Source organism: Cololabis saira, chromosome 1 (assembly GCF_033807715.1).
Source record: "Cololabis saira isolate AMF1-May2022 chromosome 1, fColSai1.1, whole genome shotgun sequence".
Classification (NCBI taxonomy): Eukaryota; Metazoa; Chordata; class Actinopteri; order Beloniformes; family Belonidae; genus Cololabis; species Cololabis saira.
In genome coordinates, this window is record NC_084587.1 from 19,108,736 (window position 1) to 19,214,929 (window position 106,194).

Genomic DNA, 106,194 nt, shown 5'->3' on the forward strand with positions numbered 1-106,194 from the left:
GAAGCAAATGGTCTATATATTTCAAAAAGAAGAAACAATAAGAGTCGAGGCGAGACGAGCAGGACTGAGTAGGTAATAGTGGAAAAGTGCAATTAGAGATAGCAAAAATAATTTAATATACAGTGTCACTGAAGTGTAAAGACTCTTACGAAAGTTCAAATGTGATTGTGACAACAGGACTCAAGAGACCAATGTTTCTGCAGCTTCTTGACACAAGTGACATCCTGGAGACGTCACGATACTAAAGAGGACAATGCTCTGATACACCGCTAGAGGGAGATCTTCGCAAACAAATAAATATTCCCAGTGCGGTTTTCCCTTCACCGGTATATTATACATATGTCAGACGTGTGTTTTTAACCAATAGTGTGCGAATTTTTCTATATTAAATGTTGATTTTATTATGTAAATCCCCTTGCGTTACTATCGTATGAAAAGTGCTGTATAAATAAAGTTTGATTTGATATACATATACACACACACACACACACACACACATATATATATATATATATATATATATATATATATATATATATATATATATATATATATATATATATATATATATATACATATATATATATATATATATATATATATATATATATATATATATATATATATATATATATATTCAAACACAGGGCATCATGAGGACAGTCTCCACAACAGCTACTATTAAAGTCGCACTAGTACTCTGTAGACCCCCCGAAAAAACAAAACAAAACAAAAAACCTTGCAAGATTGAAAGGAGAAAACGGACATCTTGAATGCAAAGCTGAGCCTGGATCTAAGGAGACAAGAAGCTGAATAGTCAGCATGTGAAGTGAAAATGTGAAAATGACATAAAACACAATGATTTATTCTGATGATACATTGATTGAGGCACATTTGTAGCTTCATCCATAATAAAGTTTAATGTTTGTTAGTTTTTAAAGGTGTTCATAACATCAGAAACACTATAGTTTATGAATGAAAGAATAAATACAAAGTAAAATAAAAAAGAACAATAAATATGTATGAATCTAAGACTATAAAATACAGTATAACTAAAAAAAGCACTATAAAATAGTTTTCTTTTCATAAAATAGTTGAGCAGCGAGTCTCAGGGTGCAATAAATACATATGATCAGAGTGCATTTTAGGGCATCTTATAAATAGCTCAGTGATGAATATATAATAATACAGCTTTGCTAATTAATTATTATAGTTAACTTTTTCATTAACTTTACTTACTTAACTTTAACTGCAAATTGTTTAACCGAGCTGGTGTCCACAGTGGTTTAAGTATATTTAATATAAATACAGTTTCTGCAATTTCTAATTCCTTGTTATAGTTTTGATACCAATACAATTAAGTGTAAAAACTTGAATAAAGAAAAAAAGTTGAATAAAGTCCAACAAAGAGCCAGAAAAACCTCCTATTGAGTCATGATACTTTTTTACGTAAGTTATGATTCTGACTTCAATGGGTTTTGTCATTATGATTCTTAAAGGTGAATATAATAATTAATACTGTGTTTAAAAAAAGTATTTTATTATCAAAACTACATTAGCTTCTTTTAGCCATTTTTAAATTATCTATACTTCTGATTGTGTCAGACAACATAAACACACCACAAAAAATGTTTTACTTATCAAAAGCTTTAGTGTTATAGTCTCACGTAGTTGTCGTTTATGTTTCACTGGTTTGTCAAAATGTTTTAAACTTACATCTACAATTCATAAAATACTGCACAATCATTGGATAAGCCCAAAAATGAAGGGAAATCAGTACAGGATCAAGTACGCATTGAAACAGTTGTTTTTGTTACTGCATTAAAATATCAGCAACTTTAGATCCATAATCACTTTATAATTCATCTCTATTTCATTATCTCTTTAAAATGTCACAAGAATGTAACAAACAGAAGTTTTTTTAACGAGCAGATACTCGAGAGTGCTCCAGTGTTGAGTAGTTAAGCTTTGACGGCGCTGGTGTCTGTGTTGCTCTTCCGAGAGAGAAACCACACCTTCATGGGCTCCTTCTTTCCTTTCATGGTGACGGGGCCGCGGTACTCCAAATGAAACTGAGGGTCAGCATTCTCGGCAGACTGCAAACACCTGGAATACCATGACAACAGCATCACAATTTATGCATTCCCTTCAGCTCGGGAAGAGTTCTGACCTCACTGGGACATAAAACAAGCGCAGCCCTCCTCGGATAGCTCAGTAATTCATGTTTAATGTAGACTTCAGTCTGCACCTGGTCTTAACTTGTCAAATCTCACTTAACCTCCTAAGACCCGGTGCATTTTCTTTGCCTCTCATTGTTTCCCCATTAAGAAATGAAATATTATGAAAACATGTGATGTCCAAATATGTGTGTCAGGTCTTGGGAAGTTAAGACTTTTTTAAATTCAAACAAAACACACACAAAAACTATAAATGCTGGTAAATAAAGAGGTATTACTTATCCTGACCATCTGTACAGAGTCACTTCATGAATTTCTCTCCACCAATAAGGTACATACTGAACCAATCGGAAATGGTGGGCGGGCTTTATATGACAACTCATACCAGAGTGACCAAGAGTCAGAACAAGCAGGATGGCGGCAGAACTGCTAATTTAACCAGCATCCTTACCTGATTTGAGGACATTTTGAGTCTTTTGTTGATACTAATCTAAGTGCATTTGTCACGTGTTTTGTTTCTGACTGCTTGTATGCCTAAGTGGCGTTTCTTTTGCCTCCACTGGTGCTGATCCTTGGAAATAAAAACCGAATCCAAAGGAACCAAGCTAAATTTTAACAAAAAAAACTCGGATGGCCGGCCAGGTTAACTACTACTAGTACTCACCTGTAAGTGTATTCTGAGACGTTAATTTTCCCTTTTTCACCAGTCGTTTCAGTGCGACTTGTGAGATTGACGGTATTTCCGAAAAGGCAATATCTGGGCATCCTCTGGCCAATCACCCCAGTCACAACTTCTCCTGTGTGGATCCCGATAGTGATCTGGAGAGAAAAAAGGTTGGGATACTCATGAGGTTTGGATAACTATTGCTGCTATTCCAGAAATTCTGCAGCTCTGATCATCAGTTGTTAAAATGCTGTTGTTTGCAGCATGCACCGATAAATGCACCTGATTTATTCACTTCATGACCGCAAAGACAAAAATATAAAGACTGTAATCTGAAAAATTATGTCATCGTGCACGACAGTAAGAGAAATGCAAAAAAAGAGTTCAAGGACTCACTCTTAAATGCTTTCTTATACGTTTAGACAGTGCTTAAAGAAGCTAATCAACAACATTCAGCAGTAAGACTGGCCATAAACATTTAATAAAGTGGTCAAAGGCAATGCACAGGCTCATATTTACACTAGAACTCGCAGGCACGTTATTTCTTGTTGTCTTCAGAGCACGAACGTGGCCTGAGTGCCCGAGACAAATGAGAATCTATTTTTATCCACAGGATCGTGAGATGATTCGAGCCTGTTTCTGCTACTAAACTGAGCTTCTCTGTTACCAGTGCCATGGGCCAAAATAAACAATTAACAAATCTTTTGGTAACCAGACATGATTTTCCAGAGTTAAGTATCAACAGTCATTGATATAATAACAATCTCCAACAGTCAGTTAAACAAAACTTTGATGATTTTTTTTTGTTCTGCCTGTGACTTCATTGTGGAAATATGTCCAGATGCACAGATATAATTATTCTAAAGTCAATTAGGGGAAAAAAAAAAAAAAAGAAAGTTAACAGAGCTTCAGAGAGCTTTGATTACTGTGCCAAATTAACAGATGCATTGCTAAAAACATTGGAAAAAAAATAAATTAAAAATGAAGAGATGTCTGAAAATAGTAAACTGATCAACCAAAAAAAGATAAACTGCATCACAGAAACAGAAAAGCATTTCAGCAACAAAAAGAAAAGAGAACTGCGTACAGCATACACGGGATTACATATTATATTTAAACATATGATTATAAAAACGTATAGTTTTTTTGTCACCATTTATGTATTTAAACTAGTAAGTGTACTGTATAAGGCTGAGGCTTACATTTTCTGGATATTTTGCACCACAGACTGAAAAGAAACCAACAGAAAACACACCTGCACTGGTTCATCATCCACTTTGACTTGTCCAGCGATCTCCATCATGTCGAGAGCAAGATGGCAGATTGATTTGGCGTGGTGCGTGCACGGCTCCGGCAGACCGCTCACCGTCATATACTTATCACCCACTGTCTCCACCTGCAAAAGGAAAACATTTTATCACTCTTCATGGAAGTGGAACTATGTTGCTTTGATTCATTTCGTTCAATAAAGCATTCCCACCTTTTTACAAAAGAATTGATTTGAAGGAACTCAGTGACGCAGGAGTAAACTGAAACACCCTGTGATAAACACCTTCACATTCATGGGCTTTCAGACACTCAGGGCCTCTTTGAGTTCTGCTAAAACCCGTGGACCACCTACCCATTCCCCGTGTTGAGTAAATATTACTTCTTTTGTTGACCCGGTGCCTGAAGCTGATCCCCTGGAAATGCTGAGGTCTGTTTGACTTCTCAAAGTGCATTCTTGTCTGAAAGCCTGGAGTGTAAATCTGCTGCGCAAGGCCTATAAAATGCTGCAGTCCCTCCGTAAAACTACACTGTGTTTGGAAGTTTGTGCTCTGGTAAGGAACTCAAGTCAAGTGATATAAATATTCTTTTACGCAGATGTTTGTGCATAATTTCATAGGATTATTCGGCAGACTGGTGCCCTTAAGATAAGAGAACTGGCAGACAATTTGACCTTTATGAATTGGCTGCAGAAATCCCTCCTTTCCCTCCCTTTACCGGGAGGAGATGACACAAATGCATGAAAAACTGTCGTAGTAGTTTTTGCTTACAACCTTGTATACATAAGGGTTCTTCCGTGAGTCTGTCAAGATGTCAAAACGTGTATAAACATCATTGAGCAGGTTGACTATCTTGATGGCGCCCTCGGCTGAAGCGTGCTTGCTGCAGAAAGCATTGAATCCCACGATGCCGCTGAACAGGATGGTCACGTTGTCGTAGCGCTTCGCTGGGACTGGGCGTTTGTGTCGCAGCTCATTTGCAACAGATGGTGGCAAGACAGAATACAGCAATCTAAGGAGAAGAAGACAAAAAGGCATTTAAAGGAGGGGTTGTTATGGTGCAAGTGTGCGGAGGAGAAACAGACTGGGGGCTGCCAGACTCAAGTCCATCCTTTGAATCAGCTTTTTATTTGCTCTACCAGCCCCTTTTTGGTCACTTCACCATGCAAGCTGCTCTCCGACGGGAGGGTGGAGTTTCTATGGTAACTGTTAGAGGATTGCCTTGTTAAAAGCAAAATATCTTCCTTGATGCATCATAATGTCAGGACCCATGATACATACAGATGATCAACACCGACTGGCGATCTGTGCGTGTGAAAATATCATGATTACCCAACAACACCAAAAAATTATACCTAAATATCAAATTTAAAATGTAAAACTAGCCAATTCCAGTGTTTTACTCCAAGACTAAAGAGTCCAAACGTCTTTCCTTCTTAATCATCAGCATGAGCAAGGACTTGTACAGGTAACAATCAACTTATATGAGAAAGTCTGACATCAGCGGTTCCAGCTGGTGTGTAACATTAATATAACATAAACGGGGCCGAGACCGGTATCTGGCTCTGTCGTCAGTGTTTCTGATGTGGAGTTAAACCTTAAAAGGGAATCCTTCATGAGTTCTCTCTTTTATCTCCTACAAGACGGACTAATGAACAATCAGGTTTTAACAGAAGTGTTAAAGCATAATGACTGAAGTAGACTAGGTGATAGAGATAATAATAAAGGTGTCAAACGTAAAAAAAAAACATGTAAAAAACGTAAAAAAAAACACAAGGTAGAGCATTTGTTTCATTCAAAAGGTGTGGCCCTTTGATGGTCTCGGGCCTGTCAGCTCAAACCCCCCGTCACCCTGAGCAGGATGAAGTTTGCATAGAAACTGATTCAGTGGGTAGATTAACTTTCAAGTGTTTGCATCTTCGCTTTCAAAGTCGTCGTGAAGCCCAGCGCCTACTCTCTCTGTGCCATCACAGTCTTTGTGGGGAGAAGTTTCTTACAGTAAAAATAATTAAAGATATATATAACGTTTTGTGTTACAGTATATATTTATCATATCATATCAGACAGACAGACAGACAGACAGACAGACAGACAGACAGACAGACAGACAGACAGACAGACAGACAGACGTATAAACCTATAAGGTAGAGATGTAAAAGGTATATTTCAGAACTAAAAGGTCTATTATTAGATTGGAACAAGTGTTAATTTATGTTTATGTTATGCTATTACAAGTCCGAATACAAGGTTTACTTGATCATCTTTCTTAAAACTTGCAAAACAGTCTAGATGCTAGACAAAAAATAAGACCTTTTTTTTTTTTCAAACAAGGCTTTTTTTAAAAACTCTTTAAAAACAAATCATTGTTTGTCAGAGGCTTAAAGAGCTATTTATTTTAACATAGGTCTATCGCCCCCAGGGCTAAAGTTAATTGTCATTTTGCTACAAACACATATTCCATTTTAACTCAAAACTGCTTCATCTCACATTGTTTTGTCCCTAATGAAACACCTGACCATCTAAGAATAGACCTGGCTTTGGTTTAATTCCGGAAATGTTTCTTTAAGGGCTGATAGTGACTGTCAAAGGGAAAATGCAACTACAAGTATTATATACAGTAATACTATAATAATAATTTTTATAACACTAAAAATTCATATAGTAAACTTTCATAGAAGTTCAGTTTCATTTAGATCCTATCAAGGGACGGTGCATGTAATATAACAGTTTGACTGTAGTTCCATAAAAAACTGAACAGCAGGTGGTTTAGGCTGAATTAACAACTTATTTAAAAAAAATTGTGAAACCTGTCAGTTTTCTTTTTTTCATCTTCCAGGGCCCGGAGTGTGTGCTGGAGACGATCCGTCAGGATTTCCAGCTCTTGGGTCAGCTTGTACTCCTCACGAAACTGCTCCCCAAGCAGTACCAGGTCACGCGTGGCGTCATGCAGCGGGATGTCACTTAGGTATAGGCCCCTCCGTGTGAGATCATCCAGATTCATAACACTTACCGGAGACACAAAGAGCAACTTAGGAAAGAAAAATAGAAAGACAGAGAAAAACTTCTAGATTTATTTTCTGTATTTGTACCTAAATTGCCAAATCTGCATACCTGTTCTTGTTCTTGCGCTTATGTAAGTTGGATATTGAGTAAACGCAACCCCATTGATGAATCACTAGCAATGAGATCACCATCTTGACTTTGGCTACCGTTTGTAGATAAATGATCTGCTTCTCGAGTGAGGTCAGACCCTGCAGTGCACTGCCCTTCTCTGCTCAGGTGAATGAACATGTTTCTCTGTGATATCAGCAGTCAATTAATTTTGTCGGGCAGGACCCTTCTGCAAAAGCACTTCACAGTGTGTAAAATTTGAATCCTGCTCTCCCGCATCTAATATTTCTTGGCAAATGTCAGATGAGTTGCACAAGGGCTGCAGAAGCTAATGGAGGTCACAGCTAAAGATCACTCCTCAATTTATCAGCTCCTCAGTTTCCTTGTGTTGGTTTCCTCTCATGCCATGTAGCTACGTATGTTTTTGTTCATTTTTAACGGACTAAGAGGAAATATGAAATACTTTCAATCATTGCTTAACTGTAACTGCAGTGTTTAATATGCAAATCTCAACCTTTCAGGTCAAATGCCATAGAGGACAAATATCTAAAAAAGTTGAATAGTCAGGTTAAACCCAGCAGAAGACATTATCTAGTGTCATCATGGGTAATTGATGGCTAATAATCCTTTTCTCAGCTCTACTCAGAAAGTCCACAAGTTTCCTTAAATTGCAGAACAAGAGCAATGACCTCCAACAAAGATACATTAAAACAAAAGAAAAAAGGCCGGCATCCAAGTTATTCAGATCTAACTCAGGCTATACTTCATATATGGTAAAATTCAAACAAATATAAAAAACAGAAAAACTAAAAAAACGCTTCAAATCTCTGGCAGAAGTTAATCTTGGGTGCTAGTTTTTATTTTGGAACCTGATATTGGTTTTAATGACATATTTGTTAAAAAATGCATCCTTGTTTTAGTCATTTATTGTTATTACTTTGCCTAATTGCCTCTTGTAAGCCTTATTGCGACATAATTTTGAATCACTTTAGTGCAAATCTAATTTGTAAGCCGTATATGCATGCATTTTATATACATTTCTAATTTGGACAATGCTGAGGGTTAATAAAAAACATTTAGGATTCACATCCCTCTGCTCTTACGTGTATGAAATAAATCTCAAACACTTAAATTGTCAGTGTTTGACATTTCCCCCAGTTTGTGTTTCTGTTCTGCCCCGCCTGTTTTCCATCTGCCCTGATTGTTCACACCTGTGTCTCGTTACCCCCTGTGTATATCTGGTCTCGTCTTCCCCTGCTCCCTGTCAGTCTGTACTGTTTGCTCCCTCCATGTTTCCACGCCTAGTTTTTTGGATCCCTGTTTTGTTCTCTTTTTTGATCCTGCCCAGCAGCGCTTTGGTTTTGTTTTTGTGGAATAAACTCAGTTTTTGTGAACTCCTGCCTCCCGCTCTCCTGCGTCTGGGTCCTCATACAACCACCCGTGACATAAATGTTGAAATCTCAATCACATGATCATTTTCAAACCACTGGACCCAAACAGTCACTATGCTTATTCTCACCAAACATTTGCATTTGCAAATACCAAGTTTTTGACAACTCCATCATAAGACTGCGTGATTCACTCACTTGTTAACTAAAGTCCTGCTGCATGTCAGGTTCAGATGAGGTCTATGAGGTCACACGAGTCTCAGCAAACAGAATAGTGGATTTACCGTACAGTCCGGGTCTGTTCTGATCCTGACCTGTATTTTCTTATGCACTATTGACTGCATGTTAGGGATGGGCGGTATGGACTAAAAAATGTATCACGATAATTTCTGGCATTTATCCAGATAACGATAAAAATGACGATTAAAAAAAAACAAACAATTCAACTCCACCATTTCAACTATAAATCTATCTCGCTCTCAGATCCACGTCATCAACGGGAATTTATCCTTCTTTCTTTCTTTCTTTCTGGCTCATTTCTTTCTTTCTTTCTTTCTTTCTTTCTTTCTTTCTTTCTTTCTTTCTTTCTTTCTTTCTTTCTTTCTTTCTTTCTTTCTTTCTTTCTTTCTTTCAGGCTCATTTCCTTCCTTCCTTCCTTTTTCCCTTCCTTCCTTCTTTCCTCCTGCTCTCTTCTTCCTTCTTCCCTTCCTCTTTTCTCCCTTCCTTCCTCCTTTCCTTGCTTTCTCCTTTCCTTCCTTCCTTCCTTCCTTCCTTCCTTCCTTCCTTCCTTCCTTCCTTCCTTCCTTCCTTCCTTCCTTCCTTCCTTATTTTTTCCCTTCCTTCCTCCTGCTCTCTTCTTCCTTCTTCCCTTCCTCTTTCCTTCCTTCCTTCCTTTTTCCCTTCCTTCCTTCTTTCCTCCTGCTCTCTCCTTCCTTCTTCCCTTCCTCTTTTCTTCCTTCCTTCCTTCCTTCCTTCCTTCCTTCCTTCCTTCCTTCCTTCCTTCCTTCCTTCCTTCCTTCCTTCCTTCCTTCCTTCCTTCCTTCCTTCACGTACATTGTGTTTGTGGATTTAACGCAGAATCATAAATCAGCTTTACACAAAAACGTCATCAACGGGAATTTATCGTTTTTACCGCGAGATGATAAATTCTTATCGTGAGGAATTTTTTTGACGGTTTATCGTGAACGGTAAAATATCGCCCATTCCTACTGCATGTATTTAGAAATACTGCCACTGAAAATTAAGTTTATTTCTCAGCTGATGCACACTGACTGTTTTTCCCACAGAGCAGCAACATGCTTTCATAACATAACCTCGTTCCTAAGATAACTGAACCTCTTGAACTTGTGAGGATGGAAAAAGTGCACAAACTGGCTCCCACTACAAAGTGTGACAGCTTGAAAAAATTGAACGGAGGCCTATCTTCTTTGCATTCAAGGCTTAAAAGATTCTAAGAGTTTGAAAATGAGTTTTGTATCAGGTACGAGCAACCTCAAATTCCATCAGTTCCTTCATTTCTCATGGGACCGACGCTCATGGGTCACTCTTTTTCTATCATAATATATTATATTTGTATATCGACTCACTGGCCACTTTAATAGGTACACCTGTCCAACTGCCCGTTAACGCAAATTTCTAATCAGCCAATCACATGGCAGCAACTCAATGCATGTACAGTAGGCACATAGACTTGGTCAAGACGATCTGCTTCAGTTCAAACCGAGCATCACAATGCGGAAGAAAGGTGATTTAAGTGACTTTGAACGTGGCATGGTTGTTGGTGCCATACGGGCTGGTCTGAGTATTTCAGAAACTGCTGATCTACTGGGATTTTCACACACAACCATCTCTAGGGTTTACAGAGAAAAAGAGAAAATATGCATTGCCCGGCAGTTCTGTGGGCGCAAATGCCTTGTTGATGCCAGAGGTCTTGAATCATCGGATCTGAACCTGACTTTGAATGTGTTCAAACCTTGCATTGACATCGGCCGCGCGTGATCAGATTTCCTGATGGAAGCTATAGGTTATTCTAGCTAAAATACCACAGTAAGACAGTACAAACAGCATCTAGCACCCACAACAAAAGCATCTTTTTTTTTAATTGTGCCCTTTTAATTTGTTTAAAGCACCAGTTTGAAGGTGTAGAATTACCACTTTTACTCTGTTGATACATGTTTGCGTTACCCACATTCCAGTCACAGAAAATGCATCATGGATTGAAATTGGATGCAGATAAAGGTGGAAAACTTGGATAATTGTACAGCGTCTGTAATGGCTCAGATGCACTTAAAATCCTTACATTTTCTCAAAAATCGGCAGGGGAACCTTATGTATACATTTTGTTGAGCTTCATCATCAACATCATAATCCAATTATAATCAAATGTTGGAATACAACGTTGTTCCAACCTCAAACTAACTTCAGGTGTCTGCTATCGCTGGCAACTATGAACCAATCAGAGAACAGGACGTAGTACGATGCTTCTCTCCTCCACTATTTATTTGTGGATTTGTGGAAGACGAATTATTTAAAATGTGAATGTATTTTTCTGTATTAGTTACAACTGAACGATATTCTGGGTTATTGTGAAAAAGTTGAATAAAGTTCAATTTACCAGACTGTTTTGTTTTGTTTTATATAAGTTTTATCATGCCTTATAACCCGGTGCACCTAATGGTCCAAAGAATACGGTACACTTTTTAGTCTTTAAGAACCAGAGCTAGCAGATAACATTACTTTATCACTGACAGACATAATGCAACTAAATGTAAAGTGCAACACAGCAGGTCAGGTGCTTCTGAAAAGATATTTTGATCCTTGAAAAAAAATTGTGCTACAAAAGAGTTTGAAAAAGTGTGATTTTACTGCAGGTCAATGAATGAGTCCTTTCTTTCAAGATCAATCAATATAATTGTCAATGTCTGTTTTATGAATTAGCGTTACATTATTTTCTATATTGACTAACTGAATGATAAAAATTGGAACTGGATTATCCCCAGTTGTATTACAATAAAGTGAAATTTCACATTTAATCAATCAAATTGAAAGTGTCAAGCAGTAATTACTTTATTGGCCAATTTGTCCATTCTGGACGCTAAGATATAAGTTTTCATTTGTAAGGTCTTAGCTTTGAGTTTTAACTTTGTTTCATTGTGAGAATATTTTTCATTTTAATTTTATGATGAAATTGACATACTGTATCTGTTTAAACTGTATTATAGTTTATAAAGTAAAGTTCCTGGTAGTTCCTATTAGTCGGTGAAAGAGAACCATTGATTGGGTGTGTAAACTGGCACGTTGGGCTTACCTGGGTGAGCAAAGAAAAAGAATATTCTCTGCCTCTGGCAAATAAATCATCTGCCCTTTCAATCTCAGACAGCTGATCTCCACCCCCGTGAGCTCGTCCTCATTCTCTACGGTTTCCACATTAAGCAGGCCCTCCTGTCAGGATTACATCACACTTATGAATATTTTAGAACGCTGCACAAGTATGCCAATTCAGCTCACTCTGTATTCTTAAATGTGCCCTTTTATTCAATTCAAATGTTAAATACAGCACCTCTTCATAGGAGAAATACAATTCATTTTTTGTTATTATTATTCAAGCAAAAACATGATCAACCCTATTTACTGAGTCACAGCAAACACAGAGGTACACAGTGAAAACGATATACTTTAGTCTGACTGCAAGGCTGTGCAGATACTGTAACTAAAGGTACATTTTTATTTATTATTCAATGAGAATCATAAGTAAACAAATGTTCATTTTGAAAAAAATTGCTAAAACCTCTGTGGTCTGTCTTTCCAGGTTTCTTAAGTGGAACTGGTCCTTTTTGCGTGTGTGTGTGTTGTTTTTTTTAAGCTTTTACACAAATACGCTCCTTTCTCAGTGTATAGCTTAAAAATTCAGTTTAAATGCTCATTGCACTCAACATGTCAGCACTTTCATCTCCATTAACTGTCAGTGAAACCCACTGTGAAATTTCATGCAGCTTCTAAAAATATCTGAGATCATCAATATTTAAGGGGACCTATTATGCTCTGGCAGCATCTATATTTTTAACTGTACTTCAACTGTATTGGTTTTGAACAATTTATAGTTCATAAAATCCTTATCTGTCTTATACTTTTATAAGCCCTTTCAGGGACCCTTTAAAGGGACAGAAGGTAATTCTGTCCCTTTAAAGATTGCCTTTCATGTTGAAACATCAGTTTCAATTTCATTTGTTGGAACATTTGTTCACTTTTACGGTGCTTTCTAGTTCTTGCCATCTCCGCACGCCCACTATCGGCAATAAAAACAGTGAAAGCAATTTTTGGACTGTCGTGCTGGTTTCCCTTGCGACAACTGTGTGCCACTTTGCAGCACTATGGTACGGCGATGAAATTAACTCACAGAGCTACAGTGAACAGTGGCAGAGCCAAGAAAGAGACTCGGGACAGAAATAATGGAAGAGAAAATGAGAGTGCAAGAGACTGAACACGTGTAAATGTTGGACGGCGTTGTAAAAGCGTCCCAACTTCCACAATTTTAGGAGGACCAAATTAGCTAAACAGCTCCAACGTGCTGCTTTATGGACCCTTTACTCATTAAAGAAAAAAAAACTTCAGATGAGCAGGTTTAGCAGCAGCTTCTTTCATGTTTTATTGTTTCTGTGGAAGTTCAAAAAGCAATCTGCAAACCCACTCAGTAACCGAATCGTTCATATTCAAGCCTGAATCACGTCCAATGTGCCCTCTTCCTTTAGGAAATTCCAAAAGTACAGCAACATGTTAAATGTTTAAAATGGCAGCACCAGAATATTTCCCTGCACCATCAATCACGTGTATGCTGGAATTCATTAAATGCCAATAAAAGCTCTGTGACTCATATCTGTGTCTTTGAAGTCAAGCTTATCAGCTCTGATTGCAAAAAATGATGGAAACCCAGAGTTAGAAGTAGACAGAGGTTTGAGCTTTTGGCTCATTAATTTTACAAGAAGTCGATAAGCTTTAGCCACATTTTATACCGACATCTGACCTTGAAATCAAGAGGTTGAAAAAAAAAAACAGCCAATTTTGATGTTTAACATCTTCCAAGAGTTCTTCTCAAATCAATCACCTTGTGATGAAACTCTATGCAGCCTGAAACCGTAAAAGTACATAAATGACAGGAAATGGGAAAAAATAAATACAATAGGTCCCTTTTATTATTTAAGACTGTAAACAGAAATCAACTTTTGATCATTTAGACACAAACTATGCTTACATAAGAACATTTTTCACCAATAACAATAGGACAAAAGTTATAGATTTTATTTACCTTGCTCCGAAGGACAAAGACGGTGTTGATGTGAGAAAGGATGCCATGAAAGCTGAAGTCAATGTGAGGACGGACCAATGAGAAGACTGAAGGGAGGATACAGGCACCAGGCTGGAGCTGCAGTACAAAACAAGATTATGCAACTTTCATTCATGTGGAAACTGTTACTTAGCTTATTCAAGCAGTACTCATATTTACAAAAGCAGAAGTCTGAAGCATCATCAAATGCTGACTGTAAACTTTGGATTCCCTGTTGAAAAACACAACTTTAGCACACCTGAGGTAAGACTCGACATATGGCATTCCCACACTGTGTGAGCATCAGGTCCTTGTCAAACATGAGGTGAAATGGGAAGGCTTTGCAGAACGTGTAGGGACTGATACGAGTCTCCTGAGTGCCGTTCTCCTCAAAGCCGTCCAGATCTTCATAGAACGCCTCCTCCTCAGAGTCCTTCTCCTCGATCAGAAACTTGATGTGGTCGCACTCCTCACTTTTTGGTTGGATCACCTGCATGAGATTAAGGTAAATAATCAAAAGAACATAACCACTCTGAAAGTATCAACTTGCATCACATGACAACCTAAACTAAATAGCTTAACCTTCTAGCACTCCTGTTGTGAATATGTTAATGAAAATATAATTAAACTCAAGTCCTAAATATTGAATTAAGAGGGTATTAAGTGACATTCTGTGGGTTTATGGGCATGAGGCATGCTGACGTCAGGCTGCTGTCTCTGCAGCCTGTTGCCACAGCAACAGTAGTTAATATTTCCAGAAAATCGGGGTGTCATAAGTGGAGCATCTGCCATTTTCTGTTCTTTCATTACACACGCAACTGTTGAAAATATTATCCTGTCTGTGCAAGATAATTAGGTTTGGGAGAAAATGCCAAAAATGAAATGAAGAGACGCATCCACCAAAATATTATAGATGTCTTAGGAGAATAACGGGCTTCAGTTATTGGTGTGGATTAAAGGCTGTGACTTGTTGGCAGAACAGCATCAACTGTGAATAAGACTTACTCTGGTTTAGTCGAAATGCGATTGGCCTGGTTGGGTTAATTATATTGTTGAAAAAAATTTAAAAAAATAAAGAGGCAGTTTGTAGCTATATATTCAGCTACGGTTAGACAATGTTAAACCAAAACTAAGGAGCAAGAATAAAACCCTGTGAAAGACTATCAGCCTCTAGCTAAAGACGCTATAACTTCTAAAAATATCCTCTGACTAAGAGACATAAGCCAAAAACTGAGCTGCAGTCATAACAGTGTTTCCGTTTGGGTATTTGGGAACTTTCTGTTGTTTAATTTTCACATCAAAACCTCTTCAATCATACTCTGGGACATGAATCATGACATTCTGATGCGAAGCATCACTGATAGTTCACAGCTTCTTTTGAATGCTGTATCACATGGAAGAGCTGGAAAAACCTTAAGTCGTTATCATTTATCATCAGCAGAGTGAACCATTAGCACTGTGGATTTCAGTGTGCACACAAAGTTAACAAAGACAACAAGGCTGACCTTCATCTCTATCTCCGTTCCGTGGATTTGTTGAGCGACAGTTTTAATGATCCCAATCACAATATCTTGCAAGCCTTCTCTCTCCGAGTAGTAATGAAGAATCAGGTTATTTCCCTTTTCTGCATCGGTGCAGCGAAACGAGGGGGCTCTCATCCCGGGATAAATGGTACCCAGATGATCATGCAGTGCATCCAGATTCTGAAAATGTACATTAAACACAATAAAGGAACAACCAATCCCAAAACATGTCTGTAAAATAAGTCTGAGGCGTCACCATTAATGTGATACAACTGGACTTCTGTGAGATACAAGTAGTAAAAGAGTGTGATTAAAAAAGTGCACAGCAAAGATAATGTACAGATCTTTCAGTTTGAAGAGGGAATGTGCACATTTCCCTCACACTGGAGCTTGCATGGAAGTTTAATTACATAATGTTTAATGTGTATAATGAGAAATAACTGCATTAAATTATCTCATGCAGTTGACACAAAGTCACTAGAGAAGTATTAAACCTGTTTGCCTGTACAAAGATCTTATACTCCCCACAACACAAATTGTTCTTGCAAAATATTAATTTGTAAAAAATACTGACTTTTAAAAACTCTTGTGTATTATTTTAACATAAGTCTGATTATCCACTATAAATGTACACTATAAGTATATATATTTTTTTTTTAAAAGCTAAAAACTAAATAAATAAATGAGTTGGTTCAAAATAATTGATGGATCTCATTTGGAACTTAGACACCTACAACCAATGATGCAAAATAGCTTAAATACAAGGTTATACTAACACCCCCAAGGGACTACAAAATATAAAATCAGCTACACAAAAGAACCTTATGTTTTGATTTATGTAACACTTATAAAGTAAATACTATTTAAGGTTTTCTTATTAAGGTTATTTAGATCCTTCTCCTTACCTTAACCTTATCTTAAACCTTTTTAAACTCTTCCACAGAAGACCCTAGCAAACAATAAAAGAAACCCCCTTAAGGTAAATCCAACTATTTTAACTTCAGCCTGATAGAAAATATGGCAATAAATAAAGGAAATGAATGCATCAAGATAAAAGTGCTCTCTAGAGCATCAACGGGAGATATCAATAAGTGATTGATTTTGTATCACAGATGTGGCTGGCACACAATTTGTCCAGGCATTTACAATTAGATCACTTTATTTTCCACTGTTATTTACCAGCCACTTTGCAGTGAATTATCATTTTATGTTGAATGATATTTTTATTTAGTCATGGTGAGTGATTTTATGCACACAAGTCAATAATGTGTTAAGTCTATCCAACAGGCGGAGGGAAGGGTAGCAGTTGACTTGCTTTCTCCAACAGCAAAACGTTAATCAAATATTGATTAAAAACCAGAGATTAAACGTTTAATCAATCTTCACTTTGCTAGTCAGCATGAAACTAAAATGAACAATTTGTCTTTCTTATTTTAATTTATTCTGACATTTCTTGAAAAAAGTCATATAATAGTTAATGCAACGACAGTTATGCCAAGCGTGAGGTAGTAAACAGTCTCCATGGAAACTAACTTAGGGTGCTTTCAGACCTGTGGCCCGTTTGTTTTGTTCCGATTCAGGGGCTAAATCGATACCAGAGACGTTCAATAAACGAGACAGCCCACTACGGTTCGGTTTCCTGTATCTGTGTCACGTGACTGCCCCGCCCCTTTAGGAGACCGGAAGTAGGTCCTGAGTCTATTGAGTCCTATGGGAAAAGTGAACGTGAGCACAGATTATTACCAATTCCTTCGCCCCATAGTGACCTAAGTAAATATGTGACCCATTTTTCAAAAGCCACAAACCTTTTGAACATTCTGACACCAAAATGGCAATTTTCAGACCGACAGATTAGGAGAAAATAGACTTTGTTTGAGACCTGTCTCTGTCTGAGCAACACACTCTCGCGAGATTTGGCTCTCATCGTTTTCCCATCGGATAAAATGAAGTTTAAAACTAAAATAAAACTTGCTTCTTTGCTTAATAATACTGTTATTTTTATTATTTAAGTCTTTTTGGAAGAAAGTTGTACTGTATCTAGTGTTGTATGTTCCAAAACGATGTGGGGAGAGGGGTGGCCACGCCCACTTAGGAGACCGGAAGTGTATACCATTTCATACCATTGGCAGTAACGGTAATGCGCTGTCTTCTGTATAGAGGGTCTTTGTCGATACAGTACGTACGTTTTTCGTTTGTAGCGTTTGTGTTCACAAGGCAACCGTCTGTAGCGGTTCAAAGCTGTTAACAAATGCCATTCGCGAACCAACTGTTCTCTCATTGGTCAGAAATGAACGCGGAAGGAGTTTCCTCTTCAGTAACCCGGGAAAAACAACAGCTATGGAGCATCGTAAGCACAGTTATGAGTGAGTTGTGTCGGTTGCTGTGTCGATTATGTTCTCACTGCAAACGAACCACTCCAGGTCTCGAATGGAAGTGAGCCGAGACCACCTCTCCTAGGCGATCTCGGCTCGCTTGTTTTGTCCCGCATCCGAGCGCGATTGCTGTGTTCACATATACCAAACGAACCGATCTTTAGGGGCAAACGCTCTCTGTTTCAGAACAACTGCTCCAAACGGGACAGGTGGGAAAGCACCCTTAATATTTTCCTCAACCTTCGAACAGGCTTGAGAAATTTAGATTCGGGTTTTGGATTTTTTTCCTCTAATTTTGCACCCTTCAGTAACTCCTTCAGCTACAGTAAGGCAAGATGAAGTCGTAGAGTGTTGCAGTTAAGGAGAAAGGTTAAGATGCTGGGTAAAAACTTTAAATTTAGAGCTTGTAGCCTTTCATATGTGGTATTTACAAGATCATAATCCTTGTGGATGTACTTGGTATTTTAATCACATATTCCTTTATCATTTCCAATAGATACCATGAAAAAAAGTATGATGGACAGAATCTGTTCTCACTATTTTGGTACCGTACTACACTGGGCTGCATTGAAAGATTCACTTTAAATCCTTTTCTTATAGCCTCTCAGATGACTATCAGTACTGCATTTTAAATCTTAACATTCTCCTTTTTGGTATCTGTCGTTTTTTTCATTTTTTTTTTTCATTTTGTTTTCTGATATTTTTCTTTTTTTAAATGTGTAAGTACCGGTATATAGCATCTTCTCTTCCACACCTGACATCACTATTACTGAAGTAAATGTCCAACTTCTGTTTAACTAAATTAGCGACTTTATTGTATCATTTAAAGATTTTTACATTCTGCTCTTTTTTTAAGGTCATTTGGCTGCTTTTTTGGACAAACAAATGAGTGATTTTGTTATGAAAGTAGAGGATTCCTGTCCAACAATAGTGCACGTGTGCAGTGTTATCTTTGTGATTACACAGACAAACAGCATTTATGTGAGAGAAATACGTAAGAAGACATTTTAACTGTTTTGCATGTGATGACAACCAAAATTGCTCCATGTACCGATATAACTCTGTAAAAAAAAGCTGGTAAATACAACAGAACATATGGAGACAGAAAAAGTGGGAATGATGATTCCTGATGCATAGTTTTCTTTGCAGATCTACCAGTGAGTTACCTTCAGACAGCGTAAGAATCTATATCTCTAGTATGACATTTTCGGTGAAAATGGTGGTTGGTGAAGTAGCTTTCCAGTCAAAAGTTCCAGAATTAATTTCCCAGCTAAGAGAGGCTGTGCTCGCAGAGTTGCATCAGAAAGGACATCCAGCGTAAAACGTACATATGCCAAATCTATATTTATACATAGCGGGGCTATGGAGGTCTGCTGTGGCGACTCCTCCATCAATGGAGGGACATAACCAATAGAGCAGCATCAGATTTGTTAGCATTGATAGCATCAGCAACGAGCCAACTTATTTGTAACCAGCATACTGTTTTCTTCTGATAGTCCAAAGGATGTACGTTTAGTGATGATTCAAAATTGGCCACCGGTATATTAGGCTCATTGATCATACTTAAAGTCGACCAATCTATCTCTAATATTCCAATGCTGGAGCATGTTGTCTTTATAAATACTTTTCCTGCCCAATAAATTCCATTGCTTTTAAAACTTTAAAACCACACTGTGTAAACCAGGATTATGAGCTGTCGCTGTGAAGAACAATAACCATAACCATAACAGTTACTATAACCATAACAATATGTGCATCAACATAACTGAGCAATAAAGTTCTGTAAATAATGACGTCAACTGTGCACCATGTGCTTCAGCTATATCCACACCCCATAAGGGAAAACAAGGTAGGAGAACTGATTGTTTGTTATTTCACGTCATATTTAATTTCATGGTTTTATAGGTGTGAACATGGATTAGATGATGCTTAACATCATGTGAAATGAATCAATTAACAGAAATATATATATATATATATATATATATATATATATATATATATATATATATATATAAAGAGCTTTCTGCACACACAAATACAATTTGATTACCCCTTAAGTCCAAATACAGATCAACGCAGCCCATGCATTTATTCCTACCTGGGGTCAGCACTGTCTCCCTAAACAAAAATCAGTGAATAAAAAGAATAAAAAAGTCCTCCAATTGTCAGGTTATAATGTATCTGATTGCTTTCAATAGATAAACAATGACAGCAGATCGCACATGGGGCAGAGAGATGGGGGAAACTAAGCAGGATGCTCACCGCAGCACACAGAAATTACAGCTTTTAGGGTGCAGACTAAGAGTTTTGTGTCATGATCAAAATAAAACTACTCTAATCAATATGGATAGGGATTAAAACTGCATAATATGAGATTTTTTTAATTTTTTTTATTTATTTTGTTATAATAATTCTTCTTTTTGTGGATAGCCCATTTGATATTACAAAAACTTAAATTGTAAGAACAATCAATCCTGTTAACAAAGACTACTACTACTACTACTACTACTACTACTACTACTACTACTACTACTACTACTACTACTGTCATTTAGCAGATACTTTTATCTTACATCTGAGAGAACAGTACAAGCAAGAAATCACAAAACGGAGCTGTGGAATTCTGTTGTAGTTAGGCAGTTCAATCCTACACTTCAATTGTGGTCCCTAATGCACATAGATGTCCAATAAGTATGTGTGTGTAGTGGCAAAGCACAGAATGAGTGTTTGTGTGCACTTTGGGAGAGAGGCTAGAAAATGTTGTCATTTTTATCTACAAAGTCATCAAAGATATTAATAAACAGGCTAAAAATGTCTCCAATGAATAAACTGATCTTTATGAAAATGTTCAAACTAATGTGAATATGAGGAAAAATAGCTTACCTGAAGAAATTCCCGAACATTTGAACCCAGCACTCGCAAAATGGTGTCATATCCTGACTCTTGGCAAAATTCAAAAAACATCTTCCCAAACATTTGCAAGATCTCTCCAGCATCAACCTCTGAAATACAAATAAAGATTATTTATTGTTTGATTGAACTGTTGTCATGGATTCAGTTTTGTGGGGGTTTTTTTGTTTCGAAAGATTTAAAAATGTGCAGTCACTTACTTAGGACTTTACTGGCAGCTGCAACAAGATCATATGTTTTGGCATCTTCATATATGATTCTAACAAGGAACTGGCCCTCGATATCAAGCTGAGCCTCCCTCCTTAAAGCAAAAAAAAAAAAGCTGTTACTCATACTGTCACTGATAGCAGCAGGTGATCAGTCATTGTGGTCAACTCGCTCAGATAACCAGTGTTTTTACCTTTTTCAAACAGGTTTTCAGATGTTAATAACAATGATACGTCTGTTTGCAGGAAAAACTCAGTAGTGAACTTTTTTTCCTCTTGCGACCAGTGTGCACTGTTTTAACTTATATTACAGTAACATTAAAAAAACTTCCACAACACTCTGAAATGGCTGTGTGCTTTCAAAACTACCCTGTTGGACAAAAAGAGATGATACGGTTCATATCTACAGTATTGCAAGTGCTTTGACAAGCACCTCAAGCACAGAATGCATTTCTAATTATCCGTTTGACAATCCAATTTTTATAAAATTGTCAGTAAACAAAAAGAGCTTCAGATTAGTGATGTTTAACTAAGAAAACAGAAATGATTTACAGGCCAGGCCACAGATTTATCACAATGTGCTACAGCTGAAAAAACATACCAATCCAAGGAGAAAATAAGAATTCTGCCTTACATAACTCAGTTCATGAAAACCTTAAAAGAGCAGAAGAATAAACTTGATAAATTGAGCATTAGATAAAAGCAAGTTACATACGGAGACATGACTCAAAAATGTGTACTATGAGTTTTTTAAATTATTTATTTTGTTTTTAGTGAAGGCTGGAGAATGACCACTTTGGAAACATTTACACAAGGCAGCTGCTGATGTTGTTTCAGTTCTTTCTTTTTTAGAATGGGTCAAGCCCAGGGCAGTTAACACTACAGATGAAAAATAAACTTTGTTTAAGCCAAATATTTCCACACACAAAAGACATTGCCCTTTTCATGAAGAGTGGAATCCTCTAGGATAAACATACAGAAGGTCTGGAGGATGAAATACCACACACTCTACATGCTACATGAGCTCAGCTGGTTTGTAAAATGCTGTTTACATCCACATTTACAGTGGAGGAATACATGTCCATGAGAAAAACCTATGATCCTATACCTTATTTGGAAAGTGAGAATGAGGCTTAGCTACTCTGATGTCACACCTGTACTTAGTGTGGTTTTTGGTGCCGGTGTGTGTTTCCAACTGTACTGCAATGAAACTGTTTAATTAATTTCAATCCAACAAACCAAAGTAAATAGCAGACTTGACATATTACCAGAAATTTCCCATCAGAACTGTATTTTGCTTAAGAGTCCATTTTCAAAAACAGTGATCTGTCTGTGATCTGCTTAACAATTCATTTAAAAGCTAATTTAGAGGCTTGTCAATAATGTGGAAAATGTTCAGATTTAAAGCAATGTGATAAAACATGAAAATACAGATATAAATATGAGGATTCACACCAATAATAAATTGAAAAAGAACATATTTTGCTTCACCAAGACTATTGATCTAGATTATTTGTATACATTTTACTGATCTGTGAATGCCTTCTATTTTACTAAAGCAAACACTTTTTACTTCTGATCTTCTGATAACTTTTGACATTTGTTTTAAATGTATTTGTCAGGGGCATTGCAGATCAATAAATAGGACTATAAAAGGATATTTTTCCCTTTTAGTGAAACAAATACGACTTAGCCTGAATTGCAGGCAGTATTGAGTTAGAAGGGGAAAAAACAACTAATTGTTCATTTTTATTCTAATCTAAATTCACCAACCATTCATTTTTATTCTAATCTAAATTCACCAACCGAATAAGGGTTTTAGTTTAGGAATGGGGAGGATGAAGGTTACTAAGGGCAAATAAAACTGGAAACACATGAGGAAGGTGCTGCAGGCTGTACTGTAGGCCTGATTAAACTGTCCACAGTGTAACCTTTAAACCTACACGACTGAACAGTTAAACACGTCCAACAAACTCACTTGATGTCTTCCCACACCTCCGGCCCGTAATTCCTTAAAACGAGGAGCTCCAGGGCGTGATTCACAAAACCATACTGTAAATATGTAGAAAACAACGACCAACGTTAAAAATCATTTCATCCAATCATTCTGATTTCCACAAAGCCGCAGACCTGAGCGTGTTTTATACCATATTTTATCCTTGCAAAATGCATGCGCTAACACACTGTGTGCACCTGCTAAATCAATAATGAAATATTAGTCAAGGGAATTATTATTATTATAGTGTAATCGCCAAATAGTGCTCCCGAACAGGAAATCGTAAATATACTACGGTGCGCGAGTCAGTTTATTTTGCTTGCATTCAAAGTTAACAGAACAATCTTTAGGGCTATTTATACATACCATGGTGTCTGCTGCCTTTATGATTGCTTTTTTTTTTAAATCCCTTAATATATCGTTGAAACAGGCAAAAGCTTCATCGTTTGGTACAGATGCTGAGCGTCTCCGCGTCAATCCCCACTGTTTTCACAGACAGTGACTGACAGTAGATCTGTCCAATAGCAGAGCGGAGAGGCTGTGACGTAAGCTGCTGTTGACCAATGAGAATGAAGGAGCTGACGTCCAAGTGATGCTGCTCGACTGTGTCTGATCTCAGCTGATGTAGTATCTAACAACTTGCACCTTTTTTTCGAGGCTACGTTTCTTTCTAACGTGGATAAACACCAATGTCCTCAAAAAGAAAATGTTAGTTAGGAAGGTCATAATACGCTGTAAATAGGTAGACAAAAATCTCTCCTAAAGTAGTGTATGATGTGTCTTGGCCAAAAGCCAGCAATCAGACATATGCAAAACCTTCCTCCTTTCTCCAATAAGGCAAAATTTAACTTTACAGCAGGTTGAAGCTACAGAGGCACTGCCAGGAAATCATGTGTGCAAGCTACTTGCAAAGTTTTTAGTGTTTTGTGTGAATTATTCAGTACTAACCTGGCTGTTCTGAGGTACTTTCCTGCAAGAAAATGTGACCCACAAATACTCCCAGAATAAAATAATACATACACTATATATATATATATATATATATATATATATATATATATATATATATATATATATATATATATATATATATATATATATATATATATATATATATATGTATGTATGTATGCTACTATTTGTGTATGCATTACTTATTTATTGATTTATTTTATTCTGAGAGTATTTCTGTGTCTCATTTTCTTGCACATTTTATATTTTGTGTGTATGTGTTGTACCCTGTTTAGACAGGCAGACAGGATTTTAGGGTTGTAGAAAGTTTATTTTTAGTTTTTTATAACTTTGCATTATTATTTCTTATATTTGTTATCTGCTTTTTGAAGCAATTTCTAAATTAACTTATAATAATAATAATTATTATTATAATATAATGATAATAGTAATAAAGCTTAAAAATATATCCCACCTCCTGATAAATATGATGGTCGTGTATTATAAAGTGCTACAAAATTTTATGAAAAAGTTGGAAGAGATGTTACTGTCATTAGTCTGCAAATGTGTTAAGATATAAATGTTAAAAATGCAGTTATACTGCAAAATCAGTAACTCGAGTCGTGTTTATGAAAGTTTTTATTGCACTTTGATTACATTACAATAATGATTACATCACATCATTGTCAGTGATAGTAAAACATTCATTGTTTTATTAATGTGTTATATTCCCTCTGTATAGAAAAGGAGTGTTGTGATACTCATGTAATAAATATAGTACAGATGTGTAGAGTAAGAAAATTAAGAAAATACACAGACATAACATGAAAAAACTGGTATCAAGGAGTATTTTATGTCAACAAAACACACACCTTTAAATTAATGATTGTTTTTTTTTTTGTTTTCTTTTTCCTCCTGCAGGAGCAAAATGTAATTTTTTTCATTTTAAATGTTTTAGATGAATGGAATTGAACTGAGTTAACTTGACTTGAACTGAATTGAACAACACAGAAGCAAAGAAGACAAACAACCATCCACTCCCACGTCCACATTCCAGTCACACTAACCTGCATGCCGTTTGGACAGTGTCAGGGAGCCTAAATACCAACTTATTTCATCTTTTCCACATTTTATTTTTTGGAGGTCTCCACAGCAGATCATCATGTTCCACATATTGATTTGGCATAAGTTTGTAGCTTGAGTACATAGAAAATACCACAAAGGCATGGGAAGAACTTGCAAAGTCCAAACAGAAAGGCCCCAACCCCAGCTTTGACTCTTCTGGCTGTGAGCTGACACTGGTAAGGATCACTGTGCAGCTCGTGAAAATAAATAAACTTGTTGGCACGCCTCACATCTCTGCCTTGGATCACACGGCCAGCTCGGTTTTACTTTGATTTCTGATTTGCCAACAGGGCAAGGTGCTACTATGAGGAACTACTGTTTACATGAACAAGTCATATATTTAAACCACACTATGTGCTTATACATCACATCAAAAATGTATTGCAACATATTTTACTCTTTAAGAATATAAAAGTCTCTTGTTTTTTGGCTTTTTTTAAAGTGTGCTGTTTTGGCCACATTGACTGTATCTTTTAAAATTTTCCACAAGGTGTTAAAAAGAATAAAACAGTGCTAACATTTTTCCTTGACAGTTTATAGTGGGTCTAGTGGGAGCAACAAGTGAGAACAGCTTTCTCTTTTTTCCCTTTTTTTTTTTCTTTTAATACGATATCAAATACCAGAGATGACTCATTCTTGGAAGACAGATGAAGTGAGTCTCTCAATTACAACTGTGGACTGTTGTACAGAGACGACACCTTTGACATCTTTGTAATTTAGCAACTGCAGCAAGAGTTTGAGTGACAACATCAATAATAAAGCAACCCAGACCAATATATACAAGACAGATGCACTGTTTTCACTTGATAATATTCTTTTTTGAGAGGAGAGGGAGTCGTTGCTGCAGTTTGACTTCATTTCTTAGTCAGTTTTGAAGTTTTGAAGGCCGTCTCCAAAAAGTAACAAACACCAGGGATGTCTTCTGGGAAGTTGGCCGGAAGCTCCTGTCTGCTCCTGGGAACAAAGACAAACTCCGGCCGATCCTTCAGTAATCTGGGACAGAGAGCATACAAATAGAACATGAATCTAACAGCAATGTGGCGAATTATTTGACACAAGAGTAAACGCAGTTCTCCTCTAAAAGTTGAGTTTCCTTTCAAGAGCACTTAGATTTTAGTTTTTTTTCTTGTTTCCTACAACATCATCCTGTGGAAACAAATTATAGCATATACACATTTAGTAAGCTCAAAATAAATTTCTGTTTAACCTCTTTGCGCGACAGCATCTTTTGAATTGCTTCTGGATTTGGATTGCATGCAGTGTATCCTCACCTGTGGGTTGTGGGGCTGACGTTGATCTTCCCCGGTTGGCTGCCTGATTCAAATTTGTTCGCTAATGTAACATTGTTCCCAAAAAGGCAGTAGCGGGGCATTCTGACTCCAACTACCCCAGCCAGCACTGACCCACTGTGGAGGCCGATTCGCATCTGGGGAGGGAAAAAAACAATTGCAATATTTTCCTAAGCCTCTGTTTGTTTTATTTTGTACAATTCCACGAGGACTAATCTAAACATACACAAGCTTCTTAGCCAATCTGAACAAAGAGTAAAGAAAAAGAAAAACAGGACAGGACAACTACAAAGTTTTAGAACTAGTGCAGAATTTAAAGTAGTTTCTATATGAGGAGAGAAATGCGGCAACATTTTGTGTATTTGTATTTTTTCTTGTATTATTGTATTTGCATTTGTATCTGTATTTGAATCTGTTAGCTACTGAAGTTAATAACTTCATAGACATGGTTTCCAACTCAATCAAGTTTGCGTCGCGGCCTTTGGGAACGAAACTGAAAACCTGCCTTGGGCTTTTTAGGGTCATGGTCACGCTGAAGAATGAAGCTGCAATCACTCAGATTACTTTGTTTCTGTCTCAAGTGTGATGAATCAGACAGAGTAACCCGCTGAATAACAATTTTGCTGTTTTAAGTGGGATATTCAGGTCAAAAGAACTAAAGAAGTGTCATTAGGCTCAAGAAACTGATCCAAAAAGCCTGTGATGTTGTGGGGGTGAAGCGGGACTCTTTAGAGACAGTTATGGACAGATGGATGCTTCAGAAACTAGGAAGCATCCTGGGTAACACCACCCACCCGCTCCATCAGCTCCTGGTCCAACACAGGAGCTAAAGGACTAAAAGACTCAGACCACCCACCTCAAAAACTGAGCGTCACAGAAGGTCTTTCCTTCATGTGGCAATAAAACTTTACAACTCCTCACTGTGAAACCAGTTTTACCATATACAGGACTGTCTCAGAAAATTTGAATATTGTGATAAAGTTCTTTATTTTCTGTAATGCAATTATTTTAATATTGCTGATTATGGCTTACAGTTTAAGATTAAGATTCCCAGAATATTCTATTTTTGAGATAGGATATTTGAGTTTTCTTAAGCTGTAAGTCATGATCAGCAATATTAAAATACGGTAATAAAAGGCTTGCAATATTTCAGTTGATTTGTAATGAATCCAGAATGTATGACATTTTTGTTTTTGTAATTGCATTACAGAAAATCACAATATTCAAATCTTCTGAGACAGTCCTGTACAGTCACTTCAATTTTGATGGGTATATTATCTATTTTACAGTTTACCGATCATTTGCACACCACTAAATTTGCACTGTTTATAGCCTATTCTTTTTTGGATTTATTTTATTTATCTCAAAGAGTTAAATTAAGCACTGTTACACATAGAATTTACCTTGTCGATAAAATAGTATTCTGATTCTGATGAATACCATTTGCAGGCATCTGCAGTAAACACAAGAAACTCCAAAGAAGGATCAGCACTCAGTAAAGGTGTAGCTTGACTTTATACCTGTGAGCAGCAATAACTTAATAGCTGAAGGTTAATATGTAGTCTGGAAAGCAGGAGAATATGATTAATTTCATGTTTAATTTGCTAGTAGAATGAATCTATGTGGAAATCAAACTGATTTCTGAAAGCCTTTGCTTGTTCTGTGCTTACTACAACCATTTATTACAGTCTTAGGATGGTTTGGTACATTAGGATTACAAAGAGCAGATACATTTATTCACAGATATTGTTGTTATGATTTGTTGGAAGTGTTTCAAAGTGTGTCTTGAGGTGTTTTGCTTTCTGCCCATTGACAGTGCCCCATGAAAATCGAATCAAAGCAACAGGTTTTAGACACACGCATATTAGTTTGGTTACACTTTGCAACTGAACATTTCAAAATAAGAGTTTTTCCATTCAGGCACCACTGACATTGGGTGAGGGGAGAGGTACCACCTGGAGAGTTCGTCAAACTAATGGTTCACAGCTGATGGTTCATTGTACTTGTAAGTTGGACTTTATGAATTCCTCGTAGGAAAGTAAAAGTGGAACATTCCCTGAGGTGAGGTCAGAAATCTCATCAACTCTAATCTCGAAATCCAACATGCTAACCGCCTAAGAAGTTGTGACAACTCCAGTAGAAGAGTTGTCACAATCCGTCAGTTTGTGCCAAATTCAAACTGCCACAGTTATAGTAGAGTGCAGCCTCTATCAGTGAACAATTGCTGTGGGGTTTGTATGCTCAAAATGCAGTGTGATGATGTAATGTTATCAACATAATATTATAAATATAGTCTGGTCAGGGAGCAGATGCAACTGGCCTTCATAGTGGAGTGCAGTCATCTTGGGTGTGATGTAATTCCAAGTTTCCATGAAACAGTGTAACACAAAGGGCTACACAACCATGTACAGTCACACTGACAGCTAAATTAAAACCACCAATTAAGCAAACATTCATGTGTTTGGAAACTGGATCACTTGGAGAAACTATTTTTGCGCAATTATATGACAGAGGGCTGCTGCCACCAGGTCATTCAAATAAAGAATACTTTCTGTGAGGTACCACGACACCATTCGGACATTTAGTGTAATATCTAAACCTAAGACACTTTACTGCACATTTGAAAAAAAAAAAACAAAAAAAAAACATTCTTCACTTTGTATAATTGTGTATTCACCCCCATCCTGTGAAATATTACATTTCAATGAAATAGAAAAAAAACTAATATATTCCTCGTCACAAACTCTTTATATGTATATTTTTCTGGGGTTGTTAAGGTAAGTTAATTAAATATAACGCGCGTGATCCTCACCTGTATTGGTTCTCCAGTTGGTGTCATAACTTCATCTGAGAGCTCCATCATCTTTAAAGCCATGAGTGCAATTTGGACGGCGTGAGTCTCACTCTCCTTGTGCAGGCCACCAGCTACACAATAAGCATCACCAATGGTCTCAACCTACATTTAATGGAAAATCATTAAAATGATGACTAAACAAGTAATCTAGACAGAATTATGACTATTTCTGGCTTTTTTTGGCCATCCACAGCCTGTTATATGGTTTGGTTCTTTTTGTCAAGTAAAACTCACAGGTCAACTGTTAGAAATCACTGTGATTCAAAGGCAATGAAGCTTAAACAGAATGACAAACGTTAAGTGGACGTACATCAAAACGTCTCATCAATCTGACCTCTACTTGCAGTTGGAGACAAAAGCTCAGAAACGACTGAAATGTGACATTTTCAACTGTAGCGTTACTTGGTCCAAAGACATGTGACAAAGAGTCCAAAGTTTTTTTGTCTTTCGCCTCTTTGTTTATGTAAATCTTGGACTGGAAAGCACTCAGCTATGTGCCTGAGACAGAGTGATGCTATTTTTAGGCTCATACATGTGGAGTGAAAACAGGGTCCTCAAAGAACCTCTCTGACTTCCTATCGTTTTACAAGACATTTGTCAAAAGTGCTTTTCTTTCTGTTATGCCTCCTTGACCTTTTGATTACATTATCCAAACTCTGTAGATTTAGAGTTTTTGACATTAGAAGAGTAGTTAGAGTTACCAGCACAGTGCATCTTATTGAATGCAGCGTGGAATTATTAGTTTAAAATTTTAGATCTTTGAAACTGCTAATGTGCTGCACAATATTTGAATCGCTGCCTAACAAAAGAAAGAAGCACATCCTTTCAGAATCTATACCCACTCATTTCACTGCAGGGTGACGGGGACCTGCTCAAGCCTATCTCAACCCGCTTAGGGCGGAAATGAGGGGTGCACCCCAGAGAGGTAAAAAAAAAGAAATCATGAAAAATGCTTACCAATTACTGTTAGAGAATAATAGAGGCTACTTTAAGTAATCTTTTATAAAAGGGTTGGTTTTTCTGGTTGAAGATATGAGCAGGTCCAAACAGTAGCTACCACCATGTCCAAGAAAAAGCGCAAAAAAAGAAAAGAAAAAGTGACTTCATATTATTTAAATCAATACTGTACACTTAAAAGTAAAGATATGAAGCCTGACTTATTTTTTTTTTGACACACCAGAAAATTTTGGGGGAATTATTATTATTATTATTATTATTATTATTATTATTATTATTATTATTATTATTATTATTAATAACATTTTCATAATAATAATGCAAAATAATAATAAAAGTTTATAAAAGGCAATAAAAATGTTGTAACTTTTCAGCTCTGTTTCAAAATGTTAGGCTCTTGCATGTCTTAATTATGTACTTTTTACATGTTAAGATGAGAAATAGAAAATCTGACAAGATGCAAAGAATATATATATTTATTTATATATATATATATATATATATATATATATATATATATATATATGTATATAATGTGAGAATATGTTAGTGGTTTACTATTGAACAAGAGTTCTAAAAATGTCTCGGCCAGTAGTATGATCCTACCTTATAGACATCGAGCTCTCCACACTGGTGGTCAAACCTGGTGTACAGCTCGTTGAGCATGGTGATCACTTGCATCGGTGTACAGCGCGAGCAAACAGACGTGAAGCCCACAAGGTCTGAGAAGAGCATTGTAACGTGGTGAAACTTCTTGGCCTGGACAATTTCCCCTTGCCACAACTGCTGTGCCACGGTGCCGGGGAAGATGGAGAAGAGGAGGTCCACCGTCCTCTTCTTCTCCTCCTCGAGCGCTTGGTGAGCATGCTCCAAAGCTGCTTTGGCCTTCCCCAGACGCTTCTTCAAACCATCCTGGGCTTTGGCCTGTTCGCCCACCAGGACAACGTCCCGCAGCGCATTATGAATAGGGATGTCTGACAGGTAGAGCCCGCGGCCTGTTAGCTCCTCCAGCTTGTCCACGCACGGCGAGCCCAAGAACAAGATGGCATTTGACTCTGAAACGTAAATCATCTGACCTTTCAGGTCCATGAGCTAAAAGAAAAATGAGAAAACTGATGAGTTTTTATCAGATCCTCACCGATTTGGCTCTTCAAAAGTGATGCATAAGAATTGTGATGGAACTTTTCAAAACCTAAGGCTACATTAAGCTGTAAAATAATGTATTTTTTCTCAGTAGCATTCGCTCACTCCAAATAAGCCGTGCATTTACACATAAACCCAAACAAGGCATGTAAACAGATGTAAACATTAGAGAAGAGTGAAAATAAACCAGTCAAAATTGAAGCATTCCTGAAGCAGCAGCTGGATGCAGCCTTCTGCCCAGTCCCTGCATTAAACAAACCCAAAAGGTCTATTTCTATCTTAGAGGGGCAGGAATTCAAAAGATTATATTTAATTAAACATTTTTATCAGCAACCCCACAGCTTGACTCAATGAATGTAGTGATAAAAAGGTTAATTCACAACTGTCGTCCAAACAAGCCCAAAGGCATAATTTGAACTATTGAAAAAAAGCCTGCACCACCATTTGAAAAAGCACCCGATCAATAGGAATCCATCAATTCTTGAATCTTTGTGTGTGTTTTTGTGCGTGTGTTATTGTTAAAGCCTCACTCAGCCTTGAGTGTGGCTGTGGAAACGCAGTGTACTGCAGCTGCAGCAATACTCTAAAACTGTAATTCATGTTAATCCTCTTACTTCCACTAGCAATCATGCACAGTGGATGGTCGGCAACACCTCATCGACCCCGGATGGAAGCCACTAGGATGTCTGCTTACTCACCCTCTCACTGATTTTTACCTGTTTGGCAACCCTGTCACGTTTACACACCAATACTTTTTTTTCTTTTCAGCGTGACCAATCGCGGTGCTGTCTTACAGAAATAGCACGAGCTTGGCTGTGCCTTTGATGGATAAAATGGTTTGACATTTGCTTCTGATCTCCAGTGGGGGTTTATACTCTCTACCTCAGGCCAAATGCATTCAAGTACAGTACACCATTAATAGGCCTGACTGCTTGTAAACAGCTCAAATGTTCCCCTCTGTTCCACTTTATTTGTTATTAACATAATCACGAGAGAAGCTTTTCCGCTTTGTTGGCCGCTAACGTCACTTTTTTCAAGCGGTCCACATACCTTCCCCGTGTTATCTGTGGTGGAGGCTCCGTGTTTGATCCGGATGATGAACTGTGTGTTGAGCATGGTCAGAATACCCTGGAAGGTACATTTGATCTCAGGGGAAACAATAGAGAAGTGTTCCTGGAAGGTAAGAGACCGCCTCAGTCCGTCCTTCCTTATGAGTCGCTTCCTGAGCCCGTGTCCTATTTGTACCAGAACCAAGTCCTGGTCTAGAATCAGGTGGAAAGGGAATACAGTGGAAAACAGATAGGTAGGGAGGGTCCCAGCTGAGGTGGCTCGCAGCGGACTGGGGCTCAGAGTTTTAGCATCTTTCACTACGACTGTATACAGAAGACTAGGCTGCGGACTGGACTGAAGGATGCAGTCTTTTGCGTTGAGCGGGTCTTTCAACACATCCACAGTAGTGTGGTACAACAGGTGAGCTGCCGCCTTGATGACTCCGGGGAAAAAGAGCTCGGTGGTGGGGCAGGGGTTGAAGAAATAGACAGTAAGCAGACCTGGATCCTTGTCTAAGCAAAGCACTGATGGCTCGTTTACACAATCCTCGCTGTCCGGGTTGGGCAGCTTGCTGCCCTGTTTGCTCTGTTTGAGCAGCACATTGAAACTGTTGAGGAAGTCATGCAGCGCACCCCCCACCACTCTCAAAATGTGCCTGTCTTCTTCGTAACACATGTTGAAGACCTCCTCGCCGAGAGCGACTTTCAGAGCCTCCATTGGGATTGCTGTCAAACACACGAGGGGTGAAACTGAAGAATTGACGCACGACCAACTCGTTGCTTTAAAAAACCTCAGTTAAATGTTGCACAAAATGAATGCTTGATTTAGCCTTACCTGTTTTGGCTGAGTAACTATTCATCATTTCCACCAAATGCTCTGGTTTATCACTGCAACTCTGGAGAGTGCAGCAAATTGCTAGACTGGAAAGTCAACAAATATCAAGGTTAGAGACATACAGCAAAGCTACTGGAGCATAAATGTTCTGTTTGAAAAATAGCTGAGACTTGGGCTGAAGCCTTCATAAAGATTATCCTCTCTAATTATTCAAAATGTGAAAATATGAGTTACATTTTCACAATGTATTCATTTCCACCAGGTCAGAAATTTTCCTTTTGCTCTCACAAGACCAACCTTTCAATATGAACAACTGAGTAGCTGCAGTAATGTAGAAGCAGCTTCAAGAGATTCATACGTGAAAGATTGCAAAAGTGGTTAACTAGATCATTTGCAACTCATTAGTAGCTCCATGTCAGGCCTTGCTCACAATGACGAAATGTGGAGTGTGTCTGAGTGCCATTTTCTGTTGTGTCTTTCACCAGATTTGTCAGCAATTTCTCTTTTTTTTTATTCCCGTATCCATAGCAGCCTGAGTCTGTGTCCCACCTCATTGTCATCCTTGTTTGTATTCTGAGAGTGAGAGCTGGAATTTGTAATTTGCTGGCGAACAGAGGGTGGAAAGAGGCCGCTGCCTCGCATCACAATTTTTTTTTTACTCTAGGAGCATATGCTCGGGCATAAGTGAAAAGGTAAACAAGGGATTTTCAGAAAAAAAGTAATAATTGTGACCAAACAAACAAACCAAAAAATAAATAAATGAAGGAAAAAAGAACTAAATACAAATAAAAAGTTACCTCTGTGAGTCCCAGCCATGCTCTGCCTCTGCCATCATTCTTTGCAGGGCAGTGTGCAGCCTCTGAAACTGTGTAAACAAAGTGCCCAGCAAGTTAAAGGTCATCGTCTGGCCATGCTCTGTATCAGTTAAAGAGGCGCACGGGGGCATCCTTTTCTCAAGTGGATTAACAGACATTGCGCTTGTGCTTTGAGGCAGAAATGCGACATAATCAATTTGCACAAGATGACAGATCCTCGCATTTGTTGAAAACGTGAGCCCACGGTAGAAGGCCTATAGGTGCAAAATCAATCCATGCATTTATAACTCACCCCCGGACATGCCAATTTTCGGATGCTGTCCCCGAGTGTGTGCAGGTTAACTTTGCCTCTGCATGTCCTCTGCCGAGGCGCATCTTCTCCTGTTTTTCTGTGCACGTCCTTAGAAACGGGCAATAAATCCGCAGCGTCACTTGAGCGCTCCTCAAAGTCTCCCAGCTCCTTGTTTTTGCTGGAGAAGGGACACTCTCCGGGGATCTTCAGTTCTTTCAGCTTGGCGCAGAACATGTTCACCGCTGAGCAGTCTACTCTTCTCTCTTATGTGATTTCAGAGGGAGACAGATGTGGTCGAGCAGCTGCGATCTCTGGGAGAAACCCCCATCATTTCGGGCGCTCATCCATAATGCCTCCGTCTTTGCAACGCGCCGATTCAAATGTGCAGCACCAAAGCCAGAGACCACATATAATATTCATTGAAAACTGCATGGGCAAATGATGGCAGGGAATTATCATTGCCAAAAGCCAATGGGAAACTGGAGAAAAAAGCGCAGGAGACCAATCCATGTGCAAGCGGGGCTGGTGTAGCTCAAGAACCTATCAGCAAAGAGAAATTATTTTGAGCCGACTCTTCACAGAGATTTTTTTTTTTCCAGCTCAGTGTTTGGACTGTGTAATGTTAGACAAACAACACAAACGCAGGCCTATATTAGTGGTGTATGAAAAAGCTGGAAAATAAAAGTAAATTCGTAAAAAAGCTTTGAAGTATATAAAAAAAGGATTATTATTTAAAATAATAGCAGCAACACGCTGGGTCAGATGTGCACTAATAACCAAGGCAAAACATATTAGAATAAAAAGAAAAACCTTACATACAGAGTTTGACTGTATATATTCACTTCAATGGAGACATATTATGCACTTTGTTGTAAAACTTGATGCATTTTCCAGAGGGTTTGCTAAAATAACAGCTTTCAGCTAATATACCACAGAGACAGTCTAAAAGGATCCTTTTCAACCATGTTTGCACATGGTTGACTGCTTTAAGGGGGCAGATTCAGCATCTACACACTGCTCCATCTTTCTGTGGGGTGTGCATCTTTTGAAATGAGTCCCACAGCTTCACTTACTTACTTTAGATATCCAGCAAACGCAGTATGATGTGAAATAAGGTGGAGGTAATGAGGAGAAAGCTAGATGATTCTACTCTCATCCGTGTCTGTCACGGTTCCCTAATCTAAACTGGTAGTTATGTATCCAAGTTTCTGAGTTTGTATCCATCTCAGACACCCAATAATGCAATAAATATCTATATTTTACTTTTTAGCATAGCCACCGCAGAAAATCTCATAAATTGCCTCCTTTAATGCAAGTTTGGGGCTGATGTGAGTTTGACAGAATTCTGTAGTTCATTCTGCTTGAGGCTAAAAGTCACATCAGTCACCGCTACTAACAAGGCTGCAGAGTTTGTGATACAGAGTGCTCCAGTTTTTGAAAGAAAAACAAAAAAGAAGATGCCTCTGATTCTGCAGTGACACCATTGTCCAATGTCATGTAGATCCTCACATCTTCAAGTGAATTTCTGCTGATTGTAGTCGGGATAAACGGATTACACATAATCACCAACAGTACGCTCGCAGACAATCTGTCATTGTGAAAAGCTCATGATGTATTTGCTCCTTCTGTAGACCAGGCACAAATATGGACAAAATGATTCGCTGTCAGACATGAAGCCGATGAGGAAGCTGTTCGAAGCCTGCCAGGCGGTGTATCCAAAACATTTGTCTCTGGGAAAGCCTGAATCATGGCATTCACATGGATGCTACTCTGACAGTCGCCATCAATCTTATAAATATTTCCTAAATATTTTTAAAAAACAGGCTCCACCCTCCCCAAATGTTCATCTGCTTACAAAATATTACATTTCACATACAGACAAAAAGACGGTTATAACCCAGGCACATTTACTGGAAATATAAATATGACCTTTCTATTATGAAAAAAAAAAGTTACACTAATCACAATTATGTCACAAAAAAGGACACACTGTATAGGTGGCTTTGCATCATGATTTGTTCTTTTAGAGACCTTTCAGGAATTATTGTAATAATAGTTTGCATTTTGAGTGGTCAAAAAACAAGAAGAAAAATATATTTGTGAAAATCTTGATCTTCTTAGCCAGATAATCAGTATAGAATGAGGTTTGAAAAAAAAACTCTGACTACCAGTAATCAAAAATAGAATCAATAAGAGAACAAATAACAGCCTGCTATGAAAATACTCAACTGCCAACCTTCCAAATGTGATTGAACAAATTAGAAGAGTCAGAAATGTTTCAACTGTTTTAGTTATTGAAGTGAAATATTTTGAATGTTATTTAATTTATTTTAAAAGCAGTCCTTGCTGTGTTTTTAAGGAAGATACAGCCCCGTAGGGACTTAAACAGTGGACAGAGTTAATTACCGAGCAATTTCACTGGGGGGTTTCCCCACTAGCTGTGGGGTAACTTATGTAATTGTTGTGCTGGCTGCTTTTTAATATCAAGGAGAAGGATGTCACAGCAAGGTTTGTAGGTCACAGATTATTTTTATCTGAGTGTGGTCATTAAAAGGAAAAAGAGGTTAATATACATATCTCCACTTGTCAAATTAGAATATAAACAGTTTGGTGTACATGATTTCCCATAGCTCAAATTAATATATATGCCAATGTGACAAATAGTACATACATCCATCTTTTATCTATATGAACTCAGGGTCACGGGGACTGTTGAAGCTCTATTCAGGTTTAAAACCTGCCAGTCCATCACAGGGCCACACACAGACAAACAACCACCCACACACTCCTTAGGTCGATTTAGAATTAGATATCAGCTACTACAGAGCATCTACATGATGTCTCAAAGCTGATGTTGTATGTCAGGGTGAAAATCATGCTATAAAGTGAGAATAATGTCCATGTGATAAGATGATTGTGTCAATGCACAGAATCATGGGTTACTCTGTTTCTGCTTTTTCATGTCCCCTAAGCACGGCAAGCACAAACATTTACAAATGATTGAAGATTTGGGGCAAACGAAAAAGGTCATGGTATTTGGTGAATCCAGATCCAGTTCTAAAGGGATGGACACATGAGGATAAGAAGAGTGGTGGATGAAAATGCTCCCATCTGCTGTGCAAGACTCTGAGGGAGATGATCTGCCCCCGCGATCAGTCCAGCTTCAATTTGTTATCTTCTTCCTCTTCAGAGTCACAGGGGACTGCTGGAGCCTATCCCAGCTCCCAAGTGTAGAGCCTGGACAGGTCACCAGTCCATTGCAGGGCCAGATACAAACATACAACCACAGACTGTGGGAGAAAGTATCCAGATAAAACTTGCACAAACACCGGGAGGAACATATATATCCCACACACACAAGTTCCACAGCCAAGATTCAAACCAGGAATTGTGTGGCTGTGAGACAACTGTGGTTACCACAGTGGCTAACCACCGAAACCACCGTGCTTCCCCAAGACTGATCACAAACTAATTGTGAAGGAGGGATTCATAGAGAACGAAATTTCAGACATTAACTCCAGTGCAAGCTAACATCTTTTGGATGCTCTAGACAAAACTTCTGCCTTATCATCAGTACATTTTTTTTCTTGAAAACCTTCTCCTGAGCTCTCAGGATTTGAACTATAAGTGAATGTTTTCATTTCAGTAAACAAAAAACATCATAGAGATAACACAGGAGTGGGTTTAGGAAAACATCCCTCTGGAAATTTAAAAGCAAATTCAATTAAAACAGTTATTAATAAAGACCAGATTAACCAGTATGCACTGTATTATTTAATGCGTCTATGCATGAATGTGTCACGGCTCAGACAGGACAGAGAACCCAAATGCACAACACCAGGCAGGATCAGAGTCCAAGAGGCTTTAATCTTTGTCAAAAGGCAGGCAGGGGTCAAACCGGGTAGTCAGGCAGATCAGGCAAACAAAACCAAAAACGGACAGGCAAAAATCCATACCCCAAGAATCAGGCAGGCTCAAAGACAGGCAGGCAGGCAGAAACAAAACAGGATATGCAGGCTGGAAAGCGAGGCAAAAACACACGACAATCTGGCAAACTAGAAGGTGGAAATGGGCCGGTATATGAGGGGAACTGCTGATGAGGGAAACCAGGTGTGGAGCTGGGTGGGGAAGCACAGGTGAAGGGAATGAGTGGATCTCTGGCTGATTAGGGTGGCAGGATCTGGAAAAACAGGTGTTAAACAGTGAGTTAAGCAGTAAAAAAAAACCTATCCTACACTGTGAAACTGTGACAGAACCCCCCCCTCAAGGGACAGATTCCAGATGGCCCAAAACCCCCCACCCCGGGCAGGAGGAGGGGTCCCGGAGGAGGGCCCCGGCCAACACATGGCCAAAGCTCCGGGGCCCGTCCTCGGTGCCGGGCAGACCGACGAGGCAGTTCGGGGGGTCGCCCTTGGGGCGTAACAGGCGGATCCGGGGGTCGGTCTGGGGGCTTGGCAGACTGGTCAGGGGGTCGGTCTGGGGGCTTGGCAGGCGGTTCAGGGGGTCGGTCTGGGGGCTTGGCAGGCGGGTCAGAGGGTCGGTCTGGGGGCTTGGCAGGCGGGTCAGAGGGTCGGTCTGGGGGCTTGGCAGGCGGGTCAGAGGGTCGGTCTGGGGCCTTGGCAGGCGGGTCAGAGGGTCGGTCTGGGGGCTTGGCAGGCTGGTCAGGGGGTCGGTCTGGGGGCTTGGCAGGCTGGTCAGGGGGTCGGTCTGGGGCTGCGGCAGGCTGGTCAGGGGGTCGGTCTGGGACTGCGGCAGGCTGGTCAGGGGGTCGGTCTGGGACTGCGGCAGGCTGGTCAGGGGGTCGGTCTGGGACTGCGGCAGGCTGGTCAGGGGGTCGGTCTGGGACCGCGGCAGACTGGTCAGGGGGTCGGTCTGGGGGCTTGGCAGACTGGTCAGGGGGTCGGTCTGGGGGCTTGGCAGGCTGGTCAGAGGGTCGGTCTGGGACTGCGGCAGGCTGGTCAGAGGGTCGGTCTGGGACTGCGGCAGACTGGTCAGGGGGTCGGTCTGGGGGCTTGGCAGACTGGTCAGGGGGTCGGTCTGGGGGCTTGGCAGGCTGGTCAGAGGGTCGGTCTGGGACTGCGGCAGGCTGGTCAGAGGGTCGGTCTGGGACTGCGGCAGGCTGGTCAGAGGGTCGGTCTGGGACTGCGGCAGACTGGTCAGGGGGTCGGTCTGGGACTGCGGCAGATCCATCCAGGATCGCCTCAGGAAGGGGAACAGAGACCACCTCCAGAACAGAGACCGGCGGGACCGCCTCCGGAACCGAGGGCTGCGGGACCGCCTCAGGAGCCGGAGTCGGGGCTGACAGGAGGCGGGGAGCCGGAGTCGGGGCAGACAGGATGCGGGGGGCCGGAACCGGGGCAGACAGGATGCGGGGGGCCGGAACCGGGGCAGACAGGATGCGGGGGGCCGGAACCGGGGCAGACAGGATGCGGGGAGCCGGAACCGGGGCAGACAGGATGCGGGGAGCCGGAACAGGAGCCGGAGCAGGAGCTGGAGCTGGAACAGGAGCCGGAGCAGGAGCTGGAGCTGGAACAGGAGCCGGAGCAGCAGCTGGAGCTGGAGCAGGAGCCGGAGCAGGAGCTGGAGCTGGAGCAGGAGCCGGAGCAGGAGCTGGAGCTGGAGCAGGAGCCGGAGCAAGCTGGGGCTGGGGCTGACGCCTTCGTCGTTGCCTCCCCTGAGCCTGCAGGCTCCTGGGCCCACCCAGAGCCAGGCGTGTTCCCCAGAAAGGGGGAAGGGACTGGGGTGGGTCTGGGACCACCTCGGGAACAGCAACAGGCCGGAACTGAGGGCATGTCCCCGTCCCCTTCACCGTACGGTGGTAGAACTCCACTCGGTCCCCATAAAAAAAATCCCACAAATCCTCTTCCTTACGTGGTAGGTCCATGTTGGCTGGGTTCAGTCTTTGGCCAGATTGTACTGTCACGGCTCAGACAGGACAGAGAACCCAAATGCACAACACCAGGCAGGATCAGAGTCCAAGAGGCTTTAATCTTTGTCAAAAGGCAGGCAGGGGTCAAACCGGGTAGTCAGGCAGATCAGGCAAACAAAACCAAAAACGGACAGGCAAAAATCCATACCCCAAGAATCAGGCAGGCTCAAAGACAGGCAGGCAGGCAGAAACAAAACAGGATATGCAGGCTGGAAAGCGAGGCAAAAACACACGACAATCTGGCAAACTAGAAGGTGGAAATGGGCCGGTATATGAGGGGAACTGCTGATGAGGGAAACCAGGTGTGGAGCTGGGTGGGGAAGCACAGGTGAAGGGAATGAGTGGATCTCTGGCTGATTAGGGTGGCAGGATCTGGAAAAACAGGTGTTAAACAGTGAGTTAAGCAGTAAAAAAAAACCTATCCTACACTGTGAAACTGTGACAGAATGCACTTGAAGCAAGATTTCTTATTACAAAAACTTAATGTGTAAATTAAAAAAAAAAAAAACAGCCTTAAGTACTTCACATTTATATTGCACTTCATCTACATGATACACTCAATATTCCCCTTACCAGTGCTTTCTATCAGACATATTCATGCAAATGAATTTGCTTCTTGGAGGCCTGATGGGAAAGTGGTGTCTCTAGGCACATCTTGCAGTCCAGCTTCAGGTGTAAGTGACCCATCTGCTGCCACGGAGGCGACAGCTGCTGTTGCTGAGACTTGCCAGGACCCAGATGAGGCGGCAGTAGCAGCTGCACTGGCACGAACTAACATATTTGTCATGATTATCTGTGACATAGACCTTCTGATCTCTGCAACGAAGGGACAGTGAATCAAGGTTTTTTTTCTTCCGTTGATTGTTATGAATGAAATCTTTTATAAGTGAAGAGGAGACGTCCAGTTGATGTGGAATACACTGGTTATTGATGTATCTGAGGAGTGGTGCCCCTCACAACAAGCAAGATTGAGCATATCACCTTTCTATGACCATTTCTATTTGCTCAATAAATCCAAAAATATTGTGTGTAGGCATGTGAGATCAAAGATAGACAAAGGACTAAAAAGTGCAGACACAACTTTTTAATTATCCCATCTGTCATTCAATTGTAAAATTGAGACAGTTTTGATCACTGAAGTCTTCCCTGTTTAGTTTTACTTTTGTCGGTAGGTGCTGACGATTTGGGGAAGGAAGAAGGACCTCGAATGCACGGCTATAAGGAATCAAGACTAAAAACTGAAATACATTTGAAAAAGGATAGCAACACAGAAGAAAGTAATGGTTGATTGTTCCATAGAAACAAATGATACCAGATAAAATATTCCTGCAATTCTTGAAAAACAGGAAAACTGGGTGGGGTTGTGGTAGGTGGTGTTAACAGAGCAATTTATTCTCTACGTTGGGTGAAATCATATTTGGAAGTCAGAGACTTTGTTGTTTCCAAGGGTGGGCATAATTATAGGCTTACGACGATAACATATGGCGTTCCTCAGGGGTCAGTTCTCGGACAGCTGTTATTCAATGTTTTTTATGCTCCCTCCGTGTTAAATGAAAAAAAACATTGCGCAGATGACAGAGATTTACTCAGCTCAGTCACAAAATCACGATAGTCCATTCAGTTTATATCAGTGCCTAGAGGAAAAGAATAGTAGGATTTAATTAGGGTTCTTTCAGCTGAAAAAGATAAGATTTATAAGATAAATATATGTATTCTGCCTCAAAAATGAAAGAATACAGTTATGTCTTCAGACATAAACCAAGACAGGTAAGGAATTTTGGAGTTGTAATTGCCTCAGATCTGGATTTCAGCAGCAGACTAATGACTGAATACGCATTTTATAATCTCAATCAAATATCAAGATTCAGAAATTTCATGTCCAGAGCAAATTTAAAGAGACTTAATCTCCAACAGATGTGACTGCTACAACAATCTGTTGTCTTGTCTTCCAAATAAGACCTTATTCAGAACATTGCCACAAGAACAAGGAAAACTAAGAACAATTCTGTTTTCAAATGTTTACACAACCAACCGAGTAACCACAGAACAGCCTTTAAAGAGTTACAGTTAGTTTCCAATTGATCATAAACTTTGGGCAGTCAGCTGGTAGAATGTTCAGGATACAAATACATGTATTTAAAGTTCTCCACACAGATGGAATAAACTTCCTTGTCAATATGAAATGTGCCTCAATTCCAGCAACATTTTAAGTTAAACTGAACAGTGTTTTCAAATTTGATTCAGTTTTCTTAGTCTCTCCGTATTTTTTCTTTAATTCATCTAAATCTACTTTATTATTGGTGTGATTTATTTTAGTTTTACAACTCTTTTTTAGTTTTTCTAGATTTCATTCTTTATTTGTTTTTCAATTTTCTATTGTTTTAACGTATTATCCTATAATATTCATACAAAAGTATGAAGGATTTTAATGCCTGTTTTTATTATTCTTGTTCCTATTTTTCTGATGCATTTTCCTATATAGTATTTGGAATTACATGTGTTTGAAATGTGCTAAATAAAGTGGCCTTAACATACTTTCACTGGTAAAAACGTTACTGAAAAAAGGGGCAAAATAACCCGATACATCTAAAAATAATTGAGTTATCGGTCTGCAAATTTTATTTTAAAAAAAACAGGACACTTATGATGCAACATTACACGTCTCTGTAAGGTGAAGTTTTATTTAATTATTTCTATTATTGAGGCTCTAGTATACAGGAAGCTTTTTTGTAGAAAAATGTAACAAAGCATTTTTTTTCATTTCCAATACAGTATAAACAGAAGTGCCATAGTTGTGGCCACTCCAGCTGCACTGTGGATGGTGTGGTTGCTTCCCAGTCAGTTCACTCAATGTCTCAACGTGATTAAACTTGACACACAAACAGCAAGCATGCTGGTCAGACTGCTGTTGTTGCGATGCATGTGACAGTTTTCTGAGGGCATGACCAAACTGCTTGATGTATCTCTAATATTGTCTGGTGGACTTTAAAAAGGTTTCCAGGGTTACTGCTTGTCAGTTGGCTTAAAAAACAGAAGAAAATGCAACTCAAAGTTACTGATGGGCCAATATTTTCCCACATTGCCTAATTATTGCAAATATTATCATAATCTAGATAATATAGGAGTTTATTTCACACGTGAATCAAGGCAACATGATCCCAGTTGTTTCAATGCTTTATCTTCAAGCCAGAGTCCATTATTATAAGCCTATTTCTTTAGAATATTTTATGTTAAACCTGTTTTAATATGCACTTTCTAAAAAACACAAGTTATCAAGATCATTTGTGAGCCCTTTTCCGAGAATAGATGAAAAATAGTGTGCATTGAATTTCAAGAAAAGCAGAGGTCAGTTATTCTTATCCACTTTGCTGTCACAGCTGCGCAAAAAATATTTGTATATAAAGCACTGTCACATCCTGCCAGATCTGTCTTTTTTTTCATGCAAACAAAAGAAAGACAAACTCTGCCTATGTGCATGTGATGAATGTACCTCGCAGTTGCACATGCTGTATATTCAGCCTCTGCATATACACTCCTGCAAAGATACTAATGTTCTGTTTATGATACCAGCAGAGATAACTAATCTCATCACAAATCAAGGCTAGTACACTGTCCAAAGAGAGCTGACAGACATGACTTCAGAGTTTAACAATGTATATACTTAAGCTGCACTCAGTTTAACAAGAGGAAACTTTTTGCAACAGTCAGGCACACAGAGACCTTTAATAGAAACTCCCAATAAATCAGCGGTAACACTGTCGCATTCATGTACTCTCTTTAATTTCTGTTGCTTTTTTTTCCTTAGGGGAGGCCTAATGCACCAGACTGATTTCCAAAAGTCACATCTGCGTTCACCTCCTCTTTTTACATCAAACACATCTGTATTCAAATTCCATCAATTAAGTGAAGTTTCTAAACCATGAAGTCATGTCATTTGTTTACTGATACAGACTGTAAGAATACCCAGAGCATGAACATATACCCTCCAAGTGTGTATGGTTAATTTATTAAGTTTATGACTCAAAGGATTCCATGCACATGATGTACCATCTCAGTTCTTTTTCCAGTAATCCTAACAAAGTCTTGTAAGGACTAAAGATACATTGTTAGGACAAACCATCACTGACCCACATCTGGCCTTATGTTAAATCATATTATCATGTGGAATTTTTTTACAAAATAATTATGTATTATTGTATGAATAAATAAACCTTAAGTGAAAATTTGGTGCCATGTTGTCAGATACTGCATGAGAAGGGTGACTTGGACAAAAAAAGCTGGAATAATTCGATATGAAGCCTTTGTAAATCTTGATAAAGGTGATCTGCTCTCAGTGAGTACTCACACAACTTCACAAGATTTTAACAGTCAGCTAAATCAGAGTAAAATTGGAAAAGCAGTGGTACCTCCTATGAGAGGTGGGTAGTAACGAGTTACATTTACCGTACTCTGTTACATTTACTTGAGTAAGTTTTGGGAAATGTTGTACTTTTAGGAGTAGTTTTGAATCACTATGCTTTTTACTTTTACTTGAGTAGATTTATGAAGAAGAAACTTTACTCTTACTCCACTAGGCTATGTTGAGCTTGTTACTTTTCTTTTATCCCTTTTATCCACGTACGCGTCAATCTCATGACATCAATGGGTGATTCTTTGGGAAAAAATGTTTGTTTTTGCATGTGTTGTCACATATACACAGACTCAAACACACACACAGAGTTTCTATGAGTTCATGGGCTTGTTCTAGTTCTGGTTAAAAAAGAAGAGTACAAAGGCTTGAAATGTTGTGCTACTTGTGCTTAATTTATTTTTTTATTCTGTTATTATTTTATTCATTTTATTTATTAAAGTACTTGAATTTACTTTAAGATTATTTTAATTTAAGCTATTTTTTTTATTAATTTTAATTTATTTAATTATTTTATTGATTTAATTTGCCTGAAGATGATTATTTTGAACTTTTGTCTGTTTGAATGGTTGTGTTAAAAAAATAAATCAGACGTTACTCAACAGTTACTCAGTACTTGAGTAGTTTTTTTCACCAAGTACTTTTTTACTTTTACTCAAGTAATTATTTGGATGACTACTTTTTACTTCTACTTGAGTCATAATATTCTGAAGTAACAGTACTTTTACTTGAGTACAATTTTTGGCTACTCTACCCACCTCTGCCTCCTATTAATATATCTGGTGGTAATATATTTACAATTTATCAATATATTTATTTCTTTTCCGATCAGGATGTCATTAGTATTGTTTTTTTCTTTATTACAGAATGTATCTTTACTTGCCCCCAAGTACAGACTTTAGTTAATCCTATTACATTATTTTATTCCTTTGATCCAAAGGTGTTTCCTCTTTTTCTTCAAAGACATGGCAGATTTGCCTAATAATGAAATGATTAGTCCACCTCTAAAAAAAACAACAACTTTCAAACAGTAAAACAGAGTGGATAATATCGAACTGAAGTCCTCAAATGTCCGAGCTACAGGGAACGCAGCACAGCAGTGGGCGGGGCAGAGTGCAGTCAGGGACACGTGGATCATGTCGACTTCCTGTTTGTGAAGAGAGCTGATTAACCACCTTTACATTACTGTACTGACTCCCACCATGGTAGGTTCACTGATGAGTTAACCAAATGAAATGTCACTGTCTTATTTTGCTCCGTCGCACTTAGTTTCACACTGTGGCCATTGATTGCTACCATATCATGACCACTCCTGTGTTTCCTCGTTAGCATTCAGTCAAAATCAAAACATGTTCTCCAGCTGACAGCTGGCTCTTTATAACAGCTGTTTTTTCTTATCCCAGGTAGTAGTTGACTCTGACACTTCGAGCATTTTTCGGGTCAGAGGACCGCTGGAGTTGAGATGTCTGCTGGACAGCACAGATGGTAAGATGAACGTCATCTACTGTATTTTTTAATAGTGGCTGTTTGATTTATACTGATTTCTACCAGACAGGAGCGTATTTATTGCTTAAGTTTAATAATTATTTATAAACAGGTATATGGAAGAGGAAATGGGTTAACGAGGAGTGTGAGAAACAAATAAAATAGGGAAAAAGGTATATTATACTTGCTTAATATATGTTTAGATATTTGTGGATATTTATGTAGTATATATTATATGTTTCTGAGGGATAGTTATAATGATGTAATATATGTTATATATTTATTAGGTATGTAGCATATATATATATATTTATAGGGATATTTATGTAGTTTATATAGTGTATATTTATATAGATTTATATAATATTTGTATTTTTTATACATTGATATAATATTAATGTAATATTTATATTTTCTATATACTTATATGGATAATTATGTAGTAATAGGCATGGTTACGTAGTATTTATATAGATTATATTTATATGGATATTGTGTAGATATAATATTAATAACAATGTAAATTCATAGTTATAAAGGGGTAGGAACTAGGAAAAAGTGTATACTTCTTCCTACTCCTTTTTTCGAACATATGTGAATATGAAGATGTTACTCTTTATTTTATTTTTATATATATATATATATATATATATATACATGTTCGAAATAAGAATTCATTCATTCATTCATTCATTCATTCATTCAGTTATTTACTTACGTTATTGCACCAATGCCAAGGATTTCCTCCCAATGTCCCACACATTCCTGCTGATCTAAACCTTCATGTCAGGGCAGAACTTAGAAATCAGGATGTCACTTATCATCAATCAGTGCATGCATTCAAGACAAGTTGGTAAACAACAGGAACGTTCTCAGGACACGTTTTTGCTTTTGTTGTTTATTTTCTAGTTTAGAATATAAATGGCTATATGAATGCATTTCAAAAATGTAACATCCTGCAGAACTTAATGACTGTGGTTTTGTTTTGTCTCGCAGCGCAGCTTATGCGGCAGGTCATCTCCAGAACATTTGTGACCCTTCGGTCGCAGGTGAAATCAGAATCTTGTGTTCTTGCAGTCTGCAACAGTTCTGTGATTATTTGGCCAAACAAAGCTGTTTATGGAGAAATTACTCCAGATACAACATGTGAAGATTTATGTCAGTGGATACAGTAAGTTTCTGTTTTGTGATTTTGTTTCTGTCATAAACTTGTTCCCCATGATGATACCATTAAGGACAGTGGCTCACATTAGTTCTGCCCTCACACACATACGCTTGGCTTGTTGTTCTCCTTCAACTCCTTTTTAAAAATATTGTTACATTTCATTATGATCAGATTGTTTAAGGCCAAAATCAGACACACAACCTCGGCCCTTTGAAGTCGGTGGGGGCGGGGGGGGGGGGGGGGGGTTCACTTTGCTGCACTTGAGTAGCATCTTTTAATTTCTATTCTTCTGTTTTACCAATTCTGCTCTGAGTTAAAATTTTATTTTAAACATTTCATCTCTTGTTTAAATACTGTTAGTTACATATTTTTTTTCAACGGTTAGTAGGCTTAACTATAACAAATGTTTCTTCTTAATTTTAGAACAGATGAGCAAGACAATGTTGGGAAGAAGAAGAAGAAAAACAAAAAAGGTTTTTCAGTGGTATGTATGTCCTCTGTATTTGATGATGGTTGCACGTTCTTTGTTTTTGAAACATTCTGTATAACTATGCCTCACCCTTCACAAATCCTGCTTAATTCTCCAAAACTGCAGCTATGCCACTAAATATTCATAGGAGCTTCAACAGATTTAAATATCCCTTTCCTATGTCTTTGGGGAGATGCTCTGTAATGTTTATCTTTGTGATTTAGAGTGTCGTCAACCTTCGCCTGATGATGGAGGTGACAAAGCCAGGTCCTCTTCCAGCCCCTATCCTCAGCAAAACACTTAAAAAATCTCACTTCCTCCGTGCGACCCTTCCCATGGACTGTGTTGTGCGTACCAGCTATAATGACACAGTCAGAGAGTATGTCTTATCTTCAATAGATTTGATTTCTTGCTCATGTAAAATCAGCCTATTCTTGTAAAACGTATGGGGGCCATGGGGTCACCAAAAACCACCAGTGCTAACAGGCCCCCTCATGTGGTTCCTGGTGTTGCAGTGTCTGTAAACGCCTGCTGGAGGCGCTAACTAACCAGCTGTGTGAGATGGAGAAGATCGCCCTGCTGCACCTGAGTGGGGCGACGCTGATTGTCCCTGAGCCGCTCCACTTCCTCCTCCCTGATCCAAAAGGACTGGTAACAGTGGTTTTTCCAGCAGGAGTTCATGATAAAGAACTGGAGACTCGGCGTAGGGTAAGATCCACAACCTGCGTGCCTTTTTAAACCATAAGTGCCTTGACCAATGGTTGCCGATGAATATACAGAGGTGTCAAGTAACGAAGTATTTGTACTTTGTTACTTACCTTACTTAAGTAGAAATTTGGGTTATCTATACTTCACTTGAGTAATTATTTTTCAGACGTCTTTTTACTTTTACTCCTTACATTTTCACGCAATTATCGGTACTTTTTACTCCTTACATTTTAAAAACAGCCTCGTTACTCTATTTCATTTCAGCCTTTAAAAAAAACTATATAAATTGCGCCATCCGGATAGAGTGAATTTGGTTGTGGTTGTTTCAGATGTTCTTGTCCAGTTTTGTTCTTACATCCGTTGCCCTCAGATTCCTGCAACTAAACTTGGATGTACATTCCAATAAAGGTTAGGATAAATGATGACATGCCTCTGAGGTTTGACTTTTTGCACCATTACAATACTTATAGGCCACTAGTCACCATATCTCCTGCTCTCTGAAACACATGTTAATGCTCAATAGTACACACATATGGTTCTTTAATATATTTGCATTATACTAAGATGCATTCATTTTCAATGGCTTTTGTCCTTAATAGCTTTTTTCCCCCTTACATTACTTTTACTTTTATACTATAAGTAGTTTTGAAACCAGTACTTTTATACTTTTACTTGAGTAAAAAACTTGAGTTGATACTTCAACTTCTACAGGAGTATTTTTAAACTCTAGTATCTATACTTCTACCTGAGTAATGAATGTGAATACTTTTGACACCTCTGTGAATATACCTATTCTGTTAGCTTGAAACATCTAGAGGAAATAGTTATTTATCTTTGTTTTGTGTAAACGTTTTCTCTGAGCAGGAGTTGCATCAGCAGTTTGAGTTGCCAGATGACAGACCTTACTTTAGAAGGGCCAATGCCTACCACTTTCCCAATGAGCCATACAAAGATGGGTATCTCCGAAACCCCCACGTGATTCTCACACACCCTACCCTGGATAATGGAAAGGTACATTCAAGTTCCAATCTTTAGGGTATACTCACTGAAGGAACTGGGACCTTAATTTATGAAGCTCTTGTGTTTTTTCTCAAGTTATACTTGGTCCAGGGAGTCTACAGTTACCACCACTACATGCAGGACCGTGCAGACGACAATGGCTGGGGCTGCGCCTATCGCTCCCTGCAGACCATCTGCTCCTGGTTCCAGCAGCAGGGTTACGTGGAGCGCTCTGTGCCCACTCACAGGGAGATCCAGCAGGTAGCGGCTCTATGAATCAGTGTCATTACATACAATAAAAAAAGTACAAATATATTCCCCATTTTTTCCTACTTTTGCACCAGTGATGTCCTAGATGCTTGTTTTGTTTTGGGTTGCTTTTTAGGCTTTGGTGGATGTTGGAGACAAACCGGCCTCTTTTGTGGGCTCACGTCAGTGGATAGGATCTATTGAAGTTCAGAATGTTCTGAACCATCTGCTTGACATCACTTCTAAGATCATGTTTGTGAGGTATGATGACATTCCTAAAAACAGCAGTTCATATGAGTAAAATCAATTAACTTTACCACTAATAAGTGTAATCTTTAGTCAGGGATCTGAGTTGGCATCCAAAGGCAGAGAACTGGCCAACCACTTCCTTACTGAAGGGACTCCTATCATGATTGGTGAGATTCATTTCAGACTATTATTTTAAACATTTTTGGTTTTGGAGTCTTCCCGACCATGACTTTTGAAAACGCACAGAAAAACCACATTTATTTAATCAGAACAACATTTGGGCCAATGATGTTTTTTGTGGCATTAGTCTGGATGATTGTTTGGGCATTTTGACCACGGCATACAGTGTACATATCTTTTAAAAAAAGAGCAACTTAACAACAGCTGTATGATTTTTTTGATTTTTTTTCTTTCAGTTGAATATAGATGTATACAATTGTCATATATATATATATTCACACATAAGGGCTCACACCCAGATATCAAAAATCTCAGCCTTCTAGTTTTCATTTTGCACACATTAAAGTGCCATAACATGCCCTCTGATTTGTTTTTTATTTTTTCCTTCACTGTTTAATGACAAACAGTTGTCTCGTGTTTTCTAGCATCTATCTTGCTATTGGTTGATGACTTGTCTTGATGGCAGAGATTCACGGTTGCTGTTTCAAATATACCCCAAGTTCATACTTGTGTGCTATGTCTGTCCTTTGTCTGACCCTGAAGCAAATACTTTTCTGTTCTCAGAAGATCAAGGTGGCTGGAAATTTTACTGAAAAAAAACCAACACAATTGGCAATTTTACATAGAGACTCTTCCCTCATTCAAAGAATCCTATCATAGGTGTTGATCTTAGTTTACAATGACAAGTCAAAGTTCTTTTTAAGACTTGGATTTTCCTTTGCTTCGTGTTGAAGGTGGGGGCGTCTTGGCTCACACCATACTCGGGGTTACGTGGAGTGAGACCACAGGGCAGATCCGCTATCTCATTCTAGATCCACATTACACCGGAGCTGAAGACCTCCAAGTCATCACAGAAAAGGTACCTGTAAAATTTTGATTAAAGTGTGCTAGAAACATTTCATGAAAGCATTAGATAATCATATAAACTTTTCAAGAAAAACTCAAAGTGTGTCTCCTTTTAAAAGTGGATGTTCTCCTTCATAGGGCTGGTGTGGCTGGAAAGGACCTGATTTTTGGGATCAAACTGCATATTACAATCTCTGTTTGCCTCAGAGACCCAGGATCTTCTGAACTCCCTTACACATTCATAAATGGACCTCATTTTGCTTTTGTAAAATACCTGAAAATATATGGAAGAGGAATATGATCTCTTTCAATAGAATTATAAGTAATTTTTGTTGAAGCCCTGCATAAATGTTTGTTTAGTAACAAATGACAACAACCTGAGATGACGTTTATATTTGTCTTTAAAATAGAAATGGGTTATTAAATGGGCTTTCTGAACTGTGATCGTTTCAGTTTGAAGATCAACATTTCAACAGTTTTGTCTTTACATTACATCATTGGTGACTCACCTACACGTGTGTCTCTAAGCAGAGAGCTGCCCTTCTGAGGCAGAGCGATGTCGTCGCCTCTTTGTAACTTTATAGTACTTGTGATTTTACAAGTAATTAAATAATACAGCGTAGATGTTCATCTACTTCCTTGTCCTTTTATTATTTTGTTTGTATTTAAATGTTACAGACGAGATCTGAACGGATTTTTAGTATGATGAGCCACAAAATTTAAACTTCCTAGTCTTTTTTTTTGCAACTCAGACCATTCTGACTGGGTGTATAACCTTATAACGTCCTCTGACATCCAACAGCAACTTTTGGTGCCGTGAGTTCAGTCTAATTAAAAAATACTTAAAATTTAAAAATTATATATTCCAGTAATGTTCAGGTATTACGTATTCTTTGTATCCAGGAAGGAACTCCTGTAGAGGTCTGGGTTGCTGCAGAGCTGAATAAGCATCTGATTGAAGATACTGTTGTTGAATTACTCTTGTAAAGAGGATGCTCAGTTGTCCATTATATTTTATTTTATGAAGCATCCTTCTTTACACAGTCCGCTCTAGAGGCTCCAGAACAGTGCCAGCATTGTTCATCAGTTTGTTCAGTTGTTTTTTCTTCTTCCAATTGCTGTCTCTTATGCTGGTACCCCGACAGATGACTGCAGATGAAGTTGCATGATCCATAACACACTTATGGAACATACACAACATCTTGTTGTAAACACTTAAAGACCTAGGTATTCCTCAAGGCTGCTTGGTCCTGTCTAGAGGACAACAAGGTTACAGGATGAGGCGTCTGTGGATTGGGATCTTTCTTGCTCTTCCTATAAATAATATTTAAGATTTAATAATACATTTGTTAGCAAAACATTGTTTTGTAACAAGATGGTCAATTTATCACATTAAAATCTTCCTACTGATTATCCAATTTTCTCTTAAAGATTCAGGTATTCAACAGGAAATAAAACTCATTAAAGTGAAACATGTGCAGAACTTTTTTGATTTGACTGAAATTGGATAAATTGCCTTAGTAGCTAACATTTGGCTTTAATAAATCATCACGGTCTACCTCTTTTGCACTGGTATGTAGATTCTTTGACAATGATCAACCATGTTTGTACACTACTCCTAAAGTGTTACTGACCTAAAAGATCAGCATTTCATGAGTGTCACTTCTGGATCTAACTATGTTATTAAGGGTAAAACCGTAACAAATTGTAATTTCAGGGGATGCGTCTCCAGTTAATCCCTTTTGTTGTTAATGGAGATGCGCTAGAGGAAACTGTTACTTTGGAGGAATAAATGCCCAAGAAAAAGTAAATGACCTCTCCAGTGAAGAGCTTCTTCAGCAGTAAAATCATCAGAATCAGAGAAGAAATTTACCAGGCCTACCTGGCAGCGGCTGTGAGCATTTCTTCCCCTTCAGGGACTTCCTTGGGTCCTGACCTGACTAGATTTTTCTTTTCCCTGTTGACCTCCCTGACCTGACCTCAGTCATCAATGGAGCTAAGTCATCTAAGTGTCTGTTAGACCTCATCCCAACTCGAGTACTCAAAAATGTTTTCTCTCTTATTGGTATGAGCATACTGAACCAGATCAACTTATTCCTAAATCTAGGATGTGCCACAGGTTTTTAAAGTTGCATATTAAACCTATACTCAAAAAACCCTCTCTTGACCCAAACATTTTAGCGACTTATAGACCAATTTCCAGCCTTACAGTTATACATAGAATTCTGAAAAAGGCCAATTATGTGACCATTTGTATAAAAATGATCTCTGAAGTTTTTCAGTCAAGGTTCAGAAAGCATCAAAGCACAGAAACAGCGCTGGTTAGTCACTAATCACCTTCTTATAGCCTCAGATAATGGATAAGTGTCCACCCTGCTGCTTTTGACATCTGTAGATGACAGCAAGGGACGGCACTGGGTTGGTTTAAGTCATATCTACCTGACAGATTCCAGTTTGTTCATGTTCATGAGGTTTCTTCTGCACAGATGAGGGTCTGGTATGGTGTCCCTCAGGGTTCAGTATAAGGCCAATATTGTTCAGTTTATACATCCAGCCCTTAGGAAGTTTATCCAGAACCACGGCATCCATTTTCATTGCGAGGCTGATGATCCGCAGCTGTATTTGTCTATGAAGCCAGACTTCAGACATGTCTTAAGGACATCAAGTACTGGATGTCCCATAAATTTTTCCTTCTAAATTCTGATAAAACAGAGGTTATTATTTTTGTTAACTAACACCATTGGAAGGTATTAGATGGTGTTGCAATGGCTTCCAGTATGAAACCTTGGTGTTATTTTTCATCAGGATTTGTTGTTTAAAGAGTACATTAATCCGGTTTGTAAGACAGTGTTTTTCCATCTCCGTAATAGCGGAAAGATTAGAAGCATCCTCTCCCGGAGTGATGCTGAAAAATGAATTTACAGGTTTGTAACTTCTATACTTGATTACTGTAATGTATTATTAGCACGATGGCCAAGTAACTCTCTAAATAACCTCCAGCTGATCCAAAATGTAGCAGTGCAAGTGCTGACAGGAATCAACAAGAGAGAACACGTTTTATCCAATGTTAGCCTTCCAACATTTGCTCTGTAAAGTTCAGAATGTAATTCAAAATGTTATTACTTGCATGTAAAGTCCTAAACCGCTCAGAGGGCATGTTTACTTAATAATTAATACTAAGTAGTTCCTAGAGTATCCAAATGTAGATTTAGAGGACGGGCCTTCTGTTATGTCACTACCAGATTGGAAGCAACTTCCAATCTGGGGTAAGAAGGCTGAAACCACCTCTACCTTTAAAACCAAACTTAAAACATTTCTGTTTAGTAAAACCTATAGTTGGTGTAAACTCTAGTGTGTTAGGGGCAGTAGCCATAGCTACAGCTACAGGATAAGACTAGAGCAGCTCGTTGTAAACATATAGTAGCTGATCAGCATAATTGCATATGTTGTTTATACATCTTCTGTACATGTTTGCAGGCCAGAACTTCTGTCTATATGTCTAACTAACCATGTATCAGTAATATGTACTTATAAATCTTAGTGTGAGATTTTGTACTCTTAATTTAAATATTAAAAAACATATTCTTAAAAAAATCATATACTCCATATCTTTGACAGATCTGTATTTACTTATTTTGTGAATTGGGTTAGGATTATGAATCATGCCCCTTTGTGAAACAGAGGTCAAGATATTAAGATACAATTTTGACTATAAGTCTTTTTTTCTTCTTTTCATTTGGCTTCTGTTTGTGTATGGACATTATTTAAAGTGGACATGAGGCATAATGTGAATTTTATCGTGCTTTGACTCGTCGATTTACATACAGGACTGTCTCAGAAAATTAGAATGTTGTGATAAAGTTCTTTATTTTCTGTAATGCAATTAAAAAAACAAAAATGGCATACATTCTGGATTCATTACAAATCAACTGAAATATTGCAAGCCTTTTATTATTTTAATATTGCTGATTATGGCTTACAGTTTAAGATTAAGATTCCCCGAAATATTCAAATTTTTTGAGATAGGATATTTGAGTTTTCTTAAGCTGTAGTGTACGCCATGATCAGCAATATTAAAATAATAAAAGGCTTGCAATATTTCAGTTGATTTGTAATGAATCCAGAATGTATGACATTTTTTGCATTACAGAAAATAAAGGACTTTATCACAATATTCTTATTTTCTGAGACAGTCCTGTACTTTTAAATGTTATTTTTGTTTGAATTCTTCTGATACGAATAAAGCCGGAATTATGGTCTGCGTAAAATCGACGCAGAGCTTACGGCGTAGGGTACGCGGCGACGCGCAAGGTACTGTGCGTGTCGCCGCGTACCGTACACCGTAGGCTCTGCGTTGGTGTAACGCGGTACCCTAAATCAGCCTTAAGAAAACAGTTACAGCCAGCGGCTGCTGCAGAGGTGCCCTAGCAACCGTTGCCAGGAAGTGACGTAGCATAGCTACTAGCCACCACGTAGCTGCATCAGGCTAGCAGCGAATTTGTATTTTTTTCACGATTTAACACTTCTCAACGCAACGCGTCTAGTTGCAAGAAGTGAAGGAATCTCTGAGGAAATATGAGTTGTGCTTGTCTTCGGCAGGTGAGGTTTTGCGTCGGATATTTTTACCTTAAATTAACACTGATTGGCAGGAAAAAAGTTAGCTGATATCTGAAGTATGTTTGTTTTGGTTTATGTTTTGATTTCAAACTCTCTAAACTGTAACTGAACGTGGTTAAAATTGTGTGTTTTTTTTCATTTTATCTTTTTCTATTGACACTAGATTTTCTCTCTGGCTAAGGTTTAACTGCAACACTAAATAAAAATGTGAAATCGTCATGAGGTTTTTTTTTTTAATTAGAAAGGCATTGGTTTTTCTGTTTCTCCAGTCTTTATGGTTTAAAAACAAACTAGAATATTATTAAATCTCGCAACTTTTGAAACATGGACTATCTGATTTTTTTTTCTCAAATTATTTATGAAGTACTTCAATAATTTTGCATGTCTGTGTTTTTATTTTATCAGTCTTTTCCAACTAAAATTCATTGCTTAAACAAGAATCTCACAGAGGTACCTGCATGTGTTTAGTAAGGCAAGGCAAGGCAAATTTATTTATATAGCACAATTCAACACAAGGTAATTCAAAGTGCTTTACATTGACATTAAAAGCGACAGGACATAATAACAAATAGGTAAGAATAAGAAAAGAAGTAAACTAATAAAAAGCACAAGCTGTTAAAAATAAGGGCAGTAGAATACAGCAGGTAAGTTTAATTTAAGAGTACGCTTCAGTAAACAGTAATGTTTTTAGGCCTGATTTAAAGGAGCTGACAGTTGGAGCAGACCTCAGGTCTACAGGAAGTTTGTTCCACCGGTGAGGAGCAGAATAACTGAACGCTGCCTCACCTTGCTTGGTTCTTGTTCTTGGGAACCACAACAAACCAGATCCAGATGAACCTCAGGGGTCTGGGAGCTCCATAGGGAACTGGGGACAGATCAACCATGTATTTTGGTCCAAGACCATTCAGGTCTTTGTAGACCAGCAGTAAGATTTTAAACTCTATCTTTTGACTCACTGGAAGCCAGTGTAGTGATTTCATGACCGGTGTAATATGGTCCAGTTTCCTGGTGTTTGTAAGGACTCTGGCGGCAGTGTTCTGGATCAGCTGCAGATTGATTTCTTGGCCTGTAAAGATGCCATTGCAATAATCCAACCTACTGAAAATAAATGCATGAATAAGTTTTTCCATGTCTTGTTTAGACAGAATACCCTTAATTCTAGCAATGTTTTTTAGGTGGTAATAGGCAGATTTAGTGATACACTTTAGATGGCTGTTGAAGTTCAGGTCTGAGTCAATAATTACACCAATATTTCTGGCTTGATTTGTAGCTGTCAATGACATGGAGCCAAGGTGAGCGCTGATCTTTTCCCTTTCATTTTTAGGGCCAAAAATGATCACCTCTGTCTTTTCTGCATTTAGCTGGAGAAAATTCTGGCACATCCACTCATTGATTTGGTGAATACAGTTACTCAATGAGAGTAGGGGACTGTAGTAGGCCCATTCAAGATATTGTTCTGATATCCTTTCCACAATGCTTAAAACCAGACCTGATTTTCCTCTCTAGATGAATTATATGAGTAAAAAAAAATCAGTTTGAGTTTGTAGAGAGGAAAAAAAGGTTGGACAAAAATACCACCCATTTTCTAAATTTCTAAACAAGCTCAAGTTTTTCAAAGAGGCTAGTTTATTTTATCCATAAAAATGATGTTAAAACTTGAAAAAACATAATCATTGATAATTCACTTTTTAATTATTATGCTTTCAGGTTGTTTGTACTTGCAAAGGCTGCAATGTTAAATCCGAGTGAACTGCACGGTGAAGTGGATCACTCGTTTTTTGACAGTGACTGTGATAACAGTGAAGATGGGGGTAAAAGGATGGAGAAAAATGTGAAGGCTAAAAAGCAGAACCCTACAAGTCATACTGGCAATCCTGGGGCTAATATACCCCAAAAGAAGCAAGTGCAGATCAGCAAGAACATCAGAGCACCTGATGTATCCTCTGTTTCCAGTGCTTTAGGTAAAGCCACAAAGGACAGTGAGTATGGCTCTTATTTGCATTCTAAAAGCCTCAGTGGAACAAATGCAGCTTTGTTGTCAATCACACAAGATGCTGATTGTGTCTCTAACAATAATCCAGGTGAGATGGAAGAAAATGCCTTAGCATCAAGAAAGAGAAACAAACAGTCTCCTAAAAAACTGATAAGCAATCGTCACCTTCAAAGTCCATCTCCCACCCCAACTCAGTCCAGTGCAGACAGCTTCTGTAGCAGTAGAAACAGTGATGTGGAGCCTTACAACCATCCCAAAACCACCAAATCTTCACGTCCTGGAAGAGGAAGAGTGGGGTCGGCAGGATCTCATAATTTGCCTAACACTAGTGCAAATGAATCAGATGACAGTGCAACAGATGTAAGCCCCTCATCCTCCCCTGGATCCAGTCCTTTGCAGTTGCCAAAGCTGACCCACACAGACTTTGAAGAGGAAAGCCATCAGGAACAGCAGCAAGAGAGTGCACCCTCCAGTGGCCTTGGTACAATCCACATGGATGAAGGTGAGTAAATGTCTACATTTTTTGTTTGCCAACCATGTTTGCTGTGTGCTTTCACCACTGATTCCCAACTTTTTGCACAAGTAAATATCCTAAAGAGTGCCATTTAGCGTTGAAGTTGTGTAATTGTTATATTGTGCTTATAATATCTTACCGCGTGGACACAGAAAATGAAGTAGACAATGTTAAAGAGATTGATGTACATTGAATTTATATGTTTTATGGGTATTTTCAAAACAAATACATTTATTGCACTTGTTCATTAGCAAGTTAAAAACACAGACATGATGTATTTTACTGGCAGATTATTGTAATTTAACAAATGTGTCTTGTGCCAATCAGTTTCCATCAGTTTAGGATCTCAGCTTGATCATAAACTGGTTTTCCATTATCCTGGAGGGCGAAACAGGAAGAACTACTCATTTTCCAATGACGAGGTCTGCCGCATAGATCGAGAGAATCAGCGACTTCTTCGGGAGCTGTCACGAGTTTCTCCAAGCCACAGAGCAGGAAGTGGAGTGGGAAAGAGAGCGCATGTGGTCAGCAACTTGCCTCGGACTCTCCTCTCTCACAGTGCAATTAATAGGCAAAAAAATCAGCAACGCATCGAGCGGGAGAACCTGGTGAGTTATATGTATCTTAGAAAGAAACCTGATGGTTTTCTTTTTTTTTATTGATATATTTCAGTGACAATATACATACTCAAAATACGCTTGTAAAAACTGCATCTGAGCAAACCACAAGACTTCTGAAACTATGTACTTTGATCAGATGAGATCCAAACTGGACTTCTTTGGTTTTAATGGCTAGCCTCATGTTTTGCAAAAACCAAATGCAATATTTGACAGAAAACACCTCACATCCACTATCAAGTAGAGCTGCAGGACCTGGGGACTTTTCAATCATTTAGTTGACCATGAGATCTTTTGTATATCAGAGATCCATCTGTCCAACAGTTAAAGCTTGGTCCAAGTTGGGTTATGCACTATGATCTGGTAAACAGCAGAAAAATATGCAACAGGATGGCTATGAAATAAAACAAAGTTTAATAAAGTCCAGACCTCAACTCAATTGATATAATGTGTTGGGACCTTAGGAGAGATGTGCTTAACCGTATGTCCAAAAATCTCAGAAATCTGACGCAATGTTGTGAAAAAGAAAGGGCACAAAGTTGCTCCACAACAATGTGAGGGATGAACAAAAATAATTACACAAAAAACAACTTATTCACGTGATTGCTGCTTAAAGAGAATCGACAAGCATTTGAATCATGTGGGTGCTTGGTATTACCCACACAATTTGAATCTTTGGCTTTTTATTTATTTTTTATAAATATATACATAATGATATGTTGGAGAGAAAAAAACACAGCTTTTTTAGTTTTGCTGCTTGTTATTGTTTGTCAGTAGGTATATTTGCTTACTACTTACTGTAGATTCACTGTGATCAGATGTTTTTTTTAATATATATTTATAATTTTTGCTCGCTCGCTCGCTCGCTCACACACACAAAAGAAACATTATTTAATAAGACAAGGGAGCACTTACTTGAGCTGAGGTGCACAGACACGAATGACTGTAAGAAGACTGTCAAGTAGATCTTTGACAGCTTTGATCCCAGTGAATGTAGAAAAGTGGTTTTCATCATCTGCTGAAGACATATTAGAGATTTGTGGCCGATCATTGAGAGGAATGAACAGTCAAACACATCAACCAGACACTTCACTGGCTTTTTAGTGATGGATGACATTTAAAACTGCTGTGTCTAAAGCAGTTCTTCCTTTTGACCCTGCTTTTTCTCCTCGCCGGGGATCTGGACTTTGTCTGTTTGCTGCTCGTTCAGGCCAAGATAATCACTGTCTTTAAAAATTCACTTTCTTTGTTGGAAGGATATTATTTTCAAAGTAGAAATAACATTTAAATTGTTTATAAAAGCTCTATGATGCCAGCCTTTGCAATCTGCCCTCTGCACTAAAGCAAAGCAGACTCGATGTGTTTATTGCATCTGTGAAAAGGATCCAGGATAGAGCCCTTTTACCACTGGGACATGGTATAGTTCAGAGTCTGTTCAAATGCCTTGACCCCTGAGACGCATTAGCCTCATAATCATAGCATTATAAGGTCCCTCATGTCCTTTACAAGCAATCAGTATTTTCTGTATGACAGTGATGTTTTTTCTTCTGCTTTTCTAGAATGGAACCCATGAATAATTATGCTTAAAGTTATTCTTTAATGATAATGATCATTTAATGTTAAGTCGCTTTTTTGATCTCCAGATGTCAAAGGTTGTTCAGTCACTAAGGACATGTTTTCATATGTTTATTATCTCCTAGATATGAAGCTAAGGGTCTTTTTTACAGTCTAGGTATTGACTTTGAAAGCAGATATCAATTGAAAGCAAAAGGTGGTAATAAAATTATCCCAAGAAAAAAAAATAATGTTATAGGATAAGAATATCTGCCATTGCAAGAAATTAAGGATTTTATCAATAGATAATAAAAGAAACAACCTGTGATTAAGACAATGATATATGCAATTTTCTACACGTTATTATTATAAATAATGTGTGTTCCTTATCTTATTAATTATAATAACAATACATGTATGTCTGAGGTGTACATTTGTAAAAGGGGTACTAGTGTGATTGCTCTGATTCACAAGTATTAGTGGGTGTCTGTCTGAGAGCACTCCCCTGAAAACGGACACTGATGGACTTGGACAGACTGCAGCAGGTGGCTGGTCGTGGCAGCGCTACAGAGTGACATTATGAGGCAGTTCAAGCGCTGCTGCTTTAGCCTCTTGTCTCATATTTAACCTTAACTTACCACCTAGCTGCGAAAAGTCCTGGTTAAACAAGCAACAGTGTTTATGAGTGAAACAGGAAAATTGTCCTCATGTGTCCTCTAGTGGTGACCAGAAGGTGGGCTGTTACAAAGAAACAACCACACTCGTATTCATTATTTTTGTTCATGTGTTTCTCACATCTCTCATGATAGTTTATTGGAGATTATAGTATATTAAATTGTTGTGAGGACAGAATGTGTTTCAGTCATTTTTAGGACAAACTGTGCTCTCTAAAGTCCATCTTGTCAGCAATCCTTTTCGCCTTCTCTATTATTAGAGAGAAGTAATTGAATCTGCTGAGTGATCAGTGTATCCGCCCTACAAATCACACATATAACACACAACATTCGACTTGCGCAAAAACAAGTTCTGTGTATTTAAAACATTTTATTTATTTCAAGTAAATGAAATTACCGTAATACATTGTGTAAATTCTGTTTAGGAAGATTTCTGCAAATCTTCAGTCTGACTGCAGTCAGAGTCCAGTCATGTGGTTTAATTAAATTATTCTCGTAAAATAGCCTCTTAACCCTTGAGCCTTTTGCTAGTGGCAGATTAAGCTCACTCATAGATTTCTGCAGAACCTGATTGTGGGAGTGTGACTGCATGTATTACATTTAACCTCTTATACATACACCTCTGCCCACACACTTGTGTTTCCCTAGAGGATTTTATAAAAAATTATAGGATGGGAACACATTTTTTTTGTAAATCAAATGCTTGCTCATTTCGTGAGTCATATGCAGACCTTTTTGGGCGTATAAGTGTAATTTCTATCTACACCTACTAATTACAGTGAGATTTAAAGCAGCCCATCAAAGCAAAAGTGTTGCCTCATTGATAATTTACTGATGGAGAGTACATGAGTGGACAAAATAATGAAAGCAACTCTCATTATGAAGTAATAGAGCTCAATAATGTTGCTAATTTATGCCACCAGAGGTTTCTGAAAAGCTTAACCCTCATAGTTTAGGATTTTATTGCTTGTAAAAGATGGAGAAAAAGGTAGTATACTATTAGGCAAAAAAATAATTACACATAAAAATAGTAGGCTACAAACTTTTACATTAAAAGCGTACATATAATCAAGACATTTTACTTAATTTACTTAATTTCTACTTGGGCTAAAGTATGCATTTCAGACTGTTCTATGTTGTCAAATTCATCTCTAGTTGAAATAAAATGTTACTGTTACAGCTTGTTGCCGTGAAGTTGATTTGCAGCATTAAAGAGCATATGTTTTTTTCCTCCTGTTCAAGTGAGACTCGTTTTGTTTCTCTTAGGCTATCCTGAAAAAACTAGAGTCTGTGAAACCCACACCGGGCCTGCGGCGGTCAGAACAACTGTCAGACTACGAGCGCCAAATAAGATACCCTGGAGGTCGATCAAATCACCTTAAGTGTTCCATCACAAAAGAAGGGAGATCTCGTACCAGAACATCCTCAGGTAGGTGTTTCCAGGTCTGCTGACTTTCAGTCTGTTAAACTACTATGATGCCTTTTTGAAATTGCACATACCATAACAAGAGTGGCAGCATGGTGACTGCTCGTGCAAGGCTCTTAGCATGCACGGAGGGTTAATCTACTATCATTTGACATCTACAACACAGAGAAAGGGGATTTTGACTGTTGCCTAAAAATGAAACCACTTTTGGAATAACACTTGAATACTAGGACTGTACAATAAATCCAAAATTTAAATGAATTGCAATATAAACATGCATGGTATCAATATTGCAAAAAAAGATTAAATATCACTATAAGTAGCACTCTATTACATTTCTAAATGCTGTGCATTCATGTTCTGAATCTCAATAATAAATAAATTAGATATTTGGCCAATAAGATGGACACTTTTTATTTACTTGTTTGTATTTATGTAATTCTCTCCCTGTTTGGAGATCGAAATTTCCCCCCAATGCTACAAAAATGAAGATGTTCTGCTGAAATGATCAGCAGACTCTATTTCCACCCAACTGGCGTTTGTTTCAGCAGCTTAGCAGAAAGACTTCCGTACCATAAACTTCAGAATTTGCTCATATAGCACAAGACATCATCCTCACAATTTCCAACAATGCTATGCATATTGCATGTTTTCCTAATATCGGGCAGCCTTATCCAAAACCTGTGTGTTTGGATTCAACAACATGAATACATGTTTGTTTGGTCACGTTGGAGCAGTCTGGTGTTTAATTGATTTTATACAGGTACATTATTATTTTCCTTAATTGTTCATATATATGCAAGTTGCATTTACTTTTCTGGAATAGAAACCAAAGCTTGTGTTTAGTTTCTGTGTGAATGTAATGTTTGTAATATGGTAGCATCTCTCTCTTGTCCTTTCAGGTCCGAGGTCAGTCATCTCCAGTGCTGCTTTCGCTGACACTGACTCCACTACTACGCCTGTACCCCGATCTAAAAAACTAAACGCAGCCCGACCAGCCTGGTGCTGAGAAGCCAACTGGTTCCACGGAGGTATACAACCATGCATACTCTCTTACGGATAATTATTATCACCCGGCAACCTATCGTCCCTTTTTTTTGGAATTTCAAGTGGAGTAACTGGAGAACTCTCGCGCGCCCACACACTGTGGATTTGAACGGGTAACTTTTGTCCTGTAAGATGGCTTTGCTACCATTTTGTCCATCATTTCACCATTTCCTTAGTTGTCTGAAGCAGCTCTACACGGAATATATATACATGTACTGTACAGTATATATGTATATATAAAAAATTATATGTATAAAAATGTCTGCTTTTTGATTCCGAAATATAATACAGCCAATGTTCTAATGTCAAAGCTTTTGAAATCACTGCAGTAATTTAACTCTGTCTTCTCAATACACGAGCAACTTTGCAGTCCTTTAATTGCATTTTACAAGAAATGTTTACACTTCAGCAGTTGAAATTATAAATATTGTGATTAGGTCTGTTTTTATCAATTTTTTATTATTTATGGTCCAATTATATATTTAGAATAGTAAAATGTTTTTTTAATTATTGTATTTTTTTCCTTTGGTGTTATATTCATGATGCCACTTGTAAATTTGAGAATACATGTCCATAAAAAATATACGTAATTAAGTAAGTTGCTTCTTTTATATCTGTTAGTACTGCCCCCTGGAAATCAAAGTTGCATCCACAGGAACCAGATTAATTCTTTGTATCAAAGAGGAAAATAGTTATGTTAACAGAATCTAAAAAAAAGACAAGAATAGACACATATTGTTTAAGTTATTGCTGCTAAATCATAATTCAAGCCACTGAGTCATGTTTTTCACTTTTGTTGTATTCAGGCTTAGTTTTTGGTCAAAATACTGAAATGTTGCCCGTAAATATCTCACGTATTCTTGTTGTGAGTTTGTATTTATTTAATTTTAAAAGATAGTGAGAACAGAATTGCTTATTATTATATCCTCCTGACATGAAAAGAGATCTTACCATTGAAAGGGGGTGCACTTTCCTTGTTGTGACTGTAAATATTTCAGTTTTAAGGATATGGTTCTTTATAAACAGACATTACTTAAACTGAGCCAATAGCGTATTGCTTTTAACCCATGATTTTGTCATACTGTGAACCTAAAAGAAAGACATAGAGCAAGTTATTAGACTAATAAATCTTTATTCTTAATAAAATAGTATATGAGGTGGGATACAAAGGTCAGTGGTCACAACATATGGGCCTGAACAGCAGCTTCACAAACATAAGGAGCATATTTGTTATCATCTGTATCATGTCGTCATCTCCACCTGATCTCATATTAAGACTGCCTTTTTGCAAATTGTAGATGGGATGTAAACACGTTTTCTGACGCCAGACTATAACCCAGGTCAAGTACGCCTGTCCACCTATTACAGGCGTACTTGCGCAGGAGTGGTAGCCTTCATGTCCACTTTGTATTTCACCAAGTTGGTATCACCATAGCACAATAAATAAGACTTAAACACAGTGTAGGGTTTCGTCGGGGACTAGGGTTACGAGTTTAGTTCGCGTACTTCTTGATCTCGTCGTACAACACCAACACGAAGGCACCGCCCATGCCTCTGATCACGTTGGACCAGGCACCCTTGAAGAAGGCATTTCCTCCCTCGTCTTTCATGATCTTCTTCCAGCAGTCCATTGTGCCCTTGTACATGATGTCAGCTTTGGAAACAGAAACATATCAAGAGTCAAGGCGTGATATCCGCGGAAAAACGTGCGTAAAGCGCGCAATGGTGCCAACGTAGTCGGAGTCGGAAAACACACTCACCTCCTTTGCGTCCTGACTGCATCATCATACGACGTCGGACGGTGTCGAAGGGGTATGAGATGATACCTGCTGCAGCGGTGACGGTCTGTGCGATCATCCAGGTGACGATGATGTGCGTATTCTTGGGATCTGGCAGCATACCTGTATAGGATGCAAATGTAAAAGTCACCCACCCACCGTGATTTTGTTTGATTTATTTCATTAAACATTGTGGTTACATCAGTGCGCACCCTTTGCCGTGTCGAAGCATCCGAAGTAAGCCGCTCTGTAGATGATGATACCCTGCACCGACACGTTGAATCCCAGATACAGGCCCTTGAGGCCGTCGGTTTTGAAGATCTTGGAGATGCAGTTGCCAAGGCCGGTGAACTCCCTCTCGGCCGAGCCCTTCCCGATGTCTGCAGCCAGCCTCGTCCTGGCGAAGTCGAGCGGATACACGAAGCAGAGCGAGGTCGCGCCGGCCGCGCCTCCGGAGGCCAGGTTACCTGCGAAGTAACGCCAGAACTGCGTTTTCTGATCCACGCCGCCCAGGAAGATCTTCTTGTACTTGTCTTTGAAGGCGAAGTTGAGGGCTTGGGTGGGGAAGTACCGGATGACGTTGGCCAGGTTGCCTCTCCAGAAGGAAATGAAGCCCTGTTCCTTGGGGATTCTTACCACACAGTCCATGATTCCCTTGTACTGCATCTCAGCTGTGATCTGTTTGCTGGCATGTTGGACCTGAAGAGTAAAGAAAAAGTACATTAAAGGATAAATATCATTTACACATACACAGAACATATTGCGCCCTGAATGCCCCCCAAAAAACAAACAAACAAACAAAAAAAACATTTAAAACCGGTGTTGTGCCAAAAAGTGATTGCCTGCCAGAATCTGATTTCTCCCCTGAAAATGGGTCTTTTTACCTGCCAAAAATTGATTGAAGGCCAAATACAATGAATGAAAGGTTGTTCCTACCTAAATATGATTTGATCTCATTCTTGAGCTTCATAATCTGAAAATCTGACGTTTTAGCGCTATCGCTCAATGGGCTGCTGTGCGCGCTCCCGCGGCCAGAAATCAGAAGAAATCAGATTCTGGCAGGCAATCCCTTTTTGGCACAACACCGGCTCTTCTGAAGTTTAAAAATATATTGATTATTCCACTGGCATCAAGTTGTTGAATATTCAGAAGACAAGTGATATCCAGTTGTATACCCGTCTCTCCGAAGGCGAACTCCCGACATTTGAGACTCTGTATTAGATTACATGCTTTAAGTTAAATTTAGCAGTTCGCTTTCACTAAACAGTCTTTTACTTAAGCAATCTTCTAAATTGTAATAATGGCAAATCTAACAAACAAATTAAACACAAATATATTGCAATTTTTCATCGTTGCACAGATCATGATGCCTGGGCACCATCGCGCAAACCTGTGCGTAAAACTATCTCCACTCGGATTTTCACGTGTCCAATTACGCACAAGACTGTGCGAACCGTCTCAGACTCAAGCTGTACGTTTGTTCCTTTCAAGCAATCCACGATTAGAAGTTTTAATGTTTGCTTTATCCACGATCCACGAATTATACGAACTTTACGCACAAAGCTGCGCACAAGCGACCGTGCCACGCGCAACAGCTGGTCTGATGACTTTACCTGGAGCAGCAGTTTGACTCGCTCAATGGGGGCGACAGCTGTTTTGGAGATGGCTGCGGCGATGCCACCGGCCAAAAAGTCCTTCATAAAACTAACCACCGCGTCCGACATGGTTGATGTGGGAGTTCAGACCTCTTCCAAAACTTGACCAAGGTCCTGAAGGAAACCCTACGCCCCTCCGAGTGGACGAGCCACCCCCCACGTCTTCTTATATACGGGGGGCATTTATCGCGAGAATTTTGAGTGATGGATTTGCATTTTGTCGAACAGTTAGACGAGGTTGAATAAATATCCGAGGTTGAAGTTCAAGTGCGCCATATTCCTGGTGTCAAGAGTGGGCCAAAACCAGGGACGTTTAAAGGACATATTGTGTGTGATTTTAACATGGTAAAAATACAAATGTGTACAATCCTAGTCACAGAGAAGCCCCACTATTGCACAGTCTTCTCATTAACAGTAGGCAGAGTGAGTTTCAAAAACCAGAAAATGAAGACTACAATTATATTGCAGCACAAGTGCATTCATTCTACACCAAAATTGTTTTTATTCTGACAAAAGAGCTCATGATTCTAAGATAAGATAAAATAAGATAATCCTTTAATAGTCCCACAGAGGGGAAATTTGCAGTTTACAGCAGCAAAGGGGATAGTGCAAAAACAAGAGGCATCAATAGAAATAGTAATAACAACACACTATCTATCTATCTATCTATCTATCTATCTATCTATCTATCTATCTATCTATCTATCTATCTATCTATCTATCTATCTATCTATCTATCTATCTATCTATCTATCTATCTATCTATCTATCTATCTATCTATCTATCTATCTATCTATCTATCTATCTATCTATCTATCTATCTATCTATCTATCTATCTATCTATCTATGACACTTTGATCAGGAGTTTTGATGTGAAATTTCATCATGGAAATTTTAAAATGTCGACATATATCTTGGTTCAAACATAAACCAGCCAACTTGGCTCGGTTTTGTTCCACTGAGGAGAGCTGGACATAACGTCCTGCAGTCACATGTTCTCCTCTCAAATGTGGATGCTGTCCAAAGTTTTCAGGTCGTCTTGCTTTGTGACTGACGGAGCATTGAAGGAACAACTCGATGGCGATGGCATTTAAAAGCGCATGAAATCCATAAACCACAAACGCAGTAGCTCAACAGGTCACGTCTGCAAAATAAATATTCTTAAAAGTATCATTTAAAGTAAGTTGAAATACTTTATTGATTATTATTAAATTGTACTTACCTAAAAAGAAAATCCAATCAATGAACAGTCTTCCTGTAGGACCGTAGTGTGCACTTTTTGGACCACTAGATGGCGCTCTTTGACTGCAGAAGGGAACATTAATAATGTGAAACAATTTATTTTTTCAGATATCCTTAAAACTTTAAGGAGTTTATTCTTAACGTCAGCATATCGTACAAATCTGAGCATTAGATCGTTTTATTTGTTGTTTAAAGAGATAAAACGAGATTAGGAAATGCTTAACAAGTAGGATGAAAAAAGTCCATTAAAGTCTGCCTTCACAGTGCAGTTGAATTGTGATTTGTTCCTAATTGTAATTCACAGGGCTATGGATTTAGTTCTTGTCAGGACCGGTGTCAGAATCTGATTTCTACCCTAAAAATGGTTCTTTTTACCTGCCAAAAATTGATTGAAGGCCAAATACAGTTAATGAAAGGTTGTTTCTACCTAGATATGATTTGATCTCATGCTTTAGCTTCATAATATAAACACTAGAGCTCACAGGATTGCTTTTAACTCTTTTAAAGGACCGTTACAACACAAAATAGGCATTTTCACCTGCCATAAATTGATTGAAGGCCAAATACAGTTAATGAAAAGTTGTTTCTGCCTAAATATGACTTGATCTCATTCTTGAGCTTCATAATCTGAAAATCGGGCTGCTGTGCGCGCTCCCGCGGCCAGAAATCAGAAGAAATCAGATTCTGGCAGGCAATCACTTTTTGGCACAACACCGGCTCAACATCCACCTGTTGCTTTGTAGTCGTGCTGTCTTTATGATTCAATAGGGGGCGCTACAGAGCTGGGTATTTATCTGCAAGAGTGCCACTGACTCGGGAGCATTTGTGATACTCAACGCACAAAGATAGTTGTTTTTTTTCCCTCCTCACTTACTTCCCACACAACAGTGAAATTAATGCACCACTTTACTTGTTCCCAACTGGGGAAAAACTCTTAAGCAGCTCCCAGCCGCCAGGTCAGAGGTCAGACCCGGCTGCAGGGCTGCAACGTTAGAAGAAGTCAGGAATTAAGTACCTAGATCACTACAGCACTTCAGAGGCTGCACCTGCTTTAGGCCACGCAAAAGTCACGCTTTTATGCAGTTTCACACGCACATTATATCCGACACTTGATTCATTTAAAATCGTTCTGCTTGGTTTTATATACTTTCTTCTATACACTTATTGTCAAAGATCTCAGTTATAAAGAAAAACATTTAAACTTAAATTATACAATTTATTCAATGTAGATGCATTGATTTTTGCATCATAAAAGTTTGGCAAATTCATAAGATCTGGCATTTTATTTTATTTATTTTAACTCCCAGATAACAGCTCTTTGAAAAACTGTAGTCTCAAAAAGGGATATAACCACTTTGTCGGTCTATTTATGAAACTTAATTGGACTTACATTTTCTTTTTATAATTTGCAGATAAGAAGTTATTGCTGGGTTTCATGCTCTCGGTCCTTTGTTGCCACTAATATCTAAATTTAATAAAGATGAGCAAAAGTCGTTGCTTGGTAACCTTGGATTTTAAACACAGAGGGAGGGGTCACGGAGCGGGTGGGGTGCGCTTGGATTTGCATTTTGAATATGAAGAGCTGCAGGTGTCAGACAGTTAGCCCCCCCCACCCCTCCCCAGCACACACACCAGACACAGCCGTCACACACACTTCACACACCAGTACCGCCACTGATTTTATCTGAAACTTTGACGAGCATGTTTTTACCCTTCAGATCCCCCCGCTGTCCATGTCAGACAAGTAGCAGCTCACAGATAATGGAGATTATGAATGTCAGACAGGGTTAAAACCACTGATATTGAGGTTTGAACTCACCAGCATGAGACTATTGGATTCTTCTGACTTCAGGATTTCAATAACATTTGGCCATGATGTACCAGTGCAAAATTAGGTTGGTGTGGATAAAAAACAAAACAACAACAAAGAGATATTTAAACTGATTTTTATTCAGTTGTAAACATGGATCCAGTGTGGTTTCATACTTTTCTTTATCTTCTTAATCTAATTTCTTAATGTAAATCCATTTAGCCATTTCCAGCCTGCAGCATATATTAAAAAAAAAAAAGCAATCAGTTTGTATTGTTACTTGTAGCTCTCATAAAGACACTTGTTTAAATTTAAATTTAAAAGACACTCAGCTTTTGAGGATACCAGATTAGAAACGGCTACATTATTTGTCCTATCCTTCCTGAAAGCACGTGCAGCAGTACAGGGCCGTCAATATTTGTTTAAAATTATACCGTTTTTTGTTTTGTTCTGTTGGGGTTTTTTCAGTATAGGAAACGTTAGGTGGGACCAGACTTATGTGAGAGAAGTTTAACCAATCAATGACATGTTCTTGCTAAGCTCATCCTGCTTCATACGTGTATTGATATCAGTTCAGGTCTGCAGGCAGACCAGTGTAGTAGAACCTTCACCCTTTTCTCTGTCAGTTTTACATTTTTTGTTGAAAGTGCACAGATGTTTCTGGAAAAAGCGTTTTTAATTAAACATGTGCTTACCTAAAATCTCAACGTGTTTCTCTGCATTAATGCTGCAAACTCAGAAGTGGAAATTCCTTTTGCCAACAGCAGTGATTCAGCCTTGTACCGTCACAGAGACTGGGGTTTGGACTTGTTGCTGATAACAGTCAGGATGCTTAAGCCATGTCATCCAAAAGTAATTTTTTTTCCTCCTTTTTTTTATGGAAAATTAGAAATGCTAATAAAGGTTTTTTTTTTTCAAGGTTTAAACTTTCAACAACATTTGTGGATGTTTTCAGAGCAGCAGAAAATGAAGCACTGATATCAAGATATGTTTAAAGATAAGCTCGAGAGAGGAAGGAACAACATCTCGACAGCTACTATAATTGCAGCACAGACAGTGAACTGTGTTAAAATTACAAACAACTTTAAAAGAAACTTTCTCTTTTACAGATGTCAACAGTTCGTTTGGATGAATGATGACTAATTCAGTTACAGTTTCCACTATCAAACACTGTATGTTTATCAGAATGGGCTGACAAATGCTAAACAAAAGTAAATCTTGAGTTTTAATTCTTCAGACCACATACACATTTCCACTGTGTGGTAGTTCATACCAAATATCCAAACCGAGAGGAATTGATGTCGCTTCTGGGTTAGTTTAACATAACACTTGGTTCTTATAGCACAGGAGAGTTTAAAGTGGCATTCGTGAACCTAACTTCATATATTCGTGCTTAAGAAAGGTTTCAGACAGTATTTCCTTGTTTATGTGATCACGAGGTATAGATGAGTGACTGTTCAGGTTTAGACTTGTCTCTCTTGCACTGAAATTCCTCCAGATTCCATTATTATCCGATTATTTTATGCACTGTAGAAGGAAAATATGCAAATCCATCCCAGATTTTTATTTGAGGAACTTTGTTTTTAAACATTGAAATGATTTTCATCAGTATGATGACAAACTATCCCTTGACTATGTATATGCAGTGTCAACAAATAAAAGGAAATTCACATTACACAATCAGAATAACTCTTGGTTCATGTCTGTAATCAAATAAAATGTAAAAAGAAATGCAAGATAGTTTTATTTTATCTATTTATTTATTTAGTTTTATTTCATTTCATTTCATTTCATGAAAATCTGCTATTACATGAATTTTCTTAAACACACAACGCACTCGTAAATGGTGACAGAAGTGGAAAAGGTAACATTGTTAGCTGCATCTGTACAGACTGATGAAGTCCTGCCACGTCTGCTTTTATAATATTTATTACAACCTTTCTTAAGTAAACAGCACTGTATTTAGAAATGTTTCAAATACTCAAACCCATCTTGTATATTTATAGATTAAAGCAATGTTGTTTTTTTAATTTACTTTACTTTAACATAAAAAATTGGACATTCCTGTAAACATCACTGAGACAAACCTGCTGCATTGAACTACTATGCTGCAAAATATAGTTCCACACAGTTTTCAGACTATTTGTTTGTACATTTTTAAAAATTCATAGTTGTGTATATACCATAATTGTCTTTTGTAAATTGTATAAAAAATGTAAAAAAAAATAAATGTTTTAACACAATAGAAGGGAGATGATTTAAGACAAGAATGTTGGCCGTTTATTCCCTCACAATCCTCGATCCCATGAGTTTCCTGTTTGAGGTCACTATTTTATTATTGTGACTTCAAATTCATCAAGCTGGAAGACACACTGGGACAAAGCTTTCAAGAGCCCAAAAGAAGTGTTTCCACTTTGTCTTTTGTTGCCTTTATTAGCTGTTACCTGCTCTCATAAACATTAAAGGGCTACATGTAACTGGGACACACTGAGGCTCGAAAACAGAAGACAGAGATGGAGATGGAGTCACACAGCTGACATTTTACACTTGCAGTAAAGGCAGAGCAGCCTGAGCTGCAGAAAACCCCCATGACCAGTCAGGAAGACCTGGAGACACACAGTCAGTCAAATTAAGAATGGGAACATGAAAAGATGACAGCAGATCTGGAGTTGAGGAAAGACAGGCTGAATAACAAATCTGATGATGAGGAAACGGAAAAAAAAAAAAAATTCCAGTTGACTGACTGGTTTTTACTATTCGACAACCGTAGCTGTCTGGCAAATGAAAAATGAACAATTTGGGGGTTTTTACATTTTTGTTAGTAAATTGTATCGGCTTTGTTCTGACCATTTCATCAAGAGAAAGTTCATATACTGTACCTACGCTGACAATCAATGAATCACCTTTTCTAAATAATCTGTTCTGCAATTCTTTGATTCCAGCCTCTGAAATATGTATATCACATAATATTCTACATCACTAAACTGGATGTCTCTGTATCTATTGTTGCAACAAATGTGTAGGAACTTGTGATGACCAACTTCAACATACACAATATTATGCACTTTGTATATCAAGGGCTTTGCAGGGGTGCGATGTCTTTCCCAACAACACGTAGCAGCAGATTGAACTACTGACCTTTCAGGATTTACTTCACTCGCTGATTCAAAACTGCCCCCACCTCGTTGCTGCCATGTTATTGGATATCAGTTTAGCTTCCGTGTCATGTACAAACAGAAGTTTATAAAGAAACCAGGACTGGACCTCCAAATCTGCAGTTAGATGACAAAATACGACCGAGCTTCAGCTGTGCTGTCGAGTTAAAGTTACAGGATAAAAATGAATAAAATCTGCTTCTACTTGCATGTAACATTGATAAAAAAAAAATAATAACAATGATTAAAAAAGGCAAATACAAATAAAGACAGGACATAAACTAAGACTATTTTTTGATGTGCAGTAATTACGTTTGCCGATGACATATATATATATACAAATTTGCAAGGCCTCTGCTTGCAGCTGAGGGCTTTAAAAAAGCACTAACGTTAGTTTTACTTAAGTAAAAATATACAATCATATGAAAAATACATGCATGTTTCCCTTAATTTCAGTATCCCATCTACATCTAACTTACTAAATGAGCATCTCGACTGACAGCAGGCATTTTAAATATATGTACAATAAGAACATATCCAATAACAATCCAGTAAAGTGCTCCTGCTTTTGTTTTTGACACTTAGGGGATTTCAAGAGTATAAATCGGTGTCAGTGTTTACACAACAGCTGTAAAGCTGGGCCTGATGGAGAGCAGAGCAAGCATCTGTTTCACAGATTATGCTCCTAAATTGGATAAACTAGGCATTTGTACACTTTGCTAATAGTCCATTTTCAGGATTTAGGGAGGCCAGGGAGGAGGATGAGCACTAATGAGATCTCTCCCAGTATGTTTGAGGGTGATTATGTGAAAGTGAACAAACATAAGAATAGTGATCTAACAATGTTGCTCTATTCTTTGCTTGTTTTCCCTTCTTCTTTATTTCTATTACTCATTAGGTAAATCTTGTTTATTCCACATCTAACTCTGACTGAGATAAGTATAGATACTCCACAAAACAAAAAGTCATCTCTTTCCTACGAAGCCTATAGGTTTCTTTTACCTTTAAAAATGTTAAATAGCAGCACTCAACCCTCGGCCATGATAAAAGAGCATCACTCTGGCCGTTGGTCAATCAAGATGAACAAATCAGTTCAGAGCATGAACGCGCTTGAAGTACCCTCGAGACGACAGTTCCTCTTACTCAAGTGTGTGAGCTTACATTCATCTATTCTTCTTGCAATGTGGAAAGATAACAACCTCTCCAAACAACAGTACCATTTTAGGCAGATTTCCAATCCCTCTTTAAGGGCCTAAGTGTCAAATTAGAGGGTTCATTTTATCTGGAAAATGGTCCCGTCTGTGATTTGAGTGTGTGATGAGGAAAGTGTTCTCTCTATTGTTTAAGGTCACTGCATCATATTAGACATTTGTCCAAGGAAAGAAACAGTCATGACTTCATCTTATCACAGGATTGCTTGTAATATACATTGCATTTTATGTAAAAAATATTATAATATAATATCAAAAAATATAGTTGAAAGTGTTTAATAAAAACTTAAAAAGTAGTTCATAAAAAAGCCTCAGCTTAGTGCGACTTGCTCACAAGCACCAAAATAATACAGTCTGAAAATATTGGCATCTTTTTTAGAACTGAAATCTTGGTTGCAAGTAATTTTTTTTTATTATTATTTCAAATGTATCAGTTTTTAAATTGATAATGGTCTTTAAATTAAAATAACTCTAATAAAAATGTTGCAACATTGCAAGATGACTCTACATTGTTAGTTATACATAAGTAATTGAAATCCAATTGATGGTCTCTATAGTAAAATTACAGTTAAAAAGAAAAGAAGCAGAAAACAAGAATGGTTTGTAAAAACCCTTAAATATCTTACTATTAAGTTTGATATAGAATCATTTGATCTGGTATGAAGTGTTTTGACAGAAATTTCAGTTCAAAAGCATTTACACCACTTTAATAAGTAGGAATCACCATGTGATGTGAAGCGTTGCTTTTATTTGTTTGGTGGGTTCCCTTTGACAAGTATTTAAGAGCATTTGTAAGAAATCTTTCTCTCTCAGTTCATAGCTCTGCTGTTTTAAACCATAGAAAAGATATAATTGTTTCTGTACTACAACAGTGAAAAAAAGTCAGTGAATTTTATTTATTTATTTATTTATTTTAATACTTTTACTGTATTCAGATTAAATCTTTGCCTGAGTTTTACATGTAATGGATACCATCAACCACAAATAACCCCTAAATGTCACAAACGTTTAGTCAAATCTAATGTCTTCATACATTTTTGTCTCTGTGAAAACAGAGTTTCAGATTATCTGCGAACTTTCAAAGTAGATTAGTTTTAAAAGGCTTTTACAGCTTTGATAAATCAATCTGTTTTCATGTGTGTGTGTGCTTGTGCTTCTGTGTTTGTGCGCCTGATTGTGTATCAATGCCCCTCGCACTGGGGAATAAGTTGTTGCTAGTCCTTCCATCTTGATTTGAGGGCTGGAGAGAGGTCACCTGACCTCTTGACCCTCTTGTGTGGAGCGCCTGTCCTCGGTGTCCAGAGACCCTGCCAGCGGGTTAATGAGCGACAGCCGCTCGGGCCACGTTGGGCCGTGGCTAAGTGACTGGACCGGATGACCCCCCCTCTGGTAGACTCAGTCAAACACCCCCTTGCCCCGTGTGGCCCTTGTGGCCCTTGTGGCCCTTGTGGCCCTTGTCAGAGTGAATCTGGGCCTCGGGACTTCAGCTCAGGTTTGTACAGCTGCTGCTCAAGCTTTTATTTCTCTGCAGTGAAAAGGTTCAACGCTCTAATACCAGGCTGGGATGCAGCAATACCATATACATAGGACTTACATGCCAATGATAACCTTTTATTTAAGAAAATAATAATAAAAAAAAAACTTGTTATGGCTGCTCTCTAATATTTTATTAAAATGATAAGTTTACTGCCTGTGTTTTTGTAGTGCAAGCTGCCTTTCCTTCTCCTTACAATTTTTAAGCAGCACATTTATAAAATCATTGATTGCCAACATGTACTCCAGTATTGATGCAGTCACAGTTTTGCTGAAGGTACAAAGATGGGCATGTGCACATTATATGCTAGTGATTCGCAATATAACTACATTTCATGCAGTACTGAGGAGTCTTAAGTGTTTGGAACTGGGTAAAAATCTAATTATAATGGTTTTAGATGATCCAACATAGAGCGACACAAGATATGTTCCTTGTTCGTGGAAGGACGGGAAGAGGTGTCTGTCTGTATTTTCATTGTTGTGGTTTTATGAGCTGCAATGATTACATTTCTGTGCGTCTTTAACTGATAGAGTCTGAATTAAGTGAATTAAATGCAGCAAATGCAGCATAGCTGTTAGCTGTTATCCTTAAGTCTTCATGTATTGTTCTCATCTTATCAGGGCTCTAAAATGTGTGCACAATCAGCTTGTGACATGAAAACAAAATTAAAAGTGGTTCACAGGTTCATTTTACACGATATAATCAGCTACACATTCAAGACATTTTGAAATATGCAGTATATGATTAGAGTGTTGTACACCAGATGTTGGCCGTAACTGCTTGGTGGTAAACATGGGGAGGCTTCACAGGTTCTTCTACTTGAGACATAAGTCGCTCAAAGAAACTAGCCAAAGCAAATTTTATTTTATTCTATGCAATATTTGAATTTTTAGTGAAAAGTTTATCTTACATTTAAATTACAATTCAACGATTTCGCAAATGTGATTTCTCCAAGTCTTAAGAAATCCATTACATCAGGGCTGTCGAGTCAGGACAGCATTGACTCAGCTGAGAGCCATTTTCTCTCCCTTTTTTTTTCTAAAAAAAGCTCAAACTGTTTTTCTTTCCAAACTTTTATTGTCTTTTGTTGTGAACATGTTCAGCCTTCAGTGTATGTGGCTGTTGTCCCGGGTGCAGGTGATGACTCTGGCCACCCCAGGGTGGCTAAAGGCCCAGCTGAGGGCAGCCCGTCCCAGAGTGGGCGCTGGCTAAAGAAAACAGGGTAATGAATTTTAAACTGCTATAGTAACAGCTCTCAGACATGTGGTTTTAGCATGTGAGCATGGGTGAGTGGGTGGGCGTGTGTGTGCGGTTAGGATTTGCAGATGTGTCTACGTATCTGTATGAATGTAGGGGGAATGTGCATTGATGGGGTGGGGGCTGGGAGTCAGTCACTGTGGATGTGTGAGTTTATGTGCCGGGGATAAAGACCTAGAAAACCAGCCTGGCTTAGCTGACAGGTGACAAGGGTTGTTTTGAATGGGGATTTTGTAATACCAACAGTGAGGAAAAAGGCCAGGGTACCAAGGGACCTCTGAAAAGAGAGAATGAGGACTTTTCTTCTGGCAGCGAGGGAAGAGGGAACAGGGAACAGAAAGAGCCCTGAAGGCCTTCGAAAGACTTAGGGATCCCACTAATCAAACTCCTCCACCGTCTAGCGCACTCATTTTTATTCAAAATGCAGAAAATGCTAAATCATTCCAATCGGATTGATCCCGGTGTCAGTGCCTGTGTGGTATTTTCATTCTCCTGTTCCCGTTGTGTCCTCAACTCTGACATATCAGTCAACCAAAGACAGATTGGTCACAAAGATGGCGATTCCAAAGACGGGCTAAAGGCAAAGAAGTGACTTTTTAACTGTTGTTTGTGAATTTGCATGAATTAATTAGTCCACTTGAAATGCAACGATTATAACGAGTGTCTTCGAAGCCTTTTCCATCAAATTTTGACTGAATCAAAAACCGTAGCTTCTAACCCAGACACGGTGGAACTGTTTATAATATTGTGGATGACATTACTGAATTATAATGAAAGATAATAAAAATAAATGACATAACAAGTTTATTAAGGAAGTGTATTTGCTGCACAATGATTTCAGTTACATCTTATAAATACATCCTGAATGATAATTAAGACATACACGCAGACAATAACGAAGATAAACGCTTTTTTTCATTAATAACTTTAAATAAAAGATGCAGGTTTTGGACATTCATTTTTGAACATCTATAGTTCTAAAGTGGGTGGCAGTGACGTAGTGGGTAGGATTGGCTGCCCTCCAACTCGGAGGTGTTGTCATAATCCAAGCCCAGATAAGCGGGGAGGGTTGTTTCATGAAGGATATCCAATGTAAAACTTATGTCAGATCAATCTGCAGAACACATTTATCCTCTATGGTGACCCATGAAAAGGAAAAGCTATAAGAAAGGACTTTGCTATTTGTTGATCATTATGATTAATGAGACAATGTTTCTTAAAGATTGGAATAAAATTAATTTAGCTCTCCTTCTACAGTCCAGGATGTCCTTAAATGATTCAAGCAAGCAGCAAGTTTGATGCAAGTTGGAAAGCCTAAGTCAAAAACATGATCTCTGATCTTTCAGATCCGATCTTACCCAAGAAATGTAACTGAAACTTTTATCGATAACAAAATACTGAGCTACAACCAAGAAATGTAATTTAACCATAACTGAAACTTTTATAGATAACAAAATACTGAGCTACAACCAAGAAATGTAATTTAACCATAACTGAAACTTTTATAGATAACAAAATACTGAGCTACAACCAAGAAATATAATTTAATCATAATTGAAACTTTTGTAGACAATAAAATAGGCTACTGAGTTACAACTACAACTTCCATTTAAAATGTTCAAAATGCAATGCAAAAATTAACATTGTTAATCTTGTCCAGGGGTGGTGTCAACTTCTCTACACTGCCAGAGGAATCTGGTATGAACCATCGCACTGTGCAGACATTTATGGTGGTTAGATGTTCAAGATTCAGATCTATTTTGGAAGAAATGGGTGCCATGAACTTTGCACCAAAGATACAAAGAACCAGCCGCACCATTATCAGTCATTATCAGTCATTATCATGAACATTTGTATTTGTATTTGTATTGAATTGTTTGTTTTATTTTTTGAATGAAATAAAGAATAAAATTAAATTAAATGAAATCAGCAATATTGTTGTTGTTAGAGCTAATTGTTAGAGCAATATTCTTATGTACGGTATAATTGCACACAACAGAATCAGAATCACAATCATCTTTATTTGCCAACTTTGTGCAAACAAATGAGGAATTTGATTCAGCAGACTTTGTCTCTCAGGTTCAATAAAATAAAAATAAATAAATAAAGATTAAAAAAAGGCACAGCAATTAAAAATATGTACACTATATACAATATATACAAAACAGAACCAATATTTACAGTCATGAAGATATTGCACAAATATCCAGCCCTCTATGATGACGAAAAGTTGAACAGAGTAAAAAACTCAACAACAACAATTGTGTCCTTTGGACAGTTATGGACAAGGAAGAGCGAGGTAAAATAACAACTGAAATTCTTCATGGTGTCCTCAGTGGCAGGATATTTCCGTGTTGTGAGAAGAAATAAAGCGCCAAAACACTTCAAGAATACAATGAATATATTACAAAAAACAAGTAATGTACCTACTTAAGGAAAGCAACAAATTACACAGAGCCTTTCCTTTGATACAACCCCCCCATCCCGAACAAGCACAAGGTGACTGTGGCAAAATATATCAACAAAAACCCTCTGCTTAACAAGTAGAAACTTCGTCAAGAAAGTGTAATTCGATAAAGTTTCTATCAAAATTAAGGGTATTACTCTGGAATTTTGGGTAGGTTTGAGGAGTAGAAAACCACTGTTCATATTAATAGTTTATAGTTTATTAAGAATCCCCCTTAGCTGGTACAGTAGTAACCAACTAGTCTTCCTGGGGTCCACAAGAACAACAACAAAAAATATAAAACAGTCAATCACATCATCCACAATATATCATTTACAAATACAATTATAAAATATCTGATGTTAAAACACTTAAGACAAACATTTAATAATTTTCATGTACCTAAAATTCATTTTCACTAAACACAAAACAATAATAACTGCTGAAAATGTACTATATATAAAGTTATTGTATTCCATTTTATTTTATTTTAGCTACTGACTTCTGAAACAGTCAATCCCTTTAAAATCAGTGTGAGGAAGATCTAATGCAATGATAAAACCATTAGTAGAACAAATGAGCTAAAACTTTTTAAAATCGGTTAACTATCTGATATTTCTACACGGATACTTATTATGTCATCCACATTCTGAACTCAACTCTTTATGTTCTTCTTACAAAGTGCACTAACAGCCCAGTGGATTAGTGTAGGGAGTGACCAGAGATATTGGTAAATGTATATAGGAAGAAACACATTTCAGGGGTTAAACACCCCTGCTGTGGCTCAGCCTGTCCAGCAGCTAACATTTACCCAAGCAAACACTCCACCCCCCCCTTTCCTCCATCTCCAGCACACCCACCGCTGTGCCTTGTAGCATCCGAGCAATGAAAAGACGAGCACTGACTCAACCCTCATCCATTCCACCAACGTCCGAGATTAAATCATGAAATCTTTTAGTGTTTGTGTGGTCCTCCCTTGCACGGCTATGGGGGAAAAGGATGGATGTTAAGGGGAAGAGAGGAGCTCCAGTCAGTGTGTGGGAACCACATAGGAAGAAATCCCCGGCTGATCCTGGCCAAGACACTTTGTTTTTCTGGCCTCCACTCCCACCCCTTCCCTCCCTCGTCTTTCTGTCCATCCATTTTTGGGTTTTCATTTTTATTCATTGGGTGATCGTGGGTGGAGGGAAGGGTGTCAAGAAAGCAGGGGGCAGTTTGCATGTGTGTGTGTGTGTGTGTGTGTGTGTGTGTGGGGGTGTGAGGAGAAAAGGGATGTAGATGTAGGTGCAGACTTCAGACCAGGCCTGCCAACAATAGCTGTAGTGTTGTTTGGGTTGTTGCGTCCAGGACTCTTGGACATTCTTCCCATGTCAGTATAATCACTACTGGGAGGTAGCTCCATTACGGATTACCATATCATTAATAGTATCCATGACTTTTGTTCAAAGGCTACTTGTGTAATGTTGCCTTGTGGATGACGGCTAATCCGCTGAGCTGCAGCTGTAGGAAAGAAGACGGGTAGATCCCACCATCAGTCTCTCGCTCCCTCACACACACATACACACACACACACACACACACACACACACACACACACACACACACACACACACACACACACACACACACACACACACACACACACACACACACACACACACACACACATATATAGACACATGCAGAAGCATCTCCCTGTCCCAGCCCACGGGGATCAGCCCTCTAAAAGACAGATACAATCAACAGTCAAACACAAAGTTCCCCCCATATAAAGAAACATCCATTCTATACTTCCCTACTGATCCCCTGCGTAAAGCCACAACCTCCCCCTCTTCTGCCCTGTCCCTGAGTTGGCTGCCATCCTCCCGTAAAAGCTCTGCTCTCTCTTTATCGCAGCCTTGCTCTCAGATGGTGGGCCAGATTAGAGAGGGAACAATAACAGTTTTCTCTGTAAAATGTGCATCTTGTTAGTCCCTTTTCTCTCCTCTCCTATCTCAGGATCGGAAGAGAAAAGGAGAAGTGTAAGCAGCCATTCAGAAAGTTGTCTGTGGGTGTCTTCGCACCACAAACGTTGACTTGTTCTGTGGCTGTTTTAATCCTCCTGTTTCTCTCTCCACAACTGGATATAATCTTTTATTATTATTATTATTATCTTTATTATTATTATTATTAGCTAGTGTTTCCATAGATGTCCAACCTCAGTTAACCGAATATGTTTAAGAGATCTGTCTATTTGTATTTATCCACCTGCACTCTTACTTTGCAGTGTTTTTCTATATATAAAATTAATATATTCACGCTAAACTTTCTTTGTTAGTCTTACAGATTTCTAAAAATTTGAAAAAAATAGTTTGAATAAGTGTTTTCAGCAAATATACAGCTCTTCAAACCCTAAAACGTTCACTAACAAGACAGAAACTGGTTAAAATGTAACATTTTATTTATCTACATTTACATTTTTACTTTTCATTTCATTTATTGATTCATTCCAGACATGCCAAAACCATTGTATAGAGACTATAGAGCATAAAACAGTTAACACCTGTATGCATGGGCGTGGTAGTGGGGGGAAAAGTGGACCTGACTACCCAGGGCCCGAGTAGAGAGAGGGGCCCATGAAAATCCGGATTTTTTTTTTTTTTTTTTTGTGATGTTTTTATTTCGAATGAATTGGGCCCTCCAATTAATTGGTGTCATAATTTATTTCAAATATATTGATAACATCAAATGAGAGAATGAACTTAATGTCACAGTTCTCCCAACATATTAGACATTCTGGGCCCCCCCTATGCAAAATGGTTTAGTCCGCCCAACAGCGACCGGCAACAGGTATGGGTCAGACAGTGCGCCCAGATCAGAGACCTGTGTGCAGGACATCATGCTGCCCAAAAAACATAAATCGGGCTATCAGAAAAAGAAATAGAGGAAACAAAAAGAAAGATGGCAGAACGAGGGGAAGGAGCTGCTGACTGCTTTCTTTCCCAAAGGTGAACCAAGTTAGCTTGTCATGCAAAGTCCAATTAAAGTTAACATAGTCCACTCCAGACAGCTGCTGCTTATACAGGCCCGGTTCTACGAGGGTGCATAAGCTTTGCACCCTCAGTTTATGTGTTTGCATGCTCAGTTATAAAGACGAAAAGAAAACTGAGAAATGCGTGCGCGTTAAGCCTCATTTATGGTTCCGCGTTAAATCGACGGCGGTGACGCGCAACGTACGTTCACGTCGCCGCGTATCCTACGCCGTAAGATCTGCGTTGGTGCAACGCGGAACCATAAATCAGCCGGACGTCACTGATCTGCAAGACGCTGCTCTGCTGCTCCATTAACACAAAGTAACGATGGATATTCAGAAGTGGTTCAAACACAACCACGCCAGCAAGTTTACAAGACTGTCTCAGAAAATTTGAATATTGTGATAAAGTCCTTTATTTTCTGTAATGCAATTAAAAAAACAAAAATGTCATACATTCTGGATTCATTACAAATCAACTGAAATATTGCAAGCCTTTTATTATTTTAATATTGCTGATTATGGCGTACAGTTTAAGATTAAGATTCCCAGAATATTCAAATTTTTTGAGATAGGATATTTGAGTTTTCTTAAGCTGTAAGCCATGATCAGCAATATTAAAATAATAAAAGGCTTGCAATATTTCAGTTGATTTGTGATGAATCCAGAATGTATGACATTTTTGCATTACAGAAAATAAAATGAAACTCCGTGCTGAGATTTAATGAATGATCCATCTAGCAATATTGCTGCTGCATATATCAACATGTAAATAACATACCAATATCACTGTAGGCTCAAGTGCACACTAGTAATATATTAATTGAGCAATAACGCAATTTATTATTTTTGTCTGGTAAAAAGCCTTAGCATTGCTGTGCAGTGCTGTGCTTAAAAGCTATTGTCAATGTTCAATAAATTCATGATATTACCAAAGCCAATGAATAATCATGTTAAATAACTGTGATCTCACTATCAATCAAAAATGATTGTGATTCTGATTTTTGCCACAGATAGATAAATAGAGAGAGAAAGAGATAGGTCTGGGTGGTGAGAACATAGAAAAACAATTAGCTATTCTTCTCAATCTGGCTGAAAAATGGCTTAAAACATTTTTGCCTCTGCAACTTATTGCAGCCAGATGTACCCTAATTTTTTAGGTATTTGAGCACAAGTAGGCCAAATGCATCAATTCAGAACCACTCATCAATATAATCTGATCTGATTGTAGTTGATTGTAGTAGATTGTATAAATACGCCCCCCCCCCTTTTTTTTTCTCTCACGCGCCTCGCGGGCATGGATAGGGGCCCACTGACATTGAGAGTGTACAGGGCCCAGAATTTGGTGCTACACCCCTGCCTGTATGAATGTATGTAACTACTTATAAATATATATACATATACAAACATGCATACACACACATTTTGAACATATAGAAACCCTTGTAAAAATATATATATATATATATATATATATATATATATATATATATAAATGAATCTGTTTTCAATGAATGTAAACAAAATAAATAAATATATGAAATAAATAAATATATACAATTACTAATACTACTATATATATATATATATATATATATATATATATATATATATATATATATATATATATTTATATATATATATATATTTATATATATATATATATATATATATAAATTAATCTGTTTTCAATGAATGTACACAAAATAAATAAATATATGAAATAAATAAATATATACAATTACTAATACTACTATATATATATATATATATATATATATATATATATATATATATATATATATATATATATATATATATATATATATATATATATATATATATATATATATACATGCACACGCATAACAATACACATTACACATAAATCCTGTTTAAAATGTCTGAAAAGGAGTAGGAAAATGTATTTAATCTTACCCCCTTCACCAGTATTCCATAATTACATTTAACATTCATCTGGGTTTCTGAGTGTTACGAATTTATGAAAAAACAAACAAAAAAAAAACATATATACAATAAAGTAATAAAAATGCATGGATAGCAGCGGCGCCGTTTGTCTCACTGAATCAGTGTGTGTTGTTTCACAGCATGTTGATGTTGTGCTGAATCATGTTCTTGTTGTTGGACATGGCTGTCCTGCTGTGAGGGTCATAGTGAGGTCACTGGAGGTCCGACTGCTTTACCAACCACTCTCGCATTTAAGTAAACACGCTGCTGTGGTTGGTCTTAAATGAAGAACCATAGTTTATAAAAAGTTTACAGATTTCTCTTTATGTTCTGAAAATTGCTTTTGTTGCGTCACCCTCTCAGCAAGTGAATGTCTTTCTTTTAGCTTGGGCTTCTTTTGAAGTTAACTTAATCTGAAGAACTCCATCGGTTCGCCAAACTGTAAAACTCAATATTACCTGGGTCTCTTTCAGTCTGGGCATGTCCAGTCCCTGGAGATGAAGTCTTCGCCCTTAAGTGGGTGCCAATCTCAACTTTGCTTTCTGTCCTTCATTCGATGAGTTACTCACGCGGTGACCTCTGTGGGTGACCTGTGGACCCCCAGGGCCCACCCTCACTGGCCCTGCGCTGGCCCCTGAGAGCAGCTAAATACGGAGGACCGTCCGCTCTTTTGCTGGACAAAAGGGCAAACATACCAGGTTTTCCCCTCATGAGTCCAGCCAAGCGCACTGGGAGCACATTAGGACCTCTGGGTTTTTATTTATCCTTTCTTTTTGGCTGCGCAAAGAGTCCACAGGACCGTCGAGTTTGTCAGGTGCCTCCGCTCTGACCGCCTGACCACATCACACACCCACAGCCTTTCAGACTCCCACAGAGCCTCGCGTTTCATTCTCCCGATTCACAGTGTCGCTTCTCATATCTCCCGCATGCCACTCAAGCGTTATGATATGACAGGAATGAACCAGCTCCGGCTGCCACTTAAAGTCTTTCTTAAAGACGCCTTTTACACGTGAACGCAGTCTTACAAGCACAAGTGGGATTGAAGCTAAAGAGACGGCACCCTTTTTACAATTTCAAAAAAACGGAATTCTGGTGCTGTGGGATCTTGAGAGCTTCTTACAGACTGGACACATGTTGACTCTGCAGGGAAATGAGGAAAACCATTAAATAGATCCACAGTTTCTATATAGTTTCTTTTAACTTGTTTTTTGATTTGTAATCTTCAATGGCTTGTAGGCAGTTATGCAAAATAAGAATTTCATTGGAACCTCCTTTTATCTGTGGACATTACAATAAAATGCTGAAAATACAAGTGAATTAGGCGAAAGTGTACGTAGCTGTTTCAATCGTTTGGATTTAGTTATCAGCACAGAACCCTGTCTGGTGAAAAGAAGCGGCCTGCTCCCTCCTCAAGTAAAAGAAGAGACTTGAGCTCAGTGTTGGCATTCCTGGGTTTGGTATAGGGTGAGCAATGCCCAGGACTGACTTATGTAGGAGCACTGGGTGATTAAAAAAAAAAGGGAAAAAAAATTAGGATAAAAATATTGAGGGGACAAAATGGTCACTTTATATTCAGTCTGTTTTAGTAAAAGTAGAGATACAAACTAATGAGGCAAAATAATCAATTACATGTAGATCTGTTAAAATGTAGGTTTTTTTGAGTTGGCCGGATCTGCAAGTTTAAATCTGTCGTCTGTGGACCAACGTTAAAAGATCAGATGAAGTACACAACAGATAAAAAGTGAAACGTAAAATGATACAAAACATGCAACATAGCATTGCCCTGCAGCAGTTGCAAAGGACATTTTGAATCAAAGAGCAGTTTATATTAACTATTTAGGTTGGATGTGAATGCTGTGTATGTTTTTATACCTCTGATATGGGCTGGTGTTGAATTCAATAGCCAACTCCCCAAATATCTTTATTAGGGTTCCTATGATCTAACATATTCTTTCACGTTTGAATAATTTATTGACGTGTTAAGCTTAATGCCATTAATCTTTAACAAAAAGGTCCTAAATTATAAGTTATGCCACTCGGTTGGAGGTGTCTTGTGAAATTACTCAGTGTTATGTTTGCCTCGTCTTTGTACACAACTCCCTTTCTAAACACTCACAGGAACTGGTATGTATGGTGCTCTTTGTCTAAGTACCATGCAAAATTACCTGATTTATCTCCAGCACTTTCCGATGTCACACTGTCTGCACTCGTGACAAAAGTGCCCCTTGTTGTGGCACACCAGATAACCAAACCCACCCTCATCAAGGGCATGGCACTGATCTTTAACGCACCCTCTCAACCTTTTGTCCCCCCCAAAACAAAGAAGTGCACTTCTCTTGGCAAATGATGCCTTAATTGTGCAAGTTAACAAGCTTGCTATTTTTCCCATGAATAACAAAGAGTTTCATCCAAGTTTGTTTCTTTTTGTTTGTTGTTTTTTCTTTGTTTTCCTCTCTTTAACTTGGAGCTCTCTTCTATAGTGTACTGTTGCACGCTTGTTGGGTGGTTCCCATACTGCTCTGCTGCCCTGTCATGCTCAGATTGTTTGTGAACGCAATGATCGTGTTGTACACGAGAAAAAGGACGAAAAGCGAGAAAATTAAGGGCATGACTGAAACAACAGTCCACAGTGGGATATTTTGTACAGTATTCATTATGTTGCCATTTAATTCATAGATGTCTTTGACCCCTCTCTGCTCTCCTGCCTCTTTTATTACTCTATTCATCTTTGGTTAAAATATCTTCACTCTAAACGGTGGTGCAGATGAATAGAACATCTCCAATGATTTGCATAATCTGGTGGCATCGCTGGTGCGCACATTCAGGGCCGTGCCAAGTTCAGAGAGGTGAAGCTGTCATTTCTTGGCAGGGGGCAGAAACTGCTATGAAAAAAGCCTCTTCCAAGCTTTTTTTTCATTTTTATATGCTTGGCCTACTGTACAGTAACATCCTGTTGTTTCCATCCTGAAGAAGGAAGATGTACAAAATAATCACAACCAATTGTTTTGACAAACAATGACATTTCTCTTTGAAAAATACACACTATCAAAGCAAACAATGTCATTTTCTACATTCTCCATCAGCTCAGCAATGTCCTCCCAGACAATCAAAGGGCATTGATGAGTGTTTTTTTTTCTCTTCCCTCTTCTCCCTGAGAGCCCCCATTCATGTCTGCTGTTGTCTTACAGTGCCCGTCATTCTCCAGACATGGCTCTGGTGCCAAGGCAGTAGGATGGCTGCCTCTCTCTGATGGGAAACTGTTGCTCATGTGCCGCATTGGCTGCCAAGTTTTGGCATTATTGGTGAGGGAAGGGAGGGAGGTGGGGGGAGGGGACAGGGGTGTACAGAATAGGGGCCCTTTAAACCCTGTGAGATAGTGCTATCTGCTGTGGGAATGATCTTCATCCCTTCTCCCCCTTCTCTTAGACTTAGACTCCCTCTCTGTTTCTGTTTTTCTCAATCTCCTCCTCTGTCTCCGTACCCCCCACCCCCCTCCTCTCGTGCTCAGCCTCTTGTCCTTTCATGCTGGTGATCAGACGACCATCCTGAGGTGAGCTGAACGTGATCCAATGCCACTGCTACACTTTGATTACCAACCAGCCACTGACTGTGTGGCAACGGTTGGCTTTCTCACAGCTTGCGTACTCCTTTGGCTCTGCTCCCAAGGCACGACTGTAACTCTCCTTCACACACACGCAGAGGCAACACAAACACACAACAGCGGGAGATTTAATGTGGAGAGGCTTAGCTAAGCCTGAATTTAGTACTCTTGCAGATGCAGAGACCAAACAGGTGTTTTCAAACCCTTACAGGGCGGGAATAAAAGCTTTTAATATGCAAAGTGGCTTTTCCATGTTTTGCTTTGTGACCCTTTAAGAAGGATAAGTTCCATATTTTAGAAAACACGCAGTCTGTTGAGGAGGGTTAGATGAGGGAAACGGTACCATTTGTATGTCTGAACAAAAACACTTCAAATATTTGCTAAGTTTAGGTTTAAAGACTCTGCTGTATATTTCTCAAAGCTTAATTGTTCCATTAAACGAAAGTGACCTGTAAATTTGACATCTAGTCACAGGTCAAAGTTGTTTATCATTGTTTTTGGAAAAAGGAAAATTCCCTTTATAGATTTTAATAGAATTAATAATCTTTTTTGTAAAAAATAATGTTTAGAAATGAGTGACAGTTTTAATCTGTTTTGCAGAGTAATTCTGTTGTTTGATTTATTTATTTTAATTTTTTTTTGAAAATCTTGTAGTATTTGACATTTAGCCTATGGAAATATATTGTTAGAAGAACAAAACATGCCAGTTACATGCAAAACCTGACTCAGTTAAAACGATTTTTTTCCATTCAGCCTTTGACTGTACTAAACAGAAAGCAGGAATATATAAAATATAGTGCAAAAGGTTCTATGCATGAAGAACAAATGAAAAGCTTGAAATATAATTTCTTGGTAGGGGGCTGAAACTGCCCAGTAATATTAAACAAAGAAAAGAAAGAAAAAGGAATATGAGCTTATTTTTTTTGCCACGTACATTTTCAGCTTTTTCCCTTTAATTTCTTGCAGTTTGCAAACAAACATTCATGGTGAGCTGACTATGTCATAGTGGAAGTTATTAAACTATTAAACTATTATTAAAAGTTATAGCTATTGTTAGGCCAGCTCTGATACTTCATAATGTTCATATTGTTTATTTATACAAACCGGATATTTAGAGGTTCCCAGCCCGGGTTGGGTTGGATTTGTTCCCCATTGCTCGCAACAGTCCCTGGTGGTCTAGTGGTTAGGATTCGGCGCTCTCACCGCCGCGGCCCGGGTTCGATTCCCGGTCAGGGAACTACTTTTTTCTTTTTTCGTATAAGAGGCGAAATTGTTACTGATTCTTGCCCTAGTATGCGGTACATTCATTTATTGCACTGGCAGTTAGGTTTTTCTTTCACATTGTTTTGATTTACACAAAAAGCACTGACTGGTATATTTGATTAAAAGCAGTGAATGAATGTGTTAGATGGACTTAATAAATTGCAGGTGGCTAGCTTAAGTATGATAACTAAAATTGTGTAAAGAAAAAAAATGTAAGGACAGGTTATGAATGTTAACAAACTGATACAAACTGACATTTCAGATGTTTGAAAATGAACCAAAGCATACAAGCAAATGAGATAAACCTTTAGTGCACAAAGATGATGGTGAGGATGATGATGATCTTGGTGGTGGTGGTAAGGAACGGAAGCTCAGCACGAAGGTCTGCGAGTGTGTGTGCAATACAAAACTGTTTAGGATGCACTGGTTGATTCTATTTGGGAGGAAGTGTGAAGAGGACCCAAACACTAGAGACCTGGAGCCATGGAGTCACAGACAAAAGAAGGGAAGACAAGGTAGCACTCACACTCACAGGGGTTGACAGGACACCAGTGAAAATGACCAAGAGAGACTGGAACAAGGAAGTTGAGCAGAAATAAAGATATCAAGAAACAGGGCCCAGGTCCCTTAAATGAAACACCATGAGATTGAGGAACAGTTCTACCCCTCAGCCGTCAATAAACTTAACCCCCCCACGCCCCTCATATCCCACCACCGCCCACTTACACTCCCAGCATTAGACAGCTTTAACTTGTTTTATTCTGCAATTGTCACACTGCATATTCATTTTTATGCACTTGTTAATTATAGCTTTTACAGTAATGATCTGTTTAAGTGTGCACGTGTGCGGGAGGGAGTGAGTGTGAGTGACGAGGCATTTTGGAGAGCCGTTTTTAAATTTCAGTGTATTGAATGATTGATTGAATGAATGAATGAATGAATGAATGAATGAATGAATGAATGAATGAATGAATGAATGAATGAATGAATGAGTGAGTCTCAAAGGAACATAAGCAAACAAGACTAAACCAAGAGAACCAGGAAAAACCTCAAGGAAACATAAGAAAATGAAAATTAACAGAAAACCCTGAAATAAAGAAATAGGGTAACATTTATAATACAGTTCTCCCACTGAAATAAGTTAAATTAATCAAACGTGGACTTAATTGTAACACAAGAACCTACTTTTATGTACAAATTTTGCCACATTTAATGTGAACAGCAGGTACTTTAATTTTAGCAGGTACTCACTAATATAAGGAGGCTGAATAAAGGCTCCATTATTTTGTTCTGTGAAAGTTTAAAAAATGAACACAGCATGTTTTCAGAAACCTGCCATTTTTAAATGATCCAATTTTGTTTCAGTCTAGATATGGAAAATGTAAATCACAAGAACTTACACACACATAAAAGGTTTTGTTGCAGACAGATAAACTTTATTATAAATATAAAACACATGCAATTACAAGACTTTTTTAAAGTGATAAAGTTGATTGCTTTTTGTTTAGAAACAGTTTTACCTGAGTTTTCCAGATTGACTTCCATCCATCCCTGTCCTCATTCGCACAAGATAACTTTTTTTGTTGTCGTTCACATGAACTGTTATATCTGAGTCTGATCAGTTTCTGTATGATTCCATTGATGATCTATTTTTTTCTTTGTTGTTGTTTGTTTTGTTTTTTAATTTTGAAAAAGTGGATTATTTATGTTCAGCCTGTGATATTAAATCGAAAGATAAACATTCTCCAACGAAAGCTTAACCGCCGCACCTCTTTTTACATAACAATAAATGGTCTGGGGTCTGTTTTTATTCCTGCTCAATTTATTATTATTCATGCGATGTGCTGTGTCTGGATCTTTCTCATGTGGCTGAACATGAGCTTTTTTATTTCTTGTTTAAACCAATACTGAAGCTGTTGAGATCCATTCCCTCAAAAGCCTTTTCTCCTTTATTGTATTGTCACTTTTCCATCTGTATGGAAACTGTCTTTCATTTCTTTCTTTTGCTCTCTTGTTGCTCGTCTTTTCGGTCAGGGGCTGGTTAATGTGGGTTTATCCACCCATCCAGGCGATTAACGTGGGCTTATCCATCCATTAGTCCTCAACTCAGTTAGTAAGAAGTGATTTTTACAGCCGTCCTCTTGGTCTACATGAGGACACCTGCACACATTGTTGTGTCGCGTAAGAGGCTCAATAACTCAGGTGGCACGGATAAAAATATACATGTATATATGTCTATTGGTTTCAGTTTTGCCTCTGGTGGAAGGCAAGGGGGAAACTGTTTTCTTCTTCTCCTGTCAGATAGAAACTTTGATTTCATGGTGTTGATTATTTTTCTTCGCAATCAGTCAAGGATGAAGCAGAAGGACTCTGAGATTGTTCCCCTTTCAGATGCTCTACAATGGGACTCCTTGGTTTAGAAAGCAACCCTCCTCTCACCCTTTTTCTCCCCGAATCTAGCAAACTTAAAGAAAGACAGAAGGAGCCTGGAAGCAGTTTATTGAGACATTGTGATCACCTAAAGCAAAACCCAGCTTGCCAATCTGAGTCAGTTCTTAGTCTGTCGAAGGCAAATGCTGCTTTTCTGCTGTTGTCTGCTTCCACTATGACTTCTTTACAAAGTCACAGAGACACTGGGGCTGATTTCTCTTGCAGGCCATAAAATCACTGGTGCAGTATTGCTCTCTAGGTTTTATCTTTGACTGACAGCCTTTAATCAGGATGGATGTTTTTTTATTCTTCTGTATAGCATCCCCTTTTAATCCATGCTGAACAGTGAGTCTCATTTGCCTAAATACATGGAAGGAGCCATTTTTGGCTAAAGTTCAGAGGGGACAGTTTTTTATCTTTCTTGAAATCATCTGCAGCCCTCTAAGTTAGTTGCCTAATATGAACAAAATATATCAACTTTAAGGTACAGAACACATCATGGTTACTTTTGTGCAACTGATATCGAAGACCTTTATTGATTTGAATATGATGAAACATCAGACTCATAATTGATGGGTTTGGTTAAGTGCACGTTTGGTTAGATCAGCAGAAAATGTCTGATCAAACCCATATCAGCCCTGAGATATCTGATAAAATATGGTATTTCTTATTATCGTACTTTGCTTGTATCATTTTCAGTGTATGGCGTATTAAAAAAAAGCATATTTAAGTTTTTTCTTTCTGCAAGTCAAATCTCTTAAATCATACTTAAACGGGTCATTTTTGACCCATGTATGTAAACTTGATATAGTACGGTAATACAAAAATGAAGTATATTCAAAAAATAGGGCTGGAAACATATAAGTAATGATGCATGTACTCAAAAACAAGATATCTAAAGAATATGTGGATTATTGAATACTAAAATACATTGATCTAAAAAGATACAGGAAAGAAAAACTCAGCCTGCATGAGATAACATGGGATATGAATGCGGGTCATTTTTGACCCATGTTGTGCATTAAAAGGGGTGTACTTGTTTTGTGCATCAGAGGGTTAATGTCCTGCATGATTTTTTAGATGGCATATCTTACTAAAACTTGTGTTTTACGGTTGATATATATATATTTTTTTTTTAATTTTTTGCCCCCAATAATATATTATAAAATATCCAACCACATAAGGCCTGAAGGATGTTTCAAAAGCACCCCGGGTTCAGTGAGAGGCAAATTTACGCACAAACTGTTGCTTAGCCACGTAATTACAGCCAACTAAAAATAAACACAAATCAAGTGGGAAGTTGATGAGAAATAGTGTTTTTATTCACAACATGTACATGATGTAACCTTATAAATAAAAAAAATTAAAAATACAACAAAAGTTATTTACATGGCGTGTTGCGCGCTGTGCAGGCTGAACGTGTTTGCGTGGGTATGGTGGCCTATGAAGTTGAAGTAGTGGTGATCGAGTCCCTGCACCGGCGACAGGTATCCGCCGTGCTGCTGCGTGTGCGCGGAGAGCGGCACCGTCTGGTACGAGATGGCCGGGCTCCGGGTCGAGCTGTGCCAGGAGAAGTGGCCCGGCGGGCTCTGCTGGTACGGGGACTCGGAGGGGCTGTGGCTCTGGTGTTCCGGGGAGGAGTGCAGCTGGCCCAGGTAGTCACACGGCTCCGGCATCGAGCCCGCGGAGCCGAACACGGGCTCGGTGACCGCGCGGGATTTGGACTGCAAGAACGCGAGGATCCGCGCGTACTTGATGTCTTTGGTTTCAGCTCTGTCCTCCGTGGTGAGGTAGTGCACCAGGTTCTTCATGCACTCGTGGTATCCGTAGTGGAAGTAGTTGGCGAATTCAGCCAGAAGTTCACCTGAAATGAAAGAAAAATGATGCTGCGATTACAACGTGAGCAGGTCCGAGAGGCGACGGGGCGCGTAAAAGCTGCTGGATCAACTTTTACTCCGCCGGCACTCACAAAGCTTTCACCTATGCTGAAATGACAATTGTGATGACGCATGATCAGTTTGCCCACCTTTTTCTCTCCCACGGGGGAAATCCGCTGAGTGGAGGGCTCGGAGGTACTGAACAGTCATCTCCAAGATTTCTGCTTTCTCCAGTTTTCCAGAGTTCTGCCAAAACGCACATCAACAAATCAAACATTGTAAAATATATGACTGCATACAAGCTTTATCTGTGAAATTTCTTTAAAAAAAAAGCATGTGTTATTTTTTTGATAACCTTGCCATAAGTGTTATCTGACATAAAATACACATTATTTATTTCAAAGTACCTGTTTAGCCAGCGCCATCGGAACGGTTTTTCCCAGTTCGTTTAGGCAGCGATTAATTCGGTCTCTTCTTCTTTTCTCAATGACTTTGTGGGAGATTGGAGTCCTCTGTGAACGCAGGGAGAGATGCGACATCAGAACACCAAATATCTTTTTAAAATACCGAACCAACTAAAACCAAACAAAAGATATCTATAAATCCACACTGTGCAGCGAATGTCAATGATGAGAAACTATCCTGGTGAGTTTTGCGCCCCGCGCGTTTTGTGGCTCCAGGGCGCGCAACAGACATCTGCGCGCCGGACACTTGATCTTTTTTAAAATTTTTCAATTCATAGGCTCCTGTTGCAGTTAACCTATCTCTTAGCAGAGTCAACAAATTATGTTTGAAGTGTGTTAAGTTAAATTACTTTTATCCAAGAATTATGAACGGTGCCAAATGGGCCAGATAGTGCGCGGAAGTTATCCTGTAACGCGCGCGAGTTGCTGATCAAGCATGCTCCAAATATAGAAAAAGTAGGAGTAGTAGAAAAAAAAATACTGATGCACAAATTTCCAAAGGTTACGTCAAATAAAAGTGCAATTTTGCCCAAAAATATCAGTCCTCAAAGTGGAGAGCGCACGAGGAGCGCATACCTTCCTGTCCTTCATTTTAGACGCCATCGACGAATTCCTGGTGAAGGGTTGTTTTAAAAACGACTTCAGCTGAAAGTTTGAGAGATGTGCAGGTCTGGTAGGAGATGAAGCAAACTGGGGTTTGAGGGGAAAGCTGCACCTTATATAGGGAACATCCACGGGACTCCGGCATTCATGGTGTAAATTATTCCATGGGATTAGAGCCATGCACTGGGTAAATGTGTGCATTTAGGATCAGTTAAAGAAATTGTTAAAAAAAAATATCTCTAAAGCCATGGGATCGCAGGGGGGCAACCCTGCTTTGTTAATCCACGTGGCTGTTCAAAAGACACGTGATTACTTCTGGAATATTATTTGCATAGTAAGAACCCGGGCGGGAAATAATATCTGAGCGTTGGACTCCCCTGATCCGGCGGGGCGCAACTGTGCGCACTCGAGACAAAGCGGGCGAGAAAAGAACCCCTCTTTCTTCAGACTCGCGTTTCTCACACGATCACCCGTTTACAAATCCCAGCAAGCGATCTTAACTTTCATCCAAGCCCGGTTCGAGTTTTAAGGCCTGTCCAGTATCATTAGAGTAATTAAGTAAGCCTTTAATAGGCTGTTCCGCCAAGTTCAGGGGAGATCTTTTGGAGAAGGAGTCCCCCCGTTTGTTCTCGGCGTTTCTCACACGACTTGGTGACACGTCCATCTTTTATGAGAGATGGCAAGCTTTTTGTTTACATTCTTTATTTTGTTGGACTCCTCGGCAGGTGTGTGATTAGCCCTGGCACACGAGCGTCGTCTGCGTCAAGGCCAGCGTCTCCAGCAGCCTCTGGCACACGAGGGTTACCCACCACTGGAGACTCTTTGGAGAGGCTCAATTTGTATCCTATTATCCTATAAGAAAATGTCTATTCAGTCGAATGAATAGTTTCATTGGCCTAAATTTTAATAATGCTGTGAAAGAAAGGGAGAAATAAAGAAGAATGCAGCTGGTGTGAACGTGCATTATTCCCCGTCACCTGCAAGATGGGTAGCCTGGAGACCCCTATTCATTTGCCTAATTTCGGTCAACTTAACAAACTTTGGGAGAAATTATACTGCCATTGTTATGAAGGGTGAAGCTTTCTGATCGAATTAACAGCGTGTTTTGATCCGGTAAATGTCATTAGAAAGAAAGAAACAATCGCGTTTAAAGGGGCCTGGGTAATGCGCCAAGTGGAGACGCCAAAGCGCAAACAGCACAAAGGGTGCAAGTAAATGCCACAGGGGACTTTTGTACCCTCACATTGCTCAAGTTTTTACCCCCAAACAAAGGGCATTATTTTATACTTGAATACATTTCATACAACAATTGGCTGTTTTCTTCAAACATATTTTCACAGCAAGGTCCACAACAGGTTTATTGTGTGCGCTCCCTCTCCCAGATTCACGCTGCTCTCATGCGCCACAACACTCGCCTCGGATTCTTTTTGTGACTGAGAACGTTTTAATCTTGAAACTTTCGCCATGCTTGGCCATATTTGATCCTGTGAGCGATGTCGACGAATTTAAAAGGAGCAGAGATCGAAGAAAGCAAGGCTCGCAAGACATCTGAAGCTTTTGGAGAGTTTTTTTTTTAGAGCACCATGGAGAGAAAGGCGCGAGTGAACGGGACGGGGGCATAAAATCCAATTACTTGAGTGTGGAGTTTTTAACACTTTTTATGCGTTTGTCCTTTGAAATATAGAGGGACTTGTGTGTTGTTACTTTTCTTAAAGGACTGAATTAAATACTGGAAGTTTTTTTTTCTTTTTTTGACTGACGGACTTTGTAACGCCGAGTGCGCTTAACGGAGCCAATCCACGAGTCTGGATTTTATTGCCACTATTGTACATCTCTGATCTGACAGTTTTAATAAACTGATCATTGTTTAACTGTTTAGTAATCATCTGCATCTGATTTGTTGGGATTTTAGTCCTTCCATCTGTAGCTATCCACAATATTTTAAACATATTTTATAAATACCTGAATGATTTTAAATAGCTGATCGTGTGGTGATGGTTGTGTTCATTACAAAATGATTCCTCATAAATTAAAGAAAGATTATAATTACTACATTTTGACTTAATAAACTAGACTGACAGCCATCTCTGTGCATACACAGCGCAACAGAAAACATCCGTATTCTGGGTTGATTTTTAATTCTCCTTAATATTATATTATATTATATCATATCTTACACGTGAAGCTGCTACGGAAAACTAGAAGAAGATGATTGAAGTTTCATAACAAGCAATGGATGTTTAAATTTCCGAATCCTACAGAAAAACCTTAGGTTATTTATATCATGAAATGGCTGATGAAAACAGCCATAAATGCTACACTTTCACGACGATTCCTGTACATATCCCTGTTACTACAAAGGGATAATTATGAGGTTATTTGTTTGCAAGATGTGACTAAATAAGGTAACCAACCAATTACAGAATTTTAATGCATCTATATTTTGTTCCACACTCGATTGCTTGATGTGTTTAGTTGAATGTCAGTGTTTCACAAACTTAAATCCATTCTGCGTTTTATTTTACTGAGAAATAAAGACGGATTTGTTCAACATCTTTTGAAACAAACAGTGAGAAGTTAAGTCAATGATGTGTCCTAAATCAAATCAAATAATGGTATAGTTAAATGCATCATTTCCAAGGTACATGGCTTTGGTTTGCACTGCAGTTACAAAGGACTTCAGACTGACGCTCTTTTCTTCCTCTTTAATTTCCATCAGTCAGGGAAGTGCGCAGACAGGAAGTCTGAGTGAGTCTGCAGTGATGGACCTGTCTGCAGCAGCAGCTCAGCCTGCAGAAGCAGCAGCAGCAGCAGCAGCAGCAGCAGCAGCAGCAGCAGCAGCAGCACCAGCAGCAGCAGCAGCAGCAGCAGCAGCAGCAGCAGCAGCAGCAGCAGCAGCAGCAGCAGCAGCAGCAGCAGCCGCTGCTCTGGACCTGTTGTCTGGCGCTGCGCTCTGACCCGTGCTGACCTCCGACGAGGTCCCGACACCATCCTTTGGCTCGGTGCGCCACCCTCAGCCCGGACTGCAGCAGTTCACACGGTCCCCACTGAGTCCCTGGAAATGATCTAAGCTGAGCTCAGACTACGTGGATCAGCAGGAGCAGGGCAAGACAAGGCAAATTTATTTATAAAGCACATTTCACATGATGAGCATGGACTCAATGTGCTAAAATACATAAACAAACAAACAAACAAACAAAATTACAAGTTTACAATAACAGAAACAGACAAAAGTATGACAAGAGAAAAACAACAATTACAACACTAATTCCATTTTTACCAAAGTGTGATCACCCAGCCAACCATGTAGAGTTTACTCAAACTCCTGTGCAAAAAGGTAAGTTTTTAGACTGCTTTTGAAAGTGGGCACTGTTGGAGCAGACCTTAGTTTCTGCAGGATTTCCAGAGAGTGGGAGCATAGTGAGTAGTGACTGAAAGCACCAGATCATAGTGTGAATTCTAGGTATGATGAGAAGACTCTTATTTGACGATCTAAGGGATCTGTCCGGTATGTATTCAGTGAGCATAGGAGGGAGCTAAGCCATTCATTTAAAAAAAATAAGGAGTAATTTAAAATCTACTCTTTGTTTAACAGGGAGCCAGTGAAGAGAGGATAAAACAGGAGTGATGTGTTTGGTTTTTGTTTTTGTTAGAATTCTGGCCGCAGCATTTTGAATAAGCTGGAGTTTATGTAACACTTGCTTTGTTAGTCCTGCAAAAAGTGCATTAAAATAATCTAATCTACTGGAGATAAAAGCATGAACCATGCTTGATTGTGACAGAAAGCATCTTACTTTAGATATATTTCTAAGATGATAGAAGGCAGTCCTGGAGACATTAGCTATGTGTTTCTGGAAGTTAAGATCAGCATTTAACATAACACCTAACACTGATATAATATATAACACCATAAACAACGTTTTTGACAAGTTCATACAGTTTTACTGACAGAGGAGTTAAAAAAGGGAGAATATGTTGCCTCAGAGCACCTGGACCAATTAAAAGAATCTGTGTTTTTTCTTCATTCAGCTGTAAAAAGTTTGTTGCCATCAATACTTGATATCTGTAATGCATTGAATGAGGTCATTGACTGGGCTCAAATGATTGGCAGTAACAGATACATATAATTTTGTGTCATCAGCATAAGAATGATATTGAATATTATGGTGCCGAATGATGGACCCAAGTGGTAACATATACAAATTGAAAAGTAGGGAAACTTTGAAACAAGAGTAAAACGATTCTATATGACAGGCGTTACGACTCATAATTGAAACTCAACCAAAATATTTAAAAAATGAAATACAATAAAAGTGAATAGAAAACATCATCTTGTTGATTATCTTAACTGTTTAAGGTGGCACTAAAACTAATTTAAATTTGAACAAGATTGTCACATAAATACCCTTTATATATGTCAGAACATTAGGCTCAATAAAAGTAACCCACAATGTCAAATAATCATTTAAGTGAAAGATATAGGGCTATAAACACTGGTATCATTATTTGCTACATTTAATTAACATTTAATCAAAGTCACACTTTAATGACAGACTCATAATACAAGTATGATCAAATAGTGTTCTTCTTTATTGTATGTTGTTTTGAATCGTTTTTATCTATAAAAGTACTTCATTTTTTGGAGATCAAGCAGCCACAGAACAAATCTAGCTACACTTTAGGCGCACATGTGCTCCCTCTTGTGGTGTAAACCGGAAACAGCAGCGACTTGGTATAAATGATCCAGACTGAATAAAAACTTCAATTTAAAACGAACAAACAAACAAAAAATAAGACAAAACAAACCTATGTGTTGTTAGCCCACAGCTGTGGTTATAATTGAGTAGACCTGATGTGACATATTTAATAAAGACACTCATTTACTCTCTATCTTACAGTTTTTCACAATCGTTAATACCCATTTCTCAAAACAATAACAGCTTTTTTCAAACTGAACACACAGATCTGAAAACCTCACACACAAAATGCTAAACCTGACACTCCCTTTGCAAGATGACTCTTTGCCATCAAATCTCTTACCTGTTCACAAAATGGAACTCGTGTTTTCATTTGGTACACACAGCCATTTTTTCAAATGACCACACATACCATTCATTGAGTACACACAACTAAGCATTTGTCTGCACACTACCAAGCATTTACAGCACACTTAGATGCAAAACTGAAAACACAATTATAGAAACAGAACACACCATATGAATGACAATGACTTTGGAAAATGTGCTTTTTCTCCTTTTGTAAAATGTCTGTAGGCCTACTTTTGTATAGTCAAACATAAAACAGCACACAAATATGCAACCAAGAAAAGTTTAATTTTAGCACACACAGAACAGTACAGTACAGTGAACCCCCCCTCACAAAACAAAAGTAGACCTGCTTCATCCTAACATGATTCCTGCAGAGGATTCTATCTAATAGGCTGACAGTGTGGATGTCCCTGAAAGTGCCATGGTCAGCCAGGATCCCAGACTGTAGTTGCCGGAGCGTGATTGTATTGTTCTCACGAACAATATTTACAACATCTGTCTCCTGCTCCTCTGTGAAAGTCCGTGCTCTTCCTCCACGGTGTGGTTCTCTTTCAGTCCTGCAAAATGCAAATACTGTGAGCACACTGTATTCTATTGATATACAGTATTACAGTAAACAAGGCAAATAGATTTCGTACCTGTTCTCCACCCTGAAGGTTCTTATGATGGCAGCAACTGTGTAGCGGCTGAGGTTGGGTTGGACCCTCTGGCCAGCCTCCCTCATGCTCAAACCATGGTTGAGAACGTGGTCTACCACGGTTGCCCGTATCTCATTAGAGATGGTAACTCTCCTTCTTCTTTCTCCTCCTGCTCCTTCTCCTTGTCCTCCTCCTCTTCTCCTTCTTTGTCCCCCTCCTGCTCCTCTACCTCCTACTCCTCCTCCCCTTTGACCCCCTCCTCGTCCTCCTCTTCCTCCTCCTCCTCCTCCTCTTACCTCTCTCCTTCTCTGGTTCTCTCCAATGTTCTCCATTGTTCACCAAACAAAACAGAGGCTCAAGGCACTTTTATACTGCAGTACTGATTGCAAATTTACCAACAGACCTCAAAGTTTAGAGATTTGAATATTTGTGTGTTATAGGTTGATGCTTTGAGATTTTATTTGAGAAGTGTGTTCAACGACTGAACATTGTGTGTAGTGTTTTGACAGCAAGGTGATTTGTAATTGACATCAGAGTGTAAAGAAGGAAAGTCAGACTCTAATGCAGATAAGGGAGTGTGAAGTAGTGCCAACTTGGGTCGAGCAATTGGTACATGAAGTGAAGGTTGTGCAAATTGTGCCAAATTTTTGCTTTTTGGGCGTTAGCAACTGTGAAAAACTGTAATACACATTTTTGACAGCTCTCATTCATCTTCATCGAAAGATTGTATATGATACAATAATTTGTCAAGCTTTGGAAATAAGACCGTTATTAAAGGCTAAATCTTTCTGCCATCTGATGTTTCATAAAATGCAGTGTTTCATCATATATACATCTCAGATTTCTGTGAATTAGCACCAAATGTTTAATATCTCCATATGATTCACATATTTTCATTTAAAGAAACATTCAGGGGTCTAAATATCACAGCATGAATCAAAGTCTCTCATCTGAATCAGATTCACCTGGTGTCTTTGTCTTTAAAATATTTAGACTATTGCTCAGTTTAGCTTGGAATCCAGCAGCTTCAACACTGATGATGCGCGCACACTGAAGCTTCAGCACGGATAAACAGAGCTGTACTGTTACTGTATTACACAAACATGTTGTTGCTAAATGTTGCAGACATTTATTTAATTTGTCTCATGCTGGACTTCCACTTACAGTGTTGTTTAACACTTTTAATTAACTAAAGAATCAAGGTGAAGGATATTCACAGTGAGGCTATAATATTAATTATAACTGCCCCCCTGCGATGGACTGGCAACCTGTCCAGGGTGGCCCCCTTCCTCTCGGCTGAAATTAGCAAAGATAGGCTCCAGCAGACCGCCGTGACCCTGCAAAGGATAAAGCAGGTATAGATAATGGATGGATGGATGCATGGATGGAACTGCTCCCCATGAAGCTAAAACCAACTTTAATCAAGAAATAATCAATGATATTCTCTCCTATAAATGAAAACGTATATGGATGCACATTTGAAACTAGATGTTAATACTCTTTTGATTATTCTAAAAGTAAAGAAAAACGTTTACATTAATAAACATTGACAACAGCTGAATCGTGTTGGCTGCTTATAAACTCAACAAATGAACATATATGTACATGTGGTGCAGAAGTGGCGTTGTCTCTGACAAGAGCTGCAGCGCATGAAGGAAAGGTTTTTGAGCGAGTAGTAAGACCAGCCCTTCTGCATGAGCACTGACCAACACACAGGAAACGGAGACTCCCAGATTTCCTCTGGGAGTGACAAAGATGGATGAGCTTGAAAATGAGCTCATCAAAGGAGCAGGCGGGGTTGGACGCCTCGGAGATAATTTGAGAGGGACTTGGTTGAGACATTGAACGCTTTTGTAGGAGAATGCTAGAGATGCAGCTGCCAGGCAGGAGAGGAAGAGGAAAAGCAAAGAGAAGATTTCTGGATGTGTTAAAAGAGGACATGCATTCTGATTCTGATTCTGGTGCAGGTGGTTGGTGTCACAGAGAAAGATGCAAAATAGATTGGAAGAGGGGAAGAAATGTTGTGCTGTGGCAACCACTGAGGGAAAAAAAAAGAAGAAAACAAAAGAAAATGACTTTGTCCAAACACGAGGCATAAACTTGGTTTTGAGATGTGTACATTTTGTTGGCCTAAGATGTTTAAAATAGAAATATTGCTCAATAATTTTGTGTTTCCTTTACCTTTTTTATTGCCTCAGAATTGGCAGTGCAGTATTTTCAATATAAACTCAGAGTAAGACGTAAATGAGGCACAGTTAAGCGACATAGACATTTCAATACCTGCGATAAAATCCAATCCAAAAGAGAAAAATATGAACTTCCCTGGAATAATCCCTTCAGATGTATGCATATCAGAGACTATGTGTGCATCCATCTTTCATCCTACTCAAATACTTCACCCTCATAGGTGCCTTCTCCTAATCACAGGTCCTGATACTAAATTGTCACACGTTTATAACTCACTCCAATCTGTCAAACTCCCCTCAATGTCATCAATTAAAACAGCATGGGAAAATGAGCAGGAGACGCAGATCCCCAATGAAGTCAGAGAGCCTTGAAGAGATTCATAATTGTTCTATCAACTCTCGGCATTGCCTTATTCAGTTTCCAGTTCTCCACAGACTTCATTACACAAAATCAAAACTGCATAAGATGTATCCAAATGTCTCCCCACAATGTAACAAATGTTGAGGCAAATCATGTCCATAGCTTTATTTACTGTCCCAAGATAGAAAAATACTGGACAAAGATTTGTAAAATCTTTTCTGACATTTTTAATATTCATATGGAACCTGATCATGTCTTTATTATACTGGGAACTTCAGGTTCTCTACCTAGATTGGAAAAGTCACAACAGCAACTTCTTTCCTATGGTGTGATTACAGTTAAAAAGAATAATACTTACTTTTTGGAGAAAGAAGGAAGGCATTGGCTTTTAGACATTGGCTCAATGAAATGACAAACACAAAATCTTGAAAAAATAAGATTCACTCTGAATAAGAGAGAGTCACAGTTTGATAATATTTGGCTTCCCCTTGTCCATTACCTAGCAAACAACTAATAGTAGACACTTTATAAAGACCTCCAATGTATGAATATGTATGTGGATATGTATGTGTGTGTTTTTTCTTCTTCCTCATTTTCTATTCTGATGTTTCTGTTGTTTATTATGTCTCTTGACAAACGAAAATGTACACTGCGTTTATGTCCTACATGTGGATATTGTCTTCAATAAAATATGTTTGACACAAAATCAAATCCAAAAGTCAAAATGGAAAATTGTTAGATCTTGCTTTTGTGAGGAGCGCATTAGGAGACCTTCACACACACACGGGAGACAGAAGAAAAAACAATTATGTCACAGGAGGATTGTCTGAATATTTGTAAACCTTACTTGAGCACGTAAATTTCAGGTTACAGAAGTTTTTGGGGAAATATGTGACATCATTTTTTATTACCCTGAAAATAAAACATAAACTACCAATGTCTGCCAACGTAGATGGATGGGGGGTGTTGGAGGAAATGTGGTCACTCTACCTCAGATCATTTACAGATTTTGTTAAAAGGTCGGGTCATTTGGATCTATCAAATTAAAATAACAAAAATTATCAATTCAATAATGCGTTTCGATATCAAACAAGATTTCATACAAGATTTGGACATTTTGGAGGAATATAATGATAGCAAGAAAATGAATAAAGAACCCTGACCAAAGTGGGAAGAGGTGATATTGTTAAAGGAATAAATGATATGTAAAGATGAACGCTCCCGCTGCATCGATATGGACAAATATTTTCTAATAACTGGAGAAAAAGTACAACTTACTTTGAATTACTGTAAAAGGATTGGAAGTAATTAAAGGCAAAGTTTCAAGACATCAGAGGTATATATTTTTAGCATTATTCAAGTTCTGTTCACTCTTATGCTCTTTTTTGTGAACTATTTCTTTGTCTGCCAGTGAAAACGCATTTGTGTTACTGTCAGTTTGTCTTCTCCACTTCACTGAAACATGGAGCGACATGTGATCTTTAAGCACCGCATGTGCTCTTTAGAAAGTGCTGCAGGACAAACTCGGGTCCCATCCGTTTCAGAACAGAAGAGTGGGGGGAAAAAATAAAAAGTTAAGAATGCAGACAAGTAAAAATGTAAACAGTCTTCATTGCAGAGTAATGTTGATGATGTGAAAGGATGGTAGTGACATATTAACAGGATGATGAGGTGCTTGTGCCAACTTTACTGAATGATGGAAATGTTCAAGTCTTATCAAATGTTATCAAGTGGTTAATTTGCAACTATTTCTTAGTTTACTGCACATGTTTCAGATCTCTTCACCTCAATTCTCTCCATTATGCCCCTCCTCTTAGACCTCAGAGTTCAGACAAACAAATCTCCTTTATCAATGATTACATTAATCCTTCTGTTCTCAACATGTTTGTCTCTCACTTGGCATCTCTTGTCATGTTTCAAGATTGCAACTTGCATGATTTCTTTCAAATAAAAGGAAATTAACACTTCAACCTCGTTTGTTTGTTTGTATGGTTTTGCTGTTGCCCTTGTGCTTCTCCTCAAATGACATATCAACAATATATTTTCAAGCACTGGGGCTAAAAACCTCAGCGGACTTTGCTGACCATAATTTTTAATTTGAATGAGTCCGTTTAATGTGACCTACTGCATCTTAAAGCTTAATTTTAGAAAAAACTTAAAATATTGATTTGCGGTGGAAACAGACTGAGAGACTTTTATTAGACTGATGTTTTCTTTTTATCTCCCGCCTGTGGGTTTTAAAAACCAAGAACGTTTCTGAAAAGAAACACTCTCTCACTTGTAACTCCCTTAAGTGGAGAATACATAAAAATTACTTTTGCAGTGTATCTTTAGTTTGAGTAAAATTTACATTTGTATCCATGTTTTTACTTGTTGCTGTTCAGTCATTTGAACTGATTCCTTGAAACTGTCACCTTTTTGCATTTAAGGTGGGCTACTAACAGTGGCGTAACTATGGAGGACCAAAACTGATGTAATAAATTATAAAAGCGGATATGTATATATTTAGTTTTTCTTTTTCCTCATACATGCATTCCTTTTTTTATATTCCCTTGTCTCCTCTTTTAACTTCACCTGATGCATTTCTGCATCATTATGCAAATGAGGAGGGGGTTGGCTTTCTTCTTTCAGCTCTTCTACTATTGATCAATAAACAGGAAGGAACAGGATTGGGCCAAAATCAAGACTATTGCACAACCGGCGGTGACACACTGGGATAAAAATATATACCCTCCCATTGGTTGAAATGTATGTATAATGCTGCTCTCATGCATTTTTGTTTACACAATCAGCCCTCACTGAAGACTGAATATTGTCTGATGGGTGAATTTCTAAAATGATCTATTAATGTTATGTGGTGTAGGGGTGGTCAAAGGGACATTATAAAACAAAGAAATAAGCTAGTGTTTATTGACCATAAATCTGGACATAATTATTATTAGTCTTAGTCTTTAATAGTCTTAATTTTGGCCCGATGCTGCTCCTTCCTGTTTGTTGACCAATAGTAGAGGAGCTGGACGAAGATGGCAGCCCTCCTCATTTGCATAATGAGGCAGAAATGATTAATGTAAAGTAAAAAGGGGAGACGAGGAAGGTAAAAACAAGGAACGCACGTGTAAAGAAAAGGAAAAACAAAATATATACATTTCTGCTTTTATTTTTACTTATGTCAGTATTGGTGCTCATGGTGATGGGCCCTGGTGCAAATACTTTTTTTGGGCCCCCACCCCTGCCCTAAACAAAAGCGTACACCACATACACACACACATGCACAGGCACAT

The 106,194-nt window shown here is 38.5% G+C and overlaps 6 protein-coding genes and 1 non-coding gene across 11 annotated transcripts; 3 read left to right on the forward strand and 4 right to left on the reverse strand.

Annotated features, from left to right (window-relative positions):
* Window positions 1-911: 911 nt before the first annotated feature.
* On the reverse strand, window positions 912-23,412 carry gucy1b1 (guanylate cyclase 1 soluble subunit beta 1). 2 transcript variants are annotated; one of them, XM_061716955.1, is made up of 13 exons: window positions 23,302-23,412; window positions 22,918-22,991; window positions 20,934-21,034; window positions 20,707-20,825; window positions 15,431-15,628; window positions 14,185-14,415; window positions 13,908-14,024; window positions 11,913-12,046; window positions 6,914-7,111; window positions 4,881-5,118; window positions 4,097-4,237; window positions 2,842-2,996; window positions 912-2,106 (listed from the first exon to the last, which is right to left on the reverse strand). In XM_061716955.1, exons 1-13 carry the CDS (start codon window positions 23,302-23,304, stop codon window positions 1,962-1,964), a joined length of 1,854 nt encoding a protein of 617 aa, XP_061572939.1. In that variant the 5' UTR covers window positions 23,305-23,412; the 3' UTR covers window positions 912-1,961. The 2 variants fall into 2 exon arrangements, with proteins under 2 accessions (XP_061572939.1, XP_061572948.1); XM_061716964.1 differs by lacking the exons at window positions 22,918-22,991; window positions 23,302-23,412 and having other exon boundaries at window positions 20,707-20,823; window positions 20,934-20,980.
* A 1,098-nt stretch (window positions 23,413-24,510) lies between these two features.
* On the reverse strand, window positions 24,511-34,647 carry gucy1a1 (guanylate cyclase 1 soluble subunit alpha 1). 2 transcript variants are annotated; one of them, XM_061716934.1, is made up of 8 exons: window positions 34,246-34,647; window positions 33,936-34,003; window positions 33,139-33,224; window positions 32,305-33,029; window positions 30,718-31,203; window positions 29,113-29,256; window positions 26,283-26,437; window positions 24,511-26,004 (listed from the first exon to the last, which is right to left on the reverse strand). In XM_061716934.1, the coding sequence occupies exons 1-8, from the start codon at window positions 34,477-34,479 to the stop codon at window positions 25,866-25,868; spliced, it is 2,037 nt and encodes a 678-aa protein (XP_061572918.1). In that variant the 5' UTR covers window positions 34,480-34,647; the 3' UTR covers window positions 24,511-25,865. The 2 variants fall into 2 exon arrangements, with proteins under 2 accessions (XP_061572918.1, XP_061572926.1); XM_061716942.1 differs by lacking the exon at window positions 33,936-34,003 and having other exon boundaries at window positions 34,246-34,467.
* An 11,035-nt stretch (window positions 34,648-45,682) lies between these two features.
* ufsp2 (ufm1-specific peptidase 2) lies at window positions 45,683-52,354 on the forward strand. The gene is made up of 12 exons (XM_061730439.1): window positions 45,683-45,787; window positions 45,986-46,067; window positions 47,064-47,238; window positions 47,656-47,716; window positions 47,926-48,080; window positions 48,217-48,409; window positions 49,274-49,420; window positions 49,505-49,669; window positions 49,794-49,918; window positions 49,997-50,073; window positions 50,821-50,945; window positions 51,071-52,354. The coding sequence occupies exons 1-12, from the start codon at window positions 45,785-45,787 to the stop codon at window positions 51,155-51,157; spliced, it is 1,395 nt and encodes a 464-aa protein (XP_061586423.1). The 5' UTR covers window positions 45,683-45,784; the 3' UTR covers window positions 51,158-52,354.
* A 3,045-nt stretch (window positions 52,355-55,399) lies between these two features.
* Window positions 55,400-64,251, forward strand: cfap97 (cilia and flagella associated protein 97). Of its 3 annotated transcripts, none has more exons than XM_061716995.1 (6): window positions 55,400-55,531; window positions 57,257-57,510; window positions 57,631-58,044; window positions 58,384-58,664; window positions 62,168-62,330; window positions 63,230-64,249. In XM_061716995.1, exons 2-6 carry the CDS (start codon window positions 57,282-57,284, stop codon window positions 63,334-63,336), a joined length of 1,194 nt encoding a protein of 397 aa, XP_061572979.1. In that variant the 5' UTR covers window positions 55,400-55,531; window positions 57,257-57,281; the 3' UTR covers window positions 63,337-64,249. The 3 variants fall into 3 exon arrangements, with proteins under 3 accessions (XP_061572979.1, XP_061572970.1, XP_061572961.1); XM_061716986.1 differs by having other exon boundaries at window positions 57,257-57,528; window positions 63,230-64,234; XM_061716977.1 differs by having other exon boundaries at window positions 57,257-58,044; window positions 63,230-64,251.
* Window positions 64,252-64,486: 235 nt separating this feature from the next.
* On the reverse strand, window positions 64,487-66,964 carry slc25a4 (solute carrier family 25 member 4). Its single transcript, XM_061717009.1, has 4 exons — window positions 66,766-66,964; window positions 65,365-65,851; window positions 65,135-65,275; window positions 64,487-65,028 (listed from the first exon to the last, which is right to left on the reverse strand). The coding sequence occupies exons 1-4, from the start codon at window positions 66,874-66,876 to the stop codon at window positions 64,868-64,870; spliced, it is 900 nt and encodes a 299-aa protein (XP_061572993.1). The 5' UTR covers window positions 66,877-66,964; the 3' UTR covers window positions 64,487-64,867.
* Window positions 66,965-89,208: 22,244 nt separating this feature from the next.
* On the forward strand, window positions 89,209-89,280 carry trnae-cuc (transfer RNA glutamic acid (anticodon CUC)). The gene has a single exon. It is a non-coding gene; the product is annotated as a tRNA-Glu (tRNA).
* Window positions 89,281-93,121: 3,841 nt separating this feature from the next.
* Window positions 93,122-94,752, reverse strand: helt (helt bHLH transcription factor). The gene is made up of 4 exons (XM_061730452.1): window positions 94,654-94,752; window positions 94,021-94,125; window positions 93,763-93,859; window positions 93,122-93,600 (listed from the first exon to the last, which is right to left on the reverse strand). The coding sequence occupies exons 1-4, from the start codon at window positions 94,678-94,680 to the stop codon at window positions 93,122-93,124; spliced, it is 708 nt and encodes a 235-aa protein (XP_061586436.1). The 5' UTR covers window positions 94,681-94,752.
* Between the last annotated feature and the right edge of the window lie 11,442 nt (window positions 94,753-106,194).

Excerpts from the sequence above, each read along its gene's own strand:
- gucy1b1 (XM_061716955.1), bottom strand. Across the intron at positions 21,035-22,917 it reads GAGGTGTGGGAAGACATCAA|GAGGGAGGCTCAGCTTGATA; the intron begins GTGAGTTTGTTG and ends TTTTGCTTTAAG. Across the intron at positions 2,107-2,841 it reads GTCTCAGAATACACTTACAG|GTGTTTGCAGTCTGCCGAGA; the intron begins GTGAGTACTAGT and ends ATGGTATTCCAG.
- gucy1a1 (XM_061716934.1), bottom strand. The coding sequence starts at position 34,479 with ATGTTCTGCGCCAAGCTGAAAGAACTGAAGATCCCCGGAGAGTGTCCC. Across the intron at positions 33,225-33,935 it reads CATGGCTGGGACTCACAGAG|TCTAGCAATTTGCTGCACTC; the intron begins GTAACTTTTTAT and ends TTGACTTTCCAG. Across the intron at positions 26,438-29,112 it reads CAACTGGAGAACCAATACAG|ATGCGAATCGGCCTCCACAG; the intron begins GTGAGGATCACG and ends TTCCCTCCCCAG.
- ufsp2 (XM_061730439.1), top strand. Across the intron at positions 47,717-47,925 it reads ACAAAAAAGGTTTTTCAGTG|AGTGTCGTCAACCTTCGCCT; the intron begins GTATGTATGTCC and ends TTTGTGATTTAG. Across the intron at positions 50,074-50,820 it reads AGGGACTCCTATCATGATTG|GTGGGGGCGTCTTGGCTCAC; the intron begins GTGAGATTCATT and ends TTCGTGTTGAAG.
- cfap97 (XM_061716977.1), top strand. The coding sequence starts at position 57,282 with ATGTTAAATCCGAGTGAACTGCACGGTGAAGTGGATCACTCGTTTTTT. Across the intron at positions 58,045-58,383 it reads TACAATCCACATGGATGAAG|TTTCCATCAGTTTAGGATCT; the intron begins GTGAGTAAATGT and ends TGTGCCAATCAG. Across the intron at positions 62,331-63,229 it reads TCGTACCAGAACATCCTCAG|GTCCGAGGTCAGTCATCTCC; the intron begins GTAGGTGTTTCC and ends TTGTCCTTTCAG.
- slc25a4 (XM_061717009.1), bottom strand. The coding sequence starts at position 66,876 with ATGTCGGACGCGGTGGTTAGTTTTATGAAGGACTTTTTGGCCGGTGGC. Across the intron at positions 65,276-65,364 it reads ATGCTTCGACACGGCAAAGG|GTATGCTGCCAGATCCCAAG; the intron begins GTGCGCACTGAT and ends CATCCTATACAG. Across the intron at positions 65,029-65,134 it reads GCAGTCAGGACGCAAAGGAG|CTGACATCATGTACAAGGGC; the intron begins GTGAGTGTGTTT and ends CTGTTTCCAAAG.
- helt (XM_061730452.1), bottom strand. The coding sequence starts at position 94,680 with ATGGCGTCTAAAATGAAGGACAGGAAG. Across the intron at positions 94,126-94,653 it reads CTAAAATGAAGGACAGGAAG|AGGACTCCAATCTCCCACAA; the intron begins GTATGCGCTCCT and ends CTGCGTTCACAG. Across the intron at positions 93,601-93,762 it reads CCCCCGTGGGAGAGAAAAAG|GTGAACTTCTGGCTGAATTC; the intron begins GTGGGCAAACTG and ends CTTTCATTTCAG.